This window comes from Clinocottus analis, unplaced genomic scaffold, assembly GCF_023055335.1.
Source record: "Clinocottus analis isolate CAN_PGR_092001 unplaced genomic scaffold, fCliAna1.0.p SCAF_2, whole genome shotgun sequence".
NCBI classification, from domain to species: Eukaryota; Metazoa; Chordata; class Actinopteri; order Perciformes; family Cottidae; genus Clinocottus; species Clinocottus analis.
In genome coordinates this window covers 18848316-18992494 of record NW_027175931.1, presented here as the reverse complement: position 1 = coordinate 18992494, position 144179 = coordinate 18848316, and the positions used below count along the sequence as shown (strand labels likewise).

General features: G+C 40.6%; 1 protein-coding gene across 2 annotated transcripts; it reads left to right on the top strand.

Annotated features, from left to right (window-relative positions):
* The first annotated feature begins 47598 nt into the window (after positions 1-47598).
* lrfn1 (leucine rich repeat and fibronectin type III domain containing 1) lies at positions 47599-140760 on the top strand. 2 transcript variants are annotated; one of them, XM_068585463.1, is made up of 5 exons: positions 47599-48087; positions 95912-95963; positions 116286-116401; positions 134734-136129; positions 138214-140760. In XM_068585463.1, exons 4-5 carry the CDS (start codon positions 134754-134756, stop codon positions 139112-139114), a joined length of 2277 nt encoding a protein of 758 aa, XP_068441564.1. In that variant the 5' UTR covers positions 47599-48087; positions 95912-95963; positions 116286-116401; positions 134734-134753; the 3' UTR covers positions 139115-140760. The 2 variants fall into 2 exon arrangements, with proteins under 2 accessions (XP_068441564.1, XP_068441565.1); XM_068585464.1 differs by lacking the exon at positions 95912-95963.
* Positions 140761-144179: the final 3419 nt, after the last annotated feature.

The window sequence follows — 144179 nt, the reverse complement described above, 5'->3', positions numbered from 1 at the left end:
GCGAAGGGTTTTATAATGGTATGCATTACGGTGGAGCACGGTTCATTGCTCTGAAAGTATTCATACTAATAATGTGATATTGATTTCAGTTGCATGACCCAGTCCAGCACTAAACTTATTCGACAGCAGCGACAGAAACATACAATTCAGCTCGCACCTTCCTCGGTGGTTCATTTTATTACATTTTTCTGTGGGTGCGAGAAATAGAGATATAGGTTTTCATCCATGTTGGGACGTCAGAGATGATAATCGGCTGGATTGAACAAATCTTGTGGTAATCATATGAGTTCATTCTTTGACTTTAATTCCTCTAACGCATAATTGGTTGTGTACTGCGAGCAGACCTTCCTGCATGCTTCACAGGGCATTAAAGTCAGCCTGCATGTCGGGTAACTGCCTTTTTTTTCTTCTTCTCCTTGCTAAATCTCGGCCTTTCTGTGGCTGTCTGACATCTGCACAGGAGAAATGGCATCCGATTAACTTGTCTGAGCTCTTGTTCTCCTGTTGCTTGCTGTTGTTTTGCCCAGAAACCAAAACAATGTGTTTTCAAGAGGCTGAAATCCGCACTAAGCGACATCGCAGGGTGCTCACTCACTGGCCACTTTATTAGGTACACATGTACAATCTATTGCATTTCAAAACCACAGCCGCGTCATAGTTTTTGGCGTAATTGTCCGAAATGTGTTAATGAAATGATTTTGTATGATTGTGATTGAGTTTTATTTGCCAACATTGGACACTGAGCTGTTTTTGTTTGAGCTCCAAACTGCAGATAATTAGAAGGGCCGGGTGTTTGCAGATACAAGGTAACATTTAATGGGACAGCGGCATTGTGACTCAACGTGGCGCTGCCTCGGGGCAGGCGTGGTACTTATCTCTGACCTCTTTCCTGTGGGATTTGCATGTTGTTGTTTCCTAACAATACTATAATCTGGTGGATTTGATGAGAATTGCTTCATAGATATCTTTCAGTGATGATCTGTTGCATCTCAGCTACATAATGAACTTGCTGTTGTACCTCCTAGAATCTTTTTTAAGGGAAAATAATTAAACCTGAAGGGAAAATGAATGCTTTATTGTTTCCCACCACTTTAGATCTATTCAACTTTATTCAAATTGAAATAATTCAGAACAATTCAATAAAAAAAGGGAAATGCTGTCTTATATACACATGCCCACTGCATGTAACCAAAATAAAACTAGATGTTATAGTTTTAAGAGAAGGAGTTGTGTGTGTGGTGTCGCGATAATCTCAAGAGTTACAAACTGATAACATCTACTGAAAAACTTTGTGATGCATGAACCAAACCGGCGCTCAGTTGATCCGATAAGATTACATTTCAACGCAGCGGTTTCATTTCTGTTTTTGCAAGCTTCTGATTTGCATCAGCCTTTGAAATCCATCTTTTAAGAACACTTTTGTGTCCTTGAGGGCAAGAAATTATGTAGAACTGCTGCTGTACATTGTATTATAGTAAAACAATATGCATATTTCTTCATATCTTTAGCCAAAAACTCCACACAATTGCCACTGAACAGTTGCTCTTGTGTATGAACTTGGTGGAGTAAATGAAACTAAGTAACCAGCGATCAACAGCGGAAACATTAGGTTTCCTTGGCCAGCAGTTTCTAGTGATAATGACATGAAACTATTATGCAGCACATCATCGTGTAGACCGTTAGCCAGGAGGCAATGACAGTCTCATTAAAAACCAGCTTTAATTAACAATCATTGTCTGTTTATTACAAGTGTCATGATGTGCATGGGTGCAACCCTTGTACATTTACACATTGTCAACAAGACAATACACCCTGATGGGTATCTTTGGTTATGATCGAGACATCAGGACAGTGTTTAATTCATCGGGAAGGCTCGGTTCAACTCAGAAGCCGTCACAGAGCCCAATTCTCCCCGCGGACATCCTGACAGAGTGCCTGAGGGTCTGGTCACTTTCATTATAATAGACAGCGGAGCATATTTGGTTTCTGCTGCAGTCACCAGGCAGCTGCAATCAGGAGCGCGGCTCTTGCCCAGTAATTAGAAACAGGGAGGATGGAAGGAAAAGCTCACATTTAACCTTCACGTCCCCCTTGTTCTATTAGAAGTGAATTTCCACATCCTATTTGTGTAATCCTCCTTCACAACTTATGTCGTGCTTCGTGCAATTTCCCATACGTGGTCAAGGTCCTCCTTGAAATGCATTTGGATTTGGGCACTTTCTCATTCCGCTTGCTTATCGAGAAAGACTTTTTGCAATTGGAGTTCAGGATAATGAGTGGTGAGGTGTTTGCTCCTTATCCACACCACAACTTATTGTGAATGCCAACTGGGCTGCTTGGCTGGCTGCCCTTCCCTGCATGCACCGAGGGAATCCCAAGCTCCCATCGTAAAAAAGCACAGGAAGCTGTGACCTCCTTTGAAAGACTATGAATCATCCTGTTATCTTCGTCTCTTCCACGGGAGGGACTCTCGTTCCAGCGTATCACTGTCGAGTCCGGGCTCTGTAAATGAAGTGGGGAAGGCGGCGGTAATGACATTGCAATGGCATCTTCAGACTTGTATTGGGGAATTATATTTGCACGGCCTCAGACGTGCGAAACAATACTGTGCAGGGAAGAGAAAGTCGACGCGAGGCGCAGCTTAATTCATACAAAAGGTTGCGCGATGGAAAGATCTGTTGAGTAATCCTCTTTTCGTATAGTCCCAGGCTCGGGTAATGAAGCGCAGATCGTCATTAGCATGCCCGATGTGTGTCTAGTCAAATTACCTCTTTGCCTTGCTGCTGTGACTCAAAACAACCAGCCCTTCAAGTCAGCTGATTAGATGCAGCAAATCCCGGCATGGCTGATTTCCTCTTAATTGGTGGTGAAACCTCAAGCCAAGTTCACGTTTTAAAATATAATTCATGTGATTCCTATTCCACGCTCAGCATATTTCACCTCACCGGGGATCTAATCTAGAAACCCTTTGAGTTAAATGGTGAATTGGAAAGACGATTGCAAATAAAGAAGGTAAAGCTGTTTTGAGGGCAGCGCAACAGCTCACTTGAATTTCGTTTGATTTAGCGTATCCACACTGCAGCCTCATGCCGGGATTCGACTGTTTCATTTTGATTGGTTTTATTCTGTCTGGCGGGCACACGAGGTCTGTATCTGTCCCCCACATTCCTCTGGATAGAATATGATTTAGACCTCTGCATGTCTGCGAATAAGCAAACAGCCACTGGTGAAATTAGTTGTTTGAAGCGTGTGAGAATGGGTTGTGGATGCAAAGTTTGTTAATTCTTTTTAAATATCAGTTCAGTATGACATTAATCCTGTTGTTCAATTATTCAGGTGAGTGAAACCTACAAACACGGCGGACGTTTGATTGATAAATGGATAAATTTGTACTTCCCGTTCTAATCTGTGAGCAGAAACAGAATGAATTTCAAAGGTCACCGCTCTACCTGAGGCAGACATAATGGATATGTCCCCTCTGTAGATGTTAGCCGTGGCTCGGCCTGGAATTTATACATGCGGCCCACTACGCATTAGTCCCGAGTCCCAGAGCATGGAAAGCACTGTAACAATTTGTATGTGATAGTTTAAGAGTGAGATAGTTGTGTTGCAGGATAACAGGATCAGACTACAGCAGCGCAGCACGAATTCATGGTCCGAAATGTGCGTCACCAGCAAGCCATTTGCAGGCATAAATGATTGTGTTCACACATGCGCCCAAGGGAAGGACACCTTAAATCATGAGCATTTCACATGTGGCGTGATGCCAAATGGAATTCTTTAGCAAAAAAAGAAAGTTTAGGATGGCCATTTTCCAAAAAACACTAATTAAATCTTGCTAGTGCCAAATTACAATGTTATCCAGGCTGGATTCAATATCACTTATGCTGAATAAAGAGGGCTAATAAAGTTACAGACAAATTAGAATATTCTGGATTAGGAGGGTTTTGAGTACTGTAAAATCTACAATGTCACACTACGTGTGCCCCCAACCACACAGACACATGCACACACACACGCACACACACACACCCACACACACCCCAATAAAACAGGTTAGGTTGGGTTTCCGACTGCTAATGACTGTGACATTTCTAAATGTCTTTTCAAATAGGGCACATTGCCTGTCTTTGAAAGGGGAGATGGGACACCTGGTGGTCCGGAGCTGGCCGAGGGCCCAAGAGATGGAGGAGAGGCTAACCTTTTAAAATAAAATGAGATCAAGCTATTCATCCTCGTCTCAGCATTTCCATTGTGTGCCGCTCAGTGCAGAGAAGAGATGGAATCACAGCAATCTGAGTGCCTCTCGTCGCACAAAAACCTAAACGCTGAAATCACGTTTGGTGCCGTCCATCCGCAGCTACATACTGAATAGTGGAGCCGAATATCTCCGTCCAGTCATCTCCTACAGTGCAACGTCAGTCCTGATCTGGGTTAGCGTGTTGATTCTGTGAAGTCATACTGTGGAGAAAATCATCTAGTAGGCCATTCAGACTTTCTTTTGGCAGTATTAGAGTTACGATGTTGCATATGCAGCAGTCACCATTGTCTTTTTACTGGCTTGTCATCCAAGAAGTCAGTGTGTTAATGATTGTAGTTCAGATTGCTAAGAATAGCTGCAGGATTTCTTGAAGTGATAATTAATTTCCAGTAAGACTCCACTTCGTCTTGTTGGAGAACCATTTCGTGCTCCGTTTGACTTTTACACTGGTGTTTTTTTTGTACTTTGATCAGCTGGCTGTCAGTGGGAAGTAACTCATGATGGGGGGCTGCTACTCCCTTAGAATCCATGTTTGCAGTGATAAGTATTCTCTAGAAGTGAATATTCATATTATTTAAATTCATAAGCACCTGACACCAGAACTACAGATCTAGACTACAAATTTATGATATTTACATTTTTCCAACCTGACTTGAATGTAATGTCTGCACGTGTCACTTGGTGACTGCTGGAATTGTATTTTTCTGCCTAAATTTCCCACAGGCAGTAAAGTCAGTGACCTAAAACATCACAATGTTTTTTGGTGGTGACGGTATCATATCATCTTATTAAAATATTAAAAGATGAATGAAATGAAATGAGGTAAAGACCGACGTGTTTTGAGATGAGATAGCCTGCTCCATTTAGTACATGTACTGTGATGTGTTCAGAATTAGTAGCGTAGAAACAAACACATATGTACATACTATTGCTCTAAATCCTCTTTTCACCACAGCCATAATGGGAATTACATCACACTAAAAAATCTCTGAAGAAATCAAAATCTGACACAGGCTTAAACTTTTCCATCAAAGCCTGCAAAAAGAAATATCTTGAAAAGTGTAAACACTTTTGGAAAAGACAAATGGGCTCATCTCGTGATGCAACGTGACACTTTTTTTTTTCTCAGCGAAAACAGATCGTGAAAATGATCTGTCACCTGGCAGCAGTGACACAGCAAGATTCAAGCTAAGAAAGAGAATAAATACAAAATAAATTTAAAAAAAAGATATAACAGTTTTGCACAAAAATATGATAATAGTATTGCTCATTGTATCTTTATACATTATGCATTGCTACAACATTACAATGTCCAAGTATGGTCAGGACATGAAGTCACAGCAGCCGTTCACAGCATCATCCTGTTTCGTGACAATTTGCAATAGTCTTCTTCACATGGAGGCACTTGTTGCTCAGTAATAACATGCTGCTCCTTGTAGGTATCAAGGCTGCAGATTATTGTTGTCTGTCAGTTGTTAGACACGAGTGCCCTGCCTTTTGACATCACTATTACTTATTAATAACCTTTTAATAGAGGTCAGTTATCAAAGTAAATTGTTATATGAGAAGGAACCAAATATAGCAAGTCTATTATACATCATGTAAGTGTTACAATAAACTAAACTAAAACTTTCTGATCAATATCAGCGTTTCATTGATAAGCTGGATGCCTCACTGTGTGAAAGTGACTGAGATTATTCTGTTATGATAAAGGCAACATTATGCTTGTTTTAGGAAAACAATAACTGTAAAACAATATACATACATATCAATGTACTGAATTGTAATTTATTAAAATAACAGTATCCATACTCCATTGTCACAATGCTCACTCCAGCTATTTGGGGTCAGTATCGGACCGATATCCAACATCAGTATCAGTATCTCTAAAAGATGTAAACTTGCGATGAAGTCTTTATTTTCTGAGTTGCATTGAAAGGGTATATGTTTTAAATCTCCCACTGAACTAGTCCAAGCTACTATTTTTATTGTTTTTGAGAGGCAACTAAAAACCTAAACAGGAAAACCGTGTTTACTTCCCAAAACTTTGCACTTTGAGAGAACCAACACAGCTGCAGGGGGTCAGAGCCCTGTTCTCCTTCGGTGAGTCAGAGGCATCCGAGCCTCCAGTTTTAGACCTCATGTCATTCCCATTTAATATTTTCATTAAAGTGATTACACTCAGAACCCTTTTATGAAACTTGTGTCATTGTTGTAACCATTTTAACTCTCTGCCCCGAGGAAAGGAACTGGGCGACGTTAACCTTTGGTGTGATCAAAATAAATTTCCAACTCGGGAGCTACTTTTTTTTTCCACGAGGACACCCCCGTCCTGAAATAGAATAAACTGGGATATCATGCTTCAGTGGCGCTTAAATAGTAAAACAATATTGCAGTCGGGGCTCTGTGGTGCACACTCATTACCTTTTTCTCTGTTCTCTCCACACTTTCACTTCACAACGTACTGCCGATGCCCACAGAGTCCCCAGCTGGAATATCAAATACTGTGTTTTGATTTGGGACCAGTCCAGTCAGAAAGAAAGTCCTGAGACAAGTTGAAACCCTGCAATGTGATCTTTGTTATCACCACTTGGCTCAGTTTAAGGGGGCTATAATATTAGTACAATCTCCTCCTGGCCTTGTGCGAGTGTTTGTGTGCTTCAACTGTGAAATAATTAAAGCATTATTTCTAAATGTATGGAAGCAAACGGGCTCCTCATGCAAAAGAGGTTTTTTATTCCAAAGGATGACTTATTCAATAGATATTAGCTTTTCAAGGACTGGCGTCATCGGGAGCACATTTGTTTTCCAATAGTTTAACTTGGTCATTAATGAGCAACAGTCACACACAATCAAAAGAGTCAAAGGCATGAAGACGACAGTAAAGTATGGGAGCCGTTACTTTAGCACTTTGGTGCATTAAGTCTATGTCTCTTTTGTCCCTTCGCTGTAAAGTCACAATAAGGTTTAAAAGAAACGACTGCAGTGTTTACCAGCCAAAGAACAACAAATTGGTCGGACTGGACCCTTAATGGGCTGAAAGTGAATTAATGGTGAAGAATGGTCTCGGATTAGCAAAGAGGAGGCAAAGAAGCATGTTTATTATTTTAATTATGTTGCACCATAATCATTTAAAATGTCTTTTTACCTTTGCCCCTGAATATTTTTCGGAAAACAGCTATTACCAATTCCTCTACATAAATGCAGGTTCATTACTGTGGATGTCTACAGCACACGCATCCGTGGAACCGCAATTGCTGTTGAGTTTTTAGCAGTGTAGACTAACAATGCAGTCTAAATCCAATGTGGACAGCTATTTTACAGGTTGATTTAGATATATACATGCATTATAACTGTTGCTTTTAATTGTGCATTGAAGGATGCAACAGCATCAGAGGCAGTTAATTTAGTAATTACCTCAATTATACACATCATGAAAGTTGAATAATAATTGCTTATTACATTACGGCACTGCACACAATCTGTTATTTAAAATCCAGTCTTGCACCTACCAAGTTGAAGTCATGGAGGGGTAGGCGAGCTATGGTCACATTGACCTTTTTCTGAGAATAAAGAAATAACTAGTGTAATCTGCACTGGAAAATAAACCTTTCCGTTCAAATTTCTCATTACTCCATCACCCTCCAGAATCTGCTAAGCATACAGAACCAGGGGAAGAATGATAGCTTTTAGTAGCAGCATCTGCAGAGCTTGATAAGCTTAGCCTAGGTGGTGTTACTGAATCAAGACCCTTGACTATCTCCATAAGCCCTGTTGCAGTGGTCGGTTCCTAGATGTGGGTCTTGATAAGCTCTGGCCCGCACATCATTTACAGCTTTCAGGAAAGGATAACCAAAAGGATAAAGAAAGAAAATCAGTTATGATACATGTTCTACGGGTCACCACACCTTGACAGTGAGACCACAGACCCCACCTCCATTGCGCTGCTTTGTATCCTGCTTTAAAATGTGGCACACAGTCGGAGTCTGTCGGCTCTGCAGCTGCAACATGCCCCCCAGCAGGTGTGATGAGAGGACAGCGTAAAACAGGATTTTCACAGACCTCAAATGCTAGCTGAACGGATTGAAGTGAAGACGCGATACACAAACAACCGTTTTTTGATCACCAAGCGGATAGTTGCTGTACAATTCTCAGATTTTAATATGAACTACGCTGCAGATTGGATTTGCTGCTCATGGTGACAAACAGAATGTCGGCTGACTCATTTGAACGGGTCACGCGTGAGTTTAATGTATATACATTTGGTGTATTGTCACGGCACTGGCTTTGTATGAAGTATGATAATCTGGTCAAAACATAACAGCAGAGAGACACTAGGTGGAGGATTGTGTTGTTTTTGGTGAGCCCACAGAGTGGTGACTCAAGACAGAGAGAAGCGACTACGACAAAGCCAAAGTAGTATAATAGTAGTATCCAAATGCTAAATATCATAGCCAAAAATCATCTCTTTTGTTTAGTGTTTAAATTCAGTCCATTAACATGTAGCTACCATTGTTAAATGGCTTCTAAAAATCTAGAATAACATACTGTAAACGTCGGGTCTCAAGCCGCTCCTACCTGTGGTGTCTGTCCCCGCTGTAGCAAGCTAGCGCTACTGCTAGCTCCCAGCTGCTGCTAACTCCCCGCTGTAGCTAGCTCCCCGCCGCCGCTACCGCCACCCGCACGCATCCCCGCTGCCCGAGTCGGGCATCGAGCCGGGGCTGGTCTCGCTACCTTCGGTGGTTGTCGGGGAGCTAGCGGTAAGCTAGCAGCAGCGCTTGCTGGCTACAGCGGGGAGCTAGCGCTGACACCCACCGAAGTTAGAAGCGGCTTGTAAACCGACCTTTACGGTTATTTAAGACAACCAATTAAAACGCTCTATTGCACAGCTCTCACACTTTTGAATAGATCCACTGAAAATATCCCCACTCAGTGCTTATGTATGTTTTTGCTTTTTCTGCAGTTTCTCGCTCAGGAACGAACAAGAATTAGCAAGAAGCTGAAACCAGTCAAAGATAATGTCGATTAACATGCAACGTCCTCGCATAAATGATCCCAACAAATCAAAAATTTGAACTTTGTAGCCTATGCAACTTTGATCACAAGAACCCGCCTTTTGTTCAAAATGAAGTTGAGGTTAAAAAGCAATACTATGCTGCCATTGAATTGAAATTTTACCGTGGCCTGCAGCATCCACCTGACATTTGAAAAGGTTGACACCTCAGAACAAGTTAAGAGAAAGACCTGAAAGTCAAATGCAGGCTTTTCTTCACACTACAAAACAGAGGAAAACAGATAAGTCTTTCATCCATATTGTTTGTTGTTTCCATCATGGCACTCAGATTAAAGTATGGTTTAACGTCTATCTTCATTGAGATGTTGTTTGAAGTAGTGGCAAGATGAAAAAGTTTGTATCTAGAAGAAAATATGTCTGAGGCATCAGTTAAAATTGGAGAACAACAGAGCTCTGCTCCACATTGCAACTACAGCATATCAGCCATAACCACAGAGGGAAGGTTATCAGTTAACTGTTCAAATTGCTGGTTGGAATTTGTTTTTTTCTCTTCTATATGCACATAGTTTTCTTCAGAAAAATGATGGATCTTTTGATGGAGTTGCTCCATTTAGTGTTGACAAAGAGTGGAAAAACAATGCTTATACCTGCTGCCATAAACGGCCACATTGACAGAGATCATAAGGTGCACTCTTTGTACGATGCAGGGTGCAATTTCTTCAATGCTGAACAATGGCTGTGTGCAGAGGCGAAGACGTGTGCACATGTGTGCTAATGGGAAGCTAAATGGTGGTGCCTCGTCTTCATCACTGCTCTGTGAATTACCTCAGCAGATGGTAGTTTTGGAGCAGCCTTTCTGCTGTCCAATGAGACTCTTTGGCTGAACGTCGTCTGGTGCAATCTCTGCTGCTTTCTATATGTTCATCTATTGAATATCAGATAAACATTTGGCACATTTGTTTGTTTGTTTTTTCCCCTTCCTTTTCTGAGGTGTGTTTTGTTGACAAAACTGCTCAGGCATCTGCTCTAAAGAGGAACAGAGCCCGACTGTAAAAGACTTAGCAGCTGAGCAGCTGTTATAAGTGTTTCATCACAAAGGCATTAATGAATATTCATCTCCATATTTTGACAGTCATTAATAATTTACATCAGCAGTCACCATAAGCATTACTTTTAGCAATTACTCTGATGTTAAACATCATCTTTCTGCATCTTTGAACTTGTTTTCTTTATGGGAGTGTAGATTTAATGGAACCTTAATGTTACAGGCCATTTGTTTTATTCCTTTGTTGCATAAAATAACCGTGTTAAAAGCATAATAATGTCACTGTTCATCCTTCAGTGTTACTGTCATACAAACAAGACTACTTCTTAATTAGTTGCAATGTTATTTGATGTTAAAATGGAGTAAGTTGAAGCAATAAACCTGATGAAGCCAAACCACATGAAGCCAAATTAGTTTTACAGCATGAAATGACATGGCTCTTCTGCACCTATGGGCCCATAGAGCACACACACACACACACACACACACACACACACACACACACACACACACACACACACACACACACACACTACTGTTTCCTGTATCCCAGAGGAAAATAACTCTGAATTTGGCTATTAGAGAATTCTGCAACTTTTATTGTATTATATTATTTCAGCATTTGGGTAAGAGCTATTTCAAATATCCTCTGATTTACAAACGTCTCTCTCCCGATGCATCACGTGACAAACCCCGGAAGTTGTAATTCCACCGTTTGGTGTGCATGCAAACTGTCCTCAGAGCCCAGCAGTCTTGCTCTGGAGGGTATTTCCTTTCTTCTAGGAATCAGGTTTGTCACGGTGACACTGGAATGAGCTCTGGATGAAATGATACTTTTTATGCATCATTTTATTCCCCACAAATTATAATAACCTTTGTGTTATCTATCAATCAAACTGACACCACTACAGTTATAGTTGCTATAGAACATATATATCTATATCTATAGATATATATAGATATATATATCACACATGTTGACCAGCGGGTCATGAGATAAAACGGAGAGGGTCCTGAGCTGGGGAGAAGGTTTCTTGTGAAGTCACATTTGATCTCCTCTGGCCGCAAAAGATATTTAACTCACCCTTCTTTAAATGCCGAGCTGCTCCAAGCTCATGAATATGACTACGAGTTGCTTAATTTAAAGAGTTCAAAAGCCAAAGGCGGTTTCAAAGGTTGTGCCGGGTAGTTATTGCCTGCTACATGCAGTACATATATCTGACTTTGGGTTTTCATTTCAAAGAGTGTTGTATTGTGATTTAGGACTAACAGTAAGAAAAGGAAAGCATCACATTATTGATCAAATAGGAGTATTAGTTTGAAGCAAAACAAAGTAAATATGAGTCACACTGACTGTTAAATATGCTTCACTTCAATTGTTTGAGTGGACGTGCTCTCGCCTAAACTATCAACTAAAAGCTGTTTGTAGTAATATTCTAAATTACTTATTATGCAGCTGGATGGATAAAACTAAACCACAATAATGAATGGACTGTCAGAGATATTGCAAAACAAATTGGTTGATATTTTATTAGGTACCACAGTCCATTATACGTATTACACATAAATGAATCGTGAAAACAGAAAACTGAATAGAAAATGTGTTCTCTTTCCCTTAGGATTTGTAATGCATTATGTGTTGACCTAAACTGATATTTAAGGCGAGAGAACCTTTTCCATAGTTGCTCTGCAGATGAATGTTTGTCAGTATAAAGTGATGCAATCATTCATACAGCTCAGCAACCACTCAAAGTGGTGCTTGGTCTGTCTTCTCTTGTTTTGGAGAGGAAAATAACGTGCAACACACTGCATTTATTTTTTCTCTCAATCCAATGGAGTCTGATCAGGAAAAGATAGGAAATGCTAATTTTGCTATGCCTGATAAACATGTAAATGTCTCAAACGCCTCTGGTAAACGTAAGATTATCAGAACACACTCTGCAGGAATGGGTTTTGGCTCTAGAGAGTCGCTGGGTGAATCCGGAGGCCTCAGCAAAGAGTCCTGTTGTCGAGCTGATGAAACCAGAGATGGGAGTGAGGGGAGGAGGCTCTTTGATCTCCATCTACTCGAATGAGCACTGGCATAAATTGCCGCGTCCACTATCAGCAGTGAAAATCAAATGAGATCTACAAAGCAGGGGCCGAGTTCGGCTGATGTGCTTTAACCAGTGGCAGGGTCCAGTGAAATATCCTTAACGCTGTCGTAGTGTGAAGGGCCAGATAAGACCGAGACACAGACTGCAGAAATTAGATTGCTGATTGTTTATGTCCATCTTGCATTTTATCTTTTTTTGTTGGACTTTTTTTCCACTCCGTCATGCTTTGCATGGTGACAATGGGAAGTGTGTGTATGACAATAATGACAAACAGCATTAACATACCGGCAGGGTGCTTTGTAGATCAGTGCATTTGGCCACAGTTTAACGACATCACTGTTGATCTATCGCCATAAAACAACACCATACGCTTTAAAGATTGTTGGATAACACACGAGCCTGGAGCAAATGCACACAACCACAGATGTATTATTTTCAGAGCAAACAGTGATTTTCCTATGAGACATCCACAATGTGGGCTTGCCAATTTTTTTTTCTTGCGTTTCTTTTTTTGAAAAAGATGCAGCACAATCAATCTGAGTCATCGCATTTCCTTGATGATGAGATCACAATCCCTCTCACTGAAATTTGGTTTGGGATTTTCCACCTTCTCATGTATTCTGCACATCAATAAGACAATGTTGCGCTCTTAAAGTATTCATTCAGTGTACACTTTATGACTGTGATGCAATCATGCTCTTTTCCAACAAAAAAAAAGTGCCTCTCAAGATATCTTAAACATTTTGAGGAAATCTCTGGAAGATGAAAATAGAGATAAATGGTCGCTGGAATTTGAGTTCTTTGAGGCTTGAATGCAAGCATCCCTAAAAGTAGCGACATTTTCACTTGATGCTCATAGAAATCAGTTTCCTTGGTTAGAAAATACATTTAAATACATCAGGGTTGAGCTTTTTTTTGTATATTCTCCTGTTGAGTTAAAGCTAACATAGATTTGTAATTGCAGCGTTATTACTGCTGACCTGTTTTTATTTTGTATTTTTTGAAATATGCAGCATTACAAACAGCCCTGCTGGGATTTTATCAACGTGAGCGGCTCCCTAAACAACATTTCAGCGACAAATTGAACGACGTCTGTGTTCTGCCGCTTGTGGAAACAGTTTCACAGTGTCTGGTCCTGCATTGAAATTCCAGTCCTGTGAAAAGGACACAAACGTGGAGTGTAAAGATAACAAACTGACTCCTAATCTCTGTAAATGTGTTTGAGGCAGGTGTTTCCTGTAAAATGAGGACAACACAACAAGATCAAAGCACATCGCTTCATACACTCTGCCGTCTCATCCTGCATTCAGAGGGAAATGACCTAAAAGCTATTTGCTGTGTTAAATTGTATCAAAACACAAATACAGATGTGTTTGCGTTTTCGATAATCGAGCCGTCATGACAGTGGCGAGGCCGTAGGTTTCATTTTAGGTTTGGGGCTGATGGGATGTCTGCAGTGAGCGTTCGCTACGAGAAGCAGTTAATGGATAACACCGTGTAGCACCTGAAAACATTTAGAGTTGGAAGAGCAAAAGTTACTCTCAAGAAGTTATCCTTTCTACAAGAAAGGTCAACAGATAAATGAATGTGATGTTAACAGAAGTGGCTCTAAATCGTTTCTATCTGGAGATACAGGGACCCCATGGAAACAAAATTGAGTGCGTTGTTTGCAGCGGGTGACACCTTAATCTGCAGCGACCACAAATCTTCTATTTTGGGAAGGATGGAGGGCTCGTTTTCCTGCAGGTTTCCTTCCCCATTTGAGAGTGTCTCCTGTCTTGACTGAGGACAAAACACATCAAAAAAGGGGAAAAGACCTGATTACAATATTCTTCTGACCCATTTATTTTCTTTCAACAATGTATTTATGGATTTTTAGTTTGCAAGTCACATCTAATTGAATATTAACAGAACAATACACAGCAAACTTTTTCACCTTGTTCCCCATCCCATAATAATAAAGTAACTAATTCATAGTTAAATTAAAACAGATAATGAAGATAAGACAAAGAAAAGAAACAAACATAAACATAAAGATATACTTCACAAACTAAATAGTGGGTGTTTTATGTTGTTGTTTTCCTACTAGTCAATGTACATAATCAGATAGTATCCTACTCCCCCCGAGCCTGCTCTTGCTGCAGCAGGTCACCAACATTAGTGTTATACCTTAAGAAGTACCTAAAAGGTCCCTAAATATCATCAAAAACATTTTGTTTACGTCTAACAACATACATCATCTTTTGCATTGACATGTTTGAGGCCATTTCTTTAACCCACATACCAATTATTTTCCAATTAAGAGCAATTATACCTCTAGCTTGTAATATGCACATATGTATGAATTTGAACTCTTTGCTTTGTGGAAGAGGTAAGGTAGGATATACACCAAGAATAAAAAAAAAGGGATTTAATGGGAATTTTTTGATAACATTTGAACCAAATTATATTAACAACATCTTGCCAGAAGATTTTCACTTCCCCACATTCCCACAGTGAAACAGTGTCCCTCTTGCCTCATCACACTTAATACAGCGATCAGGAATATTATCATTAAATGTATGCAGTTTCACAGGAGTTATATAAGTACCCATCAGTCATTTATACTGTCGACGTTTGAGGTTGCTGCTGACTGTCTGCGTCTGTGCCTCTTTACATGCCTCACTTCATTCTTCTGAAGATATTTCCTCCTCCATATCTTCATTCCATAATCTCAGTTTTGATTCTGATGGTACAGTAGATCTAGACACAAACAAGTCACACAGAGTTGAAATGAAACCTTTATCATAAGTGTCTAGTGGATGCTGCTTCCAATGCAGGAATGGCCGGTATAACTAATGAATGGTTTTGAGATGAAGATATAAAACTCCTACGCTGAAGATATCTGATAAGATGATTATTTGGAAGGTCATATTTGGTAGATATTTCTGCAAAAGACATAAATACTTCATCCTTCTCCCTGTACATGTCTTGCACTTTCCTTAGCCCCGTTTCAGCCCATAATTTGAACCCTTTATCCTTTAGCCCTGGTAAAAAGTTGGCATTACCCCAAATAGGGCTGAAGCGTGAATGGGACCAATTTATATTCAAATATGTACAAGTGTCGAACCAAACATCAATCATGTATTTTGCTTCAAATATTTACGGCCTGCTGAGTACAAGTACAGGTGTAATGGTAAACTCGGTTTAACGGAGCAGATTTCCAAATCAATCCAAGCAGGGGGATTTCCGGAAGAAAAGTAAAACATGATCGACCGCAATTGAACTGCCCAGTAATTCCATTGAATATTTGGGCATTTAAGGCCTCCTCGATCTTAAGGTAAATAAAGTAAAGCTAGTCGTAATCTGGGACGCTTATTTTGCCAAATAAAGTTGGTTCTGACCCATTTATATCCTGAACAAATCTCACACAGAATCAAGTCCACTGGGAAGGATTGTGGAGACTGATAACTCTGAAATTATGGTCGTAATGTTTTTCTATTTTTGCATTCAAGGATTTAACTGCTGACGTATTGAAAGCCTTTAACTTGTGTGTTTGCTCACACCATTTAACCCAATAAAAACACGTGTACATCACGGAGGCTGTGTACCGTCCTATTTAAAAAATCTTTCTTTTATTTTGTTTTATTATCATCTTGGAAAGACAAATATCAGCCAATTGCTTTTATTCGCGACAGACCAACATTATCCGACGGATATGTAACATTGTGCTTTTCAAACACTGCCTTTGTAATGAGAAATAGATTTGATTTCGCTCCTTGAGGAAGCGCGAGCACAACACAAAGCTCCTCTTCGCATTACACCATCGGTATCCCAAAAGCAAACAGTCGTATTGTTTGGTTTTGTGGCGCAAGTGCGTTGACGGGGATGGCATTAGAATTCAGGTCCCGTGCCAGCAGACGACATCTGGAATGGGTGACCATATGATCCTGTCTCCACTGATTAGCTGCAGCATTGTTAATTGATGACTTTATACTTTTGCTTTGACTAATATGTTGTGTCATATCTGCAGAGTCACGTCCTCTCGTCCCACCTGATGTTCATCAGGCGATTAGTCACATCTATTACATCAGCCTTGACTTAAAGATTGCATTCCTAACTTTAGAAAACATATTGAAAGCAAGAAATGCATTCATCAAAATGAACTGAACTGTTATTTATGATGAATACCGTTGGGGCAAGGTTCCTCCCCTGCTTTTTCTCAGTCAGCTAGCAGCTCCTCCGTCGTGTTGGCGTTCAGCCGGTCAGTCCCTCTACTTCCTTAATTCCGCTCCTTTCCAGTGTTATTTGTCACCGGTCGAAGTGGCCACACGGTTGCGTGTGTGCAGAACAGCGAGGGAATCCAAACGGAGCCCCGGGGGGGGGTGCTGCTCCGCTGGATGAGGGTGGATGAACTGAGTGCGCCCACCCAAACCACCTGGGGCTCTCTCTCCCTGTCAGTAAGTCAAGGATCCGCATGCACAGTGTTTTGTCCCTGAGCTTCGTGACAAGCCTCGAGGGAACGACGGTGTTGAACGCTGACCTGCACGAACAGCAATCTCCCATCGCTCCCTTTCTTGCCCAGGTGAGATTGGGCGGTGTGGGAGATGTGCGCCAACGTCGTCTTCCCTTAATCGGTCGGGATGGTGGGGGAACCTTCGATGGGTCCAATGTGCCGGGTATAGCGAGGAGTAGATGTCATCCTTGACCAGCACTTCATCCCTACAGATGTGAGGTTGCTGGTTTCACTGCTTATGGGTGCCTTGTTTATGAAGCTGTAACATGATGTGACAGGAGGCAAGAGATCTGTATATGTGCCCTATATATATATATATATATATATATATATATATATATATATATATGTGTGTGTGTGTGTGTGTCTGTGTGTGTGCATACAAGCAGTGTGCAAAATGATGTATGAGTCTGACAGTCACTTGTTACGTGATCACAGGAATGTAATACCCGTTGTTTATCACAGATTTTGCAACCGTTTTTTGTCCAATTAGGGATTTAGTTTCTGGAGCTTCTGCAGTATCTGTTGTGATTTATGTTTGCAAAGCATGCAGGCAACAACAAGCATAGTGCATGTGAATAAAACTACTTTATTGACTATTTCATTGAGAGACAAGTTGACTGGGAACAATAACGTGGCGAGAGGAAGAAAAAAAAAAAAGCCTGAATATAAGAATTCAGTTATGGCCAGGAGTGTGCGATTGTTCGCTGTGCTCTTTTATTCATTCACAGGTTATTCGTTGTAAAATGATTGAGACAATTATAGAGACAAATTGCTGGTTGAAATTGCGTAAATAGTCTGATCGCAGGTGGCTCCCATCTCTGCTGGAAACCTGTCCCAGGTGTTGCATAACTTTAACTTTTATAATGGTCGACTAAAAAGGGAACAAGAGGCACGATGGTGCTGAGATGTGGCCATATTCGACGAAACAGTTGTTGACTTGTAGTATTTGTGACTGTGTCTGTGTGTGATTTGTGTGTGAGCTACTTTGCTGGCACCATATATCCAACATTATTCAGCTTTAATTAATTTGAAGATGTGCTATACATTGTATAATGAGAAGATGCTATTCTATTTTTTTTTAATTGGACAGTTAATTAAAGATACCTTAAAGCAGTATATTTCTAATGTGGGCAACAATCTATAGGGATATAGGGTTGTTAAAGAGTATGTGTGTGTGTGTGTGTGTGTGTGTGTGTGTTTAGATGTATGCTGAGTCCCACAGTAACTGGTCATGTGATCACAGGATTAAATACCCGTTGTTTATCACAGATTTCCCAACAGTTTTTTGTTCAATTAGGGATTTAGTTCCTGGAGTGTCTGCAGTATCTGTTGTGAGATTTTTACTTGCAAAGCATGCAGGCAACAACAAGCATAGAGCTTTTTTTTTTTTTTTAACAATTTCTTGAATGAAGGACAAGTTGACTGTCAAGAATAACATGGTCAAGTCTAAAAAAAATACAGTGATTGCTAGGAGTTTTTAATTGCTCTGTCTCACATTAAACCTGTTGTGTTGCATGCAAAGCATTAGTAGGATGGATGTTTTAATTATGCCGAACACACATTTATAATTCAGCTATTATTGTTTTTTAAATGAGTCATACAATTATGGAGATAAATGGCTGGTTGGAATTGCACAAATAGTCCGATCACAGCTGACTCACAAATCTATTCAGTTCTTGAATAACTTTCATTTTTATAATCATCTATTAAAAAGGGAACAAAAGGCACAATGGTGCTGAGAAAATATGGGCGCATAAATTAAACTAAATCTAGTTGCAATAAACCTTTTGACTTGTGGTTTTTGTGGTTGTGTATTTGTGTGTGTGAGATACTTTGCTGGCAGAATATTTCTAATGTTTTTCATTTATTAATACAAACATGTGGTGTTCCTGTAGTAATACATTGTATAATGCTAAGATGTTATTCTATTTAACTGGACAGTTCAAGAAAATACTACTAACTACTACATTTGATAGGACATGGGGTTATTAAACAGCAAAATGGTTATTTTTTGGAGAAAATATCTCAAATTACTTTTGAGATGCATTTGCATCATTTTTGCTCGTAGTCGTTTATTTTTTTTTCCGGCATGAAATTACCCATCGCACTAAATCGAGAGTTGTTCGAGGAGTTGAAACAACTGAACAAAAAATAATGTTCGCAGTTCTCAAAAGCTGTAAACCTCACACCGAGTATAATTCATACACGGTAGAAAGGAAATAAAATCTATTCAAAGCCTTTCATGATGCAGTAAACAAGCCACACAAGTCTGAGACTTTTGTATTGCGTTTGGAATTCCACATCTATTAAAGATGAAAGATGAACGATTCCTATCCTCATTCAAGTGAAATGAATAGTGTCTGCTCCCTTCACAGCCTCGTTCCATCATAAGGTGTGCCATATATATATAAACACAGCGGTCGCTTTTAGATTAGATTAACGCAAACGTTTCATTTGATAAATGCTTGTGTGAAGCGGAAAGCATCTGAATCTACTCATCTAGGGGAAATATCCAAAGTGAGTTAACTGAGGTGACAGCTTAGCCAGCTTGTTTACCAGACAGATGGAAATGCTGTTTTCTATTCATGCTGGCCATGACACACCAAGCCCCTGCAGCAACCAAGAGAATAGGAGCAGAAGGGGGCAGAGGAAATGCAGTTTGTTTAACGGTGATTATTCGTCCTGAGTGGAGGGGTGTTGGCATTAAAACAGTTTCACTGCAGCTGTTTAGGCCCCTATCTTCCACTGCTCCACTGTCTTTGGTGATGAGGGAAAATGTCTTTTGACAAATTGAGGCCACTGGGAAATAAAATCGCAGTGGTGGGCACAGAGCTATGACACACTGCGGAGAACCAAGAGCCCGGCCTGTTTGCCGTGTTCGTGACCTCACACCGAAGTCCGCTCTGGCGTCCATCTCCTCCCCACTTCATCCCTGACCGGCCTTCCCTCCAGGATTTGGATTAGGATCGCTGTGAGTGAAGGAGCTCCTCCAGACCTGACTCGTTTTTTTTGTTTTTTTTGTTGCACAAATTGAAAATCAGGATCCAGCAAAGGGAGCGTGAGGTCCGGGCGGCCAACTCATGATGAACTCGACGCTGTTGTAATCGGCCCCGACAGCTCATCGTGAATCCAGGGAAAAACTTGCATTTGAAATCCAGCCAGTGTACAGTAATTACAGCCTGTGCAGCCAGTGTGTGACACACGCGCCTCATGGGCAAGCGGGCTATTACAGCGAGAAGACTGTCCTTCAAGTTCGAAAAGCTGTTTAAGACCCTGGTGGTGCTGGTGGAGCATCTGCCTCGCTGAAGTCTCCTTGAGCGAGGAAATTAAGCTCCGACCCCGCACCCAGACCCCACTGTGGAAGTAAAAGAGAACTTTACAAATAATGTAGCCATGAATAACAGCCTTGTCATGGTGAGATGAATACAAATGTGTATTAGTAAGCTCAGCTTGATTTCACTTTCAAATTGTTTGTTTTTTTCTCCCCCAAGCAACACAATTACACAGCGTTTTCACTTGACAAGTGCATAGTGTGCAGCGTGCGTGGGAGCTGGTTGCATGTCGCTCCTGTGTGAGCTATAGTAGGAGGGCCGGTCCTTCAGTTTTAAGTGGAGGGCTACAGTGAGGAAACCGGTGTGCAAATGCTGTACGGATTCACAGCGATAGCCTGTGGGGCCTGACAGTCTGGTGTTGCCTCTACTAGGGTGAGAAGTTGTAATGGTTCTGGGGCTCGACAGCTGGGAATAGAAATTTGAAAATGGAAAAATAAAAAAGAAGAGAGGGGTGTTGTTAATGATAAAAAAAAGAGCAGGGTTGGTGGAACATTTTTTGCTGGGGGCAGAAAAGCCTTCTTTCAGGGGATTTGACATTGTGCACCCATCTGGCTATAGAAATTCACCCCCACTACTTGTGAGAAACATATCACATAACTCAATAACAAACCCTTTATTGTTTCCCTACTGCCTGCGCTACCAACCACCAAGAAGAGAAGACAGACTTAGGCCTAATTTATGAAACATCATGTGGGACGAGAGGCTATATCACTGTTGAGTGAAAATCCATCCATGGAAAGTCCTTTTTTCCAGTAAATTCTTAAGGGAAATGGTAAAATAGCAGTGTTTTGTTTCAGTGGAATGTGGTGCTGGTGATTGCACAGATGCTGTAGGCCAAGATTATTCCATGTCGTTTTGTTCTTGTGTCAAATTGCATTTTTCGGGCCGTAATATTGATGTTGTGTAAAGCTTAAGATCCCTGGCAGATGGCCACGGTCTCGTCATTCAGTCTGATACGGGAAAAGACGCGGTGTGCAAGTGTCCATCATTTGTAATTTCAGACATGGAGAGAGAGGTTGTTGCCACGATCACAGCCCAGACATCCAAGGCCAAACTTCTCCCAATTACAGGAGGTGACATCATCACAAAAAATGTGTACAATTATTGAAATCTTCGCTGCCCAGAAGACTCATCCATGGTGCAGGCTGAGGTAAACAAGCTGCCGTTACTGCAGTGCCAACTCGCTTGTAAATCCGCACAAACACTCTGTTATGTATGAAGGACTCGACAACTAAGCTGCTTTTGACCAGCTTTTGCCAAGAAATATGTTCAGGAGATCCAGTAGAAGTTAAGTTACGTATAGTTATCGAAATGCAATTGAAATAAAGTATATCATTTGAAAAACTCTTCACAGAATTGTTGTCCATTTTTAACAGATGATCAGATATAATTCTAGCTGCATGCCTTTTTTTTTTACTTGCCAAAATTCCCCTTTCATCCCAATAAAAGAAGACAGGGTAGTTGAAGTGAATCACAGTAATGGCGGCATCCTTTGGAGCAAAAAAACTTGGCTCTAAAGTTCAAAAATAGGTGAGTTTGTGATGCTTATAATTAAAGTTATAACTATAATTAATTTTCCTTAACAACTCTCTTTGTTCACAACAATGGAATAAATATGAATTACACACACATGTCGCTACACACACACACACACACACACACACTCACACAAGCACACAAGCCACATGCTTTGTAAGCTTTATTTTGTTGTTTAGCCCAAAAAGCAAATAAAAAGCACATAAAAAGCCAGCATTATAGTATTTAGCATCATTATGGGTATGTACCTCCTCAGCAGCGGAGAAGTAACCTTGTTTCTGTAAATTACAGGCCGCTGGGAGCTGCATTAGACACCCGTTGATGTTGTTTTTATTCTTTTGTCATGATCATAACCATCAGTCCACAGTGAAGCACAAACCTGTCTCTTAAACAACGGCAACAGATACTCTATCCAGAGAGGAAAGCAATAGACTTGTCTGTTCAAAAGCTGCTCGCCTTTCTTCTCCTTGTAAACATGACGATTATATTTGCAATTTACTGATGTTACAAGACAGTGTTTTCGTTTCAGCACTTTCGTGTTTCGGGCTGCTAGTAGTGCATGTGAAGTTTTGCAACGAGCGATTTTCTGCCAGAAGACATATAGTTCTTTTCTCAGATTCTTGCTTTGCGGGGGCAGTGAACTGGAAGGATTACCCTCTAACCCACAATGCACCAGCCTTTACTGTGATGAGCTGTGAACGACCTTCATGTGCAGACAGTGGTGACACGATATCCTATACAGTAAGATGATGAACGCTGCTGTAATGTATTGAAACACAAGTCAAGATTGAAAGATGTTATCTAGGGAAAAGTCATTTTAAATAACTGCTGAAACATTTAGTTCAATGATTCTTAAGTTGTTTCAGATGGTTTTCAAAAGTGATCTTTTTCCTTATTTCCTTTATTGATTATTTCCCTTCTTTCAGGTCATACTCTCCAGAAGACTACATGCATGCTCCCATGTACATACATGGGAGCCTGACAAGACAATCCTGCAACTGACAAGGGGAACATACTGACAAACCCGTTGAAAACTGTGGAACCAATGTTGGCTCCAGAACTCCTTTTCCCTGAGTTTGAGTGTTTTTCCCTGTGTTTGAGTCGTCGTAGGAACCTCAAATTAATTACAATAATTGTGTTTATTGTATGTATTTCTTCAGCAAAGTCTTGGGAAAAAGAATGTACATTTGTAAAAAAAAAACCACTTTTTTAAAAGATATTTTGATCAACATTCAGCATGATATGAGTCAGATTCCCCAAAAATGCCTCCTGGAGCATCAATGAGACACCTTTTTGGAAAGATTAGGACCTAAAGAATCTGAATCTGCAACAAAAAAAATCACAATAAAACAAAGCCGTGGCCTGTTAGGAAGGAGGTTCAGTCAAAAAACTGTGTCGTTCGGTTCAAAAATGGAAAGATTACATATTTTATGCCAAAAGATTGGCTGAATGGGTCATGCTGGGTATTACAATGGGCGCGGGAGAATTTTCGTGAACCGCTTCCAAAAGGAGGAAGGCCGACAACGAGGCACAGGTGGGAAACAATGAGGGCGGGGCTTTACAATCACACGAGGAGGGAGGAGTCTGACCCGAGAACAGGTGAAGTCAATCAGGAAAACACACACACAGAAGACACACACTGTCACAGTCTGGTGGAGCAAAGATGTGGATGTTTTTTTTCTGGTTACTTTGTTGTTAATATTCTTGCAAACCCTCAGACAAATTTTGTAAACCCTTGTGGGTATCACAACCCTTTAGAGGATAGAAAACCAATGATTTATTAGTGGAATACGCCCCTCACAATCTATAAAATATTTGTTTGTCTATTCAACAGTCCCCAAATAGCTTGAATTACATATAAAAGATATACATGTGGTAAATCCTCTATTTTTGGCTACAGTAGACCGACAGGGGAAGTTCAGGGGTTGCCCCCGACAGGAAAAAAAACAAACACCGACACTTTTTACCCAGTGATTTCAGGCCAACATTTGATTACGCGACATTAAAAAAGGCAGCGGGTGAAGCAGCATTCTCTCAGGACATCCTTATCATCCGTTCTTTCATTTGTCCAAGGCGACGTTTGAGACCCTGAAATTCAGGGGATTAACGTGTGCGGTGATAACGGACAGGATGTGCTGTCGGACTTGAAGCTGCAATCCGCACGACCGCTGAACCGTGACGCCCCTGCAAAGTATTTCATTTATATTTTAAGCAATGAAATAAAAGGAAATAACTAAATGAAATGAATGATAAATGAAAGTACAGGGATAATGGCTCAAGGGTAGAGGTGGCAATATTATCTACCGTCCAGAGTCGATAGCAGGAGGCGGGCCTACTGAAACAAAGACAACCTCTGATAACGTCATAACAATGAATACTGTTTGAGAAAATAACACATTCACTTCCATTGAAATATATAACTCCATATATCTAATGAGTGTGACTTTCTGAGGACATCAACTAATGAAGCTAATCACCAAATATGACTGTGGCTGCATGATCTGGGTGGCTTACCACCTCAACTAAACAATTTCCTGAGAGCACCCCTGAATAGTGTCCATAATGGTGTTATTACAACGATGTGATTTTTTTAATTAAACATCCTAAAATGATGTGCAAGTCCATTCTTTTCACCTTCAATATTCATGGGATACAGTGAAGGTGGATCCTTGCATGAACGGTAACTTGATATTTTTCACACGCAGGGAAAATCAGGCAAGGTTGCACAAGAAAAGCATACAGTTCGCTTTGAAAATACAGATTTTGTGGCTCAGAGACACTGCTAATGGAAATTGAATGCTGCCATTGGACCAGGAACAGAAGAGGAATACATTCACTGACTTGGTGCCGTGTACGAAATGCATGGAGAACTGGTGATGGGAGCAATTAGTGCCATTAAATTTAATTGTCCACATATTCCTATTTAATTGACCTGCTCATGCATATCAATCTATTTGGTTTAAGCAAATAAATATGCACACAAACTGTGAATGTCACTTGAGCCTTGTGGGAATTGATAGTGCTAAATAACTCTTTGACTGAAAAAGATTATTTTAATAACATACTTCATTTGAATACGGACTACGGACTTTCCAGGATGCAACGTTAGAGAATCTGAAGAGAAAAGAAGGTGTTTGTACTATTACTCGCCTCCCACAAATTGAGCATATGGTGCATTGACACCGAACGCTCAGCGAGCCTTTCGTACGGCACAGTTGCTTCCAATGTCAACGCAAAGACAGGAGTAACCTTTATTGCAATTAAACCACCACAAAATCTGTTTATTTTGTCCACTGTAAACAACATTAATTCAGCGGACGTGACATTTGCTACGGGCGAGTTATGATGTTGTGAACCCTGGAACTTCCACAAGTGCAATAACTGTTATTTTGCCGATGTTTAGCATCCTTCTCTCTGGTGCATCCATTAAACATAAATGATCCCACAATTAAACTCTTGCAATAAATGTGAGGGGGGGAAAAAAACGCAGCATTAGACTGTATCGCATACATTTTACACTATATCCACATATATCTACTATTTTGTGTGGCTGTTGTGCACAATAACATGGTATCTTTTGATGAAAAGATCACCATGTTGGGAAAATACCTTACTCCCTCCTCATTTGCATGGTGCAAAATGCAGTCATTAAAAACTAACCTGTCACATGCAGAGTTTTCATCCCTGTGTGTGTGTAGGTGTGTGTGTGTGCCTCACAATGCTCAGAACTAGCTACACAGAAAAGACAGCGTGGTTCACGAGGAAGCATTTGGCGAGGAGCTCAGGCTTATTTCTCAGATCCACTGCGTCTGTAGATGTGGGAATACCATTGTGACATCATTTGATAAATGAAACGGCATCAGTACAACAACTCTGTGCACAGACTGGTTTTGTTTATGGGGTGTCCTCCATGGTACAATGAAACAATGAAGACAGCGTTGCAACAAAGCGTTGAGGTTTGTCTGTACTAATTACGCTGCCAAGACTGCTGATTACATCCACAATAATCAATGTGACATCCCTAATAGAAAAAAGGAAAATGGAAAATGTCTATGAGGGATTTTAACCCATAACACACACACACACACACACACACACACACACACACACACACACACACACACGCGCGTGCACACACACTAAATGATGATATTAGAGATTTTATTTGTGAGGACCTGTAATTACATTTTTAGGCCGCAGTAAATTCGGTGTGTCCATGTTTGCGGTTGCGGCTACCTATTGGAAAGAGATCAGGATGATGTATTGCTATTGCTGCTCTGGGCTGAGAAGATGCTTGTTTCAGCATGTTGTGCATGTCACCCTTCCCACCACAACCCCAATCAGTGCTGCCTTGACAAATCTCCCCTCGAGTGGGAATCATATTTTCAAGCGCTTGAAGGGCATTTGCTCACCATGGCCCTCACGGTGACCCAACTCTGGCTCACATTTACAACCTTTTCATACTGCATGACACACAATCCACTCTGTATTCACAGGTTGACTCGAGGATGTCATACATATCCACGCTGCATTCTATCTGCCTCACCTTTTACGAATCGAAAGCATACATATATATATTAAATATATATATATATATATATATATATATATATATATATATATATATATATATATATATATATATATATACAATGCACTAAGAGTCATTTACAATGACTGATTTTCAACTACTACTTTCAACCACTTATTATTTTAGAATAAACCAAATCATTACATTTCACAACATTAGATCTGACAAACAATGGATTTGTGTGCTCATAGTAACTATAGTAACCAACATTATTAATGATGCGTATTGCTGGCTTTTGTATCAAGACTGTTGAATTTATCAAGGTTTTATAGGTTGACCCCCAAACCGCCACACAATAAGATAAATATGGAAGTATGAGTGAGCAATAAATGATATACAAGGCCTGAGACGTTAGTACATCTTTATATCTATACAGTATTGCTATTGACTTTGACATATTACCAATAAGATAGTTAATATGTTGTCTCCATGTTACTTTACAATCAGTCACATTATATTCTTATAGATATGTATTATTTTGTTAGTTTGAGGTGTGTTTTTTAGAAATGAATTCTTCACTCCATGGTAAATCTTTTAACAAATTATTTATCAGATTACTTCTTGCCATTAATATATCACGCAACAGGCAGCCGGGATAAAGAGAAAATATACATTACTTTAATTTTCCAATTTGGTGTTCTCTCTTCCAGATAATTAAGCCACGGAAAAAAACTTTAATGAAATCAAATACTACACTTAAGCTGTTGAAAACTGTGGAACCCATTTTTCGCTCCAGACCTCCTTTTCTCTGTGTTTGAGTGTTTTTCCCTGTTTGAGTCGCCTAGAAACCCCAAATTAATTCCAATTCTTGTGTTTATTGTATCTATTTGTTCAGCAAAGTCTTGGGAAAAAAATGTATATCTGTAAAAAAAAAAATCACTTTTAAAAGATATTTTGTTGTTATGTATGAACATCCAGTATGATATAAGCCAGATTCCCCAAAAATCATTCCCCAAAAATCATTACCCTTTTTTGGAAAGATTAGAACCTAAAGAATCAGAATCTGCAACACAAAATTACAACAAAACAAAGCCTTGGCCTGTTAGGAAGGAGTTTCAGTCAAAAAACTCTATTGTTCTGTTCAAAAATGGAAAAATTACGTATTTTATGCCAAAAGATTGTCTAAATGGGGCATGCTGGGACTTAAAATGCACAGGAGGAGTTTTGCACAGTTTCCAAAAGGTTAAGGATCCTCCTCACCCCGGGAATATCCACCATCATTAATGGTTTGTAGGAGAAAAGGATCCATCATGACCCACAGCACAGTGCATGTTTGCTTTTTCCTGTTGCAAGCTGTTGGTCCAGCGTGCATCCCGTCGGCGGAGTCCGTGTTAGTGGTCCTTGTTCAATTCTGACCTCTGTTGCCGCGACCCCTGACACAATGAGGACATCCTGCCCGTTTGTGTCTGCATCGAACTAAAGCCCATGTTAGAAATTACACATTTTACAACTCCAATCCGTCAAAATGATTGTCAGAAATGTTACAATAAAATCCATTTGCACAAATTCTTGAAATAGGAAATATGGTCCTCCAGGTTCTTGCTTTAACATATTTTTGTATGAATCTATTAAACTGTCCTTCATATGATATGATTAACAGATTTTTTTGTTGTTGAAAATTCTCGTTACATTCTAACCGCAAACAATTAATCAGATGCTCAACAAAAATCCGGTATCTGTTGTTGTTGGTGTACTTCCAATCATGTCATGTGTACCATATGTGATAATTGACATACAAATGACTACTGCCTGCATATTCTCCATGTGCACTTCTATTGCTCATCACTAGAGTCTTCCACATGCTGCTAGCTTGACAGCTGTGAGTACTAACAAATGTATTATGACATACTGAGGTTCATAATGATAATTTGGGGGATATGGCTTTGGTAGTTTTGCCAACTTTCATCGGAGAAGAGTTGGCAACACTGAGCTGCCTTTAACCGTGCCTTGGAGGCAACATCTTCCTGTCCTTCTTCTTTTCTTCAACAAACATCCCTTCCCACATTCCGTCCTCCCACCTTTGCCTTGGAGGTCCGTAAGGACCAAGTTCAACAAAGGAGTCTGGAGAAATGCCTGTAAATAAATAACATTCTTTTCACCACCACCTTCTGTCTTTTGTTTTCAAGAATGGATGTTTTCTTTGTCATGAACTGTTTGCAAAAGAATTTCCATATGAACTTACAATACCGTACAGGGCCGGCATCCGACTTCCACTCCTGTATGATGCGGCCAACAGTGTAGAGAGGGAAACGGGTTGCCTCCCATATTCATTCATGGAAGGATCATTTAGTGCTGATCCAAAGATAGTCAGAAGAGGATCCATGGTGTTTTAAAAAAGACCTCTGCTATATAGTTTTACTTTGGGCAGGACCAGAACTGAAGAGTAGGTGTTCTATAATGTGTTTTACTCTTAGCACAGAAGCGTTGGAGTAAATAGCCTAAAGCTGGACTTTGAATAATGGACTGTAAACTACTTTCAATCGCATAAAGTTTGTCATTGGATCAGCTTTATGAGCCTGAAAAGTAGCGTACAAGAAAGAGTTCCCTTAGGGCCGGGATCATGACGAAGAATGTCGTCTATTTATCATGTTTGTGCTTGTGTTCATCGAGTGGTACACGGCGTCCAATACAATTTGTAATCTGGCAGCACCTATAGAAATGTGTTGATGGTCGACCGCAGCTCTGTTGGAATAGTTGGAATGACACAAGGTTTCCTTCTGCATACAAGTTCATTATTGTGAGAGAATTTTTGTCTTTTTACACATAGAAGAAGAAGAGAAGACTGCATCCACTAAGGCATGAGGAAATGCTCGGTTGTGGAAAATTGGACATTAAAAAAACCATTGAATTTGTTTTTTAAGGACTGAGACGTTATTGGGTTTGATAAATAGTTTGGTAGATCTGCTTTAAGAGAAGTGTGGCTGCATGCCAATCTGAAACCATTCGGGCATTTTCTTGTGAGTGTGGTCTGTAGGGGATAACCACGACTAAAAGGTTAGCTAGAGGTCAACCATCTTCATGGCATTAATACGACCAATCGTACAAATGGGCACTCTAATCCAAATTTCAGCACTTTGTGAAATGGGCCTATGCAATCTTAAAAGTTGCGGTGTGTAAAAAAAAAACTCTAGTTCATTTCAGACATCAGCTTGCTCTTCTACCAATTTACCTTGTAACCTTTAAAAGCTTCCAAAGGATCTTTGAAGTGTTAAATCGCTTGAATGAATTTTTTGGGGCGTGACAAAAAAAATTGTTCTATCATCCGAAAATAGAGATGGACTATAAACTGTGTTCTAAATTAAAATTGGGGCATTATTATGGCTCGCTCTAATTGAACTGCTTCAATAGCTAAAATATCAATAAGATGGTTAGTTCTTTTCATTTACATTTGAAATCTTCCAGTCTACTGCTCTCCCTTTACATATTTTATGATAGACGAAGGCTGTGATATGACCTCTGATGAAAGCCTTTGGAGCTACCCATAATCTGGACTTGCAGGAGTAATTCTTCACAATAAAGTAAGACATTTGTTCTTGCAACTTGTTAGTGAACTGCTCATCGGCGAAACATGGCGGATCAAAGCTCCACCGGCGACTACCGGCTCGAATGATCAGATAGCACGATGGGGCGATATGACAGCTGATCATTTAGAATCAAGAATCAGTTAATGTGTGAATGATGAACTGCAGAGAAGACAAACTGATCTCCTAAAAATAAATCTGTCTATGAACACGTTCAGATGGGAGTCGGCTTGTTGGAGAGTTTTGGAGGACTTTTAATCTAAAAGACGATCGAGTGTGGCCTGATTAGAAAGTCTAGTATCTGAAATATTTAGAATCGCATTGAAGTGTTTTGGAAAAAAAAACATTGAAAGTTGTAATAATTGGAGGCATTTGAGTTCAGAAATGTTATTGTTAAATCATTTATAATCGCCACTGCCTGCTACTATGGGAAATCCACTAATGTTATGGCTAATTGTGGAGGAGTTTATAAAAAAGGATAAACTCTACCCCTTCACACACAACATGCTTGATATAGTCGCTGACATGAAGTCTTTGCTTTGCATTGTGCTTAATGTGCGTGTCCAGAGGAAACATTACAGTGGCAAAATGATTTCAGGTGATGGATGCATGTGTTTCATATTGATTCTATTTGTGCAACATGCACAAATCGAACATGCACACTTACGGGTTCAACATGCTGTTCAACCCGTTGAAAACTGTGGAACCAATTTTGTCTCTAGACCTCCTTTTCCCTGAGTTTGAGTCATCGTAGGAACCCCAAATTAATTCCAATACTTGTATTTATTGTATGTATTTGTTCAGCAAAAGTCTTGGGAAAAAAATGTATCGTACATGTGCAAAAAAAAAAAATTACTTTCAAAAGATATTTTGATCGTGACTATGAACATCCAGCATCATGTGAGCTAGATTCATCAAAAATGCCTCATGGAGCATCAATAAGATTAGAAAGATTGGAAAGATTAGAACCTAAAGAATCGGAATCTGCAACGAAAATCACCATCTAACAAAGTCTTGGCCTGTTAGGAAGGAGTTTCAGTCAAAAAAACTGTGTCGTTCGGTTCAAAAAAGGAAAAAAAAAAAAAATATTTGATCCCAAAAGATTGTCTGAATAGGGCATGCTGGGACTTGAAATGGGAGCCGGAGGATTTTCGCACACAGTTTCCAAAAGGTTAAATGTTTGTGTTCAACAAAAGTCAAACGTCATCCGCAGTTTTTGATTTCTGATAGAGATAAAGAGATAATTATATTAGTCGCTTGAAAACAAAACGTACAAAGCAGACGCAAACACTTATTTATGATTAAATTACATAATTGCAAGACAATGTATTATCCAGCTACGGATTAAGATTCAATAATTATTGTCTGGCCAGACAATAACCAGCAGACTGGTGGAGAGACTCAGTGTTCTTCTGAAAAGAAGTGGAATTAAATATTGCAGGACCAACATTATGCTGATAAAGTGCTACCAAAGTGAATTTAACATTGTTCCATTTAATCCCAGCTGATGCATGTCAGTGCCAGTCGGGGAGTTAATAGTATAATTTGAATTACATTGTGTGATCCCCTCTAACAATTACCGAAAGGTCATAAAAGGGAGAAAAATGTCCGCAAAATCTTATACTCAGGCCGCTCGAGAGTCTAATCTCAAAGTCGCTTTTAGTTCTATAAATCAGGAGATGTAAATCAATTTCAAGTTGCACCATAACCCATACTGTGTAAGACCTTCCTCTGAAATAGAGCAGGCTCTGCCGTGAATGATCAGAGGAAGTAAAGAGGAATCTATAGACTCATGTCGTGCCCCGAATGTATTGGATGGGATCTGACTAAACCCTAGTTTTCCTCCTGAAAATGATGGCGCAGCTGCAACGCAAATGAAAAACACTGAGGTTGCCAACCGCAGTTTCAAACTTTCAAGGTGATACCTGATGCTTTGTATCAGCAGGAAACGGTTGCCAAGGGAACAGAATTACTTGACTGTTGATAAAGAATGTCAGGCAATCAAAAGGGAGCTGGAGGCGCTGGAGCGCTCTCTGATAGGGCGGCACCTCCATCCCCTCTCTGATCGCGGATGTGGGGAAACCAGACGATCCATCAGCCACTCGATGGACACTGGTCCGACTCACTGGGATCAGCGCCCGCACCGCCGTTGTTTAAATGTCTCTGTCCAAGCAGAAAAAGCAATGTAGAGCAAAAGGCATTAATAATGACAGTCATTACCTGACACAAATAGACCTCGGGAGGTCACCTGCAAGGCCAAGCCAGTTTCGCAGAGAGGCAGCTCACAAATATCCGTGTGTCATTCAAGACTTCGGCTCAATAGCTGTGAGAGCCAAAGATCTATGACTTGATTTTCATTACCCTTTCATCAGTGCATGGTTTAACCTTTTGGAAACCGTCCGCTAAAATCACCCCGCTCCCATTTTAAGTCCCAGCATGCCCCATTCAGACAATCTTTTGGCATAAAATATGTCATTTTTTTTCCATTTTTGAAGCGAACCACACAGTTTCTTTTCACTGAAACTCCTTCCTAACAGGCCAATACTTTGTTTTATTGTGATTTGTGTTGCAGATTCTGATTCTTTAGGTCCTAATCTTTCCAAAAAGGTGTCTTATTGACCGCTCCAGGAGCCATTTTTGGAGAATCTGACTCATATCATGCTGGATGTTCACAGTTATGATTAAAATACCTTTTAAAAGGGATTCATTTTTTGCAGATATACATACAATAAAACCAAGTATTGGAAATAATTTGGGGTTCCTTTGACAACTTAAACTCAGGGAAAAAAAGAGATCAAAAGAGACAAAATTGGTTGCACAGTTTTTAACAGGTTAAAGGGAGGACTTTCAAATCTCCCTCCACACACACACACACACACACACACACACACACACACACACACACACACACCCTCTCGTCTTTTTGGCGCATACCTTATTTAAAGCTACTCGTATCACGTAGGACCTCTCACATCCACTCAGTGGTCAAGTCAATGTAATCTGGCAGAGAAACATTTAGTTGCACGCTCTGTTGTTTAGAGGCTGTTTTTCCTGCTCTCAAGGGTTTAGGTGGAGAAATGCATAATGTTATTTAAATGCGTAATGTTATTTAAATGCACATTGCTATTTAAATGCATATGCCATTTTCCACATACAAAAGATTGTTTAGTGAGATGGTGCACACATCATGCTTACGTTGAAAGCAATTTAAGCCGAGCACAAATACAATTTCAGAGCCCTCTGTCCCTTTACAATGTAGTCAGCAAAAACACAAAGTGTCAGAGGCCCCCGTCCTCCTGGGGCCTTTTAGGTTGTCAGGCCACCGGGCATTATCCCCATTTGCCCGTTTATATAAACGGTGATAAAAAAAAAAAGCGATGACAACACAAGGAAGGCTGTGGTGCTGAATTTCCTCCGCGGTGATAATGATTGGCTCATTATTATTGCTATTTGTCTCGCAAGTAACTTAATTAATCCTTATTTAAGCCCAATATAGATACGCCATATTGTACGGCTATTAATGGATGACATTTTGAAAAAGATCAAATACGTGTATATTGTTAAATGCAAAACATTAAAGGGCCGTGAGGCGCTTTGATTTTGTCTGGTTGCAATACTGAATATATACAGAAGTGATAGGTAGAGTACTTTTTGTATTCACTTCTACTGAATTGTAGTAACTCCAGTTTTGTTCATCACTTGTGGCCTTCTTGTAAGATGTGACAGTTGGTCTTTGTGTTATTTGTCCTTCCACTCCTACGTCATTGTGTTTGGACAGCTGGGTAAAGAGTTACAGTCGCGAGCACACATCTTTTACAAAAAAAAACACCCAACATGCAGCGCTGGGCGCAGAATAGATGCTCAGCGACTCGTCACGGTGCTGGCGTTTGTAGCTTCGGGCTCTGAGGTGCAGCCACCAGTCTCACAAAATCCCAAAAAGAACACTCATCTCAAGCAGGATGCTCTTTGGGATTTTCATTGTTTTTTTTGACAGTTGTGTTCATCTTAAAAATGTTGTCTTTTCGTTCACCTGGTTGCCTAAATAATTGATGATGAGCTGAAGAAAGATGCTTCCTGCAAAACAGAAAGAAAAAGAGGACCACAAGGCCTCTGCTGAGTGGCTAAGTGTGGCCAATAAATCAGCCAATATGCATAAATGTGGCACATCATGAATTATTTCATGTTAAAAGTAATGGTGCATTTGTGATGTCTCTTTGCTCCAAAGAGAGATTATTGTACAGACCAAAGAGGTTCAAATTGTTTTGGAGAAATTGAGTTTACATCATTACTCATTACGTCTTCTTTAAGTTTTCTTTTGGAGCTCTGGAAAGTGATGGAAGCAGAGAGAAGAGCGCGAGAGGTTTCACTGCGTAGGCCGACTCCTTTGAATCATGTTCAGTTCATAAAACTGTAAGCTATAAATTGGAGGTAATTATGCTCCACTTACCACAGAACCACCTCACTGAAGACTCTTACAAACTAAAATGTTTAGATAACATCCAAAGAAAACATTTTATTATAACACTTGTGTATATAATAGAAAATAACTAGCTAAAATAATGACGGTGTATATAATAAGGGGGTATTCCCCAATAAACACTGAATACACCCTGCGCTCATTCTGCGGCGTTCGCCTGGAGGACTTTTGACTTGTCACGGATGGAATATGTATCGTATGCGTGGAGCCGTATTTCTAAGATTATTGGCAAATATGTCGCGCAAAAGGCTTGTCAATTTATGTCAATTTATCACAAAATCTAAATGAATAAACATGACTACATTAAAGTTGTTCAGTCGCTCAGTTAGGATCATCCAAATTAAGGTTCATAACTTTTAAAACCACACAAATGGCTGGAACGGGCAGGTCCAAGGGGAACGGATGTAAGCATTTCCAAAATAGAAAAAAAACTGTTTTACCTCACAAATTGCTGCAATGATTTAATTCATATTTGTTGGCATTTAGACTTTTCGAAAACAACATAATTACTCCGATCAAAAGGAATGTTTCCCTCCCACACACACCTGTATTAACCGGATGCTTTTGCAGTAATCTAACAGAACCACAAATGACTGTTACAAAACCACAATAACACAAAATCAGAAGTGTGCTAGCAAGTGTTTATTACTTTGGGAGACGCAACTGCAATGCGATGGAGCAAAGAGAAAGAAAGAGACAAAGAGAAAGCGACGAAACTAATATCACAGGCATCCATTATCGTGTTGACGATCTCATCATCAAGCCTAATATATAGCATCTTGATATCAGGTCATATTTTTCACATCAGCTGTGAACAAGCAGATATTTTTACCCACATGTTGGCATTTGTTTCAGTTTTCCTGGCTGTCATTTACTTCCGACAAAGCCAGACTCTTGAGGAGGCTCATGAAGAATTGATTTTCTATCATCCCGCCGTGCCAGAAGGTTCAATTCTGCTCAATCGGCCACGATCACTTCTAACTTTCTTGACTCATTTATTTGACAGTTCAAGGAAATAAAGTTAGCAAATTTCACCAACCATGAACCAGAATTAAGCAGTATGTTATGACAAGCCATTAGATATTAACTACGAGATTAACGTACGAGATTAATGTTTTTCCTTGTGTTTGAGTCCTTGTAGGAACCCCAAATTAATTCCAATACTTGTGTTTATTGTATGTATTTGTTCAGCAAAGTCTTGGGAATTGTATACGGTATCTGCCAAAAAAAATCACTTTTAAAAGATATTTTGATCTTCACTATGAACATCCAGCATGATATGAGCAAGATTCCGACTACACCTTGAATAAAGACAACGGCAGCAGCACTTAGGCAGCACTTAGATGGCTCTTACTGATAGCACTTTGTAGTTTGACTTTATTTAAGAGATTGTACTCTCTTGATTCCTGTTGTTCTTAGTTTGTACTTACAGTTAAATTCACTTATTGTAAGTCGCTTTGGATAAAAGCGTCAGCTGAATGACATGTAATGTAATGTAATTCCCCAAAAATGCCTCCTTGAGCGGTCACTAAGGCACCTTTTTTGGAAAGATTAAGACCTAAAGAATCGGAATCTGCAAAAAAAAAATCACAATAAAACAAAGCCTCGGCCTGTTAAGGAGTTTCAGTCAAAAAATTGTATCGTTCGGTTCAAAAATGGAAGAATTACGGATTTTATGTTATGCCAAAACAAGGATTTACAGTTAGCCTAGCATGAAGATGGGAAGCAAGGGCATACAGCGAGGCTGGCTCTGTCCAATTTATCTACTATGGATATATAAAGAGAATTTGATACAGTATTGGAAGCGATGCCCCGTTTAGGGCATTTTCTCAGTGGTGCATAAATAAAGAAATTTTAACTTCCAGGTAAGAAATTCAGATAACATTACCAGGATATTTCCCTGATCTTCCTCATCTCTGGGCCCATGGAACAAGCGCACTGAGTCTCATTCATAAACACAGGAAGGACCATACTTCTGCATTCAACTTTTCGCATTTAAATAAAGCTTACTGAAGTTTTCATGCTGGGAAGTTGATGTACCTCAAAAATAATCATCCAATTGGGTTGAATGGCATCACGTGTTGGAAGTCCTAATTTCACCGTCTGGCCGTCTGATTTGTCACAAAGAAAACCTGGGGGGCTTTGTATCTACAGCTTTAGAAATGTTAGTTTTATCAAATTTAAGTCAGAGCCAGACTCGCTGTTTCTAATCTTTATGCAACTGTGAGCTAACCGTCTCCTTGCTGTAGTTACAAATTACATGGACAGATGTGATTGTGCTATCATTCTTTTCATCTAACTCTGGCCAAGAAAGCAAATAAGTGTATCCCTGCTAATACTAAATATAGCCCAGTAAAAAAACAAAAACTAATCTAAAGTAAATTGAAAAAGATTGCATTGGCTATCCTATTTCGGGTTATAAATGATTTCAGCTTCTTGTGCTGTCAAACATTGTACAATTTTTCGCCGAATAACCAAAGCGCTCTGAGTACAGATTTGTCAGTCACTAAATGAGATAGCAATTCAAATCTTGTATTATATCTGACATTGTTACATTTCGACTGCCCATAGCGACTGGATAAATTAAAAAATCCAACTCAACTCGAGGGGTTGAAGGATGAGTTAGTCTGTATCGAACAAATACAATTCATACCCTCCCTGGCTTTCCAACTACTGCAATCCTGGCTGCTGTCCAGCAACCGGTCCTAATCGCTCACTAATGCAGAAACACTCGGACTTGTTCGGCGCTGGACGCTTCAAGTTTCACAACAAATTGGTGAAGGAGAGGATGAGTTTGTAATCCGTGCACAAACCGATAAAAAGTCGCTTGACCCAGAAACCGCACATTACTGATTTCTAAAGCAAGCAAGTCACATTTGTTCATTTTAGTCATGCATTATTGTACTAATCCTTCTTTTCTAATGGGTTTGTTTTGGGACATTTGCAAAAAGAGATTTACTTGGACACGAATTCACTGCTATCCATTATCTTGATTGAATGTTATTCATGATTACACAGTATTTTGGTACTATAATGAAGCAACATCACACATCTTTTGAATCATTGATGTGACAAACAAATTGCCAAGATAATCAGATTTAATTTTAACATGTCGAGATGGTGTTGAGTTCTTTTATAGCTGAAGTGTATTCAAGGTCGGGCAGAATTGTTAAAATGTCTTTTCATTCCTCTCGCCGTCTGTCACTCAAACATGGGTTACTTGACAGGCATACTTGACAACCTGTAGTTCCTCTTTAGATTTTCACATTTCAGCCTCCAAGCTCTGCATTTTGTTACCCTTTGTTACTTGTTTAGAAAGAATTCCTTAGTTCCTCAAGATAAGTTGTGGAATTGCACCGTTTGAGACCACGAGTCAGTAATTTTGCCCTGAATGAAGCTCTCCCCTGCAGATCTGTGGTCTGCAGGGGAGTAACATCAATAGACCTGTAGCACAAAAAGAACAAAGTGTGACAGTGTGTAGTTTTATCGAGAAGTCTAACCAGAACACCCCTGATGAATTTCTCATTAAATAAACCTGCGCTTGATGCTGAGGCAAATTATGGATGAATGTTGGGTAAAAACATTCAAAGCGCTTAAGCAGATACATACTGTGACAAGATTTTAAATTGCTTAATTCAAGTTGTATGACACTGCTGTCTGTTGGTTATGTTTAAAAAAAACAAAAAAACAAGCTTATCCGATCCTTAAAACAGACTTTTTGATCCAACCCTTTACTGAAAATGTACAAGCAGCATTTGGAATCAAGGTCATTTTTTTTACCGACGAGTCTAATAAGATAACAAAATGCAACGTCCACGTCCTCAAGAACGACGGCCATATTGACAAGACATTGTCACTTGTCAAGAGCTGTTTCAAAAATACAAACCAATGTATTATTTGACGCAGCTCTGGTTAAGGTCTGGTAAAGTTAAGGTGGGCAAAGTACTTGGTCAAAGGACTGGGTTTTAGTAAAGAAGAATCATGTGTTGTTGTGCAAATTGATTTAAATCCAGTTATAATTAAAGGTGCCTTCATGGTTAGGGAAAGATTATGTTTGTAACATGTGGCAGCTTCATTCATACATCCATGATCCACCTCCGAGTCCACAGTCGCCCTATTTAACGCACATATGTAAGGTGGATGGATTGTGTCACTTCACCCTTCCTTCCTTCAAGAAGTCATTTTAATGTTTAGATCTATCAAATCACAAATAGCTCCCTTTTGTTCTTATCAGTGCATCCTGCACATATACAACAGTTACCACTCTGTCATGGTGTGTGGACTGATTTCACACAAACTCAACCATCATTGCCAGAGTTAATTGTCCCTATGTCCAATTGATCTTCCCCCTCATGCTTTTCACCGACATCCTTTTCCAGCGAATGTATACACTGCTGTAAAAGCCCTGACAGGCATGAGTCCTTCCTGCTGTTCACACCCTCCTTTCCAGAGCTGCAGAATGTGGCTATAGTATTCCCTCTGAGCGCGGCCCAATACGACATTAATCTTTCAGGAGTAACTGAAACTCAGCATTTAAAAAAAAAAAAGTGGTAACACGAGCAACTGTGCACGATCTTCCTTCGACTATTTTAATGCCTACTTTTTTTTTTTTTTTTTTACAACACTTTCTAAAAAATATGGGCCAGGCTTAAGAAGTGGGAAAACAAATTATGCCCGCCTGTGTTTTCTGTGCCATAAGGAACGTTCTGAAAGAACATTTAGTTACATATGCAATCGAGAAAGCACATTAAATTTGTCATAGCCCGTCTATTTTCTACCCAGTAATTCAGTCACGTATTAATGAAGAACAAACCCATTTTGCATGTAATACCATGCTGCATGCCAGCTGACAACTGGCAGAGAAACAAGGTTATTTGACCGTGTCTCAGACTGATCTTGTGATCCCCTCGCAGAGATTGTTTTGAGCTCTGATGATATTGGTCAGGAAGAGCAGTCTCAGTTGGCTTGATCCACAGTTGGTGCCGCATAACAGTAGCTATTGAATATTGAATGATCCGTCCCCGGGGAAATTATTGGGGTATCACAGCACAAACCGGCTCGATCACAAGTCTGGTTAAAATGACAGCGGCAGGAAAGAGGAGCAAAAGGGGCTGTGGGCCAAAACACTGAGCATAATAAGTGTTATCTATTGAAGTTGCAGAGCAGGTGCTCAAGGCTGGACTCTCTCTCTCTCTCTCTCTCTCTCTCTCTCTCTCTCTCTCTCTCTCTCTCTCTCTCTCTCTCTCTCTCTCCCTCTCTCTCTTCCTGTGTACACACTTGACTCCTGTGTGAGAAGAGCAACAACAGCTGTTTAACCTGAAGCACTATTGTCCAACTGAGGGATTTATGCATAAAGGGGCTGTCAATGTAGAGCAGAGAGAGTCGTCGCAGCCAGCCTGTGAAACCAGCGCATTTACTTTTCCAATATAAGAGGCTGAGTATGGAGCCTGAACAGCTGCTCTCAAACTTACATTTAGCATAACTTGCAACATTCCCAACAAAAGCATGCCCCGTGAGAAAGAAGAGTGAAACCAATACAATTAAACAAGGTGTCCTGGGTTGAGGCCTTTTTTTTTAATGGTGGATACAGTACACAAAGAAGCCTGAACAGACGGCCTCCCTGTCGGACAGCTGTACTAATGGAATCCTGCATAGGCTCAATTATAGCCAAGTCACGCATCTACTCTAAGTGCCAGGTGGAAACAAGGCATTGTGTATTTACAATTTATTTCTCTACTGAGACCGAACAAGAAAACAGGAGGAATGAGCGTTCAGCCGAGAGGCAAATGCCCAGTGCCATAGGAGAGCATTACCATACCATTGGAAAACTATGTTAACTATGTCAAGCCAAGTGTTTGTTGGATTTTTGGGTTGTGTTCATGACTTTATGAAGAACAGAGTCCACTTGGAAAACTGTACATCAAAGGCACATTTACAACATGGATTCTTCAGGGCCCCATTACCCTTCCCATTGAAACACCAGCACCCATTGTTTTCAATGCAAGAGTACAGACCTGCTGAACCAAGTGCCCCGATTCATTTTCTACGGGACGTGTGTGAATTCCTTCTCAAAGCATCATGGGAAAGCACGCAAGTCTGGCCAGCAATTCAAAATAAGGGTGAGAGTTGATGTTTATAGACGTTATGTTTTCGGGTTATCCTTCTATCTTCAAATCTGGCACAAGCGTCCACTCAGACTGGCCCACCTTGAACTGAAGGTTTTGGTCGTCAGGTCGCCAGGCTCTCACAAGACAAACATATGGCCATAACTCAAGAATCGATAAGTTAACCTAAACCAATGTCCAACAGGATTACGTTATGAAGTCTTGACGTTTTGGACAGACATGGATGTGAACTGCAACTGCAGGAAGGTTTTCCTGTTGTTGTTGTTGTTGTTGTTGTTGTCGCAATTCAAGCTGCTTTGACATTCACCTGCCCGCCCTCATGGGCAAAGTAACAGACCAGTAGCTCTAACCTTTACTCAACCAGTGATTTAGCCTGCCTGTCTGCACTGATAACACACTCTATCAGAGTCATCCCGCGAAGAAGAGATGCGGGTTGCTCTGCGGTGCTTCTGTGTTTAGGTGTGGGGCCTTTAGTAACTGCCACCCATCCTCTGTGCGTTAGCAGGCATCCTCCTTTTATCCCAGCCTTGGTAGCCTCTATTCCACACACCTACTGGACCCTGACACTCATCTATTCTACAGCACTAAAACATGGCGTGGAGCCTTGAAACTCAGTGACATGAGCTCACACAAAGGTAGCCTCCAGATCCATCTCGTCACATGTCCTTTCAATTCAAATCGTCTGTGGAGGAGGTGGGGGATGGGGGGTAAGGGGGGGGGGGGGGGCTCGGGCTTCGCTGCGATTGCTGTCATTTTGATGAGATTACTCTGTGGAGATGTAACAGAGGTGCTTTCATGTGCTTTAGTTGAGTTTGTAATAATATCTTGTATAACCCTTTGAGATGGGATTCATTATGAATGTTTTTAGACAATAAGCACATTCATGTGATGTAGACAAGGTTTTCTTTGTCATCTAAGAAATCTGATGAATAAAATTTAACCTAATGCCATCAACTGTTCTCTTGAGTTTCCTGCTTTGCAACTCGGTGACCACTCAGTGCTCTCAGTCCGAGTTCCCCATGATAGGGATTTTTTTTTTTTTACAGAACAATCATCAGCTGCTAATGTGCTGCTGAGAGTTGTGTCGTCAGCGGAAAAAAGGTGGTTAACTTAGCTGCAGAATTCTTTTCATCTTTTTACCCGGCGAAAGATGCTCCGCAAATCTGTGCTCTGCGTGATTATGTTTGTCAGGACGGTGGTGTGTTTGCTGAGCACTGGAGAGTGAGATTGGGAATTTCGAATAGCCACCCAAGATAGACAGCTGCAGCGTTGTGTTGATTGCCACTTCCTCCTGTGTGTTTTGAAATTGAGTTTCTCGGGGGGAAAAAAAGTGAGTCTCCGCCTATATACCTCATGCGCGGTGCTCATCCTGCTGTACTGCCAAACAACGCTATATCCACTTCACACCACTATGCCGATGCTTTAGCTGCTAAACTAGCCCGAACCCTTTATCTCCACACCAAGATGCAACATCCGCTCACACTCATCCTCTTACTGAGGGGCCGGGAAAAGAGCAGTGTTCTTGCACAGTGGTCCAGATAAATAAGACACACGTGTGCGTGTGTGTGTGTGTGTGTGTGTGTGTGTGTGTGCAATCAGACTCCGTTGCTCTCGCAATTGGAGTAACAAATTGTCTTCCTTGTAATCAGCCTCTCTTTGCCTGCTGTTCTCATCAAAATTCTTTTGAGTACTCTGTTGCCATGGCACCTTGAAAAATCTGCTGCTGAGTTTTTTTTCTCCTTTTTTCTTCCTGAGCAAGTCCTCATTTTTCTGCCTGCTTACCTCACGGACAAAAAAAACAAAACACATCAATTTCAGACAAAATCAGTGCATAATGTAAAAATGGATTGTTTGGGGGGGGAAAAGAGAAACATACACTGAGAGAATAACATAAGTGATGTTCTGTACTTGAGTTAAATGAGTTTGAATGCATACAGTCTAATAAATATGGGGTTTGAAATTGCTCTCGGCAGGACGGTAGCGATTCCCATCTCGGTCAGTGGTTGAGATCATGGGGAAATCAGCCCCAGCATGCACGCCAATAATATCTATACACAGAACAGACATTACAGGTTTTACATCAAAGTGCCGAGTTTTCTCATCTTAAAATACTTTCCTCAGAAAGTGCAGGTAGGATTTGATGTACAGGCCCGACTCTCTGAATGCCTGTCTGATCCATCAAGCGTTCATTGAATTCCATTTGAGTAATCCATTTGTTTTGACTAAGTACAGCCGCAATCAACCCCACAGGCAGCTGCTTTTAGTGAAGAAAGCTTTGAGAAACCCACTGTACTGCTACAAGCATCGTATTAGCCCGTGAGCATATTCATGCATTTATCTGCCAAAAAGTCTGATATTCCCCTTGAGTGTTAGTGGAAATCCGAAGTTCTTCGGCAAAATAAATCAATACACGCTGCTTTAAATAAAAAATAATCAACGAAAAGAAATATTGTCGTGATTCATCTGTTGGTTTAAACTGAAAATAACAGCTGTGTACCATCTCTCTGTTACAGATTGCTATGCAATCAAATAATCATATTGCAGATTTCATATGAATTTGTCTGATATGTGTCAGACGTGTAATTTCAAGTACAGTGTCTATTTTGATGAGTGAAGGGTAAAAACAACATTGTCCACAACCTTGCAGCTCCCCCAAAGTTCAAGATCAGAATCCTGCTGAACTTCAACAGAGGAAGCTTGAATGTAAGCAACAGCACTCTCAGCCTTCATTGCGTTTAGATGATCATTTGCAGCCAGCAAAGATATTCAGTGATATTCAAGTTGCCTTGATTGACCATGTGCGAGCAAAACAGATAACTGTTCCAAGGCTGAAGGCGTGCAGAGATTCATTAACTTTAAAACAACAGATGTGATGGATGATTTCATGCCGCTGCAGAAAGTGTAACAGAGTGCTCTTTGAAAAAGTGAATTACTGAGAGCAGGAGCTCCATTAGGAGAAAGGTTGTCAGAAATTGTGTAGAAAGCCACTTTAAAGAGCCAAGACAGCCCATGTCTGCTATTTTGCTTTTATTGCCATTGAGAAGGTTTCTCTTGGTCCAGGAAGAGGTCATTTACATTTCATTAAAAAGAAAGGAAAAGAGACCTTTTGGATCTTTCCTTTCTAAAACTCTTAACCTAAGATGAATTAGTGTGGGATCTAATTTTTAAACTTCCTCTAGCTGTTTTAATATAATGTTGAATTCTTAATTAAACATTTGCAAATGTATTTAAATCTTGGCCTTGAAGTGGCTATTCTACATTCCCCTGGGAATACATGTTACATTCTAACACTGATGTAAGCTTTTGCAGCTGTTGGTCTTTACGCTGAGAGTTTTGTCTTTAAATTATAACGAGCATTGGGATTCTTTTATAACTTCAGGCATTAAGTCAAAGTTAGATGATGACTTATAAGGGAGCTGTACTTCACACTTCCCCGTATTTTCATGTCTATCTTTAACATTTCTCATACGTGTTTTATTTTGTGTTTTATGGAGCATGAAGCAGGCAACGACTGCAAAGCCGAACATATAGCAACGTCCGAGTATGTATAAGTGGAATAATGGATCACATTTGTGTGACAAAAGGTGCCATGAAAGACATACATTATTCCTCTTGCGTACAGTAATTGCAGGTGATTCCTGTGATTATGAATAACAATAACGCCATCATGTAAAAGGCATAGAATTTGAAAATATTAATATAAATTTGGGATTGCATCTTTTGCTCACTTTTCTTCGTTTGTCATGGTTACCTTTTGATTCTACAGAGAACAAAGTCTCAACCGGCTCCACATTACATACGGTGTGAACCCCACACAGGCTGACCCCTGACCATTCAGAACATGGCTGTTATTTCACCAAGGTAAAAAAAACAACAACATGCCCACGCAAGGGAAGCCAATTAGACTCTTGTAGTGGAAACAACAGGCACGGCGCTTCCGGATTTAATGGTAAACAGGGGGAGTTCATAGCACATTAGGAGGAACGTTTTCACTGTGGAAGAGAGCGCGCTAATGCACAGAATGATTCAACACTCTAATCCACTATAGCGCGCCGCGTACTCTGTAATGTTGCCATTCCTGACGACATCGTCTTCATTGTCTCTGTCGCTGTACTAATTCTACAGTAATCCCAATTGAAAGTACACACAAGCGAGACCATCCGCTGACACGTTGAACTGAGCATCACATTAGGTGCATTGGCTCAGCCAGGGAGAAGGAAGTGAGGATTTCACCTCCCTTAATGGAAATTGATCTGAGCAATTTGTTAAAACTGTGACAAGGGCAACTGCATGTGTCAAAAATGGCATTTTGAGAAGGACACATACGAAGGCTATTAGTACACCTGCATCTAAATAAAGCAACCTCAGTGTGCAACGTGTTCCAGGTCATTAAGAACACTCTCCGAGGGTATTAGTGGCTGGGTGTTGTGCACTGGATCTGAGTGCAGACGCTCCTCTTATGTTTTGCACTTTAGCGAATGGCAAGTTTCCTTATTAGAGAGGATGGATCCCACTGACCTAATCTGCTATTATGCTTTCAAAGACTAGTGTGCAGTAATTTCATCACTTTAGCGGGTGAAGACGGTTAAGACAGACAATCTCTCAATATCGCACTAATCAATCACTTTTACAGTGCATTACTGCGAGAGTGCGCTTTGCCCCCATGGAGTGCAGCCCTGATATAAACAGCAGATTGGCTTCCTTCATGGCTCTTTCTCATGTTCCATCAGTATTCGTTGCGTGCGTCCTTTCCGCTCGCCCACCTCATGAACACACATGCTCATTCAGATCGAGCTCCGAGCGATGGCGTAACCAAACATCAACTCTACAGCACTATTGCATTCTGGAGGATCGGCGTCTATTCAAAAGGGCACCAAAACTATACGAGGATGCATGTGAAGCTCCATTTGAGCCACACCCATTATGAACTAATTGTTAATTACAACAGGCTGTTCAAAGACTTGCACATCAGCTGATTGTGACACGTGTTGCGGCAGAGAAATTAGGATTATGTGAAATTTACAGGTTGACTAGTAAGAGGATGTGTTTATTGTAAAACACTGCCAAAGAAATATAAGTATTCCTTTTAAGATTTGCTATAATTTCCCTTTACGGGACATAAAGTGTGCCTGTGGTACCCTATGATGAGGGATAACCTTATTATTTATGGTACTATTATGTCCTTACATTCCAACATTATTAAAGTCTTACATTCGGGACCTTTTAGAAGCAATATGTTTTATTTGATCTTACATTTTCTAACACGATCAGGTACATTTTACAACGAGTTAATTCATCTGAAAGCAGATATATTAAATCACCTGTACTTTAAAGGTGGGCTCGAACATCCCTCACCAGTCTGACTGCAGGCCTCTGATGGATCACAGACTTGCTTTATAGTAAATGGTGAATCTGTGTGTTGTTCCTGCAGTCGCAACAGTCGGATTTGACAGGATTTGTCAAGTCCACCACAGTTCCTTTTCTCATCGCATGTCATGTGGACTCCATGCAGGCAGACAATACACGTGGGGGATAAATATGCACCAGAAGAAAGACAAAAAAACAACCACATTATCCTCTTCTTAGAGGAATTTTGCGGATGTGCACATTATAATGAAGGATGGGCTGTCTCTGGCTTTCCCCTCAATCTCTGAGAGGATTACACATAGTTTGTTTTCTTATGGTGGGAGAGGGGTTTTCGTGTTGATACTTCTACATGCTGGATATTCCATTTCCATTGAGCTGGGCCAAGAGTAGCGTTCATCCCAAAGCAAAGGCAAGAGTTGCTGTCTGAGACACGTGGGTGGTCGGGTTATTTGTGTTCCTGCTTATCATGACGGGCGTTTAAGATTGAGGGGGATAAGAAAATGAAAGCGAATTCATTAAAGCCTGAACACAAAGCAGTGAACTCGCCCAGAGGGGGTGAATGTGATTTTTTTGTTAAGTGTAGCAATGACCCAACATCCCACATCCCTCCACTCCCTCCCGCCTCACTCCCTCCATCCTCCTCCCTCCCTCCATCCTCTTTCCTCCCTCCATCCTCTTTCCTCCCTCCCCCCCAGCGTTGCAGCATCTTGTTGTGCTGGACCACGAGCTATACCAGCCCTTCCCGGAGCATCGCAACGGTCCCATAGCGCCTCCTCTAGATATAAACCCATTGTAATGTGAAAGCGTGCTCTTCTCATCGTCACCAGAGGAAGAAGAAAAAAAGCCTCCCTCACTTTATCGTGTACATGTATGCTTGAAATGCATTGCTGCAGTGCTGCACTGCCCATTAAAGGTGTCAGTCGCTTCCTCTGATACCAATCATTTGTCCAGTGGCCACTTGGCTCTGCTCTGCCCGAGACATCATGGCGTGACAGCGTGTATTCATTTATATCGGGCTCTTATTACGCAGGTGGGCGCATGCATGAGGGGTAGAGAGAGAGAGAGAGAGAGAGAGAGAGAGAGAGAGAGAGAGAGGGAGAGGGAGAGGGAGAGTCTAGAGGCGCATTTCCAAAGGCTGCCTGTTCTTCGAGGACACAGCAAAGATCTCCTGCCACATCCCGCTCGGAGAAATCGACCGCATCGCTTTGTTGAGGGAGCGGGCAGACCGAGCCCTGTATGACAACTAATTGCTCGCATGGGTACGCGTTGGAGGCCTGCTAGAGGAGAAAGAAGAAGAGGAAGAAGACAGTGTAATCGGCGGATGGGTGGGATTCCTTCATTGCGCTCCAGCCACGGGAAGTTGTGATAACAAATGGCTCCAGTAATGGCAAACAGCTGCCCGGATAACAGGCGGGATCACTGCGCCGCGGCGCTGTGATTACGGGAGTTTTCGACCTTCGCGGTCTTTTGATGGACTTAGAGACATAATTTGACGCCAGCCTTCAACTGCTAGAGGCTCTTATCTTTTTTTCTTTCTTTCTTCTTCTTCTTCTTCTCTCTCTCTCTCTTTTCAAGCGCGCAACCCATCGGCTCCAAAACGAGCCCCGGACTGCAGCTTTCTGTCCTGACTCCATCTGTGCTGCGATTCATAACACGCGTGTGCTTTATTGGAGGGGGCGGGGGGCGGAGAGGGGTGGGGAGGGGGGTAGGGGGGGGGGGATTGAATCGACGTTGAACCCGTGCGCGAGGGGACTCGACACCGCCGCGCGCCGGCGCTCGAACCCCCCTTTTGGAGCACGACTCGGACGCTTAAGCCTCGGACTCTCTCGGGAGCTGTTGGATTTTTTTTTGGGGGGGGGGGTTGTTGGTGGGTTTTCGGCTTCACAGCTTCTGCCCTGATACGTCTCAATCGGATCGTACTGGGATTTAAGGTGGGGTTCCGTCGCGACGCAGGTACCCGGACCATACCCCACTGTCCCTGGTTGATGACACTTCAGCTGCACGTTGTCACTCATCACGGGATTTGTCAGCATCAGCCCTAAAGAGAAGCTTTTTATTTATTTTTTTTATTATTATTATTTTTTTTTAACATGTGCATTTGGAATAAATGAACTCCCGTTCCCATCTGAGAGTGAATGTATCCAGTGAGACGAGTGTGTGGACGGCGGGAATCATGTGCAATGGGATCAACCCTTCGGCGTCTGCTTTATTAGTCCCACTTTTGGTAAGTCACTTCGTAGACTTGGTGAGAAATGTGCGATGGACTTTGCACTCCGAATGCGTGTGTGTGTGAGTGTGTGTGTGTGTGTGTGTGTGTGTGTGTGTGTGTGTGTGTGTGTGTGTGTGTGTGCCTTTCTGACGAGCTGAACAGTGTTCACATCTGTGGTGTGCCGCATTCATTGTGGCACCAACTGCAATATGATCTATCTATCTATCTATCTATCTATCTATCTATCTATCTATCTATCTATCTATCTATCTATCTATCTATCTATCTATCTATCTATCTATCTATCTATCTATCTATCTATCTATCTATCAATCTATCTATCTATCTAATCAGCAGCATATGTCTTTCTTGCGTGCACATTGTGCATATCTATGCTCGACTTTAAAGGCATTCTCAGTAGTCTCCTGTATAATATGATATCTATCTCGCTGAGATGTGTTCAGGCTGCTTCAGATTGTCCGTCCTTCCAGGCTGGATGGAGCAGTTGCTGATCGAGCAGCAGTGCTCTTATCCAGTTACAGATGGGCCCAACACGGCCCCGTCATGCCGGAGCCGTGGCTCCAAACTGTGGGATGAAGACGGTTAAACAGTATAACACATGACTTGAATTCCCAGAGACTGGAGTGCGTGTGCAAATGGCCCGGGCGTGTCTGCATCAGCACGACGCAGAGGCGAAGACTTTTCATAAATTATCAGCAGCAAATGAAATCCTCCCCATCAGGGCAATAGCACTGATTGCTAAGAGAGTGGACAGTTTTTTTTTTTTTACTGTGAAGCCACGGAGCTTAAATGATGAGGGGGAACTCACTAATGTCCCCTTCGAGTTGAGTTTAAATAGAGAGAGATGATGTTTCCTAGATGATTGTTGGATTTCATGGTGAGGAGGCCTCAGCACTGTGCACTGTGTGTGTGTGAGTTACAAAGCTGCACTGTGCTTTTTAGATTTTTTCGTGTCAGTTTTTGACAATCGGTTAAGCAGATGATACAATATTTAAAAAAAAAGCACTGATGTAGCATGATAATAATTTCCCGGGAGCTGTGAGTGAATGCTGGCAATAACGTTTGTACCGTAGGCAATTATGTTTGTGCAAAGTTTTGTTTAGCCCGTCTCATCATTTTCCTCAATAAGCTTAGCCTCCTTAGATTCAACTCAGCATTTGTAGAAAGTTTGTTACACTCCGGCTATTCTAATTTTGGCACGCGGGGCCGGAGAGGTCAGTGAAATATCGGTCTGTCACTCAGAGGACACTGGCAACAACAGATGGGAGACGTGAGGGTCCAGGATGACTGTGTGCCGAGGCAGCGAGGTTGTAAATCTATAAGATTGAAGAGAGGTTAGATGTCATTATGCTTCCACTAAAGTCAAGTGAACATCCCTCATATGGCTCTATCCGCATATTACCTTCCCAAGACGTCCCCAGGGGGAAGATGTAGGCATTGGCCCGCCGTGTTGCTACATCAGGGCGTGCAGTGAGCGGTACTGCAGCTCGCATCGCTATTGGAGAACAATGACTACCAGCTGCATCTCACTGCATACACCCTCCTTTACCTCGAGTCAGCCTGAGGACGTATGCCTCTACGTGGCAGAGTACCACCTCTTCACTACTGTCGACTGAAATGAAACATTAAAGTTGTCATGAGGCCTTGGCGGTGTTTCACATCCTGACAAATGCCTCTGATGTCCAAGAGGAATTACGAATACAAAAATCACTCTGTATACGTCACATAAGGGCCTTTTCAAACTAACAAAAGCACAAACAGCTCGCTGAGGGGCTCGACTGGCTGTTATTGTGAAGTGCTTCAGTAAAGTCTCTGTGATTTGGACTGGCTGAGTGAATGGCGAACATTGAAATAATGTTTGGTTACAGGTTTTAACATAAGAGACTTAAAGACTCCTAAAACAGAGGTTCATGAGGTTTCTTCTTAGGAGGGTTGATGCCCTTGAGCCTTATTGGATTTGTAGTTTGAGTTAGCAGTGCATGCAGCAGGCCTCTTATGTATAGACGTGGTCTGTGTGTGTGTGTGTGTGTGTGTGTGTGTGGGATGATGCTCTTGTCTCTGGTTTGCGACTTGTGTTGCGGGATGTTACAGCAGAAGCTCAGAGCCCTTGCTGTCATGTGTTTGCCTAATGAAATCAGGCAGCATGGCCATCATCACTATCATGCATTGTTGCCAACACTGCCATGTTTTGCAACGCTATCGCAGGCAGGAAACAAATTCAGATCTCAGCAGGTAACACATCAAAGGGAAGTGGGAGTGCCATGTGTGCAAGGCTTTCTGCTTTCTAGGTTGCTGTATTCGGACCGTGGGGTGAGATTAATGGGGTCTCTCTGCCTTGCCATTCTGTTGCATTGTGTTCCAGCAGCTGCTCATGGCGCCGGTGTCATCTGTTAGCAATATGAAATCTGGACCAGTCGAGGGTTATCAGCCACTGCAGGAATGGGAGAATAAGCGCAAGCAGAAGCTCTTGACCTGTGTTTGGAAGTATAAAGGACGTTGTAACAGACCGCATAAACCTGTTTTTGTTCTTCGAACAAGGCATATTCAAATAGCATTTTACAGTGAGTCATGCTTGCAACCTCTACATATCTGTTCCAGAGATTGATTTATTTTCCCAGGCCGCTCAAAGCTACTATTGTGAGATGTACAGTATCACTGTTGCCCACAGTAATGTGTGCTGGTTTGAATGTGCAGAGATGAGATGATGTCTGATCGCAACATAAAGGAGGTTTTCTGAACCTGAGAAGGGTCAATTATCTGGTTTTGTGAAGGAATTTCATCACCATGTTTAAGTCTCAGGCTGCCTTTGCAGCCATTAATTTTTTTTGAAATAACCGACAAAGGATCAAGGAATATTATGATATACACAGTGACAGACTTAAAAGAAGTGATGTATTTTAATAATAAAAAAAAATGTGTGTTACTGTTTTGAATTCTGGACTTCTGGAAAAAAAAAAAGCAGCAAAGAAAAGAGAAAATAAGTACCAATTAAGTTGTTATCAGTCGACAGAAAGAGATAGATGTTTCTCCCAAGGCCACTCAAGTTATTTAGTGCAAGAAGCATCAAACGCAAAAAAAAAAAGTGTTGAAGAAATGGCTTAATTACAAGTAGCCAAAAAGATCAAAGGAGTCGCCACTAAAGCACTGGAGCAATTAAACTTGAGCTAGCCTTGGAATTCATATTTTAGGGTTATTGAGTAACAAAGTGACAGGCAAAAGCAGCGGCGCACGCTGAGCACTGAACACTTAAGGAAACAGGTGAAGAACATGCTGGCTTCAAGAGGCATTTAAACACACACCGCTTTTCAACTTTGCTGCATCAGGTCTTCAATGAGCAACTGTTAAGAGCGCTAAAACATCCCTCCAAGAGGCGACTGCAGTCATATTTCACAAGTCATGAACACAGCTATTGATCACGTATGTGCTGCATTTGATACAGCATGAAAAGATCACCCGGATCGAAGAGCGTTTCTTCTCATTCAAAAGCGTGATTTTGTTGAGTATGTCGGGCAGGATGTCGCCTCACGGCTCGAGTGTTCTGGGTTTGAATGTATCCATTAGCTCAGACCTTCAGTGAGCTACAGTGAGAGACCAGAGTCAAACAAAGTCATGCCTAGTGGTGGATTGGAAAGGTTATTTTGTCCGTTTGAAGGTGGATGTGACTTTATTAGCCCTGTGTTAGACTCGGGACCTGTTCAGAGTGTACCTTTCCTCTCGTCAACTGCATGCTGGGTCAGTCCGCCATCTCCTGCGACACTCTTTTTTTTTTTTTTAACATTGGACTAGCAGTGTTGAAAATGGAACTACACTCACAAGAAATACACTCCAGGCAACCAAGCGAACTGGCAAACACTCTTTTTTTTTGCAAATGTTTAGTCAATACATTTCGGAAAAACCCACTAAAAGCAAATCTACAGAAACTTCTCAAAAACCTCCCAGAAATACAATATTAAAGTGGATAAACCGGAGTAGACGTACTAACGTTTGGAACTTGGTTATGGCTTTGTATGTCTTGACAACATTAGTATTCTGACTCGGTAACCCTTGGAAAAAATGATTGCGGCATGGCTCCTTTTATCTCGGAGGCTCGCAGCTCCTCACATCTGAGCGGTTCATCTGAATAAGGAACCTTGTCATTTATTGTCACAGAGCATGACCGTGTGCATGGAGCACGCCTGTTAACCGCAGCTAAGTTGTTTGTCTCTGACGATGACTGATAATACAGGTGCGCACGAGGAGCGCTGGTGCTTAACGTCTGACCTGCTCGGCACCACAGGATGAGTGTCACATGTAAAATGGAGCAATAGGGTGTGACCAGAATGTACGACGACGGGGGGGCTTGGTAGAGCTACTGAAAGAAGCAGTGGACAGTCATCTTCAGAGTCTAGCGGTCTGAAGTGAGAGGGATCCAGATTCACGGAAAAAAAATACCTTCTACGGTTATTCTTCCTGTAATGCCGCGCAGGATGTGGAATGATATTTAACACCCAGCTGAGCCCAGTGGTATGCAGCCGTCATAATCCAAACTTATTCAACCTGTCGAGAGCAGCCACGGTCCAGACACAAATATTCAATTGAGAAACACATCACCTGCATAAATATAAGGCATTTAAGCTGCAGCAGAGCATCACATTTTATACCCGTGAGCTCTGCTGCATGCTACCGCCGGCCAGTCACCCCTCGGATAAAAGAAATTATTAGTGGCATCTGTCTCCCTCAGGAACCGCTGTTGTGCAGTCATCCTGCCACCGTGGCAGCCTTTAACTGTTGCTGTCACATCCTTTGTGTGGTCATTTAGATAAAGGGACATGGTATATTTAAACAAGAAACAATGACGTGTGTGTCGCACTCGCACAGTCACAAACAGACAGTGACGCTGTGGGCTGCAGCTTCGAGCCTTCTACTGTTTATCTGAAGGTGACACTGATTTAGACCATCGCTTTCAGTAGCTGCATCTGGTCCTATTGATCAATATCTTCTGCCAGAACAGCATTTCTCTTTGTCTCTCTTGAGGAAGCCAATTAAGCGAGCTGCATGCTCTCATACAGAATGGGAAATGCACACAAACACTATCTTCCCCACAGTGCCATTAAATAATGCATAAGGACAATATATTATTGTGCAGCGCTTATTACCACAGGTCTTACTCGTCCTATTAAGACTTTTTTTCCCCTCTGAAGTAAGAAGCATTGGACAAAATGCAGCGTGTTTAATCCACTATTCATTCTTGACTGGGGCATTAGGAAGAATATAATGCCTCCAGGAATTACTCCTGCCGAATATGCCACTGTGATGAGAGATCATTCTGTCCTGTTACATATTGATTTGTTTGTCAGAAAGTCGTGCGGCGTGCTCTTCATCAGACTGCACCAGCCTTATCAGAGATGTCTAACTCTGCTGCCTATTAAAGGCTGGAAGACCGCAGAAGCATTAACTATTCCAGTGAAGTGAACGGTTAAGTGCCTCAACCTTCACATTCTGTTTTCTCTGTTTGGTGGAAATGTCTGGCTTTAATAGAGAGCCACATGCATAATCAAGCACCCCAGTGCAAAAACGGAAAATTCTGTGATATCTTGCGGCTGACCATGTTCTGTATCGAGTCGTCTTTTCAAAGTATCGGTGCATGTTGTTCCAGGAAACTTGTGGGAGCTAGATATGTTTCCATTCATCCTGTTTGATGTTGTGCTACCACACTGGTGTTTCAGATTTCTTTTGGTATAGAAGGAAAGATGAATCAGGGGTTCATTTTGGTCTTTTGGTGCTTTAACATTTTTACAAAGCCTCGATATTTTAATACTTCATCAAAGGGCATGTTTAATGACGAGCGATTCACAATCAGGCATTGTGATTTCTTGCTTTTGCAGCTGACGAACAACGGTGGAGAAATTCAGCTCGCCTCCGTGGGCCACTGATGAACTGGTACTAGTCTAACTAGACTAGATCATAACAAAAACACAGTTTAAGGGAGAAACAAAAACTCATAAATTTAAAGGAACAGCAGCGGCAGAATATCCATGTGTTTGGCCCAAATCCATATAACAAGTTCCACTTCAGTGCACTCCATGGTGCATGTGTAATTTGATATTTATCTAATATGCACACAAGATTCACAAACTGATAATTTACTGCCTTTAGCTTTTCTTGGGACAGTAATAACCGAGCCGGCTCGTCTCAAGGCGGGGCGCACTAGTGTAACGCTGCAGATTATTGCTGTGTAAATCTTTGACATCTTTGAAAGCTTTATAACTCTGAAAATACCGAGCACATTCTCCTCCGAAAAAGATTTAAGGCACAGCTGAGACCCATTTCTGAAGAAATACAGCACAAATAATTATCGATCAATGTTTTCAGAAACTAATAGACGTAAAATATCTTCATCGTGGCCGCTGCAGGGAAAATGCGTGTGCGATAAAACAGTGTTTGATTCCGGTTGGATTTCCTCCCCCAATGTTAATGCGTGATCAAGAAAAACTGCTACAAGGTACATGACATCTTACTGGATGAGGAGTCTTCGCAGTGTGGTCTGCACTTCGTCGAGTAAGCAGTGTGGCTCATCGATCAGCACATTATTACACATACATGAGCAGAAGGTCACTTAAGCCGGGTGGATTTCTTGCTGACACCGAGCTCGAAGCCATGGCTCCGAAAAATCTATCCCGAAGATCAACATCTATTGGATGTTTCTCTCCTTGTTTCCAAATAGTTCACTGAAGTTTAGCTCTTAATTACAAGAGCTGTTGCTGATGTACCGTTTCCAGCAGTGAGTTAATTTTCAGTGATACTTCATTTTGGTGATATTTATGGGCTTGTTTGCGTGGATTGATTTTTGCACCTCTGGAACGTGTCCAGTGACTGCTGTGTGTCCACAGACCGACTTTCTGTTTCGTGGACCGTATAAATCCTGCAGAGCATGAAAATTGCATGTGTTGCATGCATGCATTCACTGGGTGAACATGCGGCATATTGCATTAATTAGCATAATATGATTTACACATTTAGATTTATTTCTCTTTTACGGCTGAGTCAGCTCCCATTCTTTGTCATTTGTATGCATTTATCAATGTAAAGTCCATCTGTTATAATCTACAGCATGTATTTATCATCCATCCAAGTCAACCCGAGGCTAAAACCTATGCTGTGTCCCAGTTCCATACATCATACTAAATATCTACAGTATATATGCTATCCACAAAATATGTAGAGTGTACTGTTCTCGCATTTAGTATACAAGAAACCAACATTACCCTTTTTTGAATAACTTGACCTCAATCAAACCGATTTTTTAAAATACCATTTAATCATTAAATACTCATTTTAATTTTGATTGTTGTTCGTTTTCGGTATATTTCTGGAGATGTGTCATTACTTTTCACAAATTATCTTAATGTTGTGCAGCTCCTTCATTTCCTTGGCACATTTCATTATCTAGGAATAAAGTACAATCAACTGTGTGTTTGTCACTTTTTTTTAAAAATTAAATATTCTAAATCTGCTTAGACTTAGTGTGTAGTGTAGTTTTTGTGTCCTTTTTTTATTTTGGATATTTTTTGTTGGTAGTTAATATTTTTTATTGTGCCTCACTATGCTGCCATATTACCCGACCAACGTGTGTCTTTCCCGGTTGGCTCTTTTGTGCTTTGGCTTATTTTGTGGACTATTTGGCTAATTTGTACGCATTAACAGAGTCTGCTTTAGCCAGTGAACAGATAAGCAAAGATAAACTCTCCATAAAAACCTCCATAAAACTGTTAAATGGCAATACATTCGGTGTGTAATAGTGTCCAACACTACAATGTGCTGTGATTAAAACTCAGCCGTTACACCATTTTACAGACAGTGAACAGTGACCCTGTTGAGTTCAAGAAATAACACCCGTTTCCTTAAAAAGTGTTTGTGTCAAAATCTCTTTGAGGATGCTTCTGTCCCTAAGTGGGGGCAGCGTCAATATCCCCAACACTATCTTTATTTCTCTTGAAACAGAGCCATGTGAAGTGCATCAAGTGCACACTAGCTTTGTGCTGCAACAAGTCACAATGCAGCTTGCCAACTATAGCCGATGATCGACTGTAATGTTACAATCTTTGTACCTTACTTTGCCTTAAAGCTTGTGGAATGACTTTAACTATAAGAATACAATGGCACAGAAAGCACTATTTTACCAGTTTAAAGAAATTGCTATGCTGTCAATGTGAGCACTTTGTCCACCATTCTCGACAATAAAGGCAGTACCCTATATTGCAGTTAGTGAAGTGCGACTGCCTATTGTGCCCGACATAAATGGAAATCTGTTCAAGGGAATGAGTTTAGGCTTGTTAGTCCAGCACACCAGTTTCTCTGTAGGACACTTACGGTCAGCTGAATACTGCCAAATGTCTTCAGTTGTTCCGCCGCTGTTGTCTTGACTATGAATACTGAGCAGTGTTGATAAGCCTGTCTGCCAAATGCAAGAATGTAAATGCCAATAGTAGGGTTGCACTATTTTTTTTCTGGATTGGAAGGTAATACTCCACTCAATAGACTGCTATCCTAAATATGAAAATTATCATTCAGGAACCCAATTAACCCGCCGTAATGTTTAATTTTGTATTTTTCTAAACTGCCCAATTTCCAAACTGGCACGCTTGTATAAGACAAATCAGCCCAGGGATGAGTGGTTTGGCGTGGCGTGTTCTCGATTTAATCTTTTTGTGATGTGGGGAATCATCTGTAAGGGACTGCACTCAGGGGCTGGTGGGTTACATGGTCTTACATGAGATATGAACCGGCAAAACAAAAGCTACACCAACTCAAACTCCGCCGTTGAGCGATAAAACAGCAGTGGCATCACAGTCGCAGCAGCCCTCAGCGGGCCTGTCTGTCAAGGTGCGTTGAGAAATGGCAACCGCAGTCGTGTCAGAGAAAACCGTGCCTTGTAGAAGGTCAGCTGTGTATTGTGCTCATGTGAGCAATGCTATGACATGAAGCGATATGAAAGCTTAATGGTTTGATACCAACATCAATAATACTATGGAGCCGGCAACGAAACCCACCTGGCAATGTAAAGTGATAATCTCGTTAAAGAGGAATCGTCTTCCAACAGGCAATAGATGCATGCTTTTTGGCCCTTTGGACTCGGAGCCGTCCAGGATTAAAGGTATTGTTAACGCACGTTCACTTCACCAAGATCGGTTCATTCGATTGGTCTGACGAACGACTTTCTCTATCGAGACACTTGATGGATGATGACTGGATGTAGCCCTTGTGAGTGCGTATTGACTCAAAGGGCCTCATTTATGGTGCCCAAGATTATAGACGGGGAGGACATTCATAACACGTGTCAGTACCTTCCTGGATTATTAGATAGGGTTTTCAGATGGGTATAAAGATACCACCTCCACATTTGTATGTATTCATTGTCTAGTGTCTCATCCTCAAGGTTTGCTATAAACAAAGTAACTTTGGAAAGTGTCACTTCCAAGATTACTAAACTGACTCTCTAGTTGTCACAGCTGTAGGAAAATCTCATTAATGTGCACACATCTCACCGAATGTGTCCAAGATCTACTGTAGCGATGATGTGATGCTAATTTAGGGAGCATTTAGCTGTCAGTGCTGCTAATTATGAATCATCCTAATAGTCAAAGGTAACATACATACATTTGTCAGCATTTCAATGCTTGAGGTCAGCACTGATGCAAGGTCTGAAACTTAACAATTACTCACTTTAGTGTTTGTCACCTTACATTTGTCTAAAAAAAAAGCATTCGTTAATTACACAAATACATGATCTATTTGGTAGAATGTCGCATGTTAACATGGCAATCCACGAAACGTACAACTTAAAACAATTGCCTTTTCCTATTATCTCATACTTTGTTTGTTGGGGAAGATGATTGGGTGCTGCTTTTTGAGAGCACGTCTCAGAGGAAATAAAGGATGAAAAGAAGATAACGTCTGAGAAAGCCCCAAACTGAAAGACGTGGCATTTGCTCAGTAATAGCAGATGGAAACCCCTTTGATCCGTGATGGGGAGGAGAAGTCGATTGAGTGACTGTGATAAGACATTCAGCAGTCGAGCACTTGCATTGTATCTTAACTTGCCTGTATTTAAACTACAAAGTCATTTTAATAACGCTATTGTTTAAACAGGATCCAATTTCCATTCCAACATATTTCTGGACTATCGTTGCAACCATCAGGACAGTATTTTAAATTGTGTAAGAGTGCTTTGAAGCCTGAATCAGACGTATCATTGACGAGACGACGCCGCACACGTGTTTGTTGATAACGTACGTACACATCACAGCCTTGTGTGTCAGAGCCAGTCATGAAAATAAATGGCGTTTGTAGCCGACGTATAAGGATTGGTGTGTTAGCCCCCAACCGTTGGGTCCAGGACGTTTGGTTCATATGCGACTTCAGACAGAGTGTGCTGACATTGTTCAACTTTTGGCAATTTGTGTGGATTTAGCGAAACGACACAAAAAAACAACCCCAAATAAAGCAGCCTCTCACTGCACAGTGCTTAATCCGAGGTTCATGGCGCTCTCTAACATGGACTGTGTGTGCCGAAAGAGAATCTAAGGCCACTCACCTCAGAGATCGTCTCCAGCGTGGAGCAGGTACCTCATTTATTTTATATCAAAGTTATTATTTTTTTAAACGAGTAAAAGGCTCTGTTAAAATATACATGAAATACATATTGCCGCTACAATGGCAACTGCACTTTAAATTTCTCTCTCTTTCTCGCCCCCTTCACACTGCGGCATGAAGCCACAGAGAAGGCAGCAGCCACCTCTCCTGCAGGTGTAGCAGACTCACAGATCTCCTCATCATCTCCACTTCTAACACACAAAAAAAGAAAAGCCAGCCATGGCTGAGCGGTTTGGTCCTCTCTACATCTGTCCCTAGGCAGAAGAACGTTGTTGGTTTTCCGACGGTTGGAGACATTGTTAGAGCCAACAGCTCTCCAGAGGAGGTGGACAAACACATTTTTCTGGAAACAAGCCTGCAAATAGAGAAGGAAAGCTGGAAAATATTCTTTGCCAAACTCAAACTCACATTCGATGTTAAAAGCTGAAATTGCAGCTCATGAAACACTTGTCAGAATGATATATAAATATATATATATCAAGCTGAAATTGCAGCTTATGAAACACTTGTCAGAATTATATATACATATATATATATATATATATATATATATATATATATACATATATATATATATATATATATATATATATATATGTATGTATGTATATTAGTTTTAGTTTAGTTGTGTATCATTTCTCATTGACGTCTTAATTGTTCACAATGTTCAAAATAAACGACATAAATGATATTTTCTGCATTTCTTCTGTTGTTCCCTGCGACTTAAACGTGCCAAACTGTGACCCCAAAAAAAGGTACATACCAAAACTGTGAATTTTGGAATGAAAGTAATTGTGCGATCAGACCGATGAGCCAGCGTGCCACTTGGCAGCGAGCTGTCAGTCGAGTAGCTTTGGGGGTAAGAGACTTCACCGTATTAGAGAGTGAAATCCGTTGTGCGTTTTACGGCCTTCAATTATGTCTCCTGTGATCATTACACGTCGCCGCGGGAAAAATAACATTTCAACTCATACATTTAAAGAAATTATTGGGATTAAAATGCGAATGTTGACGCGCGTCTGCTGAAGCATTGTGAGATGCACTGCGACCAAATTCACTGGCAATATTTAGGGAAACGAAATACAGATGTTTTGACTCAATTCTTTTCTTTTTTTTTATGTGGAAGGATAAAAAGCTTTAAGTAGATTTCCTTGCTGGGGACTGATCACATGTTGAGTCTATTGAACGTGGACTGAGTTTAATGTCACGGTGGCATTGCGGCTTAAGCGCTTTGGTTTTCTTTCCTTCGTGAGCTTTCGGTTGAGACACACAAGTGTTATTTACAGGGTTCCCATGGCAGCAACATTTTTTCTCAAGGTGTCTTCGGTGTCCTGGTGGCTCAGCCGGATAACGTGTGTGTGCCGCTGCGTTTGATTTCCGGGAGGAGCACTTTGTTACACATCTCTCTCCGCTGTATTTTAAAACCAAACAACCTTTAAAGCAGTTTAAAAGTGATCCTCCTATCGGACAACCCGTGGAAGGGAACGCATTGTCGACGACACGCTCTTATTGGCTTTGCTTCGTTTTAAAGCGCTGACAGAGAAGCATGAATGTTTGTTGAATGATATGTTGATGGAAGCTGATTTTAAAGGTCACCGTGCTGCCTTTCAAAGCAGGCTCTGTGTTGGCAAGCAGTGCAACTTTAAAATCAACTGCCCCTTTCAATTATGGCCTAAAGAGACAAAAAGATGCAAAGCAGTCTCATCCCAAACAGACGCATCTTCGAGTTGGACTTGAGGGCGTGCGTTTCTCCCCCGTTTTAATCGGTGGCGTAACATATGGTTGATGAGACTACAGCTCTATCATTCTGGTCCAAGCGCACTTAATAGACTTCAAATGATTTGGCTCCAGGTACAATAGGGTACTGTTTGTGTGGCTTATGCTCACACACATTCACCTGATACAAACATAAACGAAACGGCACAGTCGCTGCCGAAATCATGTCCCCAGCCCGGTTATTGCCACATAATGCCTAGAAACTTATACTGTGCATAATTAAAGACACATGGCTTACATAAGATCTCTGAGAAGAAGAAGACGACGAGTTGGTGATTGTTTATATCATGCTGTTCATTGAGGTCATTATTATTTAATACAAAGTAAAGTGTTATGTCAATTTCATTGTGATAATTTGATGTCTTCTGAGATTGAAATGGGAATTTAAAGGCTGCGAGTAGTTAAATGAGGGCTTCGCAATATTGAAAACACATTAAATTGTGTCATCTCTCAATTTATGGTGTGGCATCATATTAGCGTCACCAGATAGAAACATATATACGTCCTATTTTTGTCCTCTTCCCTCATTTTAAAGCTGGATTAAATATCTACAGCAGAAGCGTGACTTGTCATTATCAGAGGTCACGTACATGTGCACAAATAATGTCACTAACGGAAGAGTGTAGACAGTCATGTCAGCGAGGCTTTGACCTATAATTCAGGAATAATGTTTACCAGCATTTTAGGGTTCATCATGGATACCTGGACCAAATATCACACAAATCCACCCAAAGGTTTTTGAGCGATTCCTCTAAAAAGAAAACACTTTAGCAGTGTAACACAAGTTCACCAGATTTAACATCTGGGAACCATAAATGCATGTACTAAGTGTTGTGCCAGGGCATGTAGTGAGTAGATGTTGATCTTTTTCACTGGATAAGACAAAGCTTTGACCTGCTGGTGGTGCTAGAAGAAAAGAATGAGGATCACCAAAACCACTGGTGTTCAAAATTTCAACACAATCCAACAAATAGTTGCTGATAATTCAAAGTGCGCCAAAGCGATGGACCGTCCAACCTGCTGACTCTGCTGTGGCTGGTAAATGAGGAGGAATATATCAGACGGCGTCGACAGTGTTTTTGAAGTCATGGAAAGTAAATGCTCCTTTTTCATCTGGTGTCGAGCAGTAAGATGGACAAAGTGTTCCTGTGCATCCAGATGTTGAAGCTGTGATTCGATGCTTTGATGAGGCGACTGTACCTTTTCACATTGGGGAAAAGACATGCGACATAGGAAGGTGATAATTATCTAGGGGTATTTTAGCATATCATTTGCATAAAATGTGGCTGATAGCATCGTTAATTAGAATTTCAGCTTTCCATAAAAACCTTGTTGTTACTTAATTTACTCATCGTTCATGAAAAGTGGATCCTGTTTTAACCATTTTTCCCATCGTGCGAGTAGAATAAAGTGAATTATGCTTCCCCATACAAAAGCCTGCTCCACTACTACTATTCAAATAAGTAATTATTTTCAATATGTTTGACTGGGAGTTCGTGATTGTGAGAAACTCCCTGTTAATCATGTTGGATCAGATTACTGTAGAGTCTTACATAGACAATTATGTTTACTTTGCGCAACAGTGATCCTCACAGGTGATCCAATTGTCTGTCATAAATGAGTTTTTAGGTAATATGCTGATAACCAGAATGAAGTTATAAAGTTGTCAGTGCGGTGATGAAGTGCCTCGGCAAGCAATTTATATACATGAGGAAACCAGTGTAGACGTGCCAAGAGAAGAGGAAAAAAGATGAGGCGGGATTTACAATGTAAATGTTGGAAAGTATCTCAGCTAATGGTATGGAATTAAATGTGTATTATTTTGGGATCTCAGATGCTGCTGTAGATTAAGCAGACGTAGAGCATGAACATGAAATGCTAATATGAAAATACAAAGGACAAATGAGAGCGATGTTATATTTTTGCATGAAACTTATTCCCAGATGTACTGAGCAGTGCTCTTTATAGTGAACTACAATTTACACGAGCAATATTTACTTGTGGATGACTAATTGAATTGTAGTAATCAGGCAATAGATAATAGTCCAGTTGCTTGGTCTAATCTGATGATAAAACACGCTTCCATTTCTGATGACAGTGAGCGAGAGAAGCAGCATGAAAGAGACTTTTGACTTTGAAGAAGCAACATTAAAATGACAAGGGCACATGGGAGAGCCATATTAGGATGAGTAATACAAGTGAGCCTTCAAATCTTTGGGGACAAAAGATTGCCTTGAATTAGAAAACATGAGAGAAATTACAGCCCCAGCTGACTCAGTTTTAATTTAAATGATCAAGATATCGTAGCTGTGAGTCGAAGTCTACCACGCAAAGCCAGAAGCAAAGGATTGTGGGTGACAAAAGCTTGTGAGACTAACTAAATACAGTAGAATAACAGGCAGAGGACTCAGCAGTGATGCTTTCATAGTGTATAAAGCAATGGTGTTATGGGTTATTACAGTTTCCATGTTACAGTAATCAGGATTTCCGTGTAAATTATTAGAATTTACTTTTACGGACAATTACTGGCGACGAGTTTAGTTACTGTGTATGATTTTGACAGTAACCACTGGGAAATGACTATACTGTAACCTCACAGTAGTTATGCCAGTATATGAATAGGATTTAAGTATAACCTGTTCCCCACATTTACAATTTGCAATCTTGAAACCCGGAAAAATGTGACGTTTTGTACCGTTTGCATTCGTTAATCCTTCAAAATAACTTAAAACATTGAAAAAAATGTTCAGATAAACACAAAAACGAGACACATTTTCCTTTTTTGCAGTTTGATAGAAGGTTTTTACACCTGCTGCATGAATGTCATTTACCTTTTTAAACCATTACCAACACAAAAAGATGAGCAAACCTTTGTTTGCAGTGATAATGGCTGCATTTTGTTAATTTCACAATTAAACCCTGAATAATGTGTATTCTCGTGAGATATCACTTTTGAAATATTGCAGTTTCTTCTTGTGTAATCCTGGAAATAACTTCCAGTGTAGGTACTCATCCCTGGCTGTGTTCCCTGAGACGGAGGCAGGCCATGAATAATTAGCTCAGTTTGAGCTTACTTGTTAAGAAGCTTAGAGGTGCTATGAGCTAGAGTATAAGCCGGCTTAGCAAGGTAAATCCTGTACACCAACTATTGACCACATGTTCTCGTTGTCATTTTCAGCACCTTTCAATAGGCGGTTTGCTGGAAACTGATTGCTTACTGGATAAAGGTGTTTCTTGAACCTGAAGTCATGACGACGAAGAGGTACCAACGGAAATGTTCTGAGCTATCACCCCCATCTAATGCAGAGACTCCCAAAACCTCGTCCTGGAAGTGCTTGAAATGATTATTAGAGGGCCGTAGATTGGAATTTATATTGAATCGGTCTGCCATGTGCAGGTCACACACTTAAACCATCACTGAAGGAAGTCTTAATGACAGCATTCTTTCCATTTGGGCTGTCCTACTTGTAGTAAGTAATCTACTTACCCTCTATGTCAGCCTGTCGAAGCCGTGATGGCAATGTCAGGGATAAGACATGTAAAATGGCCTTGTGGTCCCTGTTGCCTTTTAAAGACGTTCAGATTTTCCAAGCCATTACCTTTGAGAGATGAGCACCAGTAAAAAAGCGAAATATCCTGAGCGCCAGCATTGACTCACACAAAAAGGGACCTTGTTTTTTTCATTAAATCAACATGGCCAGTGAGTCTTGTGGATGCACACAAGGGGGAATCATTGGCAGATCCCATCCTTCAGGTCCTCTGTAGTTGCCCATGGTTACTAGGACTGTCACATACCTGAAGGTGCTGCCGAGGCTCAGTCGGTCTATTAAAAACTGCTGTCACATTTTGATTTTCTAGCTCGATTGTGAAACTAATTGTGATTCTGATTAAACAGGACATGAATAGTGCATATTTCTATTTCCAGGAGATAGAGAATTAAGACTTTAGAACCATTAGAGCAAATGGTGCATATTACTACAGTGTACTGCATATAGTAACCAGCTAAGTGCCAATAAATGTACCCTTTTGTAATTCAGGCGGAGGTTTCTTCACCCACCATTTCCCCCCTGAGATCTTTTTTTTAGAATTACAATGAAGCTCCATCTGTCCATCCATTTTGAGGGCCGTTCAAGCGGCACAAGAAACTCTCAAGCCTACTTTTAATGTCAGAAGCGGACGAGATTTGAAGAATATGTAAAGGCGGATCTCGTGGGCTTCAGATCCTTCACAAAAACAGACTGTGTCTGAGAGAAGAGGATCTTTTTGGTCATTTCACAAAGGACTGAACTCAAAGAAGGCGCTTGACCACTTATATTCATTAAACACACTAAGTTAATTAAGCAGCTAACATTTTAATGTGCAGTGCGGCTCCATCAGCAGCAAAATGTTGGTTAACAAGAGTACGCTAGAGTTTCCGGTGGCCCAGATACAGTGTCTTCCCGGCTAGATTTAAAAAAAGATGTTTCAATTGTGCTTGATTATGGATGTTTAACTTATTTGCTTTTGGTTTTATTTCTGTTAGGAGATGTACGAAATGGCCCCTGGCAAATGAGTCTACAGCTGGCTAATGTATTCTAATGTATTTGTTCAACATGTGGAGCGCACCGAATACAATGTTTGCATGTTAACTAGCGTTGGTCTTCGGGCCACAGGCAGGCTGAAATAAAATGTCAGTCGGCGATGAAGACGCATCTAAAGAAGGATTGACGTTGATGTTGCTGCCAGCAGACTTCTTAGATGTATCTAAATTGGGAGCAGGGCCTTGTAATGTCAGTTTAGAAAGATGCACTACAGATAGATCCACAGAGAAAAAACAGGGTTTTAGACTGAATTCCTCATTTCAGATTCAAACATTTGACAGCAGCTTCATTTTATGAATTTTATTATAGAGGGATGGCAATGAGAAACAATATTTTGTTCTGAACTTTAATCTGCTGTATTTCTGATGGAATTGTGCCTGAAACTCCAAACAATCAAGAGAACCTTATTGATTTAAAGAGGCTATTTCTGCCTGTATTTTCAAACATTTTCAAACAAAGTGTTGCGGCTCAGTGCGCTATAGCTCGCCCCAGCTATTGGCATATAGTCACACTGTATCCATTATTAATCGCACGATTCTCAAGGACGACGGCGGTGCAAATTAGTATGCAGAGAGCGCGAAGTTCACTTACCAGCAGTGACTTCAAAATTAAGAGTTAGAAAGTGAATCTCGGCCTTTCTTTGTCAGGCGTTCAGTGTCTGCAGTGAAATACTCATGCTTGTAGTGCATGACAGAAAGATACTGCTGTAACAAATACTTTTACCTTCATCTTTTTATCTTGTTTTCTGTCTAGGGTTCTGCAGAAAAAGAAAATCCTTTGCTGAACTTTTTCTCGAGTTGTGTTATAATCACTCACATTTCAAACATACAGTAAGTAGAGCTTCTCCAAGATCCATTAAGTGCCTGATCTGGACCTTTCACTCAAATCAAATGATCAGCAGAAAGAGCTACTTTAGTTTGTTTCATCTCTCGTGGAAACAGTCCACTTTCCTCCAATAGTTGTGACTTTTTTGGGGATGTCTGGCTCAGCTATTATAAGACAGTGGCTGCTCATAAACCCTAACTCACTGATAATCAAAGTAGAAAATGAAAGCTTCTATCACAGAAGAAAACACTTTATCTAGGCCAAAGATTGGCATATAAAGTTTCAGTGAACATCCCTTGTTTAAGTACAAAAAGCCATTACGGTAGGTTATTACAATATTGTGTGGATGACTCAAGGCTAACTAAAGGTCTTCTTTCATCCAGTGAACTGGTTAAAAGGCGAGGCTTTGTCGCTGCACACTTACTGCCTGACATTCAGCTAATGAATTGGCAGGCCGTAATGTATTCATCCTCCTGCTGTTTCTGAGCACAGGTAGGATTTGGATACCGAGGGATTCATCACTTTTCTGAAGTCGGCACACTTTTAGTGTCATAGCGGCTGAACAGCACTAGTGAGCGGGGGCCGGTCATGTAACTGCTCAGAGGAAACTCTGCCTCTTTTCCATCAACAGCGGCATGACATGGCCGCCTCTCTGAGGGAAAGCGAGGAGTCAATTGACCGTCGGGGTCTGAAAGGGATTTGGGAGTTCAAGGAAGTGAAAGACGTTCCCTTCAGTAGAAGTTCACCTTTCTCAAAATCTATCCTGGCACTTAAAGGTAGCAATGGACCCTGGGGGAATTGTACAAGAACAACAGCATCTAATGGTGTAAGCATCCCTTTCGCTGCCTGGATTTACTCAAACCTTTGCCGTGCCTTCAAAGAATGGAAGGGGACTCTGGCGGCACTGTGACCTCTCACCCGTAAATGCAGTGCACTCTGTGCACTCCGGTGGCCGACAGACTTTTAAGGACTTGCTGTGCAAATAGGAGCTTTGCTTTTGCTTCTTTTTTTAGGCAGTCTTGCAGGTTAGAAAATTTCCAAAATAAATCTCATACACATCATTATTCTAAAGATAATTGAACAAACACTGCGTGGTAGCTTGAGGAAACGAACATCTGTCACCTGCTATGTGCGTGTGTGTGTGTGTGTATATATGTGTGTGTGTGTGTGTGTGTGTGTGTGTGTGTGTCGGGTGCCTCAAAGACTCATAAAGACGAGTGTGCAATGCAAAGTGAGAAAAATCCCCAGTGCCGGCTCACAGTCAACCACTGACATGTCTTTGAACTTGAGATTCAAAATAGATTTCCTTTAAGTTGCTTTAATGGGTTGAGGCTGCCACCCTCTCACCACCACCCCAACAGCTCTAGGACTTTCTTCCAACATGCTGTCAGTAAATCTGAACGAGAGATGGGCGTGTTTCAATCCAGGAAGGAATCTGTACAACTTCTCTTAGTCGCTATGTTGTGACTCATTTCCCCCCCGGTGACTTTGGCTGGCGTCCTCATTGTTTCTCATGTGCTGCCGGGTAACCACAAACAACAAGCCACCTAATATGTATGATGTGTCACCAACACCAGAGCTGGCACCCCGTTGCTGCTCTGATTTAGGAGACAACACGATTTGCTGGTACAGACGTCTTGATCCCGAGAGGAGGATAGCCGTTAACCTGGCCAGTTAATCACCCATGCTAATGATATCTGCTGCGGGTCCATATGCTGTGCATCAGAGGCCCACAATGCACCGCTTTCATCTGACTCACAGACTCATATGTTCTGTGTGGTCATGGTATAGTTCAGTAGTTCAGGTATTTTATTATTATTAAGATGATGGCATATCCAGAAACTAATAATGTTCTTAATGATCTTCTGTTTTTTATGATACTGGATCGTAGTGTATTTTTGAAAAAAATAACTTGCATGTATTCTATATGTAATTAGTTTTATGAAAAGATGAAATGTTGAATGCCATTTTGTATTGCATTTCCACTAATTTGAGAGAGGAGAAATACATAAATGGTTCAAATCAATGCAGCAGAGAAGATGATATGAGTCCCCAGTATGGGTCAAGTTCTACAAACAGCTGATTTTACATTTCCCATAATGCAACGTTTGACTGAAATTGCCCACATTGTTTAAACTCCACACCTTCAGCATGTAGTTTTCAAACTCAAGATGAGGTGATTAGTGTAAAAACTCTTTTTATATTCCTTGTGAAAGGCTTCCAATATATATATATATATATATATATATATATATATATATATATATATATATATATATATATATATATTTATATATATATATATATATATATATATATATATATATATATATATATATATATATATATATATAGTTGCCTATAACATACCCCATTTTTTTTTGCTGAAACAGCAGTCGTATTTTAGATTGTTATTGATTCAGATTATTAAGATTGTCTCCAATGTTAAAGCTCCACTTCTTCACTTTCTATTGGATTTCTGCAAAGTCATTTCAGAGTGACTCAACCGTGTATCTCTATTGAACATAAAAAACCAGCATTGTTCACCATTCTTCATTTAAGCCTAGACACCACACTCTCATTTGAATTTCTTTTTAAACTATCTGATCAAGTCATACAATTCCTATTAATCATCTCTCAAGGCCTGCAATTGCGCTTATATCTAACCTAATTTAATCTTCTTCTTGTCCGCTCTCATTCAGTGATCTGTGCTTTTCCTTTGAATCAAGACATTAAAAGAGAGGAGACATGAGACATTGTATTTACATGTAATCATGTCTAACTAACATATATACATATATATATATGTATGTATGTATATATATACATATATATATACATATATATATGTATATATATATGTATATATATATATACACAAATATGTAGTATATATTGCGAGAGAGAGAGAGAGAGAGAGAGAGAGAGAGAGAGAGAGAGAGAGACAGAATTTACTCATAATGTAAATACATTTGGAGCATGTAATGTATTTGTTTCTTTCATCCCCTCTAATGCTCTTAAACACCTTTAAGTGCTGACGTATCTATGACTCATGTGCTTACAAAAAACACTTGCAAAGACCTCAGTTGCCTCGTGTTATACTACTCACAGTTAATAGAAGATGTTCGACAGTGTAATATGATGCCTTACTGCAGCGGACTGGCTCCACCCAATCCAGCAGCCTCATATGCCAACGCCATGGAAATCACCATTAAAAACACACACACAAAAAACGGTGTGTGCAATCTACGCAAAAGTAGAAGAAGTAGTGGAAAAAAACATAATCAGAAAATTTGTCCAATTAACAATTGTTAAATCATCAGTTTTTTTGGCCTGCCTGTTAAAGCTGCCGGATGCCTGATTGACTGTTACATTAATAGAGGAGAGAGCCATTTGGGAAGCTTTAATTAGTGAACGCTGCTATAGGATAACTGATGGTGGGAAGCTAAAGGTTTGAACACAAGAGGTTCAAATCACAGCTGTCTGTGGACATGTGGCTGAATGAGAAGCCTTTTTCTTTCCTTTTGCAGCTATTGAAAGAACAAGAATGGTGGCCGGGTGGCACGGTGTAAAGGGAAACCACTGACACTGACTCTGTATCACCGAGAAGGGCTCTTTTGTATAGGTGCCCTTTGTTCTGGAGAGTTTTCATCTCTCTAGCTCCATCACCAGCTATAGAGATGAAACAATGTATTGATTAATCAATTAGTCAATCAATGTAGGCTTGAATGTTATTTTGATTATAAATAGTTCTTGCTAAACATATAATAACTTATTTTAAAGAATTTGCGTTCAACAATGAAAAATGTGAAATACTTGCCTGCGAATATTAGCCTTGTATTGTACAAGGGCTTTTATTGTTAAAAGTAAGTAAGGAAGAAGGTGCTTTTTTAAAGTTGAAAGCAGTGATAAAGTTTCTCGTCTCGAGTCGAAGCCCACACCATGCCTCCAGGAAGAGCGGAGGCTTTGAAGAAGATTTTACATAGTGGCCAAAGTGTAATTTTCTGGGTCCGTCACGTAATGACATGATGGGACCCAAAAAAGACTCTTTCACATAGACTTACATCAAGAAAAGGAACACTATCAACTTCCCATGGACGAGAAGTTTACCAGAAGAACTATTTTTTTCATCTGAATTCAATCTTCTATAATTCCATATCCATAAATACATTAAAAAAACTATTCCGCACAACTTTATTGGTTGATGCCTTTATTCGCACTGTGAGCTTAGAATCTGTATGTTGAGCTTCTGCTGGGTAATATTTGTATTTTGAGTTATGGATTATTGGACTGATTCATTTTGGATATGCATATTTTCACAAACAATTAATGTGTATAGACTATTGTGTTTATTGTTTATTATTCATTTATTGTACTTATTAAGTTATGGAAATATCATTTTTCATATCCCTAGCTTGATGCCACACATGAGTAGCGCACCTTTCTGGCAAGCTTACGACCTACAGAATGCGCCAATATGCCAAATCCCGCCAAATCCCTTGTCGAAGCCTCAGCAAGATATCAACCACATTGCATTTTTTTTTTCAAGCGATAAAAGTGAAATATGACTTATGAATGAAACGATACTTGCTTGGTATGTATTGGTGCACCTGCTTGAGCAGAGCTCCTATGTGGTGGAACCAGAGGTGTCCAAGGTCCATGAAGAAGGTTAGGTTATTTTGGCTCTTAGTGGATCCAAAACTACGGTTCACGAAAGCCGCAGTAAACTCATTACTAAAAATATTAAACTTCACCTAATCAAAGTCAAACTTTGCAGAGATAATGTTAACATACAGTGCTTTTTAAAGTAGAAAACATGTGATGAAATCATTTGTATGAGGAAATTCATCCTAGAATGTTCTTTTTTCTTTCTGTTTTCTATCATCAATTATTAAACCAGTAACACACATACTGCTATATAAACCTTTTTAACTAGTCTCACAATTGTTTTATGTATATTATAGCTTCTCAAACTATTCAAATAGCACTTGTGGTTGAGGAGATTTTCTGTATTTAGTATGGGAACGCAATCCATTCAGAATCTTTGAGAAAAATGTCTGGGACTCATTTGAGGTTAAAGAGGTACACATTCCTCACAGTATGCATATGAAATGGAGACCTACTGAATACCCAACATCTGTTGCTTTGTCACAGGAAATGCATTCAGTAGTCGCTTATTTGTCTCATCAGATAGCCTTACGTAAGACTTTTATTATCTTTGTATAACCAGCTCCTATATCATTTCACACAGAGAATACGGTCCACAAAATTAGAAGATTGAAGCATTAATGCCTGTGAAGTGCGAGGACTTTGGCGACCAGTTGTGACTGGTTATCATAATAGAGGTGGGAGCCTGCACAGGTTTAGGATGTCCAGAGCTCAGACGTAGCTGTCGTTTAGTGTATCTTCTTTACATCATTTATTCCAACCTTTCTTATACAAACCTCACATACTCGTGCTCGTCTTCCGTATACTCTTACGTCTTACGTATACTCTTACGTCTTACGTATATTCTGCTGGCTATTCGGTGCAAAAGACTGTGAAATCATGTACGTTGTGAGTATTGTCACACGGTAGACATTTGTGCAGAACAACTGTGTTTGGTGGTAATTATATTGAAGCTTTATGTTGTTGAGCAGATTAAAGGCTGGCTGCAGTATAATGCTGTGCTCCTGACCCATTTGGACACTACAATGTTGTCCCAGTGGAACCGAGAGTGCAGTTTAATATGAACAGGGTGAAATGCCTGGACGTCACATTGGCCAACAGAAAATTAGAAGGAGAAACTGATTTAAAAAAAACTGCGCTGTCTGATAAATTGACGTGGAGCTCCTGACGCGTACGGTTGTTCTTCCTAAAGATTTCATAATTCAGTAAGCAGCTGGAGTGCATTGATTTTAATGTAATCTGTGTTGTAATTTTTAAAGAGGGATGGGCATTGCCGTCTCTGAAACAACGCTATTTGATGCAGTGCAGCACCTTGCATTATATAACTTTAATAACAGCATTGCTACACTACTCCTTAAAGGAAGGGGAACAAAAATCAGTGTCGCATTGTCCTTTATCTTTGGAAAGTACGACTTGATATGTTTAATGTGCTGTCCAGACCAGTTTCGCTATGGCCAGCCTTACAGCGGTACTCGATCTGGTTGTCACAGTAAATTCGCTCTGCCTGAAGTGCCTTTGGCTTCATCACTGGTGTGCACGTTTTTTTTTTTTTTACCTCTCTTATCTTATTTTTTCCTCTCTATCTTTTCCACCCCTCCGCAATTTTCCCCTCGTGTCTCCTTTTGAAGGCGTCAGGTTTTTTGCTTATTGCTCATTCCCGGTGTAGCTCTTTGTTCCTGCCTGTTATATCACCTACACTGAAAAAAGTTTAGACTGGGAAGAAACCAAACATCCACCTCACAGTGTTTTTCTGGGTCAAGTGCAAAATGAAATACAGTAGGACTAGTCAGGGATGCACCAGCGCTGGTTTCTATGGTAACTGCAGGGCTGTATTTAGTGCAGTTGTTTCACCGCGCCTGGCTCTCTGTTTCCGACCACGCGAGGAGGGAAGAGTGAAAACCCTTCCCAAGGGGGCGAAGCAGAAAGTGGGGCAACATCTCCCATCACCGTCAAACAAAATCATTCAGCTTGAGCGGGGATCATGTTATGAATTCCTCACATTGTTCTGTGAAGAGTTGATAGAAGATATCAGAGGTATAGAAGAAGACATGCAAAGGTATGAAGGTATAAAGTATTTTAATCGGACATCAGACTCAAACTCCTGCCCTTTCTGGTCAGTGTCTTTTCTCGTTTGCAAAGAAAACATGTCTGCATGTAAAAAACAACAACAACTATGACTGCTGTCAATACTAATATTAAAAAGATCATTTTGACTAGTGGTTGTATGTTACAGTAGAAAGGGGCTTGTGACATGCAAACTGAAATGAAGGTAAAAGTTGTTATACAATAAATTCAGGCTTTCATTTTTGATTCGCGTAAATTTTGACGTGAATCTGTAATTCTGTCCAGGCTCTATTACATAAAGAAGAAATGCAGAGAATCCCCTTTTGAAGTATTTCAATAGATTATTACTATGACATAAGGAGAACCAATCACAAACGCTTTAATAAGGATCTTGCGGTTCTTCAACGGCTGGCTTTTACTTACAATTTGTTCATCATTACAAGCGATGTTTTTGCATAAAAAAGTGAAAAAGTCAAACAACTCAAACATGTTTCAATGAAAATATTTACTCTGAATATGTTATTAAAGAATTAGGCTCAGTTGTGTATGAACAGGTTTAATTTAGTACAGTCTAGCATTTGGAATATAAGAGCTGTCACTGCTGGGTGTCATCCTCTTAAAGAGCTTTTTGGCGCCATTAAGTCTGTATTTGCGTCACATAATAGTCTCACAAGTAAAGTTCCGTCCCCAAGTGGCCAACAATTCAAGGAGTAATGAAGTTAAGAAGATGACGTGGTGGTCTAGTGGTGTCAGGCTGCTGGATTGGCTAATTCCAGCAGCCTGACCGAACCAGCTGCCTCTGCGCTGTCCGTGCCGAATTAGTTAGCAGCTAGCCCTCAGGCCGCTAGCCAGTCTGTGCTCACTGGCCTGCGGAGGAGCAGCAGCAACTAGCAGCGGATTTGACAGCACTACTGTTGAAGGTGACAGGACAGCAGCTGGGCAGACTGTCAACTTTACCCATGGAAGGGAACAAAATACTTCTTTTTTTTCACTTGCACTTGCACTTTGTAGTGTCACTTATCCAAGACCTGTCATTGCATTAAGTATTTATTAAAAAAAAAAAAGGATTCAGCAATGAAGAGGGTGGCCCCCATCTTGGATGCTGATTTGATCACGAGGGGTCTGCAGTTACTTTCAGAGATCAATAGTGCTCTAGTTTGCTGCTGCCCAGAACGGTCTTCTTATCAAGCCCATTTTTCTTGGAGGAGGGAGTGCAGGCTGCTTGCAAGCGTAAGATGATGAAATATTCAGAGCTCAGTGCAGGGAGGCCGGCTTGACCACTGTCCTCTACACGGTGGAAGTGGGCTTCTACACTGCGGCTACTTTAGGACATTGGAACTGGGTTGACAACGAGGAAGAAGAGAAGGGCGACTTTTAGCTACAGCTGAGGAAGAACACAAGAATTCTGTCAAACAAAACAGGCAGCTGAAGGTGTTAGTAGGGAGACGTTACTCCCACCGCTCTGCCACCAGGAAATATTAAAGGAACCAAATATCAATGACGGTGTCCTCGGATTGATGACCCTCCAGCTGAGCCCATGGCATCGAAGGTGCAAATGTTCAGCAGCAACACCCACCCGTACAGTCCAACTCGGTCAAGTAATTGGGTCGCTCTCTTTCAAAAAGGATTAGGTAGCTTAAATTCATGAATGATTAACAGCACAGCTGGCCAGATGCTTGCAATGCCCAAACCACTGGCTCCACACATCATTTCCCATTTAATATTGTATCGACCGGCTGTGACTTGGAACAAAATGCATTCTTACTAAACACAAAAGACACATTTCGGTGACAGCGAGATATGAGAAAACAAGTCAAAAAAAGTTCAAAGCAGGAGCTTTCTGGGATGCAATATTTAAATGAGGCTGGAGTGGGAGTACGACTGGGGAAGGTCTACAGCTGTTTGAAGTATGAAAGGTTTCTTCTGCCTCCACTTTGCTTCCAGCAACTCATTTCAGGTTCAAGAGGACCACAGCAGACCTGCGACTGTCGTACACACACACTGGCGTTAAGACGAGTTAGCGCTCACCTCTACGTGTGTTCGGTTTAGTAAGTTTATTAAACCAGTTTAGTTTTAGGGTTCCTTCAGGACCTCAGAGATTTTTTTTGCACATTTTGATACATGTTAAATGCAGCTGCAAAGCACCACAGTTCTGATACTGTTATTCATTTAGTCCCTTCAATTTGAGCAGAACAAATAATTATGCGAATTAGTGGTTGAAAAAAGGATTCAACCGCCCTGCAAATGCACAAAAGTAACATGACCACAAAATGTTAAGTGTTTTTTGAATAATGGAAAATGACGGTATGAGAAGGGAAATTAGCAAAATAAGAACTCTAATGTAACGTACCCATGAAATACTGTGTTAATGGAGAGAAAATCTTACGGACACACTTGTTTTGCTTTGTGAAAAAACAACCATCTAAAGCGCTTGAATTTCGTGTGCTTCACAATAGACATAAACGGATTTTTTTTTTTTTAATTTAGGAGGAGCAAAGAATTGTCAGAGGCTTCTAAGAGCTGCTTAAAGACGGAGTCGTGAGCACAGCATGTGTTCCATATAAAAAATATTCGCCCCCCCTTTGCTTTATGTTTTATTCCGCGCCTCAGTTGGGACTTTTCATGTTGACATCAACACAAAGTTGCATTTCTATTAAATTAAATAGGTGAAATGTTGAATCCGTAAAACATTACACACACTAGAACTATGTTTTCTTATCAAATGTGTTGCCTCCTGATTGAATGATGTTAATGTCGTTTCTCTGCTACGTTCATTGACTCATGGCGGGGTGCCACGTCTGAATTGTCAACGATCCCCCAGTCTTCTGTGCATACTGCTGCATTTATCATTATCTGCCAGAAGTCATTCTGTCACACAAATGGTAATGTCAATGCCGTCGTTTCCGTTTTTTCCTGCTCTCTTGGTTTGCTGCAGTGAGCTAGGATTTTATTTATCAACCCACCGTTGATACCAGCTCAACATTTCCTGCATGTGAATCACAGAAGATGTTGTTAGAAGACAGTGGGAGGCCTTTATTGTGAAGCCACCTTAGAACAATGCCAGTGAGGTTCCCTGATGTTGAATTCAGACAATTACGTCTCAGATAAGCAGAGTGGATCAGACAACAAGGACTGATGCTATCTGAAGAGCAGTGATGAGGTTTTAACGGCTGACAACAGGAGCCAACAACAGGAGTTTGGGTTTGAGAGGAGAAAGAAGAATAAAACAGAGCCGTGCAAGGTGAAAGTGTTGAGATGAAACATTGCTGAAGCCTTTTGTAAACCTCAAACTAGGGCTGTTTATTGGCAAGAATATGGCAACACAATATGTGTAATCAAACAGGGGTTAGGATTCACATTGTTGTGATACTGTAAGCCAGGCGATATATTCTCAGAATAAAACAAAATCTTAAAATCAGAACAGTGGGATTAGCATTTGCATCCACGTCTGCATCAACTATTCATTAAAAATATATAAACGGTGTTTTTTGAAATCAGTACAGCATGACAGAGCCTAATGTCACAATATTTTCTTACATATTTCAAACTTCTGATATGTAATACACACCTGTCCCGTGGACATCTGAACTTTAACGTGTCGACTTCGTTCACCTCTGTTTGTATAATTGTATCTGCCAAAAATACCAATAATCCTACATGGAGAGCTGTGCCTGTAAAAAGTAAACATGTAACGATACTAGAAGTGAAGAAAATCAACAAGTATTTACAGCGGCTCTGTTTACATGCAGCAAATCACTCTGCGTTTTTTAATTATCAGTCGTGCTTTGCAGAGTGGATGTGTGCCTCACGGAAATTGTCAAAAACAAATCAAAATCCTATTGTCACACAAGTAACAACAAATCCCATAAGATTTACTTGTGAATTGCCCTATGATGACCATAATTAAATAAATGTAATTCTCAGCTTAGCTCCAAACAACTAAACCACAGTCTGTATGAGTCCACTACATTCCATAGTGTGTATTTTCAGCTAAATAAGAGCAAATCATTCAGTATTAAATGCTATAGAGTTGTATAGGAAATAGTATTTTAACTACAGAGTGTGAAAAATCATAACAAATAGAGAATCTTTGCCCAGAATGGTGTCGTTAAAACAAGTGAACCAACGGCGTGAACACATTTACATCTCGTCCGTTCGTCGTCTTTTCTTCTAGCGCATCGCGACCAATTTCAGCCGTCCATTTCAAACGTAATCAAAAAGACTGGCATCAACATAGACAGTCGCAAAAGAAAAGGATTGTGACACAAATGCCAACAAATAGCTCGGAGAGTGGTCATTTAACTGTCTTTACAATGTCAGCATTCATATGAGATTAATATTACAACAATTCCAACTAGTTTAAAAATGAGCCCTGTCATCCGAGACTCTGTGGCAGCAGCTTTTCCATCTTGCGCAATTTATTGTCTTTAGACGTGCATGCCATTCTGGGGTGCATGACAGAGTGCCCTTTCTCGTTTTCGGCTTTTTAAAAAAAGATTTATGAACGTTCAGTCAAATGTAATGACATTCTGCTCTCTGTGTTACTGTTATTTATCTTTGCAATCCTCTGCCCATCGCTCTAAAACTATGTAGTTGTTGTTTATGCAATGCACGCAGTGCTGTAATGTGACAACGCACATTTGCATGCATGTGCTTTGTACTTTAGATGAGTATTTCTATTTTTTTTGTTGCTACTTAATACTTGTACTCCACTCATCACTTTATTAAATTGACAATTTCTATTTTCTACTTACTTTGCAGGTCAAAACATACCATTCATCCGTAGAATAATGATGGCTCATTGTAGAATAGACTAGTCAACAGCATAATGTTTTTAGTACACCATAAACAATGTGCTTATGTTAATGCATCAGGATGAATAGATGGACAGGTGTAATACAATGTATGGTGATAGGGAAGAAAATACTTTCTTTATAACAAGTACTTTCATGTATTATACTTTTAAGTGCATTTTGCAAATAAAAAAATGAAACACAGGACAGAAGAGAGTATGTATTGCACCAATTCCACCAATGATATGCAAAAAGCAGCAAACTCACCAATCAAGTCTGTCATTCACACAAGTTAACACATCTCTGACAGTTTGTTTTAGATAAAGCAAAGATATTCCTGGAGATAATGTCTCCCGTTTGATTTATAATGAGTGGATCTGTAGAGGAGTAATCTACTCTCCGAGGCGCTCTGAGCAGCGGGGATAGGCTGCGAATGAAGCCACCTCCAGACTACAGAGCCGTCATTAATCAGACCCTTGGCTGGCAGTGCAGCGCCTGCTGCCACGTTCCCTTCAGACCCCGTAGTAGGATATTTATGTTGATTGTCTGTAGTCGCTCTTCCCACGTCTTCTTCCATCCACTTCCTCCGTGTCGTTAATTAAAAGCATGTCGCGGATTTTAACTCACGGCTCCCTGAGAAATATGCAGACGCATTTTCCCATCGGGTTGTTTCCTTCTTTGTGTTCAGGAAACTGCCTTTCTCTGTCAGTGACGCAAGCCAACATGCCACCACATACTCCAGCTCTTTTACGTTTGACTGTGGACAACATGACTACTCCTGCAGGATAAAAATGTGTCTATTAGTGATGATTAAGGGACTAATTTCTTTAAGCTGCATTCAGCACATATAGCGATAGCTGGGGTTGCAGCCACTAAGCTTATGGGAAGTGTGACGGAGCGATATTCGACCGTGACAGTGTGTGGTGTTAGACAGGGGATGGGTAAGGGACATTTTTTCCAAATAAAATTGTCCCAAGAGAGCCGTTAAGTCGCGACTGCTGAAGTATGTAGATAACTCCAACGTTGAACTGTTTTGTGACGGCGGAAAATTGAGCAAGGGAGCGCAGGAGAGAGCAGACGCGCCGCGCTGTACGGTAACCTTAAAGCAAATTGATTCTTGGAGTATGTTTCTGCAAACACTCGACTGTGTTCACCTCTTCCACAGATGCAGGTTCATAAGACAACTGAACCTCTTAGACGAGTGCTCCATCAGTGCTACACCCACACTGCTTTTTTCACAGACATACAAAGTTTGTCATTTATGGATCCTGCCATTGTTTGCATACATATGCGGCGGCTCTTCTGAAATCGGCTGCAGAAATTGTCAAAGTCGGTGAGCGTTTCATTCGTCGCCGTCGTCCCGGGCGTTTCAACGCCGCTGTCGGAGCGCAGCAGAGAATCTTGATTCCATGGCAGACGGATGCCAACTTTCATCCCTTTTTAGTTTCCTTCAGAGAGGCTGGGGAGATCGACTCAGAGTGAGAATGATAATCAATCTCAACAGGATTTGAACCAAGCTTCAAATGCAGCTTTTGATGAACTCCGTGGGTTCATATTAGGATTTACATTTTCTTAAACTTAATTAGGAATCACGAGTTTAAGCTCCATTCCACTCAGAGGCCGCGTTGAAAGAGTTTGACATTCTTTCCGACTATATAGGTGAGGTGTTGTTGTGGGTGGGGATGACTGCCCTCAGGTTGAATATGAAAATCATCAAACAAAACACACAATAAACTCAAGGTTGGCTATTCTCCAGAAGGTTGGAGGGCGTTATGTGGAAAGATGTGTATGGTCTGGTGGAACCAATCCGATTTCAAGGGAATGGTTAAGATTAATTTAGTATTGAGTCCATTCAAACTCCACAGTCATTTATCAGGCATGGGAACTTACTGCCGCAGGAGCCATGGAGCGGATAAAACAGAAGAATCCACTCGGTATGCTGTTCAGGTCAACGTACGGGCCAGACAACACGGTGCTTTTGGAGCTTTGCATCGCTTGCATATTTTATTTTACTTGACATACTCATCTGACTTTCTCTGCCTGTATACATGCAGTAGCTTAATGGGAAAAAAAAGAATGATCATTTCACGGTGACTTCTCTGCCTGAGAAAGATTCAGATGAATAATGTTTCAACAGGCTGCCATCGTTTTTTATTAGGGCTGGGCAAACAACGCGGTAACGCGAGAATAATCTGGCAATCCTTTATCGGCATTAACTATTTCATTCTGCGTTAACTGCAATATTTTTTTTGCATTGGGCGGGGCTTATCGCTTTAAATCTCTCCCAGTCGGCATAGTTCAGACCTTCTTCTAAATATAATGTATTGTGTATATGTATAATGTATTGTGTGTGTATAATGTATTATGTAAATGTATTGTATAAATAATATTTTACAATATACTTAGAAGAAGAGACATTTTTTGTGCGCTAGGTACAAAATTATTTTCGTCACTTATGTCACGATGATATGTTTTGATATCGTTTCAGACTTTTTAATGTGATACTTTTCGGTTGCCGCATGAATTCATTTAAACATGAAAAGCGTTGCTGTTTTAAAGTGTCAGTGTTTACGTTTGTGTCAACATTTTCCATAGCTCGCTTATTTGTGTGCGCGTTACTAAAGAAAGGCGTTGGTCTGATAATAATGATCTGACTCAAGCTTATCTAAAGTTCATCCCATCAATAAAGTCATATTCAGAAATGCTTCTTACTTACAGGAAGGACTGATCACTGGGTTTATAGACTGAACAAACGTAAACATTTCATATGGTTTCCAATGTTTTTTGATAAGATGAATTAATTGTAGCCTTAAATTCATTCATACTCACCCTCACCAACGATCTTGTAAGCAAACACATTTTGATTTGTTCAATATTTGTACATTTGTGGTTTGGTTCTTCACAGAAACCAAAGACTGGTAAACCAAAGGACATTGCTCTGACTATTCTTCACTGAAAATCCATATTACTTTAATGAGAGCCATATATAACGTTTCTGCGTTAACCCTCACTCAGAATCATGTTCACAAATTGGCACATTGATTGGCTGACCCGCGGTAAAGTGCTCACCTCCTGCTCTTAACCACTCTTTCATATGACACTATGATCCCGTGAGCCAAGCATATACAATGAGAAACCAGCTAAGTGAGTATCCTGAATAGTGTGAGCAGGTAAACATGATTGAATAATGGAGCTCTGACCTTATTTTTCAAATTCCGAGCAATTACTGTAAGATTATTTTCAACTTTGAGTCATTGGACTCCATTTACTGTCGCCTACTATAGGGTTGTTGGTGACACGATCATAAGATTATCTTTATTGCTGCCATATCTGGTTGTTAGGAGACAGTAGTTATTTGAGTAAATATCATATTGGAATTATTGCACAACTTCTAAAGATAATTAAACTGCATTTATTCATATTAATTCAACGTTGTACCTATCTTGAGTATAGACTAGCATTTAGCAAGTTCCCGCTGTGGCTTTCTTTGGATTTCCCTGAACGTTCATGAAATGTTTCACGCTGTGCTGCCGTGGCAGAGAGCAGCTGTATTTGTTAGGAGATCTAGAAAAGTTACTGTGGGATTTCTCAAGCCATCGCTGAACACCACATGTTCATGTTGGCTGCAGATTGTAAGCTCCAGGGCTCGGCTGATGTCTACTTTTATTACGTTAACTCTCACACTCAGGTCAGGCAGCCTAAGGCCTGTTCGTACATCTCCTACTGGCCTGCACATAATGTAGCAGCAATTGACTAATTGAGCATTTAAAGGGCCACGTTGCCGCTTCCGCATGTTTTAATCCATTTACTGTAAATCACATGTGCTCTGAATCACTGCCAATCATTTGTTTCCCCAACCTTCACAGTGGCTCATCGTGTTTAATTTCTTTCCAAACAGGGAAAAGCCAATTTAGAGATTATTTATAAATAACTTTCTTGCTATTGGTAATCCATCGTTTGAAAATCATATTTGTATTTGTATTTTTTGTTTTTTTTTGTCAGTCACGGTATCATTGCATGGTTCATGCAAATCAAAGAATGGGTTGATCGAAAAAATCCGCTTGTTTTATGCTTTCATGTGCGTGTCGGAAACTGGCAAGTGATCGTTGCCAAACGCCCTTTAAATGTAAATCATTACGCCTTTTAAAATATTCATTCCTGTGAATCGTGTGAAAGGTGCATTGTTTCATTTTTTATCAAGCCTGGAATGTGGTATCAATGTGTTAGGAGCTCCTGGATTTTAAGACATATTCTCTACAGCTCATATAAGTACTCAGAAAAACAACTGAATTCAACCGACTTAATGAAATGTTCTGTTCTTATTAACAGATCGCAATGTTGGGCTGTCCAAGATTCAGCTATTCTTGTTTTTAGGGCTAATAAGCCTGAGGATAAAGTACGGTTCGAGTCGAACAGAAGCATTGAAGCATTATTTTATTTGACTATAGGTGCACAGTGTTTCTGGAGGAGTACGTCAACAAAGAGAAAAGCCCAAATTGAGAGTAAAACATGCGGTGGACATTCACCTGAGCAGAAATCAATGCAAATATTCTAGTAATGTTTGTTGCTTTTGTCTACTTTGACTTGTAAAGTGCTCACATTATATCTTGCAGTTTACAAGCTGGTAACCATTACAAAACTACTTCACCGTGATCATGTTTTAAATATAGATACCTTAGCTGTCCTTGCAATGGGTTTTTAAATATGAGAAACAAAACAAAAATTACGGCATGAAGCAAATATATTTGGTGAGTGTCTGTTTGAACAGCGGAGACAGATTATATTAGGCCTCACTATACATCACTGGTCCATGGTAAGATGTACATTTCTAACACTGCAACTGAATTCAAACAAAAGGAAATCCATCTGTTTTCAAATTTGACATATTTTACCTCATAAATGCTAACATTGAGAGTGGAAACAAACTGTGTGCTGCTTCAACTCGATAAAGTTGAGTGCCAGCTGCGGCAATAATTGGCTTCTTTGTCTCAGTTGTAAATATAGTAGGATCCAAAGTGAGGAAATGCTACGTGGTACAGTACATTTTAAAGGAAGAGAGGCTGTAATCCTGCAGGAACAGCATCGCTTTCAATTAACTCCCGCACTCTGTACTCAAATCTACAGTTGCCGTTTAAAAAAATACACCCTGTGGTGTCTATGCTTTATTTTGACATGAAGGCCAGTGTGCTACGCCAATGTACATTTAAAGGGGCTATGTGTCGAGGGCTTTTCTGACCTGTGGATTAGGCCGAGGTGACGGGGGTCGGGGCGAGCTCCTCCTGCCTGGGCTCTCGCTCTCTGACGGCCCGCTTGCTCTCTGATGGCGGCTGCCGTCACGGGAGCATGCATCATACACTTGTCAAAGCGCCTCCACCCACTCCCTTTTCCGCTGAAAGTCAACACCGCAGTCATGTATTTACGTGCTCACAGACACCCTCACAAGACGCGCAATGCACGCCAGCACAGGCACACACATGCGCTACACATATAACGACACCGTTCCCATTATGGTGACAAATCCTGCCTGAGCTGGTTCCCATCTGTGAGTCATGTCGTGGTGTGTTGTACCAGTCAAACTCCCCCGTCATCTGCCTTTCACAGATGGATCCGCGGGGAGGGCGAGGGGCCTTGTCTGGTGGCCACGATTGCAGGACAGTTAGGATGCAAGCCTCCCGGGATCCGGATTGAGAACAATCACATATTTCCCAAGCTTAGAGGTGTAAGAGGGCAGCTCTCCAACAAGGGGGTCAGGTTAATCATCACGGCTTGACTGGGTTTTAATCCATTAAACCATGAGTTCACCCCTCCATAGCGTGGTTGGCTGAATCTCTGCACTGATCCTTTTTTCCTCTCTATACATATCCGTTCGTTCACTCTGGCTCCTGTTTGCCTCTATAATGGGATTAACTCCAGTGACACCAGTCTGAAATCTAGCTTTAAACTTTGCGGGGTGTGTATTATTACACTATTTATTCCCATAAGGGATAAAACATGAATTGGGTTATACAATTAGATTTCCCCCCAACCTAAATGTAAATGATGACAAATGAATGATAAATAGCTTCGTGCATACACGTTTTTTTTTTGTACTGGCCCGGTCAAGATGCCCCCAGTAACATAACAAACTACTGACAAACCATGCTAATTATGGGTCCGTTAGAATATGTAGAGGACGCTGTCATAAATAATGGATTCTGTCAAATTCATTAAAACGTAACGCTGCCTCAACGTTTTTGGGTCTGTGCAGCAAACAATGCATTGTCCAGCTATTTGTTTTTTGGGGGTAATAAAGATGAAATAGCAACAATAAAACCCAATACGTTCCCAGTTATTATTGTTATACACGCTGCTATCTTTTGAAACACAATTATTAATTAAGTTTTCCACTTGATGACATAATCAACATCTAAGAATTGACCTTGGTGGAGCGAACCCCTTTGACTCCTCTCTGCTTGATTCTCTCCTCGTGGCTCAACAGGGCGGTGTCTTTTTTCTTTCTTTCTCTTGTTCTTAGTTGTCAAAGGCATCATACAAGGGCATCTGGTTTGGATTCATTCACATACTAAAATGTGCAGAAAAGCGTGAAGTTCTTGGCGGTTAATGTGGGGATGCAGTGAAACTGTTACGACCTCATGTTTGACCTCATTTATACGACTCTGCCAGAAGGATTTGTCCGAGGCTGATGTTTGTCTTTCTAAGAAGTATATGGTTTGTAATTTGTAAAGGCTTTTCGTTGTAAATTTAAATTGATTCGCACCCCGCACTCCTCATGCATATGGATTTAAAAAAAAAAATCTGCATCATTAGTTGATAAAATAATGACTAAAAATAACCTTATCTTGCTTATCTTGCTGGCTGTAGGCAGAAAAAAAAACTACATTTGACATTTAAATCAAAATACATTACCAAAAAAAATAGAACGGCGCAGGAACGAGCACTATAAAGTTGTCAACATTTTAGCTCCGTTGAGATATAATTCTTTACAAGTTTACTGAAATTGCATGGGAGCTTTTTAAAGGGCACATGTACAGTACAGTCGATGGCAATGCCGCATGCTATTAAGCATGGAGACACGTGTTGCTTTTAAAAGGATTCAAAGAATAGAAAGGCATTGTTAAGATTATGGAGTGTCTTCTGGTTCAGCATAAAAAGCATGCAGTTTAATCATAGCTTTCCATTAATCCCATTCCTCTTTTTCTGTCTCTCTCTGTCTTTCTGTCTCTCTCTCTCTCTCTGAACAGAATCACAAAGTTATAGCTATTTTATCATTGAAACACATTTGAATACATTTTCTTAAATAATATAATTAAAACTATTTCACAAATGCATATTATAATATTCTCTCATTGCACAGCTGCATTCATCTCTTCCTCTGCTCCGACCATACGGCTGTAATTGAAGGCCTCGCTCTAAAACCACGCCCCGTTGATAAAGAGGGACAAATGAGAAAGTTGGACCAAGCTACCGTATGTATTTCAAGTACTTTCTCTGTGCGAGTTAGTACTCCATCCAGACTTAGAGGCTGCGGCCGCACGTGAGGGGCGTACCATTTTGATTGACATTTCTGAGCAATTTCTTTGCAAATCGTCTGTTGACCACAGTCCCATTTCATCGTGGCCTTTCTGCCTTTCACGTCCCCTCCTCAGAATCGGGTGGATGGTGTTATGAGCATTTGGCCAGTAATGCCATTTACTCATGCAGCCACATACTCATGTTTCTCCTCCTCTCCCGCTGCAGCAGGCACAGATGTTCTATACTGGGACATCTCATTTTTGCTCTCCACAAAACCCCAGTGTCACATGGAAGAACTTGAATGGGTTGAAATCCATCCTGCATATATTTGTTAGCAGGAGGTCTGTTTATACACATCCAGTAGTGCCAAAAACAGGATGACGGTCAGAAAACGAACCGGCTATCTTTTCACGAAGCCCAGCAGTAAACTGTGAGCTTTCGTTACCTTTCTATTAGAACATATTCCAATTTATCTTGAATAAAGTGTATCGTAAATCTGCAACTTTTTTTGTGGTGAAGGACAAAAGAGGCTTGAGCTGGATCTATATTAAATCAATAGATGAACAGCAAAAAAATCCATATACAACCAATCCATACAGTAAAGACGAGACAACTTAAAGGCGCTTGGTAGCACATTTATTATCACTCCATGGCTCTCAACTGGATGACGGCTGAAGGGTCATTTATACTCAGGTTCTACGCCGAGACGCAAGCACGCAAGACACGCAAGGGCCCCGTTGTGTAGTCCCGTCAGCCATCTTGCTTGCTTGCGTGCGTCGCCCAAAATGACTATCTGACAAAGCTACGTGAGCCGTTCGCAGCCTGTGATTGGTCAGCTGACCACGTCCTTTCTGAGTCTCGCATTTCCGGCTTCATAGCATAATACCGCTGTTTTTAAAAGCCATAGCAGAAACACGAACAATGGATCCCGTTGAAGAACGTTTGGCTGAAGAGGTCCGCAAACGTGAGCATTTATATAACCCGTCTGACGGAGTATAAGGACACGCAGATGGAGGTGAATTCCTGGAGGGAGATATCGGTGAACGTCGGCGTGCAGATCGAATCTAAACGGTCGTTGCGCCACCTACTGTTCTGGCGTATGGAAAAGGCGGGAACCCTAAACCGAAACGAGTCCGTCGATGCAACTGCGTGGCCAGCCCGGTTGTAGTTGCAAGAGTGTATATCGCCCTTGAGCTGGCGTTCCGCAGCCAACTATGTGCAAACTATGGCAATGGTGCAAACGGTGTTTACCTGAAAGGGAACCGGAGGGTGGACACTAACGCAACGGCGCTGTACGTCAGGACGGCATATTTAGCTCTGAGCCGGTGTCTGAGTAAAGAGCGGCGGCCGTGAGCTAACCAGTGGAGCGGCAATACGCGACAACATGCGGCAACATGTGACGACATGCACTAAAAGCAGGTGCGCTAAAAGGACAAGCTTGGATAATATACACAAAAAGGAAGATCGACTTTCTTCCCTGCTCAGGTAGACATTACTCACATTACTTAATATGAAAACAGCATGAACCAGGCTGGGCTCCATGTGCATTTCATGCCCATCATATTCACCAGCACATTCCTTATCAGTGATGCTTTTTTATCCAAATCACTTTGAGCCTGATTCATAGTCATGGCACATCTTCAGTGACATGTGGAAAAGGTCCACGGCGAGGCACGAAATGGATTGGGCGTCTATGGTGGCTAATTCTGATTCATGGGATTGAGAGAGCTGTGTTAGGGATGTTAAGCATTTAAGAGTTGTCTTCTTCACAGGATTATCTGCAAAGGAGGAAGTCAGTATTCAGACAGAGCTGACTGGCACGGCAAGATCAGCTTCCATCCAAGTGGAACACTTCTTCAGGCATGCAAAACATGCAGACTTAAGTCACGTAATCCCTTTCAATATTAGCAAGGATGTCAATACGGTGACATAAATGGATAGGATACAACAGTTTTGGAGGCTTACTGTTGTTGCCGATCACAGTGTTTGCAGCGGTAGCTGGCAGGTTGCTATTATTAGCCACTGAAGTGATATAAATGTTAGTGTTGATCCACTGACACTATGACGACAAAACATATTTAAACCGTCGGCAAAATGCTATCCTGTCTAATAAAATATCATCAAGAGGATTCCAGGCTGCATTTTATCCGTTGCACCGGCGTCGTGGCATTTATGAGGCCTGCAGACATTGAAGTAAATAACTGGGCACACAACGCTCACACTCAAGCACAACTCTGGGGCAAAACAGACAATGGAGCTCTGCAAACACAGAGTTCAAATGAAACTGTAACTGTGGATCATAACAGAGCTTTTCTGGTGTTTTGTGGAAACACAGCTTTGTCAGTGTGACTAAGCAAAGCTGTTCAAGTCCAGCTAACCATGACTGTCAGCGAGAGCTATATGAAAACAATAGCTTTTCAAAGCAAGTGTCTTCCGGCCCGATGTTGACGTTCCACATTCAGATGTTGCTAAATGTCGAAAATGGCATTGTCTTCGCTTCCTTTTCGGACCGCCACGCATTTTTGAAATCCTACACTTAACATATTGGAAACGGCATTCAGTGGTAAAGGCACCATATTTCAGGATGTTCTTATTGTATCCTGTCAATATTTGCTGCTGCAGCAGTCCAGTTTCTTAGTCATTAAAGTTTCATTGTATATCACCTTACCTTAGAATATGGACATAAAGATTGCATTGATTAGTCGAAGGTTTCTTGAATGCGGAAACCTGGAACATTTGAATTCAATACTCTTACTTATTCTTGTAGTTTATTCCTATGTCAGTACATCTGGGTTGAACATTTATCATTGGCATTGGGTCTAGTTCTAAAGTCATGCGTTGCAGTTAAATTATTGACTTTTTAATGAGTTCAAACTGAGTCAGTGAACAGGAAACTAACTGCAATTACAGTTCATATTTTAATAAAAACAGGTGGATTACAATTAAAAGAGCTTAAATTAAAACAGCTTTTATGAACGTTAATATGCTCCACAGTGATGGTACAAATAGACAATGATAGAAATACAAATTATATTGCAGGGAAGCTGCCTTGTGCCTCATGCTTTAATGTAAAGGGATCGGTTACAGTTCAGTCTACCTATTTGATAATAATTTGCTATTTGAACATGGTTTGATGTGTTTGGGATGTTTAGAAAATTGTACCATAGCATATCATCTTTCACATCATTAAATTGTTGGTAATAAGCTGTGGGCCATAAATGACACTTTTGGGTTTAAAAAGATCCTCAAAATGCCTTTAACTTTGCCTCTACAGAATACTTAAAAGCACATATTTTCACTTTCAACCCTGACAGAGCTATACGCTATCTCTCATCAGACTTCTTACTTGTATTAAGTCTTTTTCTTTTTAATGTAATGGGCAAAACATTAAATGGTTAGTTCAATCTGTACAGTGACTGCTTATATGTAGCAGGGTTGAAAATGTGAGTTCTGTTAATTGTGTCTCCATGCAGCAAGGCAAAGCAGCTGCTTGGGGAAATCGTAGCCTTGGCTTCTCCTTTTGATTCATTATGTATTGAAACCTTCAAAGTGACTAAAGACATGCTGATCTCTTTAAACACAGGCGTTAAGGTTTTGTCCCATGTACCTTTGGTGGCTTGTTTTTTTGGGCTCAGAACAAATTATATTGCGTCAAGGTTAGCGAGGGCACGATGATTTCCCCAAACAGCTGTTTTGACCTGTCGGTGCCAAAAAATAATGATGAAAATAACAACCCTATTTTTTAAAAGGTGCTTCATGAAGGCTGAGGTTGTGTTTGAGCAGATCACCGGATGGAGCATTTTGGAAGCCATGTTGTCAAATTGAGGATTCATTTCCTCTGACCCCATCTAAATGTAAAAGCAAATGCCAGTAGGTTTTTGTATAGCTTCATTTGGTGAAGACACGCATCACAAAATCACAAAAAGACTTAAATCTAGAACATTACTAATCTAAAACTCATATAAAATGGTCAACCAACGTTAAATGTAATCAAATGATATAAATGTAATTATAATTAGTTTAGTAAGTGGTGGATCTATGCCCATAATATCCTCCAAAACTTAATGCTGCATGTGGTTGAAGACTTCTAGCCATCAGCGGGAATGATGTGTTCCACTTGTAGTCGCTCATTTAAACGTGGTGCATGTTTTCAAAGTGAAATAAGTAACACAAGGATTCAAATCAATGAACACCTTTGATTATGATGTCAGTTGTATAAAACCTAACGGTTCATAGTTCAATTATTTGCCAAATAACTATGCATGTATTGACAGAAAAAAATGATATATTCTGCTGTCTCCTGATTAAAAAAAAAAAAGACTAAATACATCTGAACAGGGACATGATGTACCCTCGGAAGAATATTCACAATGCGTTGTCACATCCTGCACTGGAACAGTTCAGCTACTCAAAGGAGAAGATATACTTGATCCTCCTCTCAGGCATATAGGAAAAACAGTCTGCTGAGTTTAAAGTGGATGAATGCAGCTGACATCACCTGCCATTACAGGAGCTCATCCCAACCCTGCCTGCTGATGATTCTGTAGATTTCTGACTGCGTGCAAACAAGGTGAACTAGCAGTGGGGTTATGTAATTTTGGCACCAGACGCTCAATATAATCCTGGTGCAAGACAGTTTGTAAAGAGAGCTTGTACACCTGACTCGTGTTTATAATCATGCTAAAACGTGCACCTAGTTTCACAGAAACAAAACCTCACTGTACATCATTTCCAGTGTATTGAGCTCTTAATAAGTGCAGTGCAGTGTGGTGAATAATATGATATTGATAGGGACAGTATTGACAGTATATGCATAGTAGAAACAGGTATTTACATTGTAGGTATTTACATTATATGTGTGTATGTATATAAAAATATAAGGGAGGTGTCTGGTGTTTGTGTGGTGATGGAAGGGGGCTTATGTAAATATAAATGACTAATTTTGATTGGATCTGTGAAAAATAAACAAAAAAATGAAACTGGTTGAGCTCACAATTATATTCTTAGTGTGTTCTCTTCACTGCTGCTGTCCTGTGCATGCACTTATGCATGTATCACCTTCCTCCTTCCGAATATTCACACAATGAACTTTTTTTGTTATTTACTATTTCAAACATGTGTTGCAAACATGCATATTAAAAGAAAACAAAGATAGATGCGCAAATTATTTGAAGATAACTGCATTCAGTAGTAGGCTATTAATGCTGCATCTACCTCGTAAATCACGTCGAGAGACAAGACGGAGCCAGAGCTGTGACATTGAGAACGCGATGCTTAGAGGGTGCTGGGTTAAAGCAAACACGCCCTTCTTGCACACCATCTCTCATACTTGCTGATTATTTATGTGGTACCGGTAAATGTGCTGAGCAGTGGTAAGCATATAAATAGCAGTCCGGCCATCATCAGAGGCTTCAGCTCACGAGAGGAAAGAGCTTACTACTAGAGCATCGGATCATGAGCAACAGAGACGATCCTCCCTGACTCATCAAGAACAGAGGGAAACTCTTGATTCCTCGTATACTCACATTGTCTGCATGGTGAAGACTCACATGTCACCCTGCTGACCTATGTGGTCGCTGGTGCAAACACGTTGCGTTGTCCTAATTGCACAATTATTCATATGAGAAGTGCATTATTCAATTACCATGTTCGCTTTGGTTCACTGACTTATATGTATGCGGGACGTGGTTTACGATGAGAGGGATTTGCAAGTGTAACAGTTTTACATTTTTATCTAAAAAATAGCTGCAAAACCAGAGGAATTATTAGAGCGTATATTATTTGATGTGATTCTCTCAGGCAAGCGGTATTATTGCTCAGTGTCACACCACGACGAGACTTCCTTCCGAACAAAGGACTCACTGCGCTCTCGTCCTAGTAAATATTAAAGTTAAAAACCTGCACAATTTTTACCTCAGCGCTTGTGCACCGCCTCGCCGTCGCCATCATCTCGGTGTTCTCATGTGCTCCAGCTCTCTGCAGTGTGCAGCCCACAGTGCAGGCCTCCACTTCGCCTTGGGTTGTTGCCTTTGTCTGGAGCTCTCTCATCTCTGGAGGTCACACTGGCTGCCCTGAAGGTACTGGTAATGGTCAGTGTGCCAACTGCGTGGGCATGGTAAGAGAACCATATGCTGTCTGTTAAATCACACTTAGTGGAGGCTGCAGCTTAACGTGGCTGTTTGGTATCTGATGAAACATGCTTCAAAAGCCATCAGTAAAGCACGTATTTCAGCAGGTATTTATAGCCTCCTCCCCTTTCTCAACATGTCCAGGCTGGATTTGTATTCCACACCGATTGCTTCAAGCACAACAAACAATACATGATAGTCTATCGCCACTAACTATTCATCCATCTGGTTAAGTTCACCATAGCTCAACATCAAATATGTGTTTCCATGTATGCTTTTTATTGAAGGACTTATAATGGCAATGTGGGACCTGACCTCAAAATGTTTATTTTAGCCTTGTGTCAAGTCAAGCCGAATAATGGAGAAGTGGATGCGCTGTGTGCTATAGCGTTTTCACACTGCAATAGAAAGGCCTGGTAGCAGGTTCCTTTTCACTCTTCATTAACAATTCTAGAGGGTGTTTCGACTGAGAGGTGATAATGTTTCTAGTCCCGCACCAAAAACTAACAGGTACTGCAGAAAAACTGGGAGCAGCATGTTGCAGTTTACAGTATGTAATTGCTTTCGTTTCTGTTGAACGCCCATCTGCAAGAGCACTGCAAGCTAAAGTCAGTGGAAATATGTCAACTAAAACATCCATTTTGTCACAATGTGGACATAATCAAAGCTTACAGACATCCGAGAGCCAGCGTCAACCTGTGTGCTGAAGCTGCGAGGTCCTGAAACACTGAACAAATAGCTGTTTGTCCTTGAGAAGGCTGGGTTGCTACACTGGTTGAGAAAAAGAGGGCAAAGCACCACCCTGACAGCTGCAGTGCTACTGAATCATCCATCGGGCCTCATCTTATATACACAGTCTAATTACCATGCATGTATCTAAAGTTGGTCTTACACATTAATCTATGAGCTTGTTAATTGATTCATAATTTGACAGAAAGTTAATTAGCAACTATTTTACGATCTATCTATTGTTGAAGTCAGCTTTAGTAGTAAAGAAGAAAAAGCCTGTCATTTGAATATTTCACCTGTAAAAGATTATATTGGACACTTTATAAACACATTCCTTTATTGATTAGATGACAGGCAGATATATTGATAATGAAAATAATGATCAGCCCTATATGTTTTTAATTTGAGCAGTTATGCTTTAAAAGCTACATGACGTCTGTATTATTATTATTATTATTATTATTATTATTATTATTATTATTATTATTATTATTATTATTATTATTGTTTTTAATGTTTCATTGGTACAAAAATGTGATTTGGCCAAAGGGAGTATATGAGCCTCATGACGTTTGATCATCAAAGCATAGTTTGGACTACAAATGATTTAGTTTTTTAATGTGCAACCTTTTCATTCTCTGCTGGAAAAGACACATCCTACTTCCAGTGTTTTAATTAGAAAACGACAATGAGCAAAACGTAGAGAAGGAAATCCTCTCAGAAACCCAATAGCTGTGTCACTCATTTGAAGTCTGTGCGCGTGCAGCGTATGTGTTTGATGTGTCTGCGTGGGAGTTTGATGAATAGATGGAGGGGCCGTTAGCATGCAGTCACAATGTCGAAGGTTACAGCAAAGACAGCAGGAACAGCTCCGGTGAAATCTGCAGTGTGTGTGCAGCGGGTTTTAATCAGTTCCTCAGTGTTCAGGTAACATGAACATAAGATGGACGTCTCGGTGAAGTGCGACATGCGTGAAATTGTACTTCTCACGTCACTGTCTTAGGTCGGTCAGGAAACTGGCAGTTGGACGTTATGTAATGACATTTTGAAAGTAAAGGATAGAAGTTGCAGAAAAACACTTCACAAGTTACCCACACAGAATGATACATCACTGATTCCTTAATATCACAAGGTAGGTTTTAGATTACGCTGAATGAAATAGCACCCGCATTTGCAAAGAATGACATTAAAGAAGTAAAAGAGGCATGTCTCTTTTCAGACATAATGGATGGTTTACTGAACAGCATTTGAAGGTTGCTCTCAAGGTCAGTGTCTTTTGTGGAGGCCACACTTGTTTACTCTTAGCAGAAGTGAGAGTTAGGGTTGGTAAATATGTCTTGCTTGGAGAAACACCCTGTGTTGAGAGCCTAATAAAGATTGTTGCTTTGGCAATTAAATCTGACAGAGGCGAATCGGAGCAATTCCTCCATTGTCATTATTCCTGAAAAAAATGGTGGAAAGTGGTCCCTTTTTCTTCATTTACAAAAGCTTCAATTAACTGTAATAGCTCCATGTACGCCTTTAGTTGTGCACTCGGGAAAGAGAGAACTAATTGTGGCTCCCTTGTTTGAGTCTATGTACAGTATTGCAGCAGTTTAAATGAGTTCCAAGAAGTTTATTGGTGTTGGTTTAGGTTTAGTTTGGCAGGTGTGTTCCTGCATGTGAGATTCATGACATTCAAACCAAGGTGTGCATGAAAACATTGCACCAGGGACACAAGTTGGTCTATTTTGAAACTGCATATATTCATGTATTGATGTGCTCTCAGCCGGTAAAGTGACCAGAACAGATAAGTAAAGTATATCATGGGAGTTAAATGCAGCTGAGGTCAGTGACTATGGAGCTTTTTTCCTTGAATTTAAGAGACATGCTCTGGAATAAAGATAGCAGAAAGCTCCTCAAATAACACTTAGTTGAAAAAAAAATATGTTTAAAAATGAGTGATACTTTTAAGGACTTTGGATGGTGTTTTTTGTCACGCCTTTCCCAAAATCAATACACACGAGTAAAAGTGTGAGGGGTAGACTAAACTGTATTTATCTGCTATGACTAATGTCCCTCTCTATATTAGACTTGGAGAAAGGGAAGTTTGGAAAGGTAGTGTTACCTACATCTAACTCACTTGTTAGCTCTTTTCTCTTGTAGTAAAACATGCTAAAAATATAAACAAGCTTTTAGCATAATCTTCGTTTTCCTCATCACATCATAACACCAGGACTAGCTAGCTTTATCCTGCAATTAGGATCTGCTGAATGTTGGTTTCTATGTATTTTATATTGATGTTTCAACTGGTGTGAGTGTGGACTTGTTGTTTGGGACTCGTAGCTTTTGACAGAATCAACACTCTGTCAGTCGAAATCAGAGAAGCTGATGTTTTCAACTAACTCTTGGCGCTAACAGCTTAATTAGCTAGCAGCTTAATTAGCTAGGTACTTCTTAGGTCCAAGAGTAAGTTGAAAACATCAGCTTCTCTGACTTTATATTGTTTTCGACTGACAGAGTGTTGATTCTGTTTTCAACTAACTCTTGGAGCTAACAGCTTAATTAGCTAGCAGCTTAATTAGCTAGGTACTTCTTAGGTCCAAGAGTTAGTTGAAAACATCAGCTATTAGCTAAATAGCCTCCCACTAATGAAATTGCCTCAGCACGATTGTCCTTTTGTTGGGTTAGAGCTACCAACTCTCACGGTTTGGCTGTGTGACACGCGCTTTTGCATGTTTTCACACGCTCTCACGCCACACAACCAATATCTCACAGCAAAAAAAAAATCTCTCGGTAGGTTTCCCATGAGGAGCCACTCATCAGTCAATCAAAAAAAAAAGAAATGGGCAACACGAATAGCCAATCAGAAAAACAAATCTTTTGTATCTGGGCAAGATGTAATGACAGAGACTGGGGCTGTCCGCATGTGTGTCGTCCTCGTTGCTGAATTGACTTTGATGGTTTGAATGTTAAGTGAACACCCCTGAATGGAAGACAACTCTTTGAAAAAGTTTCATTAGTTTTACAAGCAAATAGAATTTGCACTTACAATGAATAAAACTGTTTTTGACCTTTTATTTGGAATATGTACAAAGCACAAACATGTGCATGGTGACACATGATAAGGACATGGACGATGTATTTTTGAATGGCTACAAATATAAGAATGTGTTTTTCCCCGCCATGATGTGAACCTGTGACAGTGAATACGGCTCGGTGTCATCCTACTACACACAGTCATCTTCAAAACCTGTTGAACACCATGACCTTTTAGTTTAAAGGTGGTAAATGTTAATATGTATCAGCAGTGGAAGACATCGGTTCAAGAGTTTAACGTAGAGCTGTAGAATCAATGCAGCTGTCAGGAAGGGTCTAACATGGGTCGGCACATTTAACATAGTGTATTAGCTTTCTCTTGTACCGACCATATACACTTCAACTCTATGGTGGATGTGGAGCTTGTTGCAAAATTGATTAAACTGTATTTAAAAATACGGTATTTCTACATTTTACCCCATTGATATAATATTTAAAAGTGCTCTTATAGTCACTTACTTTATTATAGCTTTCTGTCACTCAGTTTTAACCTGGTATGGTACTTGTGCAAGGCTTGTTAATAGTGGCAAACCATTACACAAGGACACAGTACTAGTTTTGCAGCACGAATGAAGAGTGCAAAACCTCGTGGTATGTGTACTATTCATTGAATCTTTTTATTGCATTTAATACTCGTGATTTACATGTGCAAGGATAAACTAAACACAAGATGGTGAAAGTACCCCAGTGTACAATCCAAGGTTAGTCATTACACATGCTAAAGACATATATAAGTTACCTGTGTAAAGCAGCAAATCCTCTGGAAAAGAAGAGGCACGTCAAATTATATTTCTGCTGCAATTTTTTCTATTTTAAATTCCCTCTTGCAGAGAGGCATTGGGCAAAAAAATAATTGTCCGGCGGCTTCGGTAATATCAAATAATTTATTTGTATTGAGTCTGGAATTATATCAAATATTGACCGATAAATTGTACCTTTTTATGATTCTGACACTATTACAATTGGTGCCGTACGGCCCCAAAAGTTATTTGTACTTCCACATTAAGGTGTGACCGTTTATTTCTCTCTACAGACTGCTTTGAAGTGAACCCTCTGAGGAGCATCCAAAACGACAGAACATTCTGGTGAGTTCCCAAATTGAAATTAAAACCCTCTTCACATTTACATAATATACTACCACACACAACCCATCCAGACTGCGAACACAAGCAGGAACAAAGGGACGAAAGGGCCTTTTAGGGCCACTTATTACTCTCTGGCGAATTCACATGGAATGGATTGCAGCCGCTGATTGCACCGTGTATTGCACACGGCTTCTTTCCGTCTTTTTTTGTCCAGGTGTACAGCCGCGAGATCTGCACAATCCTTTTGTAAAATTTGCCCTTCAGTGTTGTTTTTTTTTCCGCAGGGTCAGTGTGTTTGACTCTCCATGCGTTTTATATTCTCACTACATCAAACGCAAAGGCAAACCCGGCAGTTCTAGCCATTTTCTCCCCCTTTCCTCCCACACATTCAGCGGTTCTTTTCCTCCCCTCTCTGTCACATGCAGATTTTACCACATGTTCACATGCAGAGAGAGAGAGAGAGAGAGAACGTGAGAGAGAGAGAGAGAGAGAGAGAGCATCCGCAGAGTGACACTGCGAGCTATCCTCTCACAGAGGCAGGGTTGGGCTGGCGCCACGGCTGTTTGCCTCATAGCCTGCGCAATGGGAGTCGGCTCCATTATCAGAGCTACTGCTTCGCCACCCTGCAGCAAACCCAGCATCCTCTGCTCCTGCAGATTTAATTTCTTATCTCAATAGGGAAAACAGCCCCGCTCATGAACGGCAGAAAAAAAAAACGCCCCGAGCTGCTGTGAACACGGATTGAGAACACATACAATAGATGGTTTGATGAACTTATGAACGGCCACAGCATTAATATGCCTCACAGGAATGTGTGGTTGGTCATAGGTATTCAAGGCAATTCGCTTTATACTCTAAATAATTATTCAGGGAAGCTCTCTGCTCCATTAATCCAGCAGTGGAGCAATTATTTATGGACCCGCCATCAAGGACATATCAAGCATTGAATGTCACATAATATGTGCTTCACATTCTCGCTCTCTGTGCGGCAGACAGACAAAGATAGCTGTTAAACTGATGTTCTCTCACATGGCATGAACTCAGCAAGAACCGCTGCCACATGTGGGCTGCTCCTGGTAAAGTCTTCACCTCTCGTCAAAAAGCACTGCTTTATGTTTCTGTAATGACATGTTTTCACAATTGCCTCTGTGGGGGGAAAAATAAGTAGACGTCCAAACTTTGTACTGTAATGTTACTTTTCTCTCTATGATTTTCCACATTGTTTTCCCAACATGCAAAAGTTCTTTCTCGCTCCATTCAGTTAGAAGTCTGTGATGAATGCCAACGATTTTGCTTTTTGCAGCCCTTTCCAACAGCTTCATCAATGTCATGTGTAGCCATTACGCTGGTAATTGTGTGTCAGAAACAAAAGGTTTTAAAACAAAAGGTATTATGTGAACACTAATAAGTTATGTAGCTTGATATACCCTGGCTAAATTAGTTTGCTCGTGTGTTACAGTAATGACTGCAGGTGGGGCTGAACTTACTGATAGTAGCACTGATCGTATTTGTGGTCCAACTAATTAGATATTCTCTGCTTTACAGTTCATTTACAAATGTTACTTATTTGTATTATAATTAATGTACTGTGTAAAAATATGCAACATAACTGTATGCGTGTTTGTGCAGGGGTAGAAACAGGTAAAAGAAAATCACACGGACACCATATCAAAGCATGTTTGAGACGCCAGGCATGGCTGCTAAACGCTGCATATATTGATTTTGATCGTTTTCAGATGGCTGGGGTTTACATAATGTGGCACCGTAAGAGGTAATTGATTTTTTTCTTGCTTTGAACTGGCAGTCCTGCAGGATGCTTCTCTGCACAAGGGAGTGTCTGACTTCAGCATTACTCGGGCAAGCGGAGATCGGCTTTATCAGCCACAATAATGTGGCGCTGAAGTAGAAGTAGAACGTTAACACAGTATCAGCATTAACAAAACCATTTATTTTTACAAGAAAATTGAAACATGTTTAAGTTACATGAAATAACCAGATGTTTCTTAGTGAGGACGGTTTGAAAAGAGACTTTGAAAGCGATCGTTTTTGGATTAAGCACTTAGAATATTAGCCACTCAGAGGCTTTTATGGGGAGTGTTAAATTTAACACCAGTTGCTGATTAGGGGTGTACGATTATGCATTATCATCATATTCTTTGTAGTGTGGTTGTGGTTTCTTGTGGTTGGGAACAGAGTGCAGGAAATGAGTTTGACATCTTATTACACACGAGGTTAAGGTGACAACAGTATCATTAGTTTTATGCACAGAAGCGAGTGCAACGCAGAGCTAATACAGATCCACAACTCTAGAGGCTGGTTTATCCATGTGTTATTGTCTCCATACTTCCTTGTTAGTGCATATATGTCTGCTTTGTAGAGTTGTTTGTACTAAAAAAAAAACATTTGAAAACATTATGACTCTCTGCTAGCTTACAGACACACCACAGGTCTTTAAAAACTGTTATTACTGAGCAATAATGCAAACCTATGACCTATGATGGAAAGTGATAGTGTGAGAAAAGTATGAGGAATTCTGAAGGACAATTATAATGTTTCTGCTGTTTAATCGCCACAGATGCACTGATAATCACGTTTAAAGCATTTTGATTAAATTTCCTTCTGCTCATGTTGTGGAACAAACACATTCTTTGTTTGTTTTTTTACAGAGACAAAGTTGTCAGAGTTGTGAGTTTGCTGGTAGAAAACAAATTAGGTTGATCAGGCTCAACGTGCATGCTGACAGCTGCAATGTGAACACAGTAAAAGTGAGAATGCAACAAAACATACAAGTAAATACAAAAATGTCATGTAATTTAATTAGTGCTGATACTTTGGAAAACTCTTAAAATTCTTATTGGACAATTCCCCTTCCTTTAAGTTTGGGGAAGGCTTTACAAAGTGTTATCTCAGGTTGCAAAACTATTAAAAAAAACTACTATAATAATAAGGAGCCAGCCTTAAGCAAGTTATTTTTTGTTGTAAATGATTGATTTTAAGCTGTCATGCAGAGAATATGGCTTTGTATTCAAGTGTGAAATAGAGAGTACCGACGTATTACTCTTTATTAAAGTGTGTAATATTTCAGTCCCTGCAGTCTTTTGCTTGTTCTAAATTGTGTTCTCATGTTATCACACAGCAGGAAATGGTGAAACCAATTGACACGAGTCTAATATCTTGTGGAAATTGGATTAACCTTTTTCCTCCATGAAAACACATTCAGCACGCTGAAAATATCAGCACACCAAAGTATAGATTTTCGACTCATTTTGAAATTAGACTCTCTTCATGCAAATCACTGTTTTGATGTCTTTTGTTGGCATCTGCTGCTTTTCTCAGGGCGCTATAATTAAGCAGGAGGAGGCCGCAACCCTTCTTTTTTCAGTGTCAGTTTGAGAAACTGCTGTTGCGAGATGCACTGTGTCAAAACAATAGAAGCTGAACAACAACTAGATTCACACACTCTCAAATCCATATTTAGTAGTGTGTGTATTGGAGGATTTATGAATTATTCTTCATTACCGCAAAGGCATAGAGGTCTGAAAATGCACCCAAAAAAAGCCAAGCGCCGCATTTTGTATTAATCACAAGCAACTATCATCATATTAGTTCCTGAAAATGAGGATACATTACTTACTTACGTTTCTCCACCGCTGGAAAACTTAATCTACTTTGAGCCCTTCTGCTGGTAATGGCTTAAGTTGTGACACCCTCAATTATAGATTAACGCATTAAAAAATGGGGGTTGATACGATCAATGTTAAATTCAATTTAACAGAGTTAAGGCACCTTGGGCTTATTTCAATTGTTTTCCCGACGTGTTGAGAGCAACGCTCCATCACAACATAAATAATCCATTCCAATAACTGAAAAGATATCAGATTTTTGTATTTACTCTTCACGTGTCACCACCCGGGTTAACGCCCACGGCACTTCCCCTTGATCGGACAACATCCTCAGAATAACTCTCATCCATCATCATTAAAGAGCACGAGGCCGGCCACTTTGTCAGAGTTTGCAGTCCGGTGAGAAGGCACGAAAGGGGCAGAAAATAGATCCCATTGATGAACAACAGATTATGATGGAGGGGTGAGCAAACTTTCCTCTCATTCGCTGCCCACATGTGCAGTGCAGCAACACTCGCCATCTCACACGGCCGCCGATTGCTGCCTGATCCCAAAGGCAAGGTGCAAATGGGACGTAATCCTCTTGGATCTTTGTGAAAAGCTGCAGTGATATGCAAATCTCCCCTGGCAATTTCAAAGTTGTGCAAAAAGAGGAAACTGGGTTTCCGTTTAAAATCAAATACATATGCTAATTCTGTCCTTACCTTATTCTATTTGCGTATACAGTATGTATTTACATATAGCACTTTTAGGCTAAATATTTACATTCCAGAGACAGACTTTCTTCGTCTTGTGAGTCTGTAATATCAGACGATCAGCAGCTTTGTTGACGCCTATCGTTGTAATAGCAACATGTGAACATTTGACACGGAAATTCTCACCGTGTTCTGTAACTTGAGAGCTTCTGACTGAGACGTCTCCAAAATTAGAAACCTCATTGTCATAACCCCTCTCCTCTGGTTGTGTGGTTGGCTGAACCTACGCTGAAATTAAGTTCCAAAAGTGACATTTCCTCCATGAATTCTTTACATTTTTCGGATTTTAAGTGCTATAAATTGCAGTTCTTCATATGGTCACTTAAGACTGGCTCCAAAAAGCGAGTCAATGCTGTCGTGGATACATATTGCGTTTGTGCATTTGTCTCATAGTTTTACATTTAAGATAGTATTCTAAAATGAAAGTGATATTCAGGTTGTTGCCGTAGGGGGCTGTATGGCATGGGAGATGTCACATTTTGCATTAAACATTGGGTATTGTCGAAGAAAGATGAAGGCATGACAAAGAAAAAGGGACAACACTCTTTGTTCAACATTAACACAATGTAAATGGGTCAGATTTAAAGTGTATGAACTAATTACCATCTGCAGTCCCTGGGCACACTGATGGTATACTTAAAACACACACAATTCTTTCACAGCACACATAGGAGGATATAGCTAAAAACAGAACAGAAACATGCAAACACATACAACAATCAGACCGTTTGAAGAACATACTAACATCCCAAAGTTTTAAAAGACTGTTGTCTCCTCTGATTTACATGATTTACATCACAATGATGGGACAAAGGAACTCGTTCGTATCAGTGCAGCAGATAGAAGCTCTGCTTCTGTCAGCCTCTCTCTTTGTAATTTGAGCTTACAGACAATCACATGGGAAGTTATGATCGGAACCGCAGAGGAATATAATATGTTGCCAGACAAAGAGGAAGGTGTGGAAGATTAAATACTTTGTGAAGCATTTTTTGTTTGTCCTTTACGTACATACATTGAATTGTATATGTATTGTTTCTTGAAGCCAGTGCAGAAGTAATAAATACGTCGGTGGTTTGTTGTGAAAAAGCAAAAAGCAGCCTCTCTCCGTGTGACGACTCACAAAAAGTGCAGCGTGGAACGCTTCACGCTGTGATTTCCTCTGAGGAATTGTGTCAATGAAACGCGGCGTCTCTGAAGGAAGACGTCTCCGGCCGTCTTCCTTCAGAGACGCCGCGGGACGATGCGGCAAGATGAGAGTTGCCCGATTGGAAGCCCCCTGAAATGCATATTCTGATGTTCTCTGAGCCACCCACGAAAACATATTTTTTTCTTATTTTCGAAACGGCTCATCAATTACAACTGCGTGTCATTGGTTTAATAGATCAAATAAAACAAATTTGAGAAGAAAAAAAAAAACGGATGAAAATGAGGCGCGCGAGCGTGACAGGGAGAGACAAAGCAGAACATAAATTCATAACGCACGTCATGTTCCCTTTGTTTGAAATAAACCTCTCCTGATTGTGCAGCACAACAAGAGGGGCGATAAATTATTCAGGTAATCCCCATTGACTGCCCTTTTACAGCCGCTCACTTGCGTCTGACTGGACGTACTCTACAGTCCTCTGTGATCTGTTTTAAAATGGCAGCAGAATACATGTGACCAAAAATACATGTGACCTCTGAGTAGGACTCTGGCTTCACTCTAATGCCTAATTTATTCATTACACTCCGCCTGCATTGCAACGCCCGTAATCGTAAATATTGTAGAATATCAAAATGAATGCGAAGGGGAAGGATTATTACCGTTGTATGTAAATATCAGGGTGAAATATGGCTCCTTCCTCGTCACAGTGCGAGCCCAAGCAAGTAAGAGGCGAGAGAGAAATAACAGAACGCAGTGGTCATAGATAATAAGAGCATTTGCTTTATTGTAGCCCATGAAGGACATCTCCAGACAGCACAGCACGCCATTATTCAACACCGCTGTTCCTTCATTCATGCTGATGGAGAGTTTGCTGTAAGTGACTGCTGGGAAAAAGGGAGGATGGTTGAAGGCCCTCCCTGTGAAGCCTATCTCAAGCTTGCAATGCTCACATCTCCACCACTATCTGTCCATAGTGTTTGAGGGCTCTGCACAGTTTTGCAGATATATACGGTCATGACATTGGAAAAACAGCATATGGCAATAAATTCTCACAGGATGTCAGGTTGTCTCTGTGGATTGTGACGCTCCCTGCAGATTTTAAGACGGTACATTTTGGGTTTAAGCAAAGCTATAATCCTCGAGGCTCAAGCCCCGTTTTTTTGATACAATTTACGGTGGGGATTCTTTTCACAAATAGCCATTCATTTAAAGTTAGTCATTACCTCTCTGTGTCGTAGTTTTTTAATACTAGTGGCGGAGTCTGCCACTTGGGCTGAAAATTGTCTTTACATGCACGAATGATTCAACGGAAAACAACGCATGCATGAGAATCAGTGTCCTCGAAAGGAGGAACGGCGGCGTCACTCGTTTCAGCAGGTGACCCGGAACGACGTCTGTTTACATTCAGGTGACAAAGCCTGCTGGCAGATGTAGTAATTATGATCGGGATCAAAGGAGAAAGTATACGTGAAGTTGTCACAATGCAAGAAAGTGTGTGTTTGGGGGCGGCTGCAGCTCAGAGGGGAACGGTCGTTTTGAAACCACAGAGAGGATGCAGAGAATAATTGCCCCTGCAGGATTAGTAAAGGAATCTTTCTTTCTTTTTCTTCATATACGTTGGGTGTAGATTCATGGGTCAGGGGACAGCTGTTCATTTTGAGTTTAAATTTGACCGTAATCACGCGTATATATCATTCATGACACAAGTCTTCTAAATTTGGCAAAGTATTAGTTTTGACCCAAACCAAAATGTTTCCAGGACTTTTACATAATACTAACAGTAGTAAAGAGCCCTGACCTTCACCGCGGGGGAGTCTCTGAATGGTTAAAGTGCTCCATTGTGAAGGAGTCACAGGTCACACAGTATATTTGTCACTGCTGTTAGACTCGACTGCAATTATGCGTCAACAATGTGTCCTCAAAACAAGACAACTGTCATTTCAGCGGATCACTCTTAAACGCCGCAGTCGCGTAATGGAGCGTGAAGGTCACCAGCAGGCTGTGATCTGCTGTTGTGTGGGAAGCGGCTCGCGCCGCTGCGTGCGGCATGAAATCAAACTGTAGCTGTGTGCATGCATGGTGGAGAAAGACCAACTACTGACTTCTCCTTTATTAATAAGACAATGACAGTGTGTTTGGCTGCACTGTACACCAGTCGCTCTTCGATTGTACTACCGATGAAGAAGCCGCAGATCGAGTGTTCGCTGTCGTGTGTTAAATGTGGGATGCAATAACTCTCTACTGCCTCGCAAACATCTTTTTAAATACAAAAATTGTCTCCAGTTAAATTCAGCCTTTCTTTTTTTAAATCAGAATTGCAACATTATAGCCTTTAGAGAGAAACAAACCCTAAATCCCCCTCCTACTATAAACCTAATTGTGCCGCAGTATAAGTAATTTAGTTAGTGGCATAGTCTGCGTTTGACAGTTACTGCCGCTAAGTGTATACCGTTCAAAGGCAGGCTGCAAGCTGGAGAATAGTTTGTTAATGTTGGTTGCCGATTTAATAGTTCTCAGAGCGCATGCTGTCATCAAAGGACTTATAGACACAAATTGAGGTCAAGCCCACTCACTTTTAAGAGAGACACTGCCCAAATGAACCGATCAATAACTCATCTAATCACTTTCCCACTTTGATACTGTCTGACGGGGAAATTCTTTTTCCTCCGTCTAAAATGAGAAATAGACACTTGGTTTTTTTTCACCTCCATGTGTGAAGATTCGAGCGGGATGATTAGTACATATCGGCTCATAGACAACGTTGAAACAAGTCTGGACTGAAATGTAAATGACCTCAGGTCTGCTTCTTAATCAGCATTGTCTTTCCTAACAAATTATTTGTCTACAAACTTGTCGCTGTGTTATGATTGGAATTTCTTTGTCAGTCATTGATCATTAGTCACGCACTGTTGCCCATCTTCAGATGTGCACGCCTTCGTGAAGCTGCTTACAGAGCAGAACCGGGTTTTGGCATGAGGGTGGCACTCTGATTAAATTCCCAGCCTGCACTTGTTCCCCTGTGTCCTTTCCTTTTTGGCAAATAAATTGGAGCAAGCTGACCTTTCAGCAGATATACACAGCAAACTTGAGTGTTTAAGCTTTAAGAGCCAGACATGTTAGCTTCGACTAATCCAGTGAATGCCATTACAGCAGGTGACACGTACAAGGCGGTTCACTGCGCCACATATTTTGCTCATCATCACTCCGAGATGTTACTTTCTGACTTATTCCTATAGCGGACGGTTTGGATCACTGGGCTCCATCTCACAGTCGCTCCCTGTCTGCTGTACTCTGTGTCTGTAGCCTGCAATGTATCTTTGCTTCAAAGGGTCTTTTAAATGAATTTGTGACGTTTTTATTTGACAACGATACCTTTGCACTATTTACATATGAGACAGAAATGTGTATGACCGGGATACAGAATGCTGCGACAAACCTTCAGAAAAATAAAGAAGCCAAACCGACAAGAACGTTTACTAAATAATGCAAGACAAATTAGACAAAATACTATATGGATAGTCTGTCTGGCTGTGCTTTTCCAAGATAGCAAACCCAGAAGTATTTAAATTTTTGGAGAATCTCCACACAAGAATATTTCAGGGTTTTGATGGAGCCGTATCATTGAAGACGAAAAAAAAAAAAGGGACTTACTTCACATCGTCTTTTTTCCACTTCAATCGTTTTGACTCTGCCAACATTAGTCTCCAGAGGAAACATCAGCTTTCAACTGAACAACAGAAGATTTGGTTTCGAGATATGAGATTTAACACATGAGTCAAATCCCAGTTTATTATGTCTAAATCTCATTAGCGTTGATTTTAACAATTTTCTTTCAACTCGAAGAAAGCTTCAACTTAACTGAAGCTTTATTCTTATTATTATACATTATTATAATACAAGGTTATAATAATAATAATAATAATAATAATAATAATAATAATAATAATGATATTGAATAAATAAATAAAGAATAGCACATAATAAAGAATTGCACTCAAATAAACACTCAGTAAATTGTACAAATATTGCAGGTATTAAATTGATCATGGAAATATCACTATTTGTTAAAAACAAAAAAGTTCCACAGTTCTGTGTGTCTGTGTTGTCGTACACAAACTAAACCACGAATGGTTAATGGCCTGAATGTGGACAGGAAATGTTTTACCTGTAATGAGAATTGAATCTAACCCTCCCTCTCTCACACACACACACACACACACACACACACACACACGCACACACCGATTGTGGACTAAATTGACCATTGAGCCAAACTTGGGGTTCAGTGTCTGGCCCGTGGACACTTTGTCAGCCCTAAAACAGCATCATTAATACAAAAAAAAATCTCGTAATCAGGAAGCAAGAGTCTATAAATGGCAAACTATGAAAATGCATGAATTATTTAAAAGGTCACGGTAAGGTAGAAGCTTATTATATAAATTATGCGTGTCTGAAAATTATATTTTGAAAGGTTTTTATAAAAAGAAATACAGCTAAAACTCTGCTACTTGAAGGGAAAAATGGGGAACAACAAAATAAAGGAAGTTATTCCACAAAACCATCAAAATATGGGTAAAATGATTCTGATTGGCCCGACATCAGAAACCCTGCTGGTGTTAAGAGTCTTGGTGATGAAACTGAAATGAAATAAAAGCCTGGGTAACTGTCTCAAGGTTACAAGAGACCGTATAGTATCAGTATGTGCACTGGAGGAAGACAGAACAGTTGTTACATCTTGATAGAAGAGGGAAAAAAATGTGAGTACAAAAAAACTGAGAAGATTCTGATGCATGTTATCAGGGATTTTAAAAGCTGGACCGAGTGAGTGTTTGCCGTGGAAAGAAAGATATCCTGTTTGAGAATTCTGCGACTGCGTCAGATCATCTAAGAATGGTACCATGCAGAGATAAGTGAGCCTGAGAGTGAAGATTTAAATATAGTGAAACAAGTGTGGTCTTAGAAATAAAAGACACAGTCCGGGGTTGAAGGCAGTTCACTTAAATACATTTGTTGCAGTTGTACAGCTTCATCACGGTGTCCCAACGGTTATTGAACATTTGGTGAAAGAACATTTCTTTTCAATAAGAGAAGTCAGAACTTTTGACTTTTTGTCTGGTTTTTGAATATTCATTAAACACTTTTGTGCTAATTGGGAGTTACTTAAATGTGGAGGGAGCTAAGATAAATCCATGGGAATTACCACACAGGAAATACAGTCAAGATGATGCACTACCTCCGGCAGCAGCAAAATGAGCTATCAGCATGTTATGGAACCATTTAAAGGGCAGTAACTGTGACATGAACCCTTTTTCGAGCCTTTCAAGCAGGTTGACCTGGTCTGGAGTGTCAACTGCCTCTCTGAGATCAAAAAGGCATCAAACCGGGCAATCGCCAGCACAAACAGCTCTCGGAAAAAAACTTATATGTGCCTTGGAAAATCATAAAACCCAATTTAAACTCAGAGCATTATTATTCATGAAAGGCAGCAGTTTCGGGAAACTTCTAAAAACTAGACTTTTCTCAAACCTTGTAGAAATATGCAGTTTGTATGAAATATATACATTATATAAATGTTATATTGTAATCAAAGGCACACTACACCTCCTTGAGGTTTTTTAAAGATGTAATCCAGGTTATTTAATCCTGGTTGACTGCAGCACACGGCGATTGAGGAGGACTCCAAAGTGACAAACATTTAGGACAGACATATTTTCTCTTTGCACTTTAAAATCTCTGAAGGCCTGACAGAGAGCGATTGACATTTTCAGCCTCTAAGCTCTGGATATTATTCATGGAAATGCTGAGCATATTGAAAGAGGACTATTTTAACATTTTATAGAGTCCCAGTATCTCACCAGAGGAGACTTGTTCCACCCCTCACAACTCCATATCCATTATAGATGGCTGACTGAGGCAGGCCAGCAGTATACATATGTTTACAACTGCCAAATGCACAGGAGGAGTCCTGGAAAGAATATCCATCTGAGCTGGATGGATCCCGAAGACCTAGTTGTAACTTTATCTCCAAAGTATATCAATAATACATACAGAGATAAATGTGCCCAAGTGCCTGGAATCAAAAACATGGAAAATGTATCTCCCAATTCATTCATTTTAAAATATGCACACTTTCTGTCATTAGCTTTACTTATATATTATCAAAGCGTTATTCACAGTATCTATTTACCCTCGTCAGTCTGAGAATGAAAAACCTCTAATTTGTAAATAGTCACTTCCTCAATGCAAGGGATTAACATTGGGTTATCAGTAATATGAGGACAAAGATGATAAATGTGTCTTTTTTTTTGCACATTAAGGACCGTAAATACTCAGTCAAAAGGTTGACTAGAAGATGTTTTAGTCTAAAGTGAAATTTTTCCCAAGAGAAATACAGTTGATGTGTGAGGTGAAATAGAATTTTAGAGTACTGGGAAGTACATGAAAGTTGTCCCCGAGTTAAACTCTGTTTTGGTGTGAAACCTCCCTTTGATTGTGTAGTTCAAGACCATGGAGAGCAGTGAGGTGTTATAGGCTTTTCCCTTTTAAGTACATTGCTTGAAATGTGATTAATAGTTGATGTCTTGAGGCTGGTGGTTCTCAGTATTTGTTTTAAGGGACAGGGGAGTATTTTTTATTCCACTTCCACATTCAGTGAGACTTTGCAGAAAGCCCCAATACGTTTTTCATCTTAAGTTGTGTGTCATTTATTGAACAACTCCAAAAATGTGCTTATGTGTTTGTGAGGGTCCGAGAAGGCTCGCAAGACAAATTCAGGGACATTTCAATTTTCAAAAAGAGAAAACATTTAATTGGCCTGGCACCAAAATGAGCACCATACTTTAAACTAAGGTGAAGAGATAACATTGGCCATAAATAGCCTCTCGTTTCTCATAACAACTAAAAGTCTACAGTCATATAGTTGCTCTGTGAGGCACAGTGGGGCTCTGAGATAAATCTGAACACCTTCACAATGCTAACATAGTGACGTGTAAAGTCTATCATGTTCAACATCTTAGTTAAGCATTGTGTTATAGCATGCTAACTGACAGTGAGGTTGGTATTTAGGCTTTGTGTTATAGCATGCTCGCTCAAATTCAGGCGTTGTGTTATAGCATACTAGCTGAAAGTAAGGTTGGTATTCAGGCAATGTGTGATAGCATGCTAGCTCAAAGTGATGTTAGTATTCAGGCTATGTGTTATAGCAGCTCAAAGTAAGGTGGGTATTCAGGCATTGTGTTATAGCATGCTAGCTCAAAGTGAACATGCTAGCTCAAAGTCAGGCTGGTATTCAGGCTTTGTGTTGTAGCATGCTAGCTCAAGGTGAGGTTGGTAATTGGGCATTGTGTAATAGCATGTTAGCTCAAAGTGAGGCTGGTATTTAGCCATACACCCAATGACAATATTGGAGGAAAAGTTAGAGGGTCAACAAAATTATCATTTAGTACAAAGATAATTCTGTGCTTGGCTTTTTCTTTTTTTGTGTCAGGACTTAGAAATCAAAGAAAACATATATAATACATGTAATCAAGTGATATGAAACAACGTGTAGCTGTTCAAACTGAGATGATAAGAATGACAAAAAAATCTTACATAAATAGTGTTGTAGTGCTGCTTAGAAGATTTCATGAAAAAAAAGCCAATATGACAAATTAAATAATTCATTTTTGGAGGTTTCAGCATCAGTGAAATAAATGCCAGTGGAGAAAATGTGATAATCTGCATTCCTTAATACAGTATGTGACATATTGGGAATTATCTCATATGAAACCTCTGCTCTTCTGTTTTGTCTCTTCATCTTGACTCTTGTCTTGACAGACAAATCCTGTTACACTTGGCAATACATTCAAGACCGAAACACAAATTACAGAAGCCTGAGTATTTACCGGCATGGAGAGAATAGGGATGTTTTCATGAGGGGTTGGAAGATGAAGAGCACTTGTTTGTTAACCTGTTTTGTTGGTGACTGCTGCACCACCACCTCCACAACCTGTCAAAGTGACAGCTCTGGCAGCGTTTGGGCACATCTCAGACATTATTTGCAGATGGTAAATAAGTAAAAATATCTGGCTAACCATCATGATTCATAGTTAGTCCCAGCTCTTGTTTACAGACAAGTTGTCACATTTATTTAGCAAATTACGCTTGTGCTCGAGGCTCAGTAAAATTGTTTCGCCCTCCCACTTTAATGGGGGAAAGGGGAGTGTGAAAAATACTAAAATGTGTTTTATCTCCTTAGCCTTTAGATCTGCTGATACAGAATCTCTGCAAATCATTGATTTCTACAAAGAAGCAAACATTTAATTTTTCAGTATTCAATTTATTGTAAAAAAAAAATAATATTAAAAAAAATTCAACCAGCTAAAGGCAGCTCCATTACTCTCGCATAACCCTGCTTAGAGGCTTTTATGTAACAGGATATGGTAATACTTGTCGTACTAAGCCCTTGTAATCTTCATGCTTGAATTTGTGAACTGAGGGCCGTGTCTTTTTCCACACACTTTAAATACTGATGGCGTAATATAGCCATGTGGAAAAAGTCGCGTGAATTCCTCTGTGTGTTTAAATTATCCCAACAAGTGTAATGCAGCAAACTGTGCTATAAGTGCACTAAATATGACGAAATGATTGCTAAATCAACAGTTACGGATTCATGTACGATCCTTATGTACACCCCGTTCTCTATAATACATTTTCCTGGAGACTGCAGACCATATGGATATACAGCAGTCAGTGAACCATGAAATCACTTGGTTATCATGAAGCTGATTTGCATTCTCAGGTGAAAGCTCAATGGGGCAGGGGAGGTACTTGTTAAAACCTTCATTTATTATATCAGATCTGTCTTTTCTTATTATGACTGCACGTCCTGTTCAAAGTGTCTCGGTAACTAAAATGATTGCTCATGGAATGAGATGAGCAGTCAGCGATTCCACCTTAAACAATCGACCGGGTGATAATACTGAATATTTGGATCGTTCCTCATCTTGAGTGGTTTGCAACATTTCGCTGCTGAGTTAATTAACTTATATATGAATATTCAACCAAGCAATTGCATAACATAGCACAAATTTATCTTTGGATTAATTATTGTTTGAGGTTATATGAAGAGTTGCGTGAGCAGTGGGAATCATTCATACAATAAACAAACGTGCGTTCGCAGCCACATATAGACCCTGCCGCTCTTCAGCTGATTAAATCCCCGAGATGTGACATGAACATGACAGATACCTGAAAATGTCCATAAGCTGCACCGTGTATTCTAGCGATGATGCTAAAACCTGTACACAGTGAGATTATGTTTTACAGACCTGCCTGTGGAAGGATTACGCACGTAATTGGTGGAACCATTGATGCAAGACCATCGTTTAGGAAATTGGGGACATGTAAAATCTAATCCTCGTGATCAATTTGTTTTCTGGAAAAATAAAGCTTAATTACTTCATTAACACTCTGAGACACTGATTTATCGTCAACACAGGACTGGTGGGGGGGATGTGAGAAATTTAGCTCTGGTGAAACAAAACAATCCCAACTCAAGTTCCACTTATTAGCTTTTTCAAGCATCTGATGGCAAGACTACTTTATGAGAGACATTCTGTTTTTTGTTTTTTTTAATCATCAAATTCAATGCAGCATAACCAATAATATACATAATCTGCTTCTTTGTCAAAACCCGACGCCTTCATTACCCACGATGCAACTCGACCGCCCGCAGTTGGGTCGGAGATTCAGTCGTTTTGTCGAAATTTCATATACGAGATAAATATTTCACTTTATGTTTCATAAATGAATTTGCCTCCTAAAGGGACAAACAGAAACTACTACTGCATTTTATACTCTTGATGATACTTTGATTTTGTCGTATGAAAATGTCAGCAACACTCAAAAACAAAAAAATGGTTTATTTATATCGGCTGCAATGTTAGATTAAATGATTCATCACTTGCCAGTTGCTTTTGTATAGCAGGATGTTTGATATGTAATACGCTTTGACCCACTATGAGCTTTTACAAGTTCTTGGCTGATCATATTTCAAAAACATGTCCAGTTCAGTCCCAAAGTATTTCAATGTAACTGGAGCCAAAATGATCTCAAAGACATTTCAGAGAGCAGCGAGTGCTAAACAACAACACAATTAAGAGAATACTTCACTGACCCAAATATCGCTGCTTCATATTTTATGTGGCTTTAGCTTTTATCTCGGGTGGCAAAGCGCTTTCATTATTTTCTTCTGTTGCAATCGGAAAAACTCGTCAGAAAATAAATCTCTAACTGATGTGATAGTTGAATGATTTTCAAGGGAATTTGAGCCACGGCTCTATGGATGGAAATGTTGACATGTGGATCCAACGCTTTGGTCCCGATGGAAATATCTTGACTGTACGTTGTGATTGTCATTACATTTTGTACAAACTTTGGCCAATGTGTTGCCAATACATATGCACGGTCCCAACAGGATGAACAGTAGTAACTTTGATGATCCCCTGACATTAACTTTAGCACCATCCTCAAGTCAAAATATAACTTTGGTTTATGATTTTTTTTGTTGAAAGAATGTCATGCTTATAAGCCAGAGCTGTACTTTGTGTTTAGTACTAACGAGCAAACATTAGCACGACAAACACACAACAAAACTAAGATGCTGCACATGGTGAACACTGAACCTTAATAGCATCCGGACATTAGCGTCGATGGTTAGCATGTTGACATTAGCCTTTTGCTCAAAGCACAAAGAACCATCTCACAAAGACGAAAGCGCGGCTTTAAACTTATATTATTATTTGTTTTAATCGCCAAATAGATTGTAGTAAAGGCTACCAAGTAAAGTGTTTTACATTCTTTAGTTTTGGAGCATTTCCTTTATCTTATGTAAGGTGTTTTTCTAAAAGCTATTTATTCATTGTAAAAATTAAAAAAGATCAACAAAAACAATTAGCAGATTATTCTATTATAAGAATAATTGTTAGTCATAACTCTTGTTGCGTTGTGGTTTTGCTGATTCCCATCCTCAGAGCAAAAAGGCACCTTCCATATCTGGAGTCGAGGATCTGACAGTAACGTGAGCAAAATCTAATGTCTTATTAAGACCTGTAGCTTACCCCATGTTGACAAGTGTCTTCAAAAAGCTTGTACGTCTTCAGATGACTCATTTCCAAGGACCTCAACATGTGATCCACAACCCTTGTCTGATGAAGTCTAACCAGAATACAACAGGCTTAAATTATTACTTAGAATTGTTTTTTGTGATCCCCGCCGGTTCCTTTGGTTCAAGGATTTGTCTCGGTAATCTGTCCCTTTCGCAGCGCCGGATTCATGAGTATTGATTGTCTGGGCATGGAGAGCACACGTATACACACACATACACACACATACACACCATTCATCTTTGCTTGACCTCTAATGCCAAAGGTTTGTGGTGCTAGTAAAAAGCTAATTATTCAATCAAACTACTTTTACAAGCAATTTTTTGAAACAGTTTGAGTCTCATTTTAAATGTAAGAGCTCAGCTCGGTTCGAGTCAGGCCAGCGCTATAGGAGCGTTCATTACTTACTGAAGAAGTTTAGATTAGCGGAAATGGCTCAGACAAAAACAGCTTCTCGTCCTTAATAATCACCTCACTTTTGGGCTTTTGTCCCCAGTTGACTAAAAGAATGTTTCACCCAGTGATGAAAGTGGATATATCTGATGTATTTAAACACATTAAGGCTGCACTTAGCGACATATTTTTAACATGTTCACAGTTTCGGGGCATCGCTGTTCATGCACCCCTATTAGGTATGTGTAATTATGCTTTGACTGTGGGAACACAGTTTCTGAAAATCCATGAATACGTACAGCTTTATGATTGATAACTTGCCATGCGATCCTGTGTGTAAAGCAAGTCATTAATCAAAGTGCTGACAAGAGAAGTAAATTACTGTAAAGCCAGGGGAAAAGAGGAATGGTCGGATGGCGTTCAGTTTCGTGGATCTGGTGAGGATTAGTTTGACCTCACAGTTATGTCAGCTATCAGGCTACGCTACACCTCTGAACAGCGCGCCGTTTCCTGTACGAGTGGCTCTGTCAGTCGACTGCTGAGTCATTATGACATTGAGAATGTCCTTTAATAGGCGCTTTAAAGCTGTGGCTGCTTTGCCTTCTCACAGGTACTGTCCTAGCTGCAAAAGGAGGTACTCGCTGAAAAATGTCATTTGAACCAAATCCTTTACTCAAGTCAGGAAATTTGAACATAATTAGTCTGTAGACAAAAATAAATACACAAAAACCTCCTCACATGGCTATGGGGGAATTCATTTCCCAGATGCTGTGGTCTATTAAGTGATGTGGGTCCTTGCTTTCTTTGCCAGTAAGCTCAGGAAATGCCATCACTTCTGTCGATATCTGGGGAATGGAGCATAAAAAAGGCCCCAATATGAATGCCTTCACTCAAATCCATAATTGATTGAAGCTCCAAGGGTGTGTTTTGTCTCCCTAGATGGTCAGCAGCATCTAGTCTAATGAGATGCCTGAAGGCTTCTACAGAGCTTTCTTTGGTGTAGCAGATATCTAAGACACTCTGGATAATAATCTAGATACTCTGGAGTTTATCAAGGAATATCTAAGATACTACTAGATAAACTATTTTTATCCAGTAGAACGTTCTCACATTGTCTCTGAATTTGTAATTTGTACCATTCTGTGATCAAATAATGGTTATTAAATGTCAGTCATATTGTATTGCAATTCTTGATATTGCTGTAGGAAGAGGTTTTCTTTCTGTAAATATCCACGCAAATCATAAAATATAAGAATGCGTGATTCAGATATCTCACTTACACATTAATAATAATACAATATCCCTCTGTCTCTGATACTTTCTCAACACATGCATTGTTATATGCAGATTGTATTTTCACTGCACATTTATGACTATTTACATTCAAAGTCTATTTCTAGGCCTGTGAAATACACATTGACGCTAGTGTTGCTCATCTTTCAAACTATGTTGATTACAAAGGCCCTTCGTTGTTGTTTTTTCCTGCCTCACGCATCCAGTTGGCTCCGTGTGGATCGACAGACAGAATATAACCAAAAGTGAGGTAAAAAGTGAAGTCTCAGCCACCTCTGTTGTCATGCCAGAGCATTTTAAGTTACAAAGCTGGCAGCGCAGGAGGATGACTGTCTTTGTCTTTTGCCCAGATAGGAAGGAATCACTGTGATGGATAACGACTTGACGGAGTACGTCCTTCGGCCAAAGTTGCCTGGCACTGAGGATTTTTATTCTGTCTTTTCACTTCATATAAGGGCCTGGAGAGAAATAGAAAGAGAAATAGGGAGGGAGAAATCTTTTGGCTACTGGAGGAAAATAGAGCAGGGAAGTGGATTGTTTGATACTGTGAAGGGTAGCCATGTTGGAGATTAAGTGAGACCGACTTGTCCTGGGCTGACACCGGACTTATCACACCGGGCCAGGTGATGATTTGATTCTTTGAAAAGAAGATGGAACCGGGGAGGAAAAAAAAATCAATTGTTAGACCATTGTGGACAGGTGAAGGACTTCTTGTTCGATACAAACTATATGCACCACCCAGTGGTTTCTCAGTATCACATTGCAGTCACGGCACTCACTGTCACAATGGCTGTCAGAGTGGTCTGCAGCACCGCCACACACACACCACTAGGAGCAGTTAATATGCATGGCATGATGGACTCTGAAATGATGGACTGTGAAATTTGCGACACCTACACTCTGACTTTATTTCTCTCCTTCATTGCTTAAACTTTGACATGACAGAACTGACTGCAGCGCGAGATGAATTGAAAAAGATTGCAGTGACGATTTAAAAAGGAAAAGCTTGCGTCATAAATACTTCATTGGCTGGATGAATAGCTGAAGGTGACAAGCCTAAAGTCCCTCCCTGAATACAAATTGATGTACAGTAGGAGTTGGAAGACAAACCAAAGTGGAGAATTCTGTTTTTTTTTTTTCATGCATTAAGGCTCTCGGCAGACAAACGCAGGCAATATGGTAATCTCTCTTGGGTTGCGTGCTGCTATACTGCAGGCGGAGCTGTGACATGTCATGTCGCTTGTTTGGAAATTTCAGGGACAAGTGAGAAACTGAAGGCCCGTGACCTTGTCCTCCCTCTCGAGAAGCAAAAATGAAAGAAAAATCTCGCAGCAGAAAAAGCATCTTAAGTGAGTTACGAAACCCCGCTCTCATCCGTCTTCATCAGATATGTGTGAATGTCATCGACCTCATGTTAAAGCGTGCAGTAATTATTTGGAGCCATTAATAACCTTATTTTTCCAGTCACGAAATCTCATCACCAGCCGAGGATTCGCCCGTTCTTTGTTTTGCACAGATAAATTCCAAAGCTGTGTCAAAATATGATGAATTTTTCATTACGCTCTCCTTTACACTTTGTTCTCCTTTAGCTACAATGATGCAGTGAAATATTAATGACAGGACACACATTCATCGCCATGGTATCTCCAAGTCTGTTTTTCTGATGCCTCTCCTGCTGCTTATGCTTCTTTCCTGTTGTTTCGTAATCAGATCAGCGCTCATATCACACACAAAGCTGCCAAGTGGAAAAAGGAGCAAGCTCAGTCAATGAGATTATCATTGTATGACTGCCTCCCTTGTGTGTTGAGAGGAATGTTGCCTCCGTCACTAGAATACTGACTGGAAGTAGATCAAAAATGTCCCAAAATGTGTTAAAACGACCCAAAGTCTGCCGGCGTTTTGCAGTGGCGTTAACTAAGCCCCCTCAGCCGGTTTAACAACAAGACTGAACATGTTTCTCGTCCTTTTAGGCGCTGTTTTCCCTTGACGCCAGTGGGAGTCACCTGCCTCAGCTCTGACTCTCTGACCACCATCTGATCGGGATGCCAATGTGAAACCTGCGATGGAGACCGGGGCTTGATATCTGGTGAGTTTGTCGTGCTTTTTTTTTTTAAGCCGCTGCATATTGAATGTGGACGGCTGCAGCTCCGCCCCCGAGCCGGGGCAGCTTTAATTATGCTGAAAGTGTGGTGTTAGCAGTGGTGCATCAGCAGATTGAAGACGCAGTACTGTGCAGATCGCCGTTGGGAATTTGTTACAGAAAAGAATGAAACTACAGGTGCAGAGCAGATCTGGGTCAAACGCTTTTTCCTTTTTTTTCGTCTTTGCTTTACATAGTTTAAACAGACATATGTGTAGAGTTTGTCAAGTTAAAAGCACCTTTATCGGCTAGACGTGTTTACGGACATACTGTGCATCGAAGCAAAGGCTCAAACAAACACAAACATATTGCTATTGTGTACAGGAAGGAAGGGATGAGAAATAGATACGCAATGCAATGTATGCAGGGTCCCATATAGTGTGTGTGGGAGTGTGCTGGAGAATAATTTAATGTGTAGTAAGTAACTTTAAACGCATACAGTATGTGTTTCACCAACAGTAAATAAAGATATTATTACACATCTTAATCTGCATTAAAGACTCTTAAATAAATGACTTTAAAGTATATCAGAGTACATTGTTTTGTTATTACGGAGTTGTTGTTTCCTAACAGCACACATATAAAGTTTAATAAAGTATCTATCTATCTATCTATCTATCTATCTATCTATCTATCTGTCTATCTGTCTATCTATCTATCTATCTATCTATCTATCTATCTATCTATGCATCCATCCATCCATCCATCTATCTATCTAATTGAATTGTTCATGAGAGTGATGGCGTGTGGATAGAAACAGTAAGTTTAGTTTTGAAGTGCGTAAACTCAATGAAGTCCGACGTCTTTCCCTCTTGAATCCACTTCCTCAATACATACATGGCTGTACATGTCGACACTGGTACATTGACCATACGCCATCCAGCCATATACTAGTTTTTTTCCACGTCTCGTTTCATCCTTAAGGAGTGCTTGCGGTCCTTCTCTCCGACCACAGTACACCGAGGCTCTCCTCGCTGAGGTGGGGGAACAAATATCTCGCCTGAAAGACGAAACAGAGCAAGTGCCTCAAGGCTGTGAGTGTTGGATCAGTGAGGCGTTGCTTTGTGTCTAACACCATTTTTACCGGCTCTTCTATTCCTTCATCCAGATTTTGACAACTGGACAGTCAGAGGATATTATTCAGAGACATTTTAGGAAGAAAATATAAAGGAGGCAACAGTAATACGCCGTGACGAATAATCACTTTCCGACCTAAACATGGATAAAAAGGCAAACCCATCTAGCAAACTAACTTTGCCAAGTATTTCAAATGAGTTGACCCATGTGTGGCACAAACATATTCTACCTGGAGTCGTAGTGCAATTGACTGCATCTCTAACCAACCTGAAACGGGCCATAAAGCACTCTTCAGAACGCTGCGGCAGTACATAAACGCAGTTTCGCGTTTCAATCGTACATTATATATAGCATGAAACTATTAATTAAAACCTGGTACACGAGAGGGTCGAGTTAATGATCTGTGTTGCGTCTTCAGAGAGCAGTCAGCCGAGAATAATTGTGTGCATCTGAAGTGCAGTAGGTACCTGTATTCCCCTTAACATCTGTCTGGTGTGCTCAGAGTAGGTTTGCATCCTAAAAATGTCATGGCGCTACATCTCGGCACTACATCGAATGCAGCACGCTGGCAGTAGCTGCACTTTGCTGGGGGCATAGTTTTGGGGAAAAAAGCTCAGGGAAATTCCCCCGGGGCAGTGCACTAAGGAGAGGAGGTTGGAGTTGACGTTATTCTCGCTACCTCTGACCCGCTGTGGTCACAACCCCTGTGGTTTCTGTGGTCAGGGGGGACTCACACAGTGCTGAGAACAAAGAAATATGATGGCTCCCACTTGTCCTCCTCTGGTTCAAAGGGAATGGCAGGGCAATGCTAATTAGCCAGCTTGTGTTACTGAATTGAACATAACTGCTGTTCCCTTCAGTGTTCCCCCTCCCCCCTCATCGTACGCCTAACAAGCAGCGTCTACAACAGTCATGCACCCTGCATAACTCTGCATATTTTGAGCACCGTAAGACATCCTGTTCTCATGCTGTCCTAAAAAAAAGAAGGGGAAATAATTCCCATAGTTGGATTAATCCTTTTTTGCAAGGAAATTGAATTCATCGTTTTCTCCGTTAAGCAATGGCAATGTGTTCGGCGAACGAGCAGCAGTCCTGGTCCATATGTATTCTTTCGACATCTTCGCCCAGCTGTTCTTTGGGAGTGTAGTTTAATCCCGACTGTCAAGTTTGAGGGCGATAAGCGGCGTAACAACAGGATCCTCCCACCGGTTCTTCACCGCGCTTTCAAAGTGATGATACTACAACTGAGAAAATGGTGCTCTGTAAGTCGGTAGTGACTTCACGGTTTCAATCAGGGATCGAAGGGAGAGTGAGGAGGAGGTCAAGTTATTATCCTCACATATTCAAAATTCCAGCGCGTGTACGCCTCCTCATCCCCCCGGCAGGTGTTCTGTGGTCTCCTTCTCTTGTCAAAGTAATCTGAGTCTTGCAGTCAGTGTTTCCTGGAATACCAAGTATTGAAGGCGATGACAGGCGGCGGTGTTGAGTAGCAGCTCAGAGTGTTCTCGAGGTGTGAGGCACATGTTACCATGTTAAGATAACATCTCTGCTCCCGATTCTTCTCTCTGCCGCTCTAATCATCCCCAGAAATTAAACGATACGCTCCGTGCCATCCGCATCTCCGAATAACAAGGGCTTTGTGAATTTTGAAACGCCGTGGCTGAAGCTATTTCAAATGATAGTGGAGGAAAATATGGTAGAATCAAACACACCTGCAAGCGTGCGAGCACAAGTCAGATACAATGGATGCGTAGCTCCAGGGGAGTTGTGCTCAGCGTCTGGGTGCTTTTTCCCTTTTTCTCTCTCTCAGTCAAATATCTTTTTGTTAGTGCAGATGCACTCAGGGTTGGCAAACACATTGAAGACTGAGTCACTTAAACAGCCTCGTCTTGACACACAGCTGACTCACTGTCTATTGATTTCTTTATACATCATATTCTTTTGTGCCTGTTTGTCGTTATGTAGCCGATGTATCAAAGAAGGGCGTTGTTCGAACTCCTCCGAGGCACATATGTTCGTCTCAAAGCTACATCATGTGATAAGAAAACGTCGACCCATGACTAAATGGCACATGGAGTAGCAACCGTATTGCGTAACGCTCATTAGTTACGAGAAACACAAGTGAGTTTAAGAATCCACTTCCATTAATTGCCAAGAATAGCACAACGGTGTTTGTGAGCATGAACAAGCCTCTCTGACTCTCCCAGAGTGGTGAAACAGAGAAGCCTTCATCTGGGTTGTCATGCAAGTGTAAAGCCTGGAGCTCATTCATTCAAAATAAACGGCGCATTACATTTTTGATGCAACTTTTACTGCAGCGCTTGAATCCAAAGAGGCGAGCTCTTAACCTAAAAAGGTATCCATAATCACTGAAAATGGTTCTCCTCGTCGCTCTCTTTTCTAAATGTGTCATTTCATTCACGGATGCAGAAATCAGCAGAGCGTCACAAACTACAGAGCAGGACGGACTCTTCTCTCTCGCTCCTGCATGAAATTTAGTGAACTTAGAGGTAAAAGTGCAGCGACACAGACAATAAACCGATTTGAATGCACGTTGTATCTGAGTCAACCCAGACGCACAACCTATCTAAAATAAATAGGCTCAAGTTAAGAAGCCGTGTTGTGTATATTGTTTGAATATTGTATGGCTAATGTATGTACATTTTTGTAATTTATTTTTTATACTTGATATTTTATTTAATTATTTCTACGACAGAAAAATACGTCAGTCAAAAGGTAAGGAGAAATACAAGAAACAAACCATGTGTCTGGCCAAGGAAAGAAAACACGCACGAAAAAAAACAATCAGGTAAATGAGTGCAAAAATAAAATATAACAATAAACCAAAACAATCAAAACATGCAACACTTGTCAGTCAATCGAGTCAAACCAATTCATTCCAACATACAGATACATCCAAAAAAATATAATCTATGAGTTCTATTCATAAACCTATGAGATTAGGGAGGGCGAGTCACCTGCCAGTTTCCTTATTTGACATCTATTTGGTCCATTTTGTCCATCCAGTTATGCATATGCCCTTTTTCAGCAAGGTCAATCTTTCCATCTCGTTGATTTCTTTGAACATATGTACATTTTTGGAAGGAGTGTGGTGCTCACTGAAATGTATATTTGTATATTTTATTAGAGTAGCAAGGCGTTGCTCTTAAGGTGCTCAGATAAATGTTCACTGAATACAATTAAGGTATTTTATGCAAATAGAATAGTATGTTTATTCAAAGGGCTATTTTGAGATATCTACCTCAACTCAAAGGAAAGGAGTTGTGCAAGAGGCATACAGACATGCACCTCCTGCGCTCCCCTTGCTGCTTCTTCCTCACAACTGTGAATATCTAAACTTCCTCCCTCAAGTCTCTGCTCCTTGGCTCATGGTATAAAGAGGCCAGTATTCGTGTCCATCTGCGCACTGCTCGAGAAACATCGCCGTGGCACAAGACCCCTCCCTTTCATATCACCTCAACTACAATGGTCGGGAAAAGGCTGCGTGATAGTGGCAGACGATTCGCTGGTTATGAGCCACAGCTTCTTCATTGTCTAGCATGCTGGAGAAAGAGTGGGATCCCTAAAGAGGCCTGGCACAGTCTCTGCTTCCATCTGCCTGCATGCATCGCCATGGAGCCCAGCTCGCACCACTTGAGATTATACTCACGTCCAAGCTGTTACTGTAATTTGCATTGGCTCATAGGCAGAGGAGAGTGAAGAGGAGGAGGAGGAGCTGCACATGAGGCAGGGATGTTTTAAGTGGTCCTGGCAGCACAATGAGCTTGTCTGGGTGAAGTATCATATACAGGTGGCATCGGCAGAGCTATATTAAAGTGCAATAATGTATTTTAGCAGGTTGTCCAAGATCATTGTTTGTGTTAGGGCTTATAGTAAATTATAGAACGGTATTGTTTGTAACTGTCCCAGTCACATTCAGTGGTATCGTTGGTTCTCGGTTCATTCTCCATGCCTGTCTGCAGGAGCACACACAACATAATCAGTCAGAATACATAAAACAAATTAAAACATCTTAAGACTGTTGCGCTTTGTTACGCATTCCTTCAACGAGGAAGTGATATGTTCATTTGGTGTAATTCATTTACATGAAAGGTCACGCCACGCAAACACTGGGAAAACAAGCAGCACGAGAGAGGGATCAAACCAAAAGTCAAAAACACACTGTTAGTGTGCAGCCCGCTCAGCTTCGCTTCATGCATGAAACCTGGGGAGTGAACATAAAAATGGCGTTTCAAAGCCACGGCATCGAACTGAATGCAGCGACATTCAAAATGGAAGAAGCACTTTGGGAACTGTTGGATACGTTGAAACTGCTTGATGCACAATTCTTTGATTTAATTCACCTTTTCCTCTCAATAAAAGGGAACGGACCCAACACATCACATGTCCCGCTCAGTTCTCCAGGATGTTCTCTGATGTCCTCAATTTTCCAACTTAATTTGTTACTCACTTGATAGCTTTTGGATGACAATTTAGTTCAGTGACTTGATTATCAAATTCACTAATTAGCCGGAGACTGAAAATAAATAGCAATTTCTGATGATAACACCTCTAACAAATAGGTTGGGAGCTAATTATTTTTGGCACAGCCACAAGAATAATGACCCATAATGAACTTGGTGGTTAAGTCACAACATGCAGCATTTAATGTTTCCCATTAACATCAGCAAGTATCTATATCTATATCTATCTATCTATATATATCATTATATATATATATATATATATATATATATATATATATATATATATATATATATATATATATATTGTAGTTACAGTATTTACAGTATTTCAAAGTTTAAAAACTGTACAATTTAAATTGTCAAGCTGAATTATTAAGAATGTCAGACCGGTTATAATTTTTTATTGAAGAAGTTTATCATTTTGTTTGTTTTGCACCAACTTTCCATTATGGAGAAAGGGAAATTAACAGGATTCAGCTATATTAACTTTGTGCACAGCTATGGCAAAAAATAATATAGATAAAAAAAATAATTGGGTGACAGATTAGAGAAAGCCAAATGTGCCTTTCAGTCTCAATAACAGGCCTGACAGGTTTGTGACTAGAGGCTCACGAAGTGTAGGATGAGCTTGTCTGCAGTCACATAATTACTAATTATACTGATATGTCATGCATTGAATACATTGACCTGATTTCCCTTAAAAAATGTAATTGGAGGCAGAAATAGCAAATAAGGAGCTAATTTACTCAAGAAATCAGGCATGTCAAACTTCTTAAACATGTCTTCTGTTTGAACCTGCAGGCTTGTCTTTATCATAAAAAAGAACTAGGTCATCATGAGATTTTCTTCTTTTTTTTTAACACATCGACAAAAACAATTGATCACAGTATCCGGTTATGTGGATCCATTTCTTTAGTTAAGATCATTGTTAAGATCAAGGGAACAGCTCGGTTGCCTAAATGTAAAAGATGTAAACCTCTCGTGGCACCAAGAGCAATGTTTCTAAGCGTGAGCCACCATTTTGTTAATATCTTATGAACGTCCACAAGGACGTCTCTGCAAATGTTTTATCAGGCAGGAAAAGATATTTGACATGTTTATTAGGCTTGAGAGATATATCTCTTTTTGGTGAAAAGCACTGACTGAACGCATAGCTGGGTTTACCCCGAAGACCTCTGCAGGGTAACTTTTAATTAAATGTAGTTGACAGGTAAATCTGGTTTATTTCAACTTGGCATGATTCCCATAAATATGTCTCTTGTGGCTCCATGGGTCGTTGCTAACTTTGCACTCCGTTGGAGAGATGAATGAAAACAAGGACTCACACAAACGACACATATCAATGGAAGTTATGCGAGCCTCCTATGAGAACTTTGGAAATGAAGAAGATTTTTACATAAACCATTTCCAATACTTTGAAAACAGAAACACAGTCAGTAGAAACTGGGGACCCGAACCCTTCGTGGCTCACTGCGTAGAAATCTACGTCCAGGCCTCCTTGCACATTGATTTGTTCACATGCATAACATGTTAGTGTGTGTGTTCCTGCGAGAGAAACCTTTCATTACCCAACTCTACGCCGGCCCATAGAGCTTCCTGTTCTGGCTAATTTATTTTGACCTAAGTCTAATCATCTAAAGCTGCCATTGTAATTTCAGATCATAGTGTGTCCAATAATTGTATAGTTAGTTTTTTTTGCAAATCTCCCACTAAGCGTTTTGCTGTACATGTTGTGACGACTTATCTCTTCCAGTGAATTTTTGGGAAGATGTCTCCAGAACAACAATTTTATTAAATGTTATTTTCAGACATTGTCGTCCCACAGCTGTGATCGCTTTCATCTATTTTACTTGCCTCTTTGCAACACATATCTTCCTCCTCAGGAGGCAAAGAACAGTGAGTGCAGGAACAACAACAATTTCCTGCGGTGCGTCTTCTGGAACGGCCGTTGCATTTAGCTTCACGAGTTTCCTTAGAAGACAAAAGAAACGCAGATAAAGTCAGCATCACACATGCATGCAAACAAACCTGCTCGTGCAGATTATGCAGGGTTGTTGCTGGCCGGCCAGCAAGTTGCCCTAGATTTAGATCCCTCTGCAGTTAACCCTAAAGGATGCTCCAGTCGTCTACTTTCTGTATTTCATTCAATCTAACGTGGAGATGTTTATTTGGAAAGCGGTAGGAGGCTCATGTAGCTTGTCCCAATACATCTGAAACCCTGCTTACCTGAATCTCGACAACAGAGGTGTTGAGTGCAAAGACGGCACGACCCGCAGAGCCTCAATAGCCTCATTTACGGGAAATACGCCAGGTTGAATAAATGGGAATCCTCCTCTGAGGATTGCGTTTAAAGAATATAAAAATGACCCATTTAAAACCAGATCAGGATTATACAAAACATGAAAATAACAAATGCGCGTATGCAAATGCTTCTGCAAAAGCAACAGTTTGACGAAATAAGCTTGTGCGCAGAATAAAGTTGTGTTTGTTTTTTGTCACAGTAAACAGTGGCTGGTACATAATAACACGTTCTTAGTGATATGCAGTTGAAAGCAGCTAGTGTATATTTGAATTTACTACGTACTCTTGGTACAAAGCCAACTGTAGATAAATCCACACCATATGTGTATTTACTGCCCCACTGCCACTGTCTACACACTGCAAGGTGCTGTGTTTGGCACAGGGAAGGGATTAGTGAAGCTCAAATGCCCTGCAGTGTATATATGACTATAATACCTAAAATATCATGTGTTTGACAAAAGTTCTGCCTAAATCTGCTCTGGGTTAGCTTTCCCTTTGAAGTGTGTCAAATTGAAACTGTGCGGTCCATTATTTGTCTGCACTTAGTGATTCACATGCAGTCATGGCCGCCTCATTGTGAGGTTGGAACACACACTCGTAAGCGTTACAGCCTTGAGTGAATTTGGGCCACTGTCTTCTGTATCAATTAGAGCTGTGTGAGTTTTTCATTATTGCGTCCAGCCCTGACTGTAGATGTATTCATGCGGATCCTGTTGGTAATAAATCTCAATTGTTATCGTTAATTAAATTATATCATAGTCAAAAAGGAGGAGGTGCGCACTGGGTATCAACTCGAAGAAACCAAATGAAGAATAAGGTTGTGCACTTTCAAAAGGGTCTGGTTGGACAGCCACACAATGCACTAGTTTAACCAGATTAGAGTCTACAGCCAAGCTAGCAGCTTAGTGACAGCGCTGCTATGAGCTAAGCGCTAACATCAGCTTGCTAATACGCACACAATATGAACATCTGGTATAATGTTCACCATCTTAATTCAGCCTGTTAGCCTGTTAGCATGCAGCTGAGGCTGGTGCGAAGGTCATCTGTTTTGCAGATACTTGGCCACAAACCAAAGTACTGGACAGACTGAAATTGTGACCTGATAACGGCTGAAAAGTCGGCGGAACACCAAAGTAATTACAATTCATCCTGAAGTGGACATGGATTTCTGGAGCGCATATCACGGCAATCTATCTCACAGATTTTGATTAAAACTACGAATGTCAACCTCATGGTGGTACTAAAGGTACAGGGAGAGGATCACCAAAAGCCTTGGGGAAACATTGACGTGGAAACTTTGAGCTGCTGGTGGCATTAACTACAAAGTCAGGTGATCACTGGGAAAAAAAGGATTTATCCTCTGGGGACTATACAGGCAACAAGATATTTTGATCTGGACCAAAGTGACAATAGAACAATTCAAGGTAGATGAACTGTACATTTCAGTACCTTTACACTAAAAACCTCAGTGTTTTTTGACAATTCATTGTGACATCAGTCTCATTGTAACTGCTTTGTAGATTTGTAAAAAAATATATATTATTTGTGATTATAATAGAAGGTTTTTGTTTGTTTGTTTCAGACATCGTTCCTTTATTATCGAACAAGCTGGCCTGTAATCCAGCTACAATGCACAGACCAGCTTACATTAATGAACGCTCAGTGCTTTGCTGTCTTTTTGTCAAAGGAATAGAGTGTATCTCATCCGGTAGAGGTTTTCAGTTTAGCCATTTCATACATTTTCTCTCTTCTGTAATTTGTCTCTTCGCTCCAGTCATCTGTGGCAGCGGAGCACATAACGGGCATGCATAATACCTTGCAAGGCTACATACAGAGCGGGATCAATGCAGTATAGGAGCCTTGGGAGGAGGATTTGGGACCGAGTGTGGATTCCTCAGTATCCGCTGGAGCCCAGAGTGACACAACAAGGCTCCAATTCAGCGGATCTATGCTGCTTGTCTGCACAGAGCGAGGAGGCCGCGCAGTCGTTATGCTGAGGAACAATGATGATGTGATACATGTAGCGGGCAAACCAAAACGTCCCCATGTGGGGACACATGCAACACAAATATATATAGCGGAGACGATCACACTGCTACAGTGTTTGTAAATCACACATCCTTCTTCCTGGATTTCCAAATAACTAAATAAAAATAGAAATCCCATAAGATGGATGTCATTCAGCATCACGATCTGACCGCGAACGGTTGTTTACCAGCTCCTGCTTTTAATATGGTTTGTTTGTCTGCGCCTTTTTTCTTCTTTTTAGACAACTATGTTGACTACTTTGGCTCCGAGGAGGTGTCAGTAAAACCCATAGACGGAGGAAAGTGAAACCAGCCAAACTTTCTTTTTTTTTTTGAGAGATTTACTGGCACCTTCTAAAAGTGACTCAAAAAAAGCACTAATCCTTCATCACTAATCCTTTCTCATTTTATAAAGATACAGATTTAGAGTAAAGGAGTAAAGAAAATATTACATGTCATTAGCAGCATTGGAATTAGCATTGGTTACTGAGTCCATTGCTGCAAATACAATATAATGCATGTTTATTTCAATGTAAGAAAGACGGGGTTAAGGTTAAGGTTATTGATGCAGTTACTGAAGCTGCATCAATGAAGATAATCTAATAGTGTGATACTGTATATTACGATGTATACGTTAAGTCCATTTTTCCAATGATACCTTTACTTAAGATCGTAAACTTATTTAACTTTCATTTCTTTATTGTAATTGCTGCAGTGTCATCAATCCAAATTGTAAGCTTCCTCTCTGAGTGTGAAGCTCCGTAAAACCTCTCACAGCCAATCTAAAATTGGCAAATGACCACTGTAAACCAGAGGGAAGTGCATTGTCCTATGTATTCTATTAATGGTGACAGCTAACAGATGCACTGCAGTCAGAGGTTTATTTTTTTGGGGGGGGGGGGGAGGTTTAGTTGTGGAAGCAATTTGTGCATAAAGTGGATCGACTGGAACGACACCATATCTAATAATTGCATGATGCATCATATGGTGCTTGTGATTAGTCTGATTATTTTCAGCGAAGAATCCAGTGTGTGCACCTCAATCAGGATGATGTGCAGAAGCGTAGAGTGTGGGACCAAAGAAGCAGGAAACAATCACCTCACATGGAAAACCACTTGTAGGTCATTATTGTAAATCAAGGTAATGTCCCCCGTTGATTATTTGAGTGGGCTGACATATTCAAGAATCATTGCTTAGCATGAGTATTTGTGAAGATTGTCTGGTGTGAAGAAAGCATCTTAAATAAATGGTTGTCAGTCGTTTGAATCAAACTTCTCAGATGTGAATAGTTTCTGGGGGGTTTTTTTTCCGTCTTCTATGATAGTAGCCTGGATAAGGCCCTGAGAAATGTTCCACTATGTTCTGATATTTTACGGACTAAACAATTGATGGAGTGGTCAGTGTAGTAATTGGAAGATGAATTGCAGGTTTGTGAGATTTCCTTCAAGGCTGTATGATTGTTAAAAAAAATATTAGGTGAAGCTAACATTAATCTTAGATATGTCCTCCAGTCCCTCCCTTTTTATACGTGAATACATATTACTCATCATTTACTCTTTAAAGGGTCATAAAAATGAGTTACCAAAACCTAAACGAGCTTCTATTTAATGTTATTTTAATGTTATTTTTTACAACATGCATTAAGTCATTTGTACCTATAGAAGCAGCTATTGAGGGTTGGTTATTCCTATTAAAATGCAGATAAAGATCAATTATATTTTCAATCAACAAATGACACATTTTCCCTCTCTTGTTTAGGAAAGCGCTTAGAATTAAAGTGGATGGAGCTGCAATAGTGTGTGCATCTCAGTTCTTCCTCATTGAAAGTTGTAAATGGGGTGTAATTGAGAAGACCATCTTTGTATGCATACATAATTATACTATGCAAATGCTCCTCCTGTTTACGACGATACCCCATTCACTCCCATTTGATGAGATACGAGCAGACGTCCCTTGGGCTGCGGAGCCTGGATTTCGGTGTCCACTGGTGGATATGGAGCCGACTCCAGTGAACTCGAGCTGTCAATAATTACACCCGCATCCTGACAAGAGTCACATAAGGGCAGCTCGCGGTGCACCGCCTGCAACTCCTAATTGGAATTTACAGTTCCTGTCAAAGTCATGTCCAAAAAACATCCTTACAATGCGCCGGCTCGGCAGATGTTTTCTTGGGTAAGGGCGGAAAGACGTTGTTTTTATTCCATCACTGTTTTCAATGTCACCTTCAAAATATGTTTGAACTAACTTCTTCTGCATTGGGTCTATTTTATTCCATGGTATTTATGTAGTTGTATTATTTTATCAGTTGTATTTTATTTTCCATCTTATTTTACGTTGATTATGACATTATATCCTTGTTTTAACGTTCATTTATTTGAAACATAGATGCCTTTGTCCTGAATGTCTTGTATGAAAGCTTTTAAACAAATAATATTGTTATTATTATTACTATTATTAGTTTGATAAGTAGTAGTAGTAGTAGTAGTAGTAGTAGTAGTAGTAGTAGTAGTAGTAGTAGTGGTAGTAGTAAAGACTTTAAAACTCCAAAATATTCAGTTCACTGCCACAAATGACAAAGCATACCAGAAAAGATGAAGCAGAAAAAACTGTGGCGTCGTGGTAGCCTAGTCATTGAATATAATCATATACTATAATTGCGTTGATTTGATTCCTTTGTTGAATGTCTTTCCCTCTCATCTCATTACCTAGCTCTACTGTCCACCTTTGACCAAGGGCAAAATGCCCCAAGATATTAAAATATAACTAATAAAACCTTATAAAACCAATGACACCCAAAAAAATTTTAAGCCAATTTATATTTTTTGGAGCTAAAAGCATTTTGACCTAAAAAACACTTCACTCATTGAGTAACTCAGTCTCTAAAAAGTCAAAACAATGTGCAAAATGTCTTCTTAAGTTCCTAAACCCCTTAAAGGCATCTTCAAATAGCTTCTTTTGTCTAACCATCAGTCCAAAACCCAAACATATTCCACTGTCACATTAGGCAAGAATTGAACGATTGAATCAGATAATATGCGACATATATTCTCAAACAATGACTCAGATGAACAATCAATTGTGAAAATAATTGCTGATCATTTCAGCTTTACTGTAATCTCATCTCACATGAATGAAGATTTTAATGGCCGGTGGCGAGAAAGCTTCCCTCCCACAGGAAGCCGTCGTCCCCCTGTTATGATGTCATGATTCCATTAAGTAGGCCATATTTTATCCTGAGTGAATGTAGATGGAAGCTAATTGCACATTCCTGTACAGTGTAATAATGGTAGTTAACGCTCATGTAGATTATTTTCACAGAGGACAATTATTTAAAAAGATACTATTTAATTGGTGTATTTAATCTTTTTTGAAACAAGACTGTGTGTTTGGCTCATTTTACAATCATGCGATTTATGAGATATTCCGAGTTTGACTAATTGTTGAATTTGTAAAATCCCTTTACTTCTTTCGAGTTATTTAATTTTATAGGAATATTCATGCATGCCCCAATTAAAAATCCTAACACGCCATGTTGGAGTTGCACCACGTGGATGTCAGTGAGCAGGTGAAGCAGTTGTCTCTTTCTGGTTCATAAAGAACAGACTGCTGTTTCCGTGTTTCCCACGACTTTCTCAGATGTTGCAAAGAGGCCTCGTCATCCTTGCAGCTGCTTCTCCTGTTTCATGTGTAATCTGGATGCTCCGTGTTAACAATGCGACAGCAGGAAGGTTTCACAGTCAGAAACAGGCCGGGTTGTTTGAGGAAGAATATTTCAGCTTTCCTTTCACCCCTATTTACTTTTAATCATCTTCAAGTGATCAGCTGACTATTCCAGAAATTGTACAATTTATTCCTTTTTTTTTTGCTTGTTTGTCTTAACGTGAAGATGTACATCTCTTGTGTGTATGTGTGTGTGGGCTGGTGTGTGTTGTAATGTGCTCATGTGTTCATGTGTACAGAATTGTGCGTGGCTGTAAATGTGGTGTGATAATTGTGAAAGGTAATATGTAACAATAGTACTCCTGTTCAGGATCGCATGAAGACAAACCCAGACAGTTTAATTATCAGCTCCTATTAAAAGCCATGGTCCATGTCAGAGTTTGCTTCGATTAGTCAGTTTCAAAAACCCTAAAAGACCTTGTGAAAAAGGAATATTGCAAGAACTTCGAGAGAAGCACGATGTTACCATTAGGGCTGCAACTAACGATCATTTGAATTCATTATTTTCTCCAATTAAAATGTAAGAAAATAGAAAGAAAATGGGCCAATTCAATTTCCCTGATTTGATATGTTCAGCTACCTGCTTTGTCCAACCGACAGTCTAAAACCTCCAATTGTTCTGGAAACAAAGATAAGGTGCAGTTGTCTCTTTTTGGTCCGCAGTGAGCGGCAAGGGGACAATCGCCTCAAAGCCAGGTGAAAGGTAGAAAAATCCACAACCTTTATTCAGGATATACACAATTCATTCATTCAAGGTCTGAATGAGCATCACAGGTCATAGAATCACCAACAAAAGAGATCGTTCCCACTGCTACAGTGGCTAACCAAGCTCGAAACCAAGAGTTTTGCATCTGCACACACACACACTGGTCACGCGACAGCTTCAAAAGCCAGTTATCCACGAGCAGGATCCCTCTGAACACCAAAGATCTGCTATCAAACGAGCACGTCTACTCGTGAAGCCGACGGCAACATCTAAAGTTGCAAATAGCTCACCCTCTCTTCCCCGCTGACGTGGGAAAAGGAACGTTTTATCTCAGACAACCTTCCAGCATTTAAACAAAGTATTTTTTATTCATGCTTATTTCCCCACCCGCTTAAACTCACCTCTAAGTTTTTTTATTATCATACATTGCCGGCTGCGTCCTGGAGGCAAAATTAAATAAAAAAACTTGATGTAAACAAAACTATTGTAGGACTTTGCATTGACAGATGGTGAATATTAATTATAAATAGATAGGTTGGGGGATAAAATGAATAAAAGAGGGTACGGCTGTTCATCCGTGCTTATTTTAACTAACGATTGAATATCTTGCTCAGATGTGATACTCGGGTTGTTTATGAAGGTCGGACGGTTATTGTCGTTTGTACCATCAATAACTAAAATAATTCAATAGTGGAGCTAATGACAGGAGATATCAAAACAAAAAAAGTCAACTTTAATAAAAATGATCATGATGTAGATACGAGACTTTTGATCTCTGCATTTCACCATTTCCAAGCAGTAGCAGCTTTATGCTATAAAGCACCAGGGGAGAAAGGAAGGAGGGGTCAGCATCACTTTGACATGCGGGCAGTCGGAGTAAAGGATCAAACCGCCTCTTCACCCGACTGCAATGACACAGTCAATATGTAGTTAAGTGTAGAATTTCAGCTTTATAGATTTGTATAGGTTTTGTTATAGATATAACAAAACTAACACATTGACGGTTTGATAGATAGATAGAATTTTATTTTGTATATATCTGGCATCCCGGTTCTATCTATCTATCTATCTATCTATCTATCTATCTATCTATCTATCTATCTATCTATCTATCTATCTATCTATCTATCTCTTTATCTATAGCCATGTGTACACAGTTCACCACATGTTCAGGGGCTCAACAGTAATTGGACAGTTGTCTGACTCATGGTTTGATGGCCAGGTGTCGCCTGTTCCCTTGTTATTTCATGACAAATGAAGCAGCTGAGAAGTCTGGAGATGATTCAAAATGTTAAATTTGTATTTGGTATAGCTGGTCCAGGGAACTCTCAGCACGAGGACCAACTCTTTTGCATTTTGCACGTGAAAGAGCCACATTGTCAGTGAGACGACCGCCACTGATATTAAGCAATGAAACAGAAATAGAAATGCGAGTCGGAGCTGCCCTTTTCTTTTAATTCACTCAGCCGTTCGTTCATACGTCTGTTCACGTCCCTTCTCACCTTCTTAGCTCCCATTAGCATTGAGCGGCTCGTCTTAATGCAATTCAAGGACCTACATTCGCAACCGGAGTTGCCGTGGCAACAAAGCCCAACAGCTCTCACCCTGCGATGCCGACAGATCAAGAGAGTCTCCTCGGTGGTGCGGCAGGAAGCGCTCCGGCACAGATGGTCCTCTGAGAGACCGTGAGCTTTGTGGCCTAGTTACCGTCAGAAAACTAACACAATGGAGCGAGATCGGTACAATTTTATAATTACACAAACTTTGGCAACAATGGTACAATAAATCGGAACTAAAGATCGTAACACTGTTGAAATGATGCCACCCAACTATAGTTTTTAAATAAGAGTCTTTTGAACAGGAAGTATGATCTGCCTTGCTGTAGCCTACTTTGTTGTTTTAGCTTTCCCGGAGTAAAAAAAAAGGATATTTGGGGAATTAATTCAGACAAGGCAGCACACTCTGCTACCAACAATAAAGGAGCGTCGCTAAATAAATAAATTCTCTCAAGGGGGAGGGGGATTGAATTTTTCTCTTGCTTGTAGATTCTTTGTTGAATAAACTGCACAGAGGGAAAGTTTTTTTCTTGTTTTTTTCCCCATTTCAAACAGATAAGGTGGATGTTTTATAGAGTAATAGCGAAGCCTATAGATTCATAACAAAAAGATAGGAAAGCAAGGAAAGGTTTTGGCTCCATTTTCTTTAAATACAGTCTATATAACACACTATGACAGAGCGTACAGCAGTTGGTGTTAAATAAATTTGATCGGGAAGCTTTGAGAAACCCTGTTTTGAAACTTGTCTTCAAGCTGTCCTATATTCCCCAGAAAAGGACACGCAGACAAACCCCTCTTTTAACGAGAGCTGTGATTGGACGGCCGTATTTCATAGTTAATGAGGTGTTGTCTGTCAGACAGAAGCCAGACAGCAGTGTGAGTGAGTGTCTGTGCAAGAGAATGAAAAGGAAAATCATTTTGGGGATTTTCATTGCCGTCTGGCAAGTGGAGGGCAGGTTGATGTCAAATGAAATGCATTCACATTTTTTCACTTACTACTCTCACTATCTTGAACATGCAGAACAACTCTCATCGGACCGAGTTTATTCAGTTAAGGACAAAAAGTGAAAACACAGTCATTGTGCGAAGGGTGTGTGTAAGGCAGAGCTTGAGAGATGGAGGAAGAGATATTTGCTCGTGCATCATTTCTGCTTTGAAACTCGGCAAGTGACATTTAAAATATTCCATGAATGTCGCCACCAGCGTTTTTTTTTAAAAATCCAATTAAATTTAGGCTTTTTGGTGATGTGAGCATTAGATGCTTTGGCTTTGGGGCACAACGGGACAAAATCAGTGGTGTTAAGGACGTCAGCACCACCCCACCGTGGTGGGATGAAGATGAAGAGTCTTTTCAAATTAAACATGACAAATTGGATGAGGCGTCAAAAATGGTGGAAAACAGACATTTGTGTTTTAAAATCCTCAGCCAGCTTCTACCGAGTGACTTTGAAGAAAAATATGCTGGTCCTCTTCAAAAATGAAGGGGGATCAAAAGTGTCACCCTGTGGGGTTGGGTGGGGTTAGATGGGGTGAAGCAAACCAAAATGTAATTCTCTAAACCTGGAAAAGAAGTCAGTTGTCATCCTGTTACTTTATCGGCATTAACAGGCTCCCTCATCATCTGTGAAGCTTAAAGCTGTTCACAATCAAGATGGATGCCATAGAGGGTGAAACCACTGACGATGTGGCAACAGCACGTTACCGTTTTGTGTCTTATTACAGCCAAGGATAGTTTTTACTCCCGTCACCACAGGCGTGTTATCTCCGAGACTGAAATCAATAGCTCGAAAAGGGGAATCAGAGAATCAAAACATCCTCAATGCCGCCACTGGACGTACTCAAAAACAAACTGTATTTTCGCAGATTTTTCCCCCTTTTCTTTTTGTTTCCGTCAAATTTTGCATTACGTCTCAGAAGCGTAGGCAGAGCAGAGAGCACGAAAAGGTCACGAAAATCCTTGAGCGATGCCGACAAGCGCCCTTTTCCACCCTTATTTCTCCTTCCTGATGTGGAATTCTCAGGATAAAAAAAACACACAAGCCTTGTTCTATGATGGAAATGCACACAGCATATAGTTACTCAATATCGAAAAATTGATGGCTGGTTGTGATTCACGCCTTGTGGCACAAAAAAACATTCTGTTTTTTTCCATTAAAAGGCAACAGAGACATGTGCTTCTGACAGCGTTGGTGCAGCCTTTCATCATCCCATCTCAGGTGCCATTATTTCAGAAAAGATCCATTTCATTGTGTGATTGATACCTTGCTGGCAGTCTCTGCAATCTTGGTCACACTCTGGGTTTTTGGCAGCAGGCTCTCATAAAGGCTTTGGTGCAATTTATTAATTCAAATATCTCTACTTTGTGATTTAATAACGGTCCTATTTTTCTTTCTCTCGCACATAGGACCTGGAAACTGATCAAAGATGGACCGCCTGGTGCTTTGCGTGCTGCTGTGTGCAGTCCTGGTGAGGGGATACAGCTGCCCCGGCCGCTGCATCTGTCAGCACCTCTCGCCCACTCTGACTCTGCTCTGCGCCAAGACGGGTCTGCTGTTCGTGCCGCCCAGCATCGACCGCAAGACCGTGGAGCTGCGACTCACGGACAACTTCATCACCGTCATCCGCAGGAAAGACTTTTTCAACATGACCAGTTTGGTCCACCTCACTTTGTCCCGGAACACCATCAGCCAGATCACCCCCCACTCCTTTGTGGGCCTGCGATCCCTGCGGGCGCTCCACATGGATGGGAACCGCCTCAGTGCAATAAAGAGTGACCACTTCAAGGGCCTCATCAACCTGCGCCATCTCATCCTCGGAAACAACCAGATCCACCTGGTGGCCCCTACCGCCTTTGATGAGTTTGTTTCCACCATTGAGGACTTGGATCTTTCGAACAACAACCTGCGCACCCTTCCTTGGGAAGCTATAGCCAGAATGACCAACATTAACACGCTCACGCTGGACCACAACCTGATTGACCACGTCGGAGCTGGCACTTTCACGCTGCTCACCAAACTGGTCCGCCTGGACATGACCTCAAACAGGCTGCAGAAACTGCCGCCGGACAGCCTGTTCCAGCAAGCACAGGTCCTAGCTGACACCAAGGAGTCCAGCTCCTCCACTCTGGCAGTGAGCTTCGGTGGGAACCCTCTTCACTGTAACTGTGAGCTGCTGTGGCTGCGCAGGCTGACGCGAGAGGATGATCTGGAGACCTGCGCCTCGCCGGACCACCTCATGGACAAGTATTTCTGGTCCATCCAAGAAGAGGAGTTCATCTGTGAGCCTCCGCTGATCACCAAGCATCTTTCCACGAAGCCCTACGTGATGGAAGGGCAGGGTGTGACTCTTAAATGCAAAGCAGTGGGGGATCCAGAACCAGATATTCACTGGCGGTCACCAGACGGCAAGCTGGTGCATAATACCTCCCGCACCCTGCTGTATGATAACGGCACCCTTGATATTCTCATCACCACGCTGAAGGACAGCGGCGCATTTAATTGCGTGGCGTCCAATGCTGCGGGCATCGCCACAGCTGCTGTCGAGATCAACATGATCCCCTTACCCTTGTTTGTTAACAACACGGGCCACATGCGAGAGGACCCTGGCCTCTCAGACATCACCACCTCCTCTAAATCTGGCAACGACACCAAGGGCTACGACAAGCAGGACAGGAGGGTTATGGTCACCGAGCTGACCTCGTCCTCCGCTGTGATCCGTTGGCCTTCCGAGCGCCACATCCCCGGCATCAGGATGTACCAGATTCAGTACAACAGCACGGCAGATGATACTTTGGTGTACAGGTAAGCCAAGGTGGAGGAGGGGGTGGAGGGATGGAGAGAGGAGAGGGTGGGAGAGCAGGGACATGAGGAAAGGTGAGACATCTGGCGTTACCAGCTGCTAAACGACACAGCGGTTCACTCTGGCAGATTGACGGGTCCCAAAGATACAAACTGATAAAGTATCTTGAAGAGTCAGTAGAACCCCTACAGTGTTCTGCAGGATGAACATTTTCTCATACATTGTAATGCAATCAAATGCATTGAAATGTATGCAGAAAATGAAATAATATGCATAACATGTACAGTTACTTAAGATATTTACATGTCCAGTAGCTTCTAATATTTAGATTGTCGCTATCAGCTGGGGAGATTGTGGAGTTCAGCACTCTCAGGACTAAAGGGCCCTGTCAGCATCATTAAAACATAATATGACAATGAACAACAACATGATGCCCAACTATTTCACTGCATGTAACTGTTTGTATCATTAGCAAGCGCCTACATTAATTGGTTGCAACACAGTGTGATTAGATGTGGTTGTGTAATGATAGGCTTGACTGCAACGGTGGGAGAAGGAAATGCTTTATTTAATGTAGACAAAGCAGCAATATTTAATTGTATTTATCTTCTCATTTATTTGTAAAAGTACTTCCACTGTGAGTGATACGTTATCACATAATGCCATTATTAACAGTAACTAGTAACCACAGCTGTCATATTGAACATATTAGATATTTTGCTGTGAAATTTTGTGGAAGTATAAAGTGTAAAAAGTCAAAATGTACTCAAAGTTTTAAAGAAAATAGTAGTTGAGTAAAAAAAAATACATATTCTTCTTGGACATGTGGTGGAGTACAAAGTATTATATTATTACATTTCATGATGCTTTTATCTAAAACAATGTACATTTTGCTCTATACACTGTACACTCAGTAACAGGGAGCAACTAGGGGTTGAGTGTTCTGCTCAAGGACACAACAATGTGGACTAGTGAGGCCGGGCATCGAACAACCGACCCTCTGATTATCAGACTGGAGTGCTAACCACTGAGCCACAGTCGCCCCATTATATGATGAAAATACAAAAACACTGTGAATAAGCACAGTGACCGAGTCTTTTTAAGTGAAGCTGCAAAGTGCACACAGACACACACATTATATATATATATATATATATATATATATATATATATATATATATATATATATATATATATATATATATATATATATATATATAAATAAATGATAAAATCAATAAACTTGAGTTACACTTTTTAGTATAAACATTTGCAAACCTTCTTAAAATAACCTTAAATATGAATACAAGTTTGATGTGTTTCTTATGCAATATGTAATGCACATAAACTGAATCTGGTATACAGAGAGTACTTCAGGATTTATGTATTCATAGAGCGAGTTAATAATAGTTGTCGACTATCTTTTTTTCTCTTTTTTTTATCGGTTTTATCAGATATAATGAGTCGCTCTCCTGTATAATTTTCTCATCCAGTTTAGGCATGGAGCTGAGTGTTGTTTTGTCTTTAGGAGGTACATTATTACCTACAAATGATAACCATCAAAGTCCCCCTTTAGGGAGAAGGAACACGCTTCTAATTATATTCCCACCAATATTGACCTGAAGACAATGATTTCCTCCATCGTGTTTAGAGTCGTGTAATCTTGCAGTTGGTGACAAAATGTGACCGTAGGTACTCGCGCATCAAAACTGCCTTCACGTCACGTGTCACTTGCCCTGCAAGCCGCAGCTGTTGTGGGGTATTTTGCCTTGTTTATCACCTTGCTGTTTACCCTTGCTGTCACTTTACACAAACCCAATAGAGCAACTTCTCACTATTTTTATGATACAACATATTCTCCCATAAGTCAACTGTAACAAAGTGTTGTACATGTTATGTTTGTCTACCGGAATGAGTGATGTTTAATGCCCGAGCTGTGATGGCCCTGTTGTCTTTTTGTTGTGTGGAGCTGACACCTTATGTGTGATTTAATACACCTTATGCAAATCAGTAAACGTGGGCGTTGTAATTCCGATGATTAATTGTCTACATTTTCACCACCGCACTGTATTTCTCTTCTCTGCAGAATGATCCCATCTACCAACAAGAACTTCTTAATCAATGATCTGGCCGCGGGACGCGAGTACGACCTTTGCGTGCTGGCGGTTTACGACGACGGCATCACATCGTTAACGGCCACGCGTGTGGTTGGCTGTGTGCAGTTCCACACGGCCAGCGAGGTCAGCCAGTGCCGCTTCATGCACAGCCAGTTTCTGGGAGGCACTATGATCATCATTATCGGCGGTATAATTGTTGCTTCCGTGCTGGTGTTCATTATCATCCTGATGATCCGCTACAAGGCCTACAGCGGCCCAGAGGACAGCAAGACCAAGGTCAGCTCCAGCATGCACTCGCAGACCAACGGCAGCCAGCAGCGGCTTCAGCGCTCCGCCTCCAAGCAGCCGTCTGATGAGGGCCAGCGGGAAGCTCACACGCCCAAAGAGTGCATGGCGCTGGTGCTGAGGGTGAACAATGAGAAGAAAGAGAATCCGGTGGCCACTACTGCCATCTTGGAGGTGGAGCTGCCGCCCATGACGGCAGACCGGATGCACAGAAGAACCAGCCTGGACGCACAGCGCTCCGGACCCCCGTCCGAGGACACGCAGACGGACAGCAGCCTGACGGGCTCCACCATGTCCCTGTGTCTCATAGGCCCCAACGCTGGCACCAAGGAGGCTCCCAGGCTCAAGGACAAGAAAGGTGCTCTGGCCAACATGGGATTGCTCCCTAATGAGCTGGCACGAACTAGGCACAGATTCTCGTTCGACGGAGGGGATTACTCCATTTTTCAGAGTCATAGTTACCCACGCAGAGCGAGGACGAGGTGGCACAAGTCCACCAACCAGCTCAACACGGAGTCGTCGCCGCTCGCCAACAGGAGAGTCACGTTCAGCAGCACTGAGTGGATGCTTGAGAGCACAGTCTGAGGAAAGCAGAGGAGCCGGGGGAAAACAAAAACACACACAGACACACACGTGTTTAAACACAAATATTTCTACATGCCATACAGCACACACATGTTTTCCTGCACACAGTAAATGATGAACACAAGCACATGTACTTACACATGCAAACTCTTTGTGAGTTGCCGGAGATCAGTCTCCCTATTGTCCTGCCTCCCCATCATACTCCCAGAGAGGTTTTGGCCATGTCGTTTCTTCATGCAGCAGTGCCTTACTCTGAAAATGTACGAATGGAGGATGCTGCTCACTGTCGTCATGAACCGTCCCATCATTGCCTGCCACCCTGATGATGGGAGGCCTTTCTTTGGATTTTAATTTCCTCATTTTTTTTCTGTGACATGCCAAGGGGAGTGTGGCTGTTTGGATGTGACTGTTTAATTGTTTGAAGAAAAAAAAGAGAGAAAAAAACCCTCATCCAAACTGTAAAGTGAACAGCCTAGTATCCTGTTATGTCAATCATGTTTTGGGTTCTTTCAACAGAAAAAAAACGAAAAAAAAAAAACTTTTGCACAGAAGACACGAAATACAAGGACAAGTAACACCACCAGTCTATACAATAATAATAATTTAAAAAAAAGAACAGGATTTTACACATGCCGATTTCTAATGTTAGCATAGAGAGGATGGACCTGGAAACCAACCGTTGATTCCTCTATGACGATCGGAATGTATGATGTTAAATAGGTATTGTTCCAGATGTGGCTGTATATTAATCAGTACTGTATCTGGCTGGCCTAGATAAAAAGACAACAAACAAAAAAGACATATATAAGTATATTAAAACATTGGTGTATGTGTACTAACTATGTAAGTAAGTAAGTCATATGTCACATGACTTTTTACAAAGCATTTGGGTGTTGGCTGCAAGTTTTTACATTAAAAACCTGTCATGACACCACTCCCTATTTAGTATGTCAAAGTTTGGACCATTTATCCCCTCACGAAGGGTATTAAATTTTTTTGTGTGGGTTAATTGTATCGGTTTGTTCTTTTGCTTCAGGCGCCGCCGTGTGTGTGTGTGTGTGTGTGTGTGTCCGTCCGCTGCTGATGGGAGGGACACGCAAATTGTGGTGATAAATATTTGATTCCCGAGTACTATTTATAAGGCCCCTGTGAAAACTGCACGAAAACCATGGAAGCAGAGTGTGAGACGACGAGGGACACGACGCCTGAGCGTGAAGCTGAATTTCAAAATGTGGCCAGTTGTTATCAGCGAGGGTGTAAGATCAGTTGCATCCCACTAGGGGGAGACGAGGCTCTGTAAAGTTCCCAATAACTTGCAGAGTGCAGGGAAGATGATATAATAATTGTTATTAGAAGAAAGCCTGAGTAGCGTCCTGCTTTAGGATTCAGATTTCTCATACGCCGAACAAAGTTTGGATCTTGAAAAGGAGTGAACACTTCACTTAAGCCCCACCCATTCAGCACATATTAGCAGTGCTGAATAAACAGTCAGTGCATTGCTTTATCGTTATGATGCAGCGATAAGGACATCGTTATTAATGTGTTTGTCATTATGTATAACTTCTTTTGTAACTAGTGTATTAACAGACAATGGATGATTGATATCACCCAGCCATAATCCCATTTGATGATAAGTAATAACACACATGAACAAATGCTCAATGCGTTACAAAACGTTATGGTTTATACAAGACAAAACAATCTTATTAAACCAGTTCATGAATATGTTCAAAACTCATTTTGAGCTTTCAAGTGCATCTCATGGCCTTCACTGTTGGTCCAGTTGTCATGGAGCGTGAAGAAGACATGTTTCTGAATGGATGAATATGGCATCAAAAAAAAAACTGTTGTGTATTATTAAAACTCATTCATTGTTTATAAGCCAGTTACAAATGCATCATAAAAAGAGTCCTGGTTGACAAATTGACTCATAAACACTTTAAAGCGAATTTATATCTGCTTACAACAAAATAACAATGCGTTATAAACCGCCTACAATTGTTTATCCTGTATATAAAGCAGGGGGTGAAATGAGGTGTTCCAGAAAAAGGCACGACAGCAGTAAAAGATAGGATCACAGTGTGTGAGGGTTATTTGTTTGCTGCCACCCTCTCCCCCTGATTACAGCTACTTAGCACAGGCTGAGATGAAACCGAGCTGCGTGGACAGCAAAGATAAAATATGGAGCAGAGAGATAAGCCGCACTGGAGGTTTTCAATCCTCTCGAATCTCCCATTTGCATCCTCAGTGGCAGAGAAGATTGAGTCGAAGAACATTGCGATCCCTTCCCTTTTTCGTCACCGTTCTTAACACGTTTTCTGTCCAAAAAAAAAAACATTCACATTTCTCGCCTGTAATCTTGTTTTTTGTTTTTTTTTTTCCAGCTGGAAGAAGACTTAAATTGAGGGTTTAAATGCTCAGCTGTCAGTTTGTGGTGCACACATTGCTTCGACCCCTGTCCGTCTCCTCATTAAGTACTGATGGTGGAAATGTGCTGCTGACCGTTCCTCACAACAGGAGAAGTGTTTCTTTCTATTGCGATGTGTAATCATTATTCAACACAAAATGTGCTTAGGCAGGAGGAGGCTGAGACTTCATCCAGCCTTTAAAATTGGCCATGGCAGCCAAACTAGCAAACACTGGGGGTACGGCAAAGTGTGTTATGCCTCATCAGCAGTTATGAAAAGTTACTGCAAAAAAAAAAAAAAGTGCCTCGACTTGGTGAGTTATTTTTTCACTGAAGATCTATTTTATATGTATTGCGTAGTAATGTGTGTTTGAACCGATCCGAACCGAGTTTTGTGGAATGTTTAAAGTCTTTCGTGCTTACCATGCTGGATAACGTCATATAATATATCATATTCCTACTGAGCTAAAAATAGGATCATTGTTTCCTGATTAGCATTCATACTTCATCAATGATCATTGACGCCAAGCTGCAATATTTTAAACCAATAGGATCCTTTTGTTTGGTTTGCAGTCGCCTTGAACCTTTGCATAACTACACGTTTTTTTTCTGATCCGAACATACTTTGCATTTAAAAGAATTAACTTACCATTTCTGGATGTAAAAGCCCACTCACAGTTTCAAATGTGTTCCAATTCAAAGAATAACCTTTTCTAGACTTGCTACCATGGAACAACATATTGTATTATTTATTATTCAGCATCTATGTATTTGCATTGATTTCTAAAGAAGACTAGTAAGCCTGCGGTGACGCTAACGCTTCTGTGACGCTGTGCTGATTTGGTTTATCTACGAACATAAACCTGCTGAGATATTTTCCATGGCAAGTGACCGCGGACCGCACAGCCCGGCGAGGTAAAGCTGTGACCTTGCTGCTGCTCGTCAGAAACGGCAGTAACAGGCCTGTCGCCTGCAGCTCTTTTTAGCTCACGGTAGCTGTTTGTATACGCTTCCTCCCTGCAATATGTTAAACTGATCTACTGACGGAATAATGCCGAATCCCAATAAAAGCCTCCCGCGGGTTCTCCAGAGGAATGAGTTTAGTGTGAAGCAGCAGCAGCAGCAGCAGCAGGAAAGATTGGATTTGCATCAGCAGTAACTTAAGCTCTTATACGTCTGCAAGTGGTCCGTAAACAGCAGAATAAGGCTGATATATAAGAGTACAAACAGGAACACAGGAGTAAAACTACACTGTAAAGCACAAGGATTCAGAGATAGATGCCACGATACGACTGAGAGCTGAACACAGACATACTTTTTTAACAGACCTGCCTCTCTAGTATCCAGTGCAGGACGCGATCTAGCTGTTAAGCGTACTTACTGATATTAAAGCAGGTCATGTGGAGCGTGTTATCATCATAGTTTAACGTGTTGGCATGCTAACATTTACCAAATCAAAGGATCACCCAAGTGGATATACTTCATCCTGAGAGTGTGGACACATTTGCCACACTCTCAGCATTCAATCGTCATGGAGGCGTTTCAAAAGCACATGGACTCACCCCTCAGACAGGCCAGGGCGCATCCTCTGGGAACCACGAATGTCCGTACACATTGTTACCTAGGTTTCCTGGGACCCTCTTGACATCTCAGGGAGAACTTTCAAAATGTAGTTGTTTTTTTTCCCCCATGGTTAAATGTTCATGTATGTTTCCCTGTGGATATGTTGCACTCTCTCACTTACAACTCAAAGCTTACTGACATTACACTCCTTAATAAGCCTTCACATTTGTGGTCAAGATAGTTTTTTTAATTGTGGCCTTTGTGTCTTCACAGCGGATGGATTTTCTATTCAAACTGCATTTGAAACATTTGCTCTTTTGCAATTCGGACTGTAAAGATAGCCCGAACCAATCTCTTACAACCTGCCAGAAACAGTGGGAACGACACCGTTACTTCTGCCAAATTAATTATTTTCGAAGAGTAACACATTAGAAACGTAAGAATGCACCCTGTACCCATATCCAAATGTGTATCATTATTTGTAATGTAGCAAGAACATAAATGCTTTTTATTGGGAGTCATTTTTTCTAGTTCATTATTTTAATAAATACGGTGCTTTAAGTAAATACATGCAGCCACACAAACACACTCAATTTAGGGTGTTGCTCTCTTGCCAAATGCTTATTAACCTTATAATGTGTTTAAAAGACCTCCGTCAACACTGATTTGACCAGATGAATTTAATTTTGCTTGTTTTCACTTTGAAGTTTTGGGCAGTTGCAGCCGAGCTGCACACATCCCACTCTCTGCTGCTCAGAGAGAACACTTAGCCTATTGACACAGACTCAGCAAAGAGCTTCAGGCTCCTCCAGTTCGCTCACACTTCTACCAACACTTCCTTCAGCAGCACATTATCTAAAAATAACCACACTGCAAAGGCCTACTACTTGTTAACAGAGTTTCTGTTTTTTGTTTTTTTTAAATGTTCATTACAGATTTGATCTGGCAAAATCTATGGAAGGAAGAAACTGACGAGTGACAGATAATTTGAAGTTATGTCTCAATAGTGTTCATTTTTGTGTATATTTCCTTGGAGTTATTTAATATTTTTCTCAGGCATTACATTTCCCCACAGTACTACCTTACCGACTTACC

What these genes read in the sequence shown, in the direction of transcription:
- lrfn1 (XM_068585464.1), top strand. Translation starts at nt 134,754, where the DNA reads ATGGACCGCCTGGTGCTTTGCGTGCTGCTGTGTGCAGTCCTGGTGAGG. An exon ending in GATGATACTTTGGTGTACAG is followed by an intron (nt 136,130 to 138,213) that starts GTAAGCCAAGGT and finishes TCTTCTCTGCAG; the next exon opens with AATGATCCCATCTACCAACA.